At 44.6% G+C, this 144179-nt stretch overlaps 1 protein-coding gene across 4 annotated transcripts; it reads left to right on the top strand.

Moving 5' to 3' along the window:
• The first annotated feature begins 53932 nt into the window (after positions 1 to 53932).
• DZIP1L (DAZ interacting zinc finger protein 1 like) lies at positions 53933 to 112246 on the top strand. 4 transcript variants are annotated; one of them, XM_040427622.1, is made up of 16 exons: positions 53933 to 54162; positions 79958 to 80533; positions 80649 to 80733; positions 84855 to 84979; positions 87525 to 87677; positions 88405 to 88536; positions 88953 to 89015; positions 92283 to 92423; positions 95645 to 95681; positions 97598 to 97672; positions 101229 to 101356; positions 103237 to 103429; positions 105186 to 105342; positions 106280 to 106497; positions 111384 to 111517; positions 111960 to 112246. In XM_040427622.1, exons 2-16 carry the CDS (start codon positions 80021 to 80023, stop codon positions 112119 to 112121), a joined length of 2316 nt encoding a protein of 771 aa, XP_040283556.1. In that variant the 5' UTR covers positions 53933 to 54162; positions 79958 to 80020; the 3' UTR covers positions 112122 to 112246. The 4 variants fall into 4 exon arrangements, with proteins under 4 accessions (XP_040283556.1, XP_040283554.1, XP_040283555.1 ...); XM_040427620.1 differs by having other exon boundaries at positions 54052 to 54118; positions 79956 to 80533; XM_040427621.1 differs by having other exon boundaries at positions 54052 to 54139; positions 79956 to 80533.
• The last annotated feature ends 31933 nt before the right edge of the window (positions 112247 to 144179 follow it).

Genomic DNA, 144179 nt, shown 5'->3' with positions numbered 1-144179 from the left:
TTCTACTTCCCTGACTGGGCCTTATATAAACTAGGGCTCCCTAGCTCCCTCTAATGACTAGAAGCTGGAATGACACCCCTAGCAGGCCTGTACATGCAAGTGTCATAGTAACAGGGAAACACATAGCATTGCATTACATGACATTTTATAAAACTGACATATAACAACTTCCCCATAATTAGGAGGGACGACAGCACACCAAGTGACACTTTGGTAGTGACGGGTATTACAGTTCCCGTACACTACAAGAGCAGTAATGACCACAAGCTACACCTGAGACAAGAGGTGTGGTCATTACCAACAACAACACTGCAATAAGTGAAAACAGATAGGCTGTCAGATAACCTAACGTGCAGCCAGTCTCTCAGATCTTCTAACCTCTGTCACAGGAGGGATCGTGACACCACCCTGCTTGATCCCTGCTACAGGGACAACGTGCCGTCCTTTATTTTGTCGCTGCAGTGTGATCGGAAGATGCATGAATATAAGCGCACCCTGGTAGACACACTACTGATGGCGTTCCCACCTGACATCAGGGAAGCCAAATGTGGAGGAGTAGGAGGAGGAGGAAGTCACCAATTCAGCTGGGGCTCCGGGACCACCTCAGAAGGGCGGGTTATCATGGCCGAAATGTGGAAAAGCTTTGTCACAAGCATGCCACAACATCCAGCACCACCAGGTGATACAGACCGTCTTAGCAGGAGGCAGCATTTCAGCAACATGGTGGGACAGTACATGTTCACACGTCTGCACATATTGACTGATGGGTCTGCCCCATTTAACTTCTCGGTCTCCGAATTGGGCAAATGGCCTGAGCTTGCCCTTTACCCCTTGGAGTTATTGGCCTGCCCTGCAGCAAGTGTATTGTGCGAACGTGCTTTTACAAGGGTGCACCTAGCCTTTCTGCTGCCTTAGGCGAAAATTGAAAAAGCCCCCCCAGACCAAATTCTCAACCTAACCCCTTCCCTCCTAATATTACATATATCACTATAGAACATAGAGGGTAATACAGCCCCATACCTCTTACATCCAGTTCTGTCTCCTTTGATGTAGATGTTATCTTTCCTCATCTTCTCCTTTGAGACCTTCAGACCAGACCACTATTTTTCTGCTATTTTTCGTCTCTGCAGTTTGACAAAAAAAATCTTAGTTTACTACTTTTCCATCATCCTCCCATCTTCTGGACAAATCATCCTGCCACCCCCATACTGTGACACTGTGCTCCCCAATATTATACTGCAGATAAACCCTCTGATTATACTAGCACCACGCAGATAGTGCCCTTCAATAATTATTCAAAATAGAAAAATGGTCAGCACTCTATCCTAGTGCGCGCCAGCACGGGAAGGAAGCAATTCCCGGATACACTGTAACTAATTCCCAGTGAACACTCGTTACTTTGAATTCATTTGCTTTTTATTCTATATAGGTATATCCAAACAGCTGATGGAGGCTGGATGGGCCGAAATGCGTCCTTCTGTTTGGATATACCTATATGGAATAAAAAGCATATGAATTCAAAATAACGAGTGTTCACTGGGAATTTGTTACGCTTCAATCATTATTGGCACGCAGTCTCCTAAAATAACTGTGCCCAGCAAATAGTGCCCCCGACACTAATAGTGTAAACATAACACCCCCCAAAAATAACTGAGCTAAGCTGATACTGTGCCAGGGTGCCCCCACAGTAATAGTGCTCCCAAATGTCCCACTAATAGTAATAATTCTCTGCTAGAGCACACATGGTAGTAACAGTGCTTCTACAGTGCCCCCAACATGTCCTCACTGTGCCCCAGAAGTAATAATACTCCCATAGTGCCTGTAGCCCATCAGAGGAATGGGGAAGGGAGACGCCTCTCCCCTGCCCCGCAGCATCCATCTGTATCGCTGTCCTGAGGAAAGCGATACAGATGACTATGGAGATGAGCGCTTCCACAATGGAAGCTCTCATCTCCCTGTGCCCTGCCGCTGCCACCCCACAATTGTCACCAGGGCCGCGCTGCCTAAGGTGATCGCCTCACCTCGCCAAATTGGCGGTGCGGCCCTGTGTTTTTAGCACGGTAGGGGGGTGATCACGAATAGGAATGCGGTCCGCAGCACTGCCACGGAGCACTTACATTTGTAGGCAACAGGCCTTATACCCACATCAGTGTTTGGTCAGTGATTTCCATCAGTGATTTTGAGCCAAAACCAGGTACGGCCCTAAACACACAACAGGTGCAGATCTTTCCCTTATCCCTTGTGTCTGTGGAGGCTCCAATCCTGGTTTTGGCTCACAATCAGGGCTCGTTCACACGAACGTTTGAAGCCCGTGCCCGTGCTGTGGACCGCAAATTGCGGTCCGCAATGCACGGGCACCGTCCGTGGGGCAGGCGCATGAGGATCTCAGACCTATTCACTTGAATGGGTCCACAATCCTTCCGTTCCGCAAAAAGATAGAGCAAGTTCTATCTTTTTTGCGGTGCGGAAGCACGGAACGGAACCCCAGAAAGCACTCCGTAGTGCTTCTGTAGTGTTCCGTTCCGTTCTTCCATTCCGCACCGTTCCGCATCCGTGATGCAGAATGGCCACGGAACGGTGCCCGTGTATTACGGATCCGCAAATGTGGTCCGCAATACGGCAACGGGCATCACACGTTCGTGTGAACGAGCCCACACTGATGGAAATCACTGACCAAACACTGATGTGTGAATGAGGCTTTAAACAAAAGTGTCTATCCCTGCACCACATTTATCATCCAGCCTGAGCCCCTATGATAAATCTGGTGCAGGTCTAGACAGCAATCTACAGGCTTATTAAATTAGCACCCTCAGGTTATGTTCAAACATGGCAGATATAAAAATCTCATCAACACACTGGGGAAGATTTATCAAACTGGTGCAAAGGACAACTGGCTTAGTTGCCCCTAGCAACCAATCAGATTTCAATATTCATTTTTCAGAGCTCTTTTAGAAAATGAAACTCTCACTCTGATTGGTTGCTAGGGGCAACTAAGGCTGAGTTCACACTTTAGTTATTTGATCAGTTATTTCCATCAGTTAGGCCTCTTGCACATGAACGTGTGCGCCCCGTGGCCGTGCTGCGGGCCGCAATGCACGAACACCCACTGTGGGGCAGCCACAGCGGATCGCGGACCCCCTCACTTTAATGGGTCCGCAATCCTTCCGTTCCGCAAAAAGATAGGACAGGGTTCCGTTCCGTGCTTCCGTTCCGAACCATTCCGCATCTCCAGATTTGCGGACCCATTGAAGTGAATGCGGAATGCTCTCGGAACGGTGCCCGTGTATTGCGGATCCTCAATACGGGCACGGGGTGCACACGTTCGTGTGCATTAAAGCCTTATTGTGAGCCAGGTCTGAGTCAAAAACAGGTGCAGATATTTCCATTATTTCTTAACAATGTGTAAGCTTCACTACTGGTTTGTGGCTCATAATTAGGGCTCATTCACACGAACGTGTGTTGCCCGTTGCCATATTGCAGACCGCATATCCGGATCCACAATACACGGGCACCGTTCCATGTGCATTCCGCATCATGGATACGGACCTATTGACTTTAATGGGTCCGCAAATCCAGAGATGCGGAACAGTGCGGAATGGAAGCTTGGAACGGAACACTAAGGAAGCACTACGGAGTGCTTTCTGGGGTTCCGTTCCTCCGCACCGCAAAAAGATAGACCATGCTCTATCTTTTTGCGGAACGGAGGGATCGCAGACCCATGGTAACACAGGTCACATAACTCAACCAATAACCAATTAAATAAGAGACCACACACTAGTTTGTGGATAAAATTTGGCCGTGTTGCTTTATTCGGGGTTACCCAAGTTAAATAAATATTTAATAAATAATCCATAAATAACCAATCAATAAATAATTTAACCAATCACCAAATAAAACTATAGACCAATCAGTCCACCCAGCATTGCTGGGCGACAAATATCCCCCTAATAAGAGCAACACGACATATAAAGGGAGGGTGGGAGGGGCGCTGATCCAGGTCTTCTCAAACTGACAGCAACTAATAGAGATCTCCTCTCTTTTAAACCCGCAGGTTTCCCGCCGCAAGAGTCTTCTACCAATCAGCTGATCCACCTTTTCCCGCTGCTGGACGGACGACTGGACCAATAGACAGCTGACCCAGGAGAAGCTGTCACCAGGCAGAAGAACACCAGAACCATCTGAAACCGGATTCTCCTCAGGTAAGGCCCTTTAGCAAAACAAGAGGGGGGGGGGGGGGGGGAGAGAGAAAACACCACAGCATCACATATGCCAAAACAATAAAACCACTGTTTGAACGAACACCAAAACAAGTGACCGTGTCATCATGCGTCCCCCAAGCTATACACTCTGGGGGGCCCACACATGGTAACACAGGTCACATAACTCAACCAATAACCAATTAAATATGAGACCACACACTTCTTTGTGGATAAAATTAGGCCGTGTTGCTTTATTCGGGGTTACCCAAGATAAATAAATAAATATTTCATAAATAATCCATAAATAACCATCAATCAATAAATAATTTAACCAATCAACAAATATCCCACCAACCATGACTCTACAGAGGCATGGCCCCCCAAAAAAGCAACACAGACATCCATCCCTCCAGAGCATTTTGCAGGCTTAAATTGAAAATATCTAAACCTACTTCAGATAGGTGCACGTTATCAGCTCTATAAAGACCAGGAACAAAACCTTCCAAGTCAATATGCCTATATCTGAGGCCTCCCAGAACCGACATGAACTTAGCCATGGCCCTATTCAATCTATTTCTAATTTTTTTCCAATAACAGATCAGCCTCTGTACCATTTCTGAATACACCAGTATAGCATCTGGAAATGAGCATTTTAAAAGGGACATTCTCCATAGCAAATCCAATGTTTTGACTTTACCTATGTCATTTCCGCCCGCGTGTATAACTAAAACATTCGGGGAAGGCCATTTAAGTGCCAACCTTTTAACCTCGTTTATCAGGTCCCTCCATTTTAAACCCCTGACCCCAAACCAAAAAACATTAACTTTATTACATTCGAATGATAAATTCTCTGAATAATTTCTCTTCATAGCTCTCTTCTGGGCCCAATAAACAAAGGAATGCCCAATAACCCAAATTATAAATTGGCCACCTGCAAAACATAAGAATCATTCTAACAATAAATCTGGCCTGACACAATTTAAACCTATTAGAAGACCACCGACCAATCCTTTTAATAATTGAATCCTCCAGACCCATCCCAGCCGCCTCAGTAGCTGCGCCTATCCGAAATGAGTGGGAATATATTCGTAAGTGAATCATTTAACACCTTTAAACATTTTTTTAACAAGAAATTAAATTTATATCTCGTTAAAGGACTAGAATCAGCATGTATTAAAAAAGCACCTTGAACATCCGGCCTTATCTTCAGCCAAGCTATGACAGCACTGACTGGACACAAAAAAAGAATTTGACCAACTGTTCAAGGAAACCACTTGCCCACGATTCCATTGATCCATCTTTGAACGTCTAATTTTGATATTCACCCGGCCCCTAGAAACCGTTCCATCTGATATTTGCATTTTTTGAATTAGCTACCAATTCACCTACTCTAAAGGCACCAAAAAAGGCCAGTATAAAAACTGTTTTAAACAACGCAACTTCAAAATTATCCTTAGCAACATCAGGAAGAACATTTTAAATTTTTTCTGACATATCCAAAGAAATGGGCCTTCTCATATCAACATTAAAGTTGGCCCTGCCATACCCCTTCAAGACCTGCTGTAATATAAACATACCAGATAGAGGTGACTGACTGAATCATTTTTGAAAAAATGATACTCTCGCTATTGTTCTAGAAATATATGACACTGAAATTTTTTTAGCCATCAAAGAATAGACAAACAAAAGTCTTAAATTCTCGAGACCCACAGACGGAACAAATTGCTCAGCCTGACTATACTTCAACCAATTATTCCATGCGGCTGCATATGCAACCCATGTTCTAGGCGCCACGGAATTGCGAATACTATTCATAATCAATCCCGCAGCAGTTCCCATAAATGCGGAAAACAAGGTGTCCCTGCTTAATCTGCCGATGCCAACTCCCGAAACCTCATCCACTGAAAACGAGATAGAGAGTTAGCTACGTTGTTGTTCTTCCCAGCAATATACTTTGCTTTTAACCAACTGTTCAATGACATGCAACATAAAACTAAATGTCTTAGTAAACGGACCGTCCTCTCACATTTTAAAGATAAAGTATTAATGGCAAAGACTACACCTTTATTATCTGTAAACAGCTGAATTCTCTTGTTTCTAAAGTAAGAACACCAAATTACAATAGCCACCAAAACTGGAAACAGCTCCAACAAAACAATATTAGAAGTAAATTTGTTCTCTACCCAAAAGGACGGACAACTCTCCGCACACCATCTATTGTTCCAAAAGGTTCCAAAACCACAGCTGGCTGCTGCATCAGTAAACAACTGTAACGCATCAGAATCTAGAAAATCATCCTGCCAACAACTCTTGCCATTGAATTTAGATAGAAACTTCAACCACATAGCCATGTCCTCTTTAAGAGGTCTCGTTAATCTAATATGCGCCTTAGGCGACCGCAAACCTCTTATAACGAAATACAACCTTTTTGAATAAACCCGACCCATTGGTATAATTCTACAGGCAAAATTCAATGAGCCTAGTAATGATTGTAACTCCCTTAAGGTACATTTGTTCGTAGCTAGTAACGATACTAACAGAGCCCTTATGGAATCCAACTTAACTTTGGATAACCTAAATTCCATCCTAACACTATCAATTACTATACCTAAGAATTCTAAACAACAACAAGGATAAACCGTTTTTTCAGACGCAATAGGAATACCAAACTGACTAGACATATTAAGAAAAAACTGTAACACCACCTTCAGGAATATTAACTTGAACCACCCCATTAATGTAGAAAAGAAGAAAAAGACTCAAAATATGAACACGACTAAGAAAAACCCATAGGCAGACATTTGTCAAAATAAATCTTACCATCAAAACTAAAACCCAAAGAGTTAAAACCCTGAGGCCCAACCGGCAAAAGCCTGAAGGCTGATTTAATATCGGCCTTTGCCAGCAAGGAAGGCCCCACGGCCAAAACGTCTTAACAAATCTACTGCCTGATTAAATGAAGCATATGAAACAGTAGCCTCTTCCTTCACAATTTCATCATTCAGTGAATTATCAACAGGAAAGGACATATGATGAATAATGAAAAAACCCTCTGAAAATCCATCAAAAATTAACCTAGCTTTCACCCGGTCTGGGTAGAGTTTTAGCCAAGGCAGCATTTCTGCCAACTTCACTGGAGTCCGAGCTTTTTTAAAGCTGCTCCTTAATTGATTGCAATTGAAAATTCTCTTTAAAGGGAACCTGTCACCGAGATTTTGGGTATAGAGCTGAGGTTATGGGTTTCTAGATGGCCACTAGCACATCTGCAATACCCAGTCCCCATAGCTCTGTGTGCTTTTATTGTGTAAAAAAAAAGATTTGATACAAATGCAAATTAACCTGAGATGAGTCCTGTATGTGAGATGAGTCAGGGACAGGACTCATCTCAGGTTAATTTGCATATGTTTCAAATCAGGTTTTTTTACACAATAAAAGCACACAGAGCTATGGGGACTGGGTATTGTGGATGTGCTAACGGCCATCTACCAACCCATGTCCTCAGCTCTATAAACAAAATCCCAGTGACAGGTTTGTTTTAATACTCGGCTTAAAACATCTGGATAAGGGATGAGTGCCCCCACAAAATGAGCACTCATTCTTATAACGGCAGTTGGTTGACCACTTGCATGTAGACTCGTTAAAAGCAAAGCAAACCCCTTTTCTCAAATTTTGAGAAGAAGGAGCCTGCTTTGGCGGAGGATTCCTTTGCGGGAGCATTAAATTAATCCACAGGTCAATGTCTTTAATACCCCATTTCACAGAAGGGTGAACGGACAGCTTTTGTCTTAACAGTTCATCAAACTGAAACCAAGCCATACCTCCAAACTTACGGTATGCCTCCAGTATGATGTCTAGATGCTGAAAAAGACCACAGCATTTACCTGGAAACTTTTCACCTAACACTGCTGCATAAATACAAAAGCCTGCAGCTAGTTGTTAAACGAACGCGGCTGACTACGCTTCCTGGATTCATCCAGCTTCTCATCCTTTTTATCATTGCTTAAAATATGCTCCCTACTAGAAGGTAGTAATGACATCAGATCCATAAACTCAAAACGCCAAATGCGTTCCTTAATGTTTTGAGGTAAATGAAAACCCAGAGGCGAAACCTCGCATGGCAGCGCCTCTTTAACACAGGCCTCAGATACCCCAAAGCCCCTATCAGGCATTGGAACATTAACCCTTGATTGATTAATATTTGACGCCATTGGATGGTTAACCCAAACTCCAGATGGCGCAACCGTATTCCCTTTCTCAAGAAATTCAGATAAAAAGGAATACAGACCTGAAACAATTTTTTTGTTATACAGTAAATTAGACATTGACTGCACATTTAATTTCTCACCGCTAGATGGCGCCTCCTGTCCAGAAACCGAGGACTGAGGAACTTTCAGCTTGAGCTTGCCAGGATATTCACCGATGACTTCAGGTAGGCTTGCTGTGGCTGCTGTCAGGCTGTATTCTCTCTTGCTGGACTCAGGAACGCTGAACATCCACTGATGGTCGGCTTCACAGATGTCCTCTTCTTCATCTTGCCACTCTTGTGCGGCGTCCCCTGCCGCTTACTGACGCTGATTGCCAACGCTGTACGCTGCCTTCCGCTGCTCCCTTGTTGGCCTGCGAATGCCTCCTCCTTCCGGATCTTCCAGCTGCTGCCGCTTTCCCCTCCGGGGTCTCCCCGGAACGGCACCTCCTTCTGCCAACTTCAGGAGGCGGCGTAAAAGCGCGCCTTGCCCTTCTAGCTCTTTTGCTGGGCAGCGCTTTCAACTCCACCTCCGCCAGTATTTCCACCTCCGGCGCTGCTTCCTACTCCTCCCCCAGCGCCAGGCGAAGATCCGCTCTATCTGCCTCTGCTGAAGACCCTTCAGGCTGGGCAAGACATTGCCGCAGCCACTCTTCACCGCCCACCAATTCCGCCTTCAGGATCAATTGCTTCAATGAGTCTTCCATCTTCTGCGCTGGTCCAGGTCTACTTAAACTGACAGCATCTAACAGCGATGTCCTCTCTTTTAAACCCGCAGGTTTTCCGCCGGAAGAATCTTCTACCAATCAGCTGATCCACCTTTTCCTGCTGCTGGACGACTGGACCAATGGACAGCTGACCCAGGAGAAGCTGTCACCAGGCAGAAGAACACCTAAACCATCTGAAACCGGATTCTCCCCAGGTAAGGCCGTGTAGCAAAACAAGAGGGGGGGGGGGGGGGAAACACCACATCACCGCATACGCCAAAACAATAAAACCACTGCTTGAACGAACATCAAAACAAGTGACCATGTCACCATGGTATAGGCTCTGGGGGGCCCACACATTCAAGTGAATGGGTCCACGATCCCCATGCGGCTGGGCCACGGTCGGTGCCTGTGCATTGCGAACCGCAATTTGCGGTCCACAGCACGGACACGGGCTTCACACGGTCGTGTGAAGGAGCCCTTAGGGATGAGTGAACTTGTGTTTTCAAGTTTGGCATTTAAGGTTCGTGTTATCTAAGAATTCCGTTATGGATTTCACTACCACGACCATAAGTCCATGGTAGCGGAATGCATAACGGAATTCTTAGATAACCAGAACCTTGTAAAACAAGTTCGCTCAACACTACTCACAATAACTGATGGAAATAACTAATCAAATAACTAAAGTGTGAACTCAGCCTAAGGCCTCATGCACATGACTATATGTATTTTGTGATCCGCAAAAATAACAGAACGCACCTGGACATAAAAAATGTTTGTGTGCATGAGCCCTAAGCCAGTTTTCCTTTGCACCACTTTTGATAAATCTCCCCCAGTGTGTAAATTATTTGCAGCGTAAACTGATCTACTGTATGCAGGGGTGTAGCTATAGGGCAGTGATGGCTAACCTTGGCACTCCAGCTGTGGTGAAACTACGACTCCCAGCATGCTCCATTTATTTCTATAGAGTACTGAGAACAGCTAAGCAAGGGGGGCATCTTGGGAGTTGTAGTTTTACCACAGCTGGAGTGCCAAGGTTAGCCATCACTGCTATAGGGGGTGCAGAGACAGCAGTCACTACTGAGGGGGCCCAAAGACCCTTGTGCCGCATAAGAAGACACCAGTATTATAGAAAGTGCATGCTGGTCAAGTTACACCTCTGGCTGGAGGGAAGGGGTTAGGTTGAGAATTTGGCAAGGGGGCGGGGGGTGCAGTTTTAATTTTTTCCTCAGACAGCACAAAGGTCATGTGCTTCCCTGCCCCTGGCCACAAAGCACTGAGAGAAGGAGGACCCAAGCTGAACTCTTGCACCAGGGCCCATAGGCCTTTAGATATGTCCTTGGTTGTGTGGATTTGAAATCTGCAGCCTGTCAATTTATGGTATCTCCATGGAAGATTTCACTTTTGGCAAATGAAAGGGCATAATCTACAGCCATTCCCATGGCAAAATGTGCATGTAATTCTTGTGGTGATCCACAGCAAAATCCAGATCTGACAGTTCAGCTGTCCTTTACTTCCTATGTGGACATAAACTAAAAGAGATTTTTGTTTTAGGAGACTTGTTAGGGCTCATGCACACGAATGTATTTTTGGTCCACCTCCATTCTGCATATTTTGCGGATCGGATGCAGACCAATTCACTTCAATGAGGCCGCAAAAGATGCGGACAGCACAACAGTGTGGTGTCTGCATCCATATATCTGTTCCGGTGGGCCTCATGCACACGGCCGTTGGGCGGCCGTGGCCGTATTGCGGCTCGCAATCGGCGTGTCGGCAATCCACGCCACCAGCCGTGTGCACCCCGCATCACGGATGTGGACCCATTAACTTGAATGGGTCCGCAATTCCGGAGATGCGGAACGGAGTCACGGAACGGAACACCGGAAGCACTACGGAGTGTTTCCGTGGTGTTTCTTTCCGTTGCTCCGCACCGCAAAAAAATATGACATGTCCGGCCTGACAGGCTAAGGCAATCACCAGCTCAGCTCAGCTCAACCAGCTTCCGTTGGTCTGACGGCTTCAGACGCCTGCGTCACTAACCCAGCGATTCATTACCTGGCTGGACACGTGAGACGCTGAGTGAGCTTGTCTGAAATCTTGCTCCGCAAGCGAAAAAGTAAGTGGAGCACTGCCTAACAGTTGCGGCTAAGATCTGTTACAGGTTATGTGAATGCAGAACCTCTCTTGATGAGAATACAGCAAGGACATTTTGTAATCTTTGTTTGAACTTTTGTTTCAATCACCTGGCAATTTGCCATCCATGTCCTGGACATACAAGCGGTTCATTTGAATATCTCTTGCAGCCTCACTCTAGCCATTTGGTCTTATTAGGAGTACTCCAAATATATAGGATTGTGCGTGAGCTCCGCACTTATATACCTATATTTACACATGTATGCATGTATGTATGTTGTATGATGGTACAAGTCATTTAATTTAGTGTATTAATAAAAATTTTAATGCAAAAATACTGTGAGCCAGCCTATATTTCTATTGATTTGATCTCTTTTTTCAGCTGGTAACTGAAAGGCTGAGCTCCAGTAGTTTGCTGGTGGAGCCTTTTCTTATTTGATAATAGTTCTAAAATATGATTTATTTGCTTCAAAAATGCAATTATTGTGTTAAAGTGAAATCAAAAAAAAAGTAGATATGTTAGATATCGCCGTGTCCGTAACAACCTGCTCTATAAAAATATCATATGACCTAACTCCTCAGGTGAACACCGTAAAAATAAAAAATAAAAACAGTGCCAAAAAATAATTTTTTTGTCACTTAACATCATTTAAAGTGCAACACCAAGCGATCAAAAAGGCATATGCCCCCCAAAATATAACTAATCAAACCGTCATTTCATCCTGCAAAAAATTAGCCCCTACCTAAGACAAATGGTCAAAAAATAAAAAAGCGATGGCTCTCAGAATATGGAGACACTAAAACTTCATTTTTTTGTTTCAAAAATGCTATTATTGTGTAAAAAAATAAATAAGAAAAAGTATACATATTAGGTATTGTCACGTCCGTAACGATCTGCTCTATAAAAATATCACCTAACCCCTCAGGTGAATGCTGTAAAAATAAATAAATAAAAACTGTGCCAAAACAATTTTTTTTGGTCACCATGCCTCATAAAGTGTAATAATAAAGGATCAAAAAATCATATGTACCCAAAAATGGTACCAATAAAAACATCAACTCTTCCTGCAAAAAATTAACCCCTGCACAAGACGATTGGCAGAAAAATAAAATAAATATGGCGTTCAGAAAATGGAGACACAATAACATATTTTCTTTTCCAAAATGCTTTATTATTTAAAACTGAAACAAAGTAGACATATTTGATATCACCGCATCCGTAAAAACCTGCTCTACAAAAATAGCACATGATCTAACCTGTCAGATAAACTTTGTAAAAAATAAAAAATAAAAACAGTGCCAAAACAGACATTTTTTGGTTACATTGCCCCACAAAAAACACGATAAAGAGCGATTAAAAAACATTTACCCCAAAATAGTACCAATAAAACTGTCACCTTATCCCCTAGTTTCCAAAATGGTGTCTACTGTAGGGGTGCATCAGGGGGGCTTCTAATGGGACATGGTGTCTAAAAACCAGTCCAGCAAAATTTGCCTTCCAAAAACCATGCGGCAGTCCTTTCCTTCTGCGCCCTGCCATGTGCCCGTACAGCAGTTTACGATCACATGTGGGGTGTTTCTGTAAGGCCCCTTTCACACGGGCGAGAATTCCGCGCGGTGCAATGCATGAGGTGAACGCATTGCACCCGCACTGAATCCGGACACATTCACTCCAATGGGGCTGTGCATATAGGCGGTGATTTTCACGCATCACTTGTGCGTTGCGTGAAAATCACAGCATGCTCTATATTGTGCGTTTTTCACACAACACAGGCCCCATAGTAGTGAATGGGGCTGCGTGAAAATCGCAAGCATCTGCAAGCAAGTGGGGATGCCGTGCGATTTTATTGCATGTTTGCTAGGAGACGATCGGGATGGGGACCCGATCTTTATTATTTTCCCTTATAACATGGTTATAAGGGAAAATAATAGCATTCTTAATACAGAATGCTAAGTAAATTAGGGATGGAGGGGTTAAGGGGTTAAAAAATATATATATATTAAACTCACCTCATCCACTTGTTTGCGCAGCCCGGCTTGTCTTCTTTCTTCTTCTTTGAGGACCTGGGAGGTAAAGGACCTTTGGTGATGTCACTGCGCTCATCACATCTCATTACCATGGTGATGGGCCATGTGACGGACCATGTGATGAGCACAGTGACGTCACCACAGGTCCTTTTTACTCCCAGGTTCTCAAAGAAGAAGAAAGAAAACAAGCCGGGCTGTGCGAACAAGTGGATGAGGTGAGTTTAAATATTTATTTTAATTTTTAACCCCTCCATCTCTAATTTACTTAGCATTCTGTATTAAGAATGCTATTATTTTCCCTTATAACCATGTTATAAGAGAAAATAATTAAATCTACAGAATACCTAACCCAAACCCGAACTTCAGTGAAGAAGTCCGGGTTTGGGTCTGGGTACCACATTCAGTTTTTTCTTAAGCGCGTGCAAAATGCATTGCACTTACGCGGAAAAAAGTGAAGAACGCAATGCAATCACATACAAAACTCACCCCACTCGCAGGAAAAATCACACGATTTTCCCGTGACGCACCCGCATCCTATCTGGCCCTCACACGCGACGCCCGTGTGAAAGAGGCCTAAGATGTTAAATTTGTCCAAGTCCCATCTCTATCTTAGGGCTCATGCACATGAACGTAAAGGTTCCGTGCCTGCATTCTGTACTGCAAATGGCCAAAGTGGACCATTGATTTGATTGGGTCCGCGATCCGCAAGATGCGGCCAAAGCTGAGATATGTCCTATCTTTTGCCGTATCTTGCAGATCGTGGACCCAATCAAGTTAATGGGGCACATTTACAAAGTGGCGCTGCCTGTTTTCAAAAGTAAAAAGCTTGTTTACAACTGTCTTCATTTTTACGTCTCATTTACCAAATGTTTTTGTGCCTGTTTTTGAGCATTTGCGCCTGTTGTGCCTATTTTCAGTTTTAAGACAAATTTTGACGTTTTTTCAGAAGTTTCACGAAGCTCAGTTCTTTGTAAGTAGCCGCCCCCCTTCAATTAACCCCTCGGATGCCGCGTTCATCAAATATTAGTTAGGGCTTTCAGGGGTCAATCCGGTAAAAAATAAAATATATAAATAATACTCACTTTATCCGTTTGAGCACGAAGATGCCGCCACGGCCATCTTGATTGAAGATCCTGCGCGAAATCTCACCCAGTGCATGATGATGTTATCACGCTGGCTGGTGTGGTGACGTAATATGTCACTGCGCACAAGATTTCGCGGGGGATCTTCATTTTCCCTGAAATTCAGATGGAAGTCCACTTCGGATATTTTGATTATCTCAACCCTAATCATAAGTTCCCAGATGGGAAGTAAACGTTTCCTAATATGACTAATAAAAGTGACACATTTTTCACTTTATGTGTCACTTTATGTGATGATAACTCTAAAACGCTTTTACTTATCCAGGCCATTCTGAAATTGTTTTCTCGTCATTTATTGTACTTCATGACAGTGGTAAAATTAAGTTAAAAAAAATAAATTCAATTTCTCAACTTTTATAATAGATAGTGATACCTCCAAAAATAGTTATTACTTTACATTCCCCATATGGCTACTTCATGTTTGGATCATTTTGTGAATGCCATTTTATTTTTTGGGAATGTTAGAAGGCTTAGAAGTTTAGAAGCAAATCTTGAAATTTTTCAGAAAATTTCTAAAACCCACTTTTTCAGGACCAGTTCAGGTGAAGTCACTTTGTGAGGCTTAGGTCTCATGCACACGACCGTTCTTCTGGTCCGCATCCGAGCCGAAGTACTTGCGGCTTGGATGCGGACCCATTCACTTCAATGGGGCTGCAAAAGTTGCGGACAGCAATCCGTGTGCTGTCCGCATCCGTTGCTCCGTTCCGTGGTCCGCAAAAAAAATATAACCTGTCCTATTCTTGTCCGTTTTTTGGACAAGAATAGGCAGTTGTATCAATGGCTGACCGTGCCGTTCCGCAAATGGCGGAATGCACACGGACGCCATCCGTGTTTTGCGTATCCACAATTTGCGGACCGCAAAACACACAACGGTCGTGTGCATGAGGCCTAAGTGTAACAAGCTGTACAATACAGTTATCATATTATTTATGGCGATCAGTAAAAGGCAAAAAAAATATAGAGTAACAGAATTTAGTTCAGCTGTTTTCCCCCAAGAAAAAGATAATATACAGTAATTTTACCCCTTAGTGGCCAGCCTGTTTTGGGCCTTCTTGACCAAGCATTTTTCTTCTTTTTTTCATCGTCGCATTCCAAGAGCTATAACTTTTTATTTTTCTGTCTATATAGCTGTATGAGGGCTTGTTTTTTTGCCGGAAAAGTTGTAGTTTTTAATGGCGCCATTTTGGGGTACACATAACTTTCTGATTAAGGCCTCCCGCAAAATGCGAGACGCAATGCGCGAACACCGTCCGTGGGGAAGCCGCAGCAGATCGCGGACCCATTCACTTTAATGGGTCCGCGATCTGGCCGTTCCGCAAAAAGATAGGACATGTTCTATCTTTTTGCAGAACAGAAGTACGGGACGAAACCCCACTGAAGCACTCCGTAGTGCTTCAATAGGGTTTCGTTCCGTACCATTCCACATCTCCGAATTTGCGGACCAATTGAAGTGAATGGGTCCACAACCGTTATGTGGAATGCACACGGAACGGTGCCCGTGTATTGCAGATCCGCAAATGCGGTCCGCAATATGGCAACGGGACACCTATGGTCGTGTGCAGAAGGCCTAACTTTTAGTAACTGTTTCTGGGAGGGAGATGGGAAAAACAGCAATACTGCCACTACGTTTTTACGTTATAAATTTTACGGCGTTCATTTTTCGGTATAAATAACATAATATCTTTATTCTCTGGGTCAGTACGATTACAGTGATACCAAATACATATAGTTTTTTTTTATGTTTTACAATTTTTTTTGCAATAAAACCCCTTTTTTTAAAAGGAAAAAAAAGTTTTTGCATTGCAGCTTCCCAAGACCCATAACTTTTTTATTTTTCTTTCTATGGATTTGTTTGAGGGCTTGATTTTTGTGGGGCAACTTGTATTTTTCATTGGTATCATTTTCGAGTAAATTACACTTTTTGATCCCTTGTTATTAAGTTTTTTGGGTGGCAACTAAGAATAAATTAGCAATTCAGTTTTTTGTTTTTTTTTACGGCAGTGACCGTAGTGGATAATTTACATGATATTTATGTAGTCCGGGTCGTTACAGACACGGCAATACCAAACATATGGGGGAGATTATTTTTTTCGCAATTTTTTCATTCGTATTTACAATGGGAAAAAAAGCCTCAGCCTGCCTTTACATACATCAGCACCCCGCAATCGCATTTGTGGGGTGCCGATGGGAGACAGAGGGAGTCCGCTCCCTCTGTCAGTGCTTTAAATGCGGTCCGGGCTGTTAGAGCAGGACCGCGGCTCTCATGTGAGAGCCGGGTCCCCACTCCCCGTTGCCTGGGGAACCCGTGCAGAGCTTACACCGTAAAAAAAGCAGCAACCCAGCCTAAGGCCCCTTAGTGACCGCCAAAAAAAAAAGCATATAGGTGGTCACTAAGGGGTTGAATGCTTACATAGTAACAGAGTATCATAGTTTGTAAGACTAAAATGATTAATCTGTAGGTAGGCAAGAACAATCATGAAGTAGAGCTCAATTCTCCTCATTTTAGGTATACAAAAAAATCTTTCCCAACTCCAAATCAGGTGATCAGAAAAACTCTCAATGAACTTTCTCCAGAAATAACTACATCTTGTAATATTCTGGGCATACAATTTCTCCTTGTGGAAAGCACCTAGCATAAATAGTACCTTCAGATCCCCTCAAAATGTCTCTCATCCAGTTAAAAGCCCCTCTTGAACTGTTTTAGTGAACTCACCCTCACCACCTCCTCAGGCAGAGAGTTCCATAGTCTCACTGCTCTTACCGTAAAGAATCCTCTTCTATGTTTGTGTACAAACCTTCTTTCCTCCAGACGCAGAGAATGTCCCCTTGTCACATAGGTATATATAGATGATGGGAGAGATCTCTGTACTGACCCCTGATATATTCATACATGGTTACTAGATTTCCCATCAGTCATGATAAAGACTGTGTTCACACGGGCGTTGCGGGTGACGTGCGGGAAAAGATGCGGGTGCATTGCGGGAAAATGCACGATTTTTCCCTGCGAGTGCAAAGCGTTTTAAAAATCGGCATGTTTGGTACCCAGACCCGAACCCGGACTTCTTCACAGAAGCTCGGGTTTGGGATTGGAGTTGTGTAGATTTTATTATTTTCCCTTATAACATGGTTATAAGGGAAAATAATAGCATTCTAAATACATAATGCAAAGTAAAATAGGGCTGCAGGGGTTACATTTTTTTTTACAATTATTTAACTCACCTCATCCACTTGTTCACGCAGCCCGCCTTCTCTTCTGTCTTCTTCTTTGATGACAGGAGGAAAGGGAAAATAATAATTATTGGGTCCCCAGCCCGATCATCTCCTAGCACACATGCGTTAAAATTGCACCCCATCAGCACTTGCTTGCGATTTATTTTAAAGCAGCCCCATTCACTACTATGGAGCCTGTGTTGCGTGGAAAACGCACAACATAGAGCATGCTGCGATTTTCACGCAACGCACAAGTGATGCGTGAAAATCACCGCTCATGTGAACAGCCCCATAGAAATGAATGGGTCGGTATTCAGTGCGGGTGCAATGCGTTCCCCTCACGCATTGCACCCACGCGGAAATCTTGCCCGTGTGAAAGAGGCCTTAAAGGGGTTGTCTCACTTCAGCAAATGAAATGTATCATGTAGAGAAAGTTAATACAGGGCACTTACTAATGTATTGTGATTGTCCATATTTCCTCTTTTGCTGGCTTGATTAATTTTTCCATCACATTATATACTTCTCATCACCATGGTTACGACCACCCTGAAATCCAGCAGTGTTGGTCGAGCTTACACACTTTAGACCGGCATCTCTGGTGGAAAGGACCATGGGAGTGCCAGCGCTTTTTCCTATTGTGTGCAAGCATGGCCACCTTGGTGCCGTTCTTTATGCCATCAGTCAGATTTTTTGCCAAATTGCTTCATTCTCTAAATGAACATTGCCTTTCCCGAGCACATACCGTATTTATATATTTCACTCACTTATATAGCGCTGACATCCTCCACAGCACTCTACAGACATTATCACTGCTTGCTGTCTCCAATGGAGCTCACAATCTAAGTACCCTATCAGCAGTGATGGCCAGTTTGCAGTATTCGCCAGCGAACACATGCGATCTGCCTTCTTAACTGACAAGTCCGGCGAGACACATGTAAGTCCTTACCTGTGCGCGAGCCGGTCTGAAATGAAATGCGGTCTCCGGGAGCCAGCAGTTCAGAGAACAGCCAGATGAAGGCCCCAGGAGGCTGTTCACGGAACTGCCTGCTCCCGGAGACCGCATTTCATTTCAGACCGGCTCGCGCACAGGTAAGGACTTACATGTGTCTCGCCGGACTTGTCAGTTAAGATGGCAGATCGCATGTATTTGCTGGCGAACACTGCGAACTGGCCATCTCTACCTATCAGTATGCAGATGTTGTCCTTGGTCAGGTTCAAACCTAGGACCCCAGCGCTGCAATGCCCAGTGCTAACCAGTGAGCGATTGTGCTGCCCATGTCTCCTGACCCCATGGACTTCTGGGCAGGCAGATTGAATAATGACTGAAACTGGCCCCGTTTGCTCTTGCTGTGGTGTCTTGTCCAGCCTTCAATGTCATCTCAGAGAGGGTTTTCAGCAAGGCAAGTGGTCACACCCAAACAGACAATTGTGTCCCCCGTCAGTGTGCAAAACATCACATTTGTCTAAGGCCTCATTCACATGACCGTATGGCTTTTTCAGTGTTTTGCGGTCCGTTTTTCACGGATCCGTTGTTTCGTTTTTTGTTTCCGTTCAGTTTTTACGAATGGCATATACAGTATACAGTAATTACATCGAAAAAATTGGGCTGGGCATAACATTTTCAATAGATGGTTCCGCAAAAACGGAAACGGATACGGAAGACATACGGATGCATTTCCGTATGTGTTCCATTTTTTTTCCGCACCCATTGACTTGAATGGAGCCACGGAACGTGATTTGCGGGCAATAATAGGACATGTTCTATCTTTCAACGGAAATACGGAAAAAAGAAATACGGCAAAAGGAATGCATATGGAGTACATTCCGTTTTTTTGCGGAACCATTGAAATGAATGGTTCCGCATACGGACCGTATACGGAACGCAAAAATTGGCCCGTAAACGGAAAAAAATAAATGGTCTTGTGAAAGAAGCCTAAGGGCTTGTTCACCACACGACCGTTGTTCGGGTCCGCATCCGAGCCGCAGTTTTTGCGGCTCGGGTGCGGACCCATTCACTTCAATGGGGCTGCAAAAGATGCGGACAGCACTCCGTGTGTTGTCCGTATCCGTTGCTTTGTCCGTGGCCCCGCCGCAAAAAAAATATTGCCTATCCTATTCTTGTCTGTTTTGCGGACAAGAATAGGCATTTCTACAATGGGCTGCCCGTTCCATTCCGCAAATTGCGGAAGGCACATGGGCGGCTTCCGTTTTTTGCAGATCCGCGGTTTGCGGACCGCAAAAAACGGAACGGTCGTGTGCATGTAGCCTAAGAAAAAGGGAAACACGAAATAAGGTCCACTGGGCAATGAAGTTTAGGTAATATATAGCTAGATGGCTGAAATACTTTCACAGGGGATGAAGTATTGGTGGATCAGGAGCAGAGGTATAAACAGTAAGGTAAGAACATTAAGAACAAAGGGAGTGTTGAAATGCAGGTGAGACTATAGGTTAGAATATACAGGTGGAGGGAAAGAATTAGGATACAGGGGGCATATATGGTATGAGAGGAGTACACTGGTGGAGGGGAAATTATATGTGTAGTAAAAGGGCTGAAATACTTTTGCAGGGAATAAAGTGTTGTAAGATCGGGAACAGAGATAGGAACGATCATGAAACATAAGGAAAGAATAGTGTTGAAATACAGGTTAGAGTATACAGGTAGAGGGAAAGAATTTGGATACAAGTGGAATATATGGAATGAGGTGAGTACACTGAAGGATAAAGAAGTGCATATATGGTACGATGCATCGAGAGCTCGGAACTGAGTCTTACCTAAATGGTAAAGTGGTCGGGACTATGGAGATGGCGTCCCACATGGAGGACGCTTGACAGGGAGTGGGATTATGCAGGTGGGAGCCGCAGGAAGATAAAAACGTGGGAGACCGGATGTCCGGCCGATGAATGGGGGAAGAGCATGCGCAATTCATGTAGAGACTTGCGGTGGCCATTTTGGATTAGGGCAAATCAAGTAAGGACGGGCTGGGAAAAGCGCAGGTGCAGTAGAAACTAGTATAGGGAGGTGGGCAGTCAGTGGCACAGTGGGTTCACACCTGCTGATCCTTGCAGTACATTTTGGTTTCCTGGTTCTGTCCAGCGGCGGATTATAATAGGGTCGTTCAGGTCGGAAGCCCCGGGCCCGGCACACAGGTAAGTATTAGCTTTTAATTTTTTTTTGTTTCTGTGTGTGCCAACTTTGGGGGGGCAGAGGAGGACATGGGGCAGTGTGGTAGCAAATCAGTTCGGGGGGGCACATTATTAAATGGGGGCAAATCACTTCATGTGGGGCAGATTATTACTTGGGGGCAAATTACTTCAGGGGGTGCAGTGTGGGGCCAAATCACTTCAGGGGGTGCAGTGTGGGGGCAAATTATTTCATGGGAGTGCAGTGTGGGGGAAATTATTATATGGGGGTAGTGTGGGGGAAATTACTAAATGGGGCAGTGTGGGGAAAATTACTATATGGGGCAGCGAGGGGGAAATTACTCTATGGGGCAGCGAGGGGGAAATTACTATATGGGGTAGTGTGGGGGAAGTTACTATATGGGGCAGTGAGGGAAAAATTACTATATATGGTGGCAGTGTGGGGAAAATTGCTATATAGGGGCAGTGTGGGGGAAATTACTATATGGGTGTAGTGTGGGGGCGTTTCTATTAGGGGACATTATTTTTGGGGACACTATACAGGCATTATTACCTGGAGCACAATACAGGATGTTATTATTACTCTGTCATTTGCTTTTATTACTTGTGTAATAAAGTTCTGTTGTACCTTGTCATGCACTAGAACACCTTCCCAATTAAAATATACCTTATCTGTTGTACCTTGGTCTGTTTCGCCTGTGCCTGTTTTCCTGTCGTCCCCGGAGGCTTCCCAGGGTCGCCGGCACATGACATCTTCTAATACTACCATTTGTGTGTATCAATACAGACATCTCTCCCCGTTAAGGGTACTGTCACACTAGCCTTTTTCTTTTCCGACACTGAGTTCCGTCAAAAGGGCTCAATGCCGGAAAAGAACTGATCAGTTATATCCCCAGGCATTCTGAATGGAGAGTAATCCGTTCAGGATGCATCAGGATGTCTTCAGTTCAGTCTTTTTGACTGATCAGGCAAAAGATAAAACCGCAGCATGCTACGGTTTTATCTCCGGCCCAAAAAACGGAAGACTTGCCTGAATGCCGGATCTGGCATTTTCTTCCATGCGCAGACTGAAAAAAAGGCGAAAAAAATAAATGCCGGCTCCGTTTTGCCGGATGACACCGGAAAGACGGATCCGGCATTTCAATGCATTTTTCTGACTGATCAGGATCCTTATCAGTCTTACAAATGCCATCAGTTGGCATACGTTTTGCCGGATCCGGCAGGCAGTTCCGGTGACGGAACTGCTTGCCGGATCACTCTGCCGCAAGTGTGAAAGTAGCTTTAGGCCTAGTTCACATGAACTTTTTTTTGCGAGTGTACAGACCGTTTTTTTCTGTTCCGTATACGGTCCGTATACGGAACCATTCATTTCAATGGTTCCGCAAAAAAAACGGAATGTACTCCGTATGCATTCCGTTTCCGTATTTCCGTTTTTCCGTTCCGTTGAAAGATAGACCATGTCCTATTATTGCCAGCAAATCACGTTCCGTGGCTCCATTCAAGTCAATGGGTCCGCAAAAAAAAGGAACACATACGGAAATGCATCCGTATGTCTTCCGTATCCGTTCTTGTTATTGTGTTAAAGAGCTTAAAGAAGGAGGAGAGAGGAACAGCAAAAATGTATAATGTACACTTTATATGAATACACTACAGTGGCACGGTGTGGCAGTGACACTTTGACACTGCTGTTTGGGGATTGTGTTGTGGTATGACTTGTGTCCTGTATGATACTGTTTTCAAGGTATGGTATCATCGTGTGACATTTAAGAAATTTAGAAAATGCATACATACTTATTTCACATGTAGCAATTCAAACTTTAACCACTAGATGGCAGGCATTAGTCAGAAAAAAATCCCACACAGAACATTACATAGCTTTTTGAACAAATGCTTAACCTGATGTAATACGTTAATAAATACATTACGTGACATTGTGTGGTATTTTTTATTGGGATCTTAAGATGCCTTTTTGTTACTTAGTTAAACATATAAACTTTAGAACTTTATTTTTACTCTATCCCAAACGAAATATATTTATGAATTATCTAATGATTTTAGGAAGAAGTTACGCAAATGAGCTCTTCACAAGCTCTGCCTGTAATGCTACCAGATATAGGTAGCCAGCGGCGTACCATGCTGTCTCTATGGGTCACAGCAGGTTGGGGGCCCAGGACGACCTGCCTGGCTGTCTCTGTAGAGGGTGGCAGTTTATGATGGGGCATGGGAGACTGTGGCTCCCCTCCCCGCTGTTCTGCCTCATAGGCCTCAAGTCACTAAACCTGCAGCCTATGAGGAAGCAGAACGGCGTGGGAGATTGCAATGACATCACAGCCATGTTCTGTGCCAGGCCTTGCAGGAAGACGTCATGGCGTTTGTGTCATTGTCATACGTGACCTAGCGCAGGAGGGTAAGGTGATGTCATCACGATCTCCTGCGCTGTTCTACTTCCTCATAGGCTTCAGGCCCAGTGGTGGATGACAGCAGAGATTTTCTTTTTATGCAAGTACACTAGCCATGCTGGGGGTGTTATATTTACTACAGAGGGGGGCCATTCTACAGATGGGGGCCATTCTACAGATGGGGGCCATTCTACAGATGGGGCCATTCTACAGATGGGGCCATTCTACAGATGGGGGCCATTCTACAGATAGGGGCCATTCTACAGATAGGGGCCATTCTACAGATGGGGGCCATTCTACAGAGGGGGGCCATTCTACAGATGGGGGCCATTCTACAGATAGGGGCCATTCTACAGAGGGGGGCCATTCTACAGAGAGGACCATTCTACAGAGGGGACCATTCTACAGAGGGAACCATTTTACAGAGGGGGCCATTCTACAGATAGGGGCCATTCTACAGATAGGGGCCATTCTACAGAGGGGGGGGGCCATTCTACAGATACGTGTAGGACCATTCTACAGAGAGGACCATTCTACAGAGAGGACCATTCTACAGAGAGGACCATTTTACAAATGGGACCATTCTAAAAATGGGACCATTCCACAGAGTAGCCATTCTATAGATGGGGGCCATTCTACAGATGGGGACTATTCTACAGATGGAGGCCATTCTAGAGATGGGACCATTCTACAGAGGGGACCATTCTCCTCAGGTAAGGGCCCTGTATCAAAACAAGAGGGGGGGGGGGGGGGACACCACAGCACCACATACGCCAAAACAATAAAACCACTAATACCAAAAAACCAAGTGACCGTGCCACCAAGCGTCCCCCAAGCTATACGCTCTGGGGGGCTCACACATTCTACAGAGGGGGCCATTCTACAGAGGGGACCATTCTACAGAGGGGGCCATTCTACAGAGAGGGCCATTTTACAGATGAGGGCCATTCTACAAATGGGACCATTCTACAGAGAGGGCCATTCTACAGAGGGAGACATTCTTCAGAGGGGGCAATTCTACAGAGGGTGCCATTTTACAGAGAGGGCTATTCTACAGAGGGAACGATTTTACAGAGGGGGCCATTCTACAGATGGGGACTATTCTACAGATGGGGACTATTCTACAGATGGGAGCCATTCTACAGAGGGGACCAGACCATTCTACAGAGAGGGCCATTCTAAAGAGGGGCCATTCTACAGAGGGGGCCATTCTATAGATGGGGCCATTCTATAGATGGGGGCCATTGTACAGATGGGGGCCATTGTACAGATGGGGGCCATTGTACAGATGGGGGCCATTGTACAGATGGGGGCCATTGTACAGATGGGGCCATTCTACAGATGGGGACCATTCTACAGATGGGGACCATTCTACAGATGGGGGGCCATTCTACAGAGGAGGCCATTCTACAGATGGGGGCTATTCTACAGATGGGGACCATTCTACAGATGGGGGCCATTTTAAAGATGGGACCATTCTACAGATGGGGTCCATTCTAAAGGTGGGGTCCATTCTACAGATGTGACCATTCTACAGAGAGGGCTATTCTACAGAGGGAGCCATTCTACAGAGGGAGCCATTCTACAGAGGGGGCCATTCTACGGAGGGGTCCATTCCACAGAGGGGGCCATTCTACAGATTGGGGCCATTTTTAAGAGAGGGCCATTCTACAGATGGGGGCCATTCTACAGGTACGTGTAGGACCATTCTACAGAGGGCCATTCTACAGAGGGAACGATTTTACAGAGGGGGCCATTCTACAGAGGGAGCCGTTTTACAGATGGGGCCATTTTACAGATGGGGCCATTTTACAGATGGGGCCGTTCCACAGATCGGGCCATTCTACAGATGGGGCCATTCTACAGATGGGACCATTCTACAGATGGGGCCATTTAACAGAGTAGCCATTCTACAGATGGGGGCCATTCTACAGATGGGGACTATTCTACAGATGGGGGCCATTCTACAGATGGGGACTATTCTACAGATGGGGACTATTCTACAGATGGGAGCCATTCTACAGAGGGGACCATTCTACAGAGGGGACCATTCTACAGAGGGGACCATTCTACAGAGGGGGCCATTCTACAGAGGGGGCCATTCCATAGATGGGGCCATTCTTTCTACAGATGGGGGCCATTGTACAGATGGGGGCCATTGTACAGATGGGGACCATTCTACAGATGGGGGGCCATTCTACAGAGGAGGCCATTCTACAGATGGGGGCTATTCTACAGATGGGGACCATTCTACAGATGGGGGCCATTTTAAAGATGGGACCATTCTACAGATGGGGTCCAGTCTAAAGGTGGGGTCCATTCTACAGATGTGACCATTCTACAGAGAGGGCTATTCTACAGAGGGGCCATTCTGCATAGGGGGCCATTCTACAGAGGGGCTATTCTACAGATGGGACCATTCTACAGAGGAGGCCATTCTGCAGAGGAGGCCATGCTGCAGAGGGGGCCATTCTGCAGAGGGGGCCTACAGAGAGGGCCATTCTAGAGAAGGGGCCATTCTACAGAGGAGGCCATTCTACAGATGGGGCGGCTATTCTACAGAGAGGACCATTCTACAGAGGGGCCATTCTACAGAGGGGGGCATTCTACAGAGGGGTTCATTCTACAGAGGGGGCTGTTTGTCATGGAGATCTGGTTGGAATGGAGAAGATAAGGAAAGAGAATGTCTACATCAGAGGAGACATCACTGGATGTAAAAGGGGTGTGGAGCCACAAATGCTGGCCCCATTTGAATTTTTACCTCAGGAAGCAGAAATATATATATATATATATATATATATATATATATATATATATACAGGGAGTGCAGAATTATTAGGCAAGTTGTATTTTTGAGGATTAATTTTATTATTGAACAACAACCATGTTCTCAATGAACCCAAAAAACTCATTAATATCAAAGCTGAATATTTTTGGAAGTAGTTTTTAGTTTGTTTTTAGTTTTAGCTATTTTAGGGGGATATCTGTGTGTGCAGGTGACTATTACTGTGCATAATTATTAGGCAACTTAACAAAAAACAAATATATACCCATTTCAATTATTTATTTTTACCAGTGAAACCAATATAACATCTCAACATTCACAAATATACATTTCTGACATTCAAAAACAAAACAAAAACAAATCAGTGACCAATATAGCCACCTTTCTTTGCAAGGACACTCAAAAGCCTGCCATCCATGGATTCTGTCAGTGTTTTGATCTGTTCACCATCAACATTGCGTGCAGCAGCAACCACAGCCTCCCAGACACTGTTCAGAGAGGTGTACTGTTTTCCCTCCTTGTAAATCTCACATTTGATGATGGACCACAGGTTCTCAATGGGGTTCAGATCAGGTGAACAAGGAGGCCATGTCATTAGATTTTCTTCTTTCCTGTACCACTGCTTGAAGAAGGTGTCTTCCAGAAACTGGCAGTAGGACTGGGAGTTGAGCTTGACTCCATCCTCAACCCGAAAAGGCCCCACAAGCTCATTTTTGATGATACCAGCCCAAACCAGTACTCCACCTCCACCTTGCTGGCGTCTGAGTCGGACTGGAGCTCTCTGCCCTTTACCAATCCAGCCACGGGCCCATCCATCTGGCCCATCAAGACTCACTCTTATTTCATCAATCCATAAAACCTTAGAAAAATCAGTCTTGAGATATTTCTTGGCCCAGTCTTGACGTTTCAGCTTGTGTGTCTTGTTCAGTGGTGGTCGTCTTTCAGCCTTTCTTACCTTGGCCATGTCTGTGAGTATTGCACACCTTGTGCTTTTGGGCACTCCAGTGATGTTGCAGCTCTGAAATATGGCCAAACTGGTGGCAAGTGGCATCTTGGCAGCTGCACGCTTGACTTTTCTCAGTTCATGGGCAGTTATTTTGCGCCTTGGTTTTTCCACACGCTTCTTGCGACCCTGTTGACTATTTTGAATGAAACGCTTGATTGTTCGATGATCACGCTTCAGAAGCTTTGCAATTTTAAGAGTGCTGCATCCCTCTGCAAGATATCTCACTATTTTTGACTTTTCTGAGCCTGTCAAGTCCTTCTTTTGACCCATTTTGCCAAAGGAAAGGAAGTTGCCTAATAATTATGCACACCTAATATAGGGTGTTGATGTCATTAGACCACACCCCTTCTCATTACAGAGATGCACATCACCTAATATGCTTAATTTGTAGTAGGCTTTCGAGCCTATACAGCTTGGAGTAAGACAACATGCATAAAGAGGATGATGTGGTCAAAATACTCATTTGCCTAATAATTCTGCACGCAGTGTATATATATATATATATGTCTCTGAAGATACAATGCTCTCATTGAAACTAGGCTCAACAATGCTTCAGACTCAGATCTATCTAATCAAGTATCTCATCTGCATAGTACTGTGCAGTACCACATTTCCTATACTGGAAATGCTCTTTCAAGCACCAGGCAAGGGCGGCTCTATATTGTATGAACTGTACAAGACGCTGAAGAAGCTCCAGTTCTCTACATACAGTAGAAAGTGATTTGCAGCATCTCTCCCTGTCTGCTATATGTAAGGACTTGCTTTATATTAGTTATCTGCTTATTTTTCTTAAATCTTCATTTTTTCATTTTTTTTGTTATTTTGGGATGATATTTTGGGGCTCTAGCACCAATTACCAGTTTTCCATAGAGTTATGGACTCAAGTTACAATAGTTTCAACTCACAATGGTCAACCAGGAACTGATTAATATTGTAACTTGAGAGACCACTGTCTTTATATATACACTCACCTAAAGAATTATTAGGAACACCATACTAATACGGTGTTGGACCCCCTTTTGCCTTCAGAACTGCCTTAATTCTACGTGGCATTGATTCAACAAGGTGCTGATGGCATTCTTTAGAAATGTTGGCCCATATTGATAGGATAGCATCTTGCAGTTGATGGAGATTTGAGGGATGCACATCCAGGGCACGAAGCTCCCGTTCCACCACATCCCAAAGATGCTCTATTGGGTTGAGATCTGGCGACTGTGGGGGCCATTTTAGTACAGTGAACTCATTGTCATGTTCAAGAAACCAATTTGAAATGATTCGAGCTTTGTGACATGGTGCATTATCCTGCTGGAAGTAGCCATCAGAGGATGGATACATGTTCTCATTCTGTTTACGCCAAATTCGGACTCTACCATTTGAATGTCTCAACAGAAATCGAGACTCATCAGACCAGGCAACATTTTTCCAGTCTTCAACAGTCCAATTTTGGTGAGATCGTGCAAATTGTAGCCTCTTTTTCCTATTTGTAGTGGAGATGAGTGGTACCCGGTGGGGTCTTCTGCTGTTGTAGCCCATCCGCCTCAAGGTTGTGCGTGTTGTGGCTTCACAAATGCTTTGCTGCATACGTCGGTTGTAACGAGTGTTTATTTCAGTCAACGTTGCTCTTCTATCAGCTTGAATCAGTCGGCCCATTCTCCTCTGACCTCTAGCATCCACAAGGCATTTTTGCCCACAGGACTGCCGCATACTGGATGTTTTTCCCTTTTCACACCATTCTTTATAAACCCTAGAAATGGTTGTGCGTGAAAATCCCAGTAACTGAGCAGATTGTGAAATACTCAGACCGGCCCGTCTGGCACCAACAACCATGCCACGCTCAAAATTGCTTAAATCACCTTTCTTTCCCATTCTGACATTCAGTTTGGAGTTCAGGAGATTGTCTTGACCAGGACCACCCCCCCTAAATGCATTGAAGATAATTGCATTAATGAGAAATAGAACAGGTGTTCCTAATAATTCTTTAGGTGAGTGTATATAAATTGTACCTTATATTAGTGTGTGAGGGGCCTAATGCTGAATTTTGTTATGGGGCCCCATGAGTTTTGTACGCTCTTGGAGGCAACTAGCTAATAAGTCAATGTTTGACCTTTTAAAAGGCCCTGAGATATTATTTATATAATAACTAAGCCAGCATCTCATCTGCAGATAGCTGTTTTGGTGTAATTGCCCCTAATCAGTGCAGAACAGAGAGTACTGGCTTAGGGTGAAAGGCCTGGGTCATGATTTTAGAAATGTAGCAAATACAGACGCATTTATTAGTGTTGAGTGAAGCGAGATTCTGATCGTAGATCCGAAGTTGCTTCAGTCATAACTTTGTTTGAATTCTGTACGGAAATCCATCTCCGTAGAGCAATCAAATGTATGGGCTCCCTGGAGGTAAAATTCATAATCTCCGAAGTGTCGCGAGACTTAGGTGAATAACTTCGGGCTTCGATTTTTCAACTTGAAAACAATTTTAAAACTGGCAACTAAAGTCGGCTTTAGTACCTACTGTTACCTCAGTACCGAAACCAACTTTGAGTTCCAGTTTTAAAATTATTTTCTAGCTGAAAAATCTATGTCCAAAGTTATTTAACGAAGTTGACCGAAGCGAATTTGGATCTATGATCTGAAGCCCGCTTTGCTCAACACTAGTATCTATCATCTAGCAATTTAACCCCTTAAGGACCCATGACGTACATGTATGTCATATCTTGACGGGACTTAAAGACCCATGACGTACATGTACTTCATGAGGTCTGCAGGGCTCTGGGGGAACATCAGGGAGGAATCGCGGCACCATAGCTGCTCTTACCGACAGGCAGCCATGCCGGGAAAGAGCAGTATGGTGCCGATCCACCACCTGCAGCTCCAAGCGCTGCGATTGGCCGATCAAGGTGTCGGTCACATCGCAGCGCAGAAAGCTTTCAGCAGCTGCGGGGAGGGTTTCGGAGGAGGTCAGTGGACAGTGGCCGGTGCTGAACTGGTGAGCACCGGTCACATCCGAGGAGAGGCAGGAGACACCAGTGTTTTGGCTCCCCTGCCAGCACTGCGATTGGCTGGAACAACGCTCCAGCCAATGGCAGCGCTATTAGCTGCACAGGAAGAGGCAGAACTTCCCTGCAAGCAGCCATCCTAGCTAGTGACTGCTTGCAGAGAGGTTCTGAATCTCAATTTCAGTTAGTGTCAGTTTAGATTTTTGCACAAACGCACCATCACCGTACGTGCATTTTGCAACCACTGAGCGCCGAACAGTAGTGTCCATTACAGATCGCGTCTGCTCAGTTTGCGCTTTACAACTTTTCTGCTCAGTTTTCTTTTTACAACTTTTCTTCTAAATTTTATTTAAAATGTATTACAAGCCCCTTCACGTGTAAGAAACACTACATACACACCCCACACTAAATAAAGGTTCACACGTTTCACATATCACACCCCAATAAAATAAAAATGTCCCATTCATCCCAACGAGTGTACTCAGCTGAAGAGGCATACACCATCCTTGCCTCCGATACTGAGTCTGCCAGTGAGGGAGAAGAGGATGCCACTTTCCACATAGACCCCACCCCCTGACAATTATCAGCCCCAAATTCCTGAGTTTGTGGGCAACTCAGGAATTCTGATAGATTGTTCGGACTTCACTGAGCTAGTGTCACGAGGGTATCAAGAGCCACGTCTGACTCCGTTATACCCGGGGTCAGGAAGTCGCAGCGGGTGGCTGCGCGCTCTATATCTAAAGATCATGGTGTTTCTTAGTTATTGTTTTCTGTGTTTGCCTTGCTATCCTTTTTGTCTCTCTCAGGGATCCGTAGCTTCTCCTCCTCAGCTGTTTCGTGTCTGCCACTCCCTACCTCCTTATATTCTCCCCTCACACTTCTCTAGTTGCCAGTTATAGAGCTTCCTGCCTGGACATCTATACTGACCCACTGGAGTGGTTAATCCTGGTTGTTGTTCCTGTGTGCTACCCTCCGGATCCCTGTTTGGCTTATTGTTGTCTCCTGTTGTCGCCCACCTGGGAATATATGTTGAGTCTGTGTTGTCTGTCCTCCCCTTGGTGTTTTCCCTTAGAGTTAGTGGTGCGGACTAGTGTTCCCATCGCCCTGTTCACTACCTAGGGCTCAGCTCAGGGAAAGCCAGGGCTTTAGGCACGTGATCGGCGTACGGGTGAGGAACCCGTCTAGGGACGTCAGGGCAGCCAGGTGCCAGCCGCCAGGTGAGTCAGGGGTCACCATCTTCCCTCTCACTTGGGCAGGGCCTTCCTGGTTCCCTCCCTCTGTGTCACGTATGTGATAGCCACGCCGACCGTGATAGCTAGATTTTTTCAAAATCTTTTTCTCTGAAGATTTTGTAAATCTTTTTTTTTTTTTTTATTAATTATCTTTATTAATTGATATATCAAAACAAATTGCAATACAGAGAGGATTAAATAAATAATCCCTAGCTTCAATGTATTATTTTTCCCCTTATCCCCATTCCCTACACCCACCCCCCTCCCCATGCCTGTGGTGCGTCAAAAAAAAAAAGGAAACAATTATCACAGCTATTCAGGTCCTCCAACCACCCCATATCTTAATCCACTTCTCATCAGCTTCCCTCTGTTTATAGATGATTTTCTCATAGTTTTTTTACCTTATTAACTAGGTCTATCCATACATTTATATCTGGAGTATATTGAGCAAACCAGGTCCGACTGACCAAAACTCTGGCCAACATCAGTATTCTACCTAGGAAGATCTTTTGATACTTAAGTTTTTTTACTTTGTAAAGATCATTAAGCAAAAACACTTGTGGTTCGAAAGGGATTCGAGTTTTTAATTTGTCGATGCTGTTCCAGTATTTTATAAGTTCTGGGCAGGTCCAGATCATATGGAGATAGTCCGCTCCTGAGGTTTCGCATTTAGGGCAGTTAGACGCATCTCTTAGTCCACATTTATTCATCCATAAGGGGGTGATATATAGTCTGTGGCAAATATTAAAATGTACTAGAACATGGTTAAAGTTCTGGGATAGTGAACCTAGATTCCCAAAAATATTTTCCCACCCTTCTAATTGTATATTCGGACAATCCATCTCCCACGCTCTTTGTCCTGGTGACTGTATATCACTAAATCGTGCCTTAAGTAATAACTTATATATATTTGAAATCTTCATTCTAGGCAGTGTCCTCCCTGACCAATCATTCAGGAAGGACACACTATCTATATCCAACACCGATTTATCGTCCAGACTAGATAATGCTGAACGCAATTGAAAATATCTAAACCATGAAAAGTTTTCTATATTATGTGTTATCTCTATAAATGGCTTAATCTCTCTATCCTTAACTACCTGTGAAATATACAAAATTCTATTCTTTTGCCAAAATGTGTCAGCTGCAATATCATCTAACCTTTGTAGGTGCACATTATGCCAAAGAGGCGTGAATGTAAGTGAGCCCTTTACCTTCAACCATGTCTTAGTAGTAGCCCACACTTTCAGAAATAGTTTAATAGTCTCTTTATACCCCCGCTCATAGCTCTTCAGTAGCCCAGATTCCAAAAGGGTAAATACAGTGGGATGCGAAAGTTTGGGCAACCTTGTAAATCGTCATAATTTTCCTGTATAAATCGTTGGTTGTTACGATAAAAAATGTCAGTTAAATATATCATATAGGATACACAGACAGTGATATTTGAGAAGTGAAATGAAGTTTATTGGATTTACAGAAAGTGTGCTATAATTGTTTAAACAAAATTAGGCTGGTGCATAAATTTGGGTACTGTTGTCATTTTATTGATTCCAAAACCTTTAGAACTAATTATTGGAACTCAAATTGGCTTGGTAAGCTCAGTGACCCCTGACCTACATACACAGGTGAATCCAATTATGAGAAAGAGTATTTAAGGGGGTCAATTGTAAGTTTCTCTCCTCTTTTAATTTTTTCTGAAGAGTAGCAACATGGGGGTCTCAAAACAACTCTCAAATGACCTGAAGACAAAGATTGTTCACCATAATGGTTTAGGGGAAGGATACAGAAAGCTGTCTCAGAGATTTGAGCTGTCTGTTTCCACAGTTAGGAACATATTGAGGAAATGGAAGACCACAGGCTCAGTACAAGTTAAGGCTCAAAGTGGCAGACCAAGAAAAATCTCGGATAGACAGAAGCGACGAATGGTGAGAACAGTCAGAGTCAACCCACAGACCAGCACCAGAGACCTACAACATCATCTTGCTGCAGATGGAGTCACCGTGCATCGTTCAACCATTCGGCGGACTTTACACAAGGAGATGCTGTATGCGAGAGTGCAGCAGAGGAAGCCTTTTCTCCGCCCACAGCACAAAAAGTGCCCCTTGAGGTGGGCTAAAGCACATTTGGACAAGCCAGCTTCATGCTGTGGACTGATGAAACTAAAATTGAGTTATTTGCCAATAACAAGGGGCGTTATGCATGGAGGAAAAAAAACACAGCATTCCAAGAAAAACACCTGCTACCTACAGTAAAATATGGTGGTGGTTCCATCATGCTGTGGGGCTGTGTGGCCAGTGCAGGGACTGGGAATCTTGTCAAAGTTGAGGGACGCATGGATTCCACTCAGTATCAGCAGATTCTGGAGACCAATGTCCAGGAATCAGTGACAAAGCTGAAGCTGCGCCGGGGCTGGATCTTTCAACAAGACAACGACCCTAAACACTGCTCAAAATTTTCTAAGGTATTTATGAAGAGGAACAAGTACAACGTTCTGGAATGGCCATCTCAGTCCCCAGACCTGAATATAATTGAAAATCTGTGGTGTGACTTAAAGAGAGCTGTCCATGCTCGGAAGCCACCAAACCTGAATGAACTAAAGATGTTTTCTAAAGAGGAATGGTCCAAAATACCTTCAACCAGAATCCAGACTCTCATTGGAACCTACAGGAAGCGTTTAGAGGCTGTAATTTCTGCAAAAGGAGGATCTACTAAATATTCAATTCATTTCTTTTTTGTGGTGCTCAAATTTATGCACCTGCCTAATTTTGTTTAAACAATTATAGCACACTTTCTGTAAATCCAATAAACTTCATTTCACTTCTAAAATATCACTGTCTGTGTCTCCTATATGATATTTTTAACTGACATTTTTTATCGTAACAACCAACGATTTATACAGGAAAATCATGACGATTTACAAGGTTGCCCAAACTTTCGCATCCCACTGTATATTATCATGAGCGTGGCTACCTACCAACTTCCCCAGGAGTGCACTATTTTCTGATTCATAGAACGTCAATAACTGGGCAGCAATAAAATACCCTTTAAAGTAAGGGAGATTTAAACCCCCACACTCCAGTGGTTTATACAGATGTTCCAACTTTATTCGAACTCGTTTTCTTCCCCATATTAAATCATTAATTATTATTTCCATGAGTTTAAAGTATTTATCTTGTATCCAGATAGGTGTATTTCTAAGCACATAAAGAAGTTGTGGGAGTATCACCATTTTGACCAGTGAAACTCGGTCAGCTCTAGATAGGGGAAGTCTCAGCCAGATCCCTATTTTAGCTCTAATCTTTGCTATTATGGGAATCAGGTTAAGTTGTACAAAATTTTCAACCCGGGGTGATATAATCAAGCCCAAATATTGAAAAGTGTCAGCGATGTCCAACTGTGTCACAAGAACCTCTTTCTGTGGCAGGGGATCTATTGGCATCAAACTGGTCTTAGACCAGTTTATAAGAAGACCGGACACCTCACCAAATGATTTAACCATTTGAATAATTCTAGGAAGAGTTGTTTCCGTGTGGTCTATAAAAAAAAGAACATCATCCGCATATAAGGAGATACGGTCTTGTGTTCCTAGCGTACCAAATCCTTTAACCTGATCATCCTGCCTAATGGCCATCGCAAGGGGTTCAATATAAATGTCAAATAACAATGGGGATAGTGGGCAGCCCTGCCGCGTGCCTCTATTTAAATCAAAGCTAGTAGTCAGGATCCCATTGAGACTCAATTTTGCCTTGGGAGAGCTATACAGTAGTTTGAGAATGCCTATAAATCTTTCCCCAAAGCCCATCCTTGCCAGAACCTTCCAGAGGAAGCGCCACTCCACCCTGTCGAAGGCCTTAGAGGCATCCAGTGACAGGATGGAGCGAGCGGTCCCCCCAGGGGCCTGTATATTGGAAAAAAGCCGATGAAGATTATGATGGGTGCCCTTGTTTTGAATAAAGCCATTCTGATCTGGGTGGACAATGGAGGGAATAACCCTGGAAAGCCTTGTGGCCAGAACCCTCGCAAGAAGCTTTACATCTGCATTAAGCAGTGAGATTGGTCTATACGATTCTATATATGCAGGATCCTTGCCTTCTTTGGGAATTAATGTTATTACGGCTTCCATCATGGAATCTGGCAATTTCCTATCCTCTACTGATTCAGAAAAGACCTCCAATAGTCTAGGCAGAATAAACTCCCCATATTTACTGTAAAATTCATATGGGAGTCCATCTGAACCAGGGGTAGAGTTGGCTGAGCATAGTTTAATAGCTCCCTCAAGTTCCTGAATTGAAACCTCCAGTTCAAGTGCTTTCTTTTGCGCCTCAGTAATAGTTGGAAAAGCAATGCCATTAAGATAAGAATCCATCTTATCATCTGTGATCTTGGATTCAGCTTTATACAAATCCAGGAAGTAATCCACAAAGGCCTTCTCTACAGGACCCTGTCCACTAACCATCCTACCATTAACCAATCGAACATTATCTATATATTTTTTAGATTCTTGGCTTGAGATCACTCTGGTCGCCCTGACTCCGTAAAGAATTTTTGCCCTTTAAAGAAAAGGCTCTGTTGAGCCTTATCCAACAAGAAATTAGAATATACTTTTATGGCCCTTTGCATACTTTCCCTATTCTCCTCCGTTTTATTCATATAAAAGGATTGTGTCGCCAGCGATGCAAGTTCTTCTAGGTTTTTCTGTTTTTTCCCGTACTCCTTTCTGAGGTTCGCGATATTACTGACCATCATTCCCCTCATATACGCCTTAAAGTTATCCCATACTACTTGGATTTTTGCTGAGCCGTAGTTGTTATCCCAAAACCGGCCAATTTCATTCTGGATTATTTCATGTGTCTTTATTACTGATAACCAATAAGGGTTTAATCTAAAAGGGGGTTTTTGTATGTGTCTTTCCTGGGTTAAGCAAAGTTCGAGGAATAACGGTGAATGGTCCGAAATTGACCTTGTTTCATATTTCATTCGCTTTACCAATTTCACATATTTGCTACTTATCAATGCAAGATCTATTCTGGACATAGATTTACCTGCTTTACTAAAACATGAAAAAGCCCTTTTCCCCTGTCCTAGATATCCCTAAACGTCTTCAAAACCAGCCTCAGAACAAAACCGTGCCTGGGGAGACCCCTGAACCGGACTATCTCCCTTGACGCTCGTAGAAACCCTATCACGTAGAGGATCAATGACACAGTTGAAATCACCAACAATCAATGTTGGACACTCTGGCCATTTATCCATAAACAATAACAGAGAATTAAGAACCAAAAAGGAAAATGGCGGTGGAATATAAACAAAAGCCAGAATACATAACTTCCCCCTTAACCTACAATATAGGAAAATAAATCTCCCCTGATGGTCGACAGAGGATGCCTCGCAGACGAAGTCAATCTGTCTATGTATCAAGACAGTAACACCTCTAGAGTGGCTGGAAAAAGTAGAATGATACGTATGCGCAGCCCATCCCCTGCCGACCGCCCTGGAGGTCTCTTCAGTAAGATGGGTTTCTAACAAGCATACTATTGCTGGTAGATGGACCCGTGTCAAGTCAAAAACCGCTTGTCTTTTTCCTCTATCCCTCAAACCGCGTATATTCCAGGCAAGAATTTTAATCGACATTATCAAAAGCGGTTAGATGGGACAGGGGGAAAAAGGGAAAAAAATAAAATAAAAATATATATAATTTCGATGCACCACAGCCATTATCCCACCCCGATCCCCACCCCCCCCCCCCCATACAGGCAATCCACCACGTATTGTAGTAGATTTCTCTCCTATGACCATCTCTCCCACACTCCCCCCGCCCGGCCCTCCCTGTTAAGTAGTGAGAAAAAAAAAGAAAAAAAAAAAATGAAAATTGGGGGTATAAATCCCCTCCAACAGTTATTGTTCCCACCAAATCCTGAAGCTATTAGATCACAAGTCATTTCGTTCAAGCCACTCCGCGGCTTTATCCGGAGTATCAAAGAATAGGATTGAGTCATTGAAAATAATCCGCAATTTTGCTGGGAACATGAGGGAGTATTTAATATCCCTTTCTCTTAGCTTCTTTTTTACCGTCATAAATGTGCGTCTCTTTTCTTGTATGTCTTTTGAGAAGTCCGGAAAAAAGGCCAATCTATTACCGTTATATACAACCGGTGAGCATTCCCTCGCCCTTCTCAATAACATATCTTTATCCCCTGTGGCCAAAAACTTAACAAGAAATGTCCGAGGCTGTCTCCCTGGGATTGGTTTACCCCCTGGGACCCGATGAGCTCTTTCTATCATAAACAGCGAGGAGAACGAGTCCTTCCCAAAATTCTCAAAAATTAACTTCTGTATAAATTGAGTAGGATTCTTCTCTTCAGCGCCCTCTGGGATCCCAATTATTCTCACGTTATATCTTCGCGATATATCCTCAAGGTGTCACAACCAGACAGCTGAGAAGCTCTGACAGGAGCCGTCCAGATCCTCCTCCTTGAGTTTCTTTGTTTTGGTTTCTGTTCCTCACCTCGTTAGTCTATCTCAGCTGTCATGCAGTCGGACTGATTACTTCCCTTTAAATTCCTACCCATAAGGCAGTAGTGTGCGGCTGATACAACTTCCTGGAGTGTGTGTGCATGCTGTCCCAGCTCCCAGCTCCCAGTTCCCAGTTCCCTGTCCACAGTCGTCTGCAAGATAAGTTCTGTTTATGTATTTATGATTTTCTGTTTTCTGGATCCAGGTGACCCTGACTCCCTCCGTGTCTGTGTAGGGAGCCGGTGGTCGTGTCCCCTCACTATTGTAGGGCCTTCAGGTCTAAGGCCTCTTTCACACTTGCGTTGTTGGGATCCGGCATGCACTTCCGTTGCCGGAGGTGCCTGCCGGATCCGGAAAAACGCAAGTGTACTGAAAGCATTTGAAGACGGAACCGTCTTCCAAATGCTTTCAGTGTTACTATGGCACCCAGGACGCTATTAAAGTCCTGGTTGCCATAGTAGTAGTGGGGAGCGGGGGAGCGGGGGAGCGGTATACTTACAGTCCGTGCGGCTCCCGGGGCGCTCCAGAATGACGTCAGAGCGCCCCATGCGCATGGATGACGTGATCACATGGATCACGTGATCCATGCGCTTGGGGCGCCCTGACGTCACTCTGGAGCGCCCGGGGAGCCGCACGGAAGGTAAGTACACTGCTCCCCCGCTCCCCACTACACTTTACCATGGCTGCCAGGACTTTAGCGTCCCGGCAGCCATGGTAACCACTCAGAAAAAGCTAAATGTCGGCTCCGGCAATGCGCCGAAACGACGTTTATCTTAAGGCCGGATCCGGATCAATGCCTTCCAATGGGCATTAATTCCGGATCCGGCCTTGCGGCAAGTGTTCCGGATTTTTGGCCGGAGCAAAAAGCGCAGCATGCTGCGGTATTTTCTCCGGCCAACAAACGTTCCGTACCGGAACTGAAGACATCCTGATGCATCCTGAACGGATTACTCTCCATTCAGAATGCATTAGGATAATCCTGATCAGGATTCTTCCGGCATAGAGCCCCGACGACGGAACTCTATGCCGGAAGAAAAGAACGCAGGTGTGAAAGAGCCCTTAGATAGTCGAGGTACGTGGATATGCGCCCATCCACCTTTGGGGTGGTCGCATAGGCTGAGCAATAAGGGAGAGCGGCAGGTCGATTGCAGGGGTCTCCCTTTTGTTCCTTAGTTGTGGGTCCAGTGAGTCATTGTTTGTATTGTATTATCTTGTTTCCTGTACACCATCCGTGACATTATCAGCCGCCAAAACCGTCTCAAGCATGGATCCGGTTACACTTTTGGCTGAACGCTTTCAGGGTCTTGCTTTGGAGGTAGCTGATCTCCGTAAGACTTTTTCTCAGTTTCAAGTGACCGGTTCAGCTTGCGTTCATGGAGTTTGTGCTGAGCCTAAGATTTCGCTCCCGGATACGTTTTCCGGGGGTAGTGAGAATTTTGTACGTTTTAGAGAGGCTTGCAAACTCCATTTTCGCCTTCTTCCCCATTCTTCTGGTGATGAAGAACGAAGAGTGGGTATCATTATATCGCTGCTCAGGGGTAACGCTCAGTCCTGGGCCTTTTCGCTGCCGGAGGGGGCACGGCCCCTCCGTTCAGTGGATGAATTCTTTTTAGCCCTGGGTCAGATATATGATGATCCGGATCGTATTGCTCTGGCTGAGTCTAAACTACGTCTGTTATGCCAGGGTAAAAAATCCGCAGAGATTTACTGCTCAGAATTTCGGAGATGGGCAGCAGATACGGGTTGGAATGATGCTGCACTCCGAAGTCAATTTTGCTATGGTCTTTCAGAGGGATTGAGAGATGCATTTGCCTTTCATGAAAGACCTACCTCCTTGAATTCTGCTATGTCTCAGGCTGTTCGTATTGACAGGCGTCTTAGAGAGAGAGGAGAGATCTCTCCTTCCTGTCATACTCAGTCCCGGGACAGTGCAGCGGTCTCATTCTGTGCACAGGGGTCTCAGTCGCTGTCAGCCCCTTCTGAGCAGGAGCCCATGCAGCTGGGGTTGATTGCCTCTGACAATAGAAGATTCAGCCCGCAGGGGAGGGTTTGCTTTTGTTGTGGAGGTATAAATCATCTGGCAAATGTTTGTCCCTCTAGGAGATTCAGGCAGTTTTCTGGGAGTAATAAAGAGACAAAAAGGAAGAAATCTTTTAAGAATGTTCCGTCTGTTACTATTGGCAGGGTTGAGGCGGAAATTGAAGGTTTTCCTTTTGCTTGTAGTTCCCGTTTTGTCCTGCCTGCTAGGGTGGCGCTAGAGAGCAAGAGCATTTTTTGTGAGATATTTGTGGATAGTGGAGCAGCTGTCAACCTCATTGATAATCAATTTGCAATAACTCATGGTTTCCAGGTATGCACTTTGGGAAGAGATATTCCTGTTTTTGCTATTGATTCAGCTCCACTTTCTCAGAAATCATTAAAGGGCATAGTTCACAATATCCGTTTAATTGTGAATGATGCTCATGTTGAGGATGTGTCATGTTTCGTCCTTAGCAGTTTGCCTACTCCTCTAGTGTTGGGGCTACCCTGGCTCACTAAACATAACCCCACCATTGATTGGCAAGCGAGGCAAATAAATGGTTGGAGTAACTTCTGCAGAGAGAATTGCCTCATAACATCTATTTCTGAGTTTTCTACTAAAACTGTACCACCTTTCCTCTCTGAATTTTTGGATGTCTTCTCTGAGAGTGGAGTTCAGGGTTTACCTCCGCACAGGGAGTATGATTGCCCTATTGATCTCATCCCAGGCGCCAAGCTGCCTAAATCTTGTTTATACAATCTTTCCCAACCTGAGAGGGTCGCTATGCGTGCTTATATCTCTGAGAGTCTGAGAAAAGGACACATACGACCCTCGAAGTCACCTGTTGCCGCTGGTTTTTTCTTTGTTAAGAAAAAAGATGGTTCTTTAAGACCTTGTCTGGATTTCAGGGAGCTGAACAGTATCACTATTCGTGATCCTTATCCGCTTCCTCTGATCCCGGACTTGTTTAACCAGGTTGTTGGGGCGAAAGTCTTTTCCAAATTAGACCTAAGAGGGGCATACAACCTGGTTAGGGTCAGAGAAGGAGACGAATGGAAGACGGCTTTCAATACCCCTGAGGGCCATTTTGAGAATTTAGTTATGCCTTTTGGTTTGATGAATGCCCCAGCCGTTTTTCAGCATTTCGTCAACAGCATTTTTTTATCATTTAATGGGAAAATTTGTATTAGTGTATTTGGATGACATTTTGATTTTTTCTCCTGATTTCAAGACTCATAAGGAACACTTATGTCAGGTCTTACTCATCCTGCAGGAGAATAAATTATACGCGAAACTGGAAAAATGTGTGTTTGCGGTTCCAGAGATCCAATTTCTGGGGTTTCTTGTCTCCGCTTCTGGTTTTCGCATGGACCCCGAGAAGGTTCGCGCTGTGCTTGAGTGGGAGCTTCCTGAGAATCAGAAGGCGCTGATGCGTTTTTTGGGCTTTGCTAATTATTACAGGAAATTTATTTTGAATTATTCCTCTGTTGTTAAACCACTCACTGATATGACCAGAAAGGGGGTACATTTTTCTTCCTGGTCGGTAGAGGCGCGTAAGGCCTTTTCTAATATCAAGGAGAGTTTTGCTTCCGCTCCCATCCTAGTACAACCTGATGTTTCGTTACCCTTCATAGTTGAGGTTGATGCTTCTGAGGTAGGGGTGGGTGCGGTCTTGTCTCAGGGTTCCTCTCCTGCCAAATGGCAACCGTGTGCCTTTTTCTCAAAGAAGCTCTCCTCCGCAGAGAGAAATTATGATGTGGGAGATAGGGAATTGTTGGCCATCAAGTTGGCTTTTGAGGAATGGCGCCATTGGCTAGAGGAAGCCAGACACCCTATTACCGTGTTTACTGACCATAAAAATCTGGCCTACTTGGAGTCAGCCAAGCGTCTGAACCCGAGACAGGCCAGATGGTCTTTGTTCTTTTCAAGGTTTAATTTTGTTGTTACGTTCCGCCCTGGGGTTAAGAATGTGAAGGCAGATGCCCTATCACGTTGTTTCCCGGGAGGTGGGAATTTTGAAGACCCGGGTCCCATTTTGGCTGAAGGTGTGGTGGTCTCTGCTCTTTTTCCTGAATTGGAGGCAGAGGTGCAGGCAGCTCAGTCAGAAGCTCCTGATCTTTGTCCTCCTGGGAGGTTGTTTGTGCCTCTCGCTTTGAGACACAAGATTTTTAAAGAACACCACGATACGGTCCTTGCTGGGCACCCGGGGACAAGAGCCACACTGGATCTCATTGCCCGGAGATTCTGGTGGCCTGCGCTTCGTAAGTCGGTTGAGGGTTTTGTGGCAGCTTGCGAGACTTGCGCTTGTGCCAAGGTCCCTCATTCACGGCCATCAGGTCCTCTCCTTCCTTTGCCCATTCCTTCCCGTCCTTGGACACATCTGTCCATGGACTTCATAACGGACTTGCCTCGTTCCTCTGGGAAGTCTGTGATTCTGGTGGTGGTGGACCGTTTTAGCAAAATGGTGCATTTTATCCCTTTTCCTGGTTTGCCCAATGCTAAGACGCTGGCGCAGGCATTTGTTGACCACATTGTCAAATTGCATGGGATTCCTTCAGACATAGTCTCTGATAGGAGCACGCAGTTTGTTTCCAGATTCTCGAAGGCCTTCTGTTCTCGCTTGGGGGTTCGCTTGTCATTCTCTTCTGCTTTCCATCCGCAGTCGAATGGCCAGACAGAGCGTGTCAATCAGAATCTGGAGACATATCTGCGCTGTTTTGTGGCGGAGAATCAGGAGGATTGGTGTTCTTTTTTGTCCCTTGCTGAGTTTGCTTTAAATAACCGTCGTCAGGAGTCCTCTGATAAGTCACCATTTTTTGGTGCATATGGCTTTCATCCGCAGTTTGGGACTTTCTCTGGAGAGGGCTCTTCTGGTTTGCCTGATGAGGACAGATTCTCCTCGTCTTTGTCATCTATTTGGCAAAAGATTCAGGATAATCTAAAGAACATGAGTGAGAGATATAAGCGTGTGGCGGATAGGAGACGTGTGCCTGGTCCGGACCTGAATGTTGGTGATTTGGTGTGGCTGTCTACCAAGAATATCAAATTGAAGGTAACCTCCTGGAAGTTGGGTCCTAGGTTTATTGGGCCTTACAAGATCCTGTCTGTCATCAATCCTGTTGCCTACCGTCTTGATCTTCCTCAGACTTGGAAGATCCATAATGTTTTCCATAAGTCCTTATTGAAACCTTATGTTCAACCTATTGTACCCTCGCCTTTGCCTCCTCCTCCGATTATTGTTGATGGAAATCTTGAATTTCAGGTCTCTAGGATTGTGGATTCTCGTCTTGTCCGCGGTTCCCTCCAGTACCTCGTTCATTGGGAGGGTTATGGTCCTGAGGAGAGGATGTGGGTCCCAGTGACGGACATTAAGGCCTCTCGTCTCATCAGGGCTTTCCATAGGTCCCATCCTGAGAAGGTGGGCCCTGAGTGTCCGGAGTCCACTCCTAGAGGGAGGGGTACTGTCACAACCAGACAGCTGAGAAACTCTGACAGGAGCCGTCCAGATCCTCCTCCTTGAGTTTCTTTGTTTTGGTTTCTGTTCCTCACCTCGTTAGTCTATCTCAGCTGTCATGCAGTCGGACTGATTACTTCCCTTTAAATTCCTACCCATAAGGCAGTAGTGTGCGGCTGATACAACTTCCTGGAGTGTGTGTGCATGCTGTCCCAGCTCCCAGTTCCCTGTCCACAGTCGTCTGCAAGATAAGTTCTGTTTATGTATTTATGATTTTCTGTTTTCTGGATCCAGGTGACCCTGACTCCCTCCGTGTCTGTGTAGGGAGCCGGTGGTTGTGTCCCCTCACTATTGTAGGGCCTTCAGGTCTAAGATAGTCGAGGTACGTGGATATGCGCCCATCCACCTTTGGGGTGGTCGCATAGGCTGAGCAATAAGGGAGAGCGGCAGGTCGATTGCAGGGGTCTCCCTTTTGTTCCTTAGTTGTGGGTCCAGTGAGTCATTGTTTGTATTGTATTATCTTGTTTCCTGTACACCATCCGTGACACAAGGTCCACCACCTTTTTCTTCAGAAGGTTACACTCTAGTTTCAGTGAGGAGATTTCCGAGTTTGTTTTTTGGGATTCTTTCTGTATCAGGGCCATAGAGCTCTCAAGATTATTAACTCTGTCTCGGATTTTTTACAAGTCGTCTCTTATTAGTCCCACATCAACTTGGATTAACCCAAGTTGGGTTGTAACCGCCTGTATTAAATCCCCATTTTGTTTGACCGCTAGCAATATTTCTTCTAGCGGAGAGGAATTATCATTAGGCATAACTTCTCCCATTATACCCTCTTCCTCTTCAGGATGTTTAGAGACTTTTTGTGGTTCTATCTCAGTCACCTCAGAGTCATCGTTTTTTTTAGAGGCAAGGTCCTTTTGTCCGCCCCTCGTATTAACCCTCGGGGACCTCAGGAATTGGTCTATTTTTGTTGTTTCAAAGGTTTTTGTCCCCGGTTTCTGACCGGAGAGGTCAGCCGAGCGCCTATTAGCTTTCGGAGCCATGCCCTGTTCCTGTATATCTTTTTTTTTTTTCTTCTTTTTGTTCCTTTTTTCCTTCCTTTTAACCCCTTCTCCTTCTTCCCTTCTTTCCTCTTTTCCTTTCCCCCTCTTTCTCTCCTTTTATTTCATTTTATTTATTTATTTATTTTTTCTTCCTCTTCCCCCTCCTTCTCTTTTTCTTCTTTTCTTCTCCTTTCCCTCTCACCTCTTTTTCCTTCCTCCCCCTTTTTTTTTTTTTTTCTCCTTTCGCCTTATCCTTTCTTTTCCTTCCCCTTTAATTTATGTTCCTCTCCCCCTTTTTTTTTTTCCTTTTCTCTTCGTTCTTCTCTTTCTTTTCTTTTTTCCCTTTATGCTTTTGATGTTTATTCCTTTTATATTTGTATTTATAATTTACTTTTATTTTACATTTGTAGACATCTCACTTTTCTCTTTCAACAGTGAGGGTAGATAATAATAAGCCTTACAAAGTATAAATTGGTACGTTCTGTAATATTGGAACAGTTGGTATCAAAGGGAGAGGACATAGGGGAGACAGAGGGGATAAAAAAAAAATAATGGAGCAATCTCACCAACTTTAATGCCCCCCGACAGTCCAAGTGTCCACGGAGGTCCCACCTGAGCGTCCAAGGGGAAGGAAGCTCCTCAGTCCAAGGATTCACCAAGAGAGGGGGTTGAGGGGAGTCAGAAGCCGACAGATAAGCGCCTATTATACAGACCAGCGATTCAGTGCAATGTGGCTGACCAATCTCCCATGACCACCGTCAGCAACCCCTGCCACTGGAGTCAAGGCACAGGAGATGGAGGAGACCCACTCAAAGAGGGGAGAGCACTGTCGCCGGCCAGAGTTAGGAAGCCGGGGGGTGCGCCGGCAATCAGAAGGGAGAGATAGTAGTCCGATGTAATGGAGACCAAGAAGCGAACGAGGAGGGAGTCGCTGATCCACACTGCAGAGGAGGATGTCAGGCAGAGCTCCCAGGTGAAGCCCAAGAGCCCATCAGTCGAGGTGAACAACCAGGTGAGTCCCGAAGGTGCAGGGAAGGAGAGGGGGAGGATCGGCAAAAGCTGAAGACACACTCGGCAATCGGTTACATCAGAGACAGCGGCTAGGGTAGCAGCACATACCCGGCGACCATAAAGACCGTAGGCGCAAGAACCACCGCAGAGACGCCAGGAGGATCGGGATAGCAGGATCGTCAAGCCACGGGGGGGGGGGGGGGGGGGGGGGAGCGGAGAGCGTGACGCACTATCTACGTCATCAAGTCATCATAAATCGAATGGTGGCCCAAACCAATTTGTACGCTCCAACAATTCATTGATCAGAACCCTAGTTTGCCATACGCTAAACCCCTAGTTTGGACCCCAGTAGATGCAGCAGAGATGAAGAAGTTTTGGGGACTCGTGCTGCATATGGGAGTAGTAAAGAAGCCAAACGTTAGGCAATATTGGAGTTCTAACGTTTTCTACGAGACTCCAATTTACAGTCAGACCATGATCCGGAAGCGATTTGAATCAATCTGAAAATTCCTACACTACAATGACAATACACAGTGCCGACCCCAAAACGACCCAACATTTGACTGTTCAAGGTTAGGCCTGTCATTGACCACTTCAGCAACAAGTTTACTGAGGTGTACAACCCAGAGAAAAATGTGAGTGTAGATAAGTCCCTATTATTGTTCAAAGGGAGGAATAGATTTCGCCAATACCTGCCTAGCAAACGGGCAAGGTATGGCATAAAAATATACAAACTCTGTGAGAGTAGATCCAAGTACACCCACAAATTCCGCGTTTATGAAGGGAAAGATTCCAGAATAGAACCCCCAGAATGCCCCCCCCCCCCCCCAAGGAGTTAGTAGGAAGATTGTGTGGGAATTACTGCACCCACTGCTGGATAAGAGTTACCTCCTCTATGTGGATAACTATTATACCAGTATCCCCCTATTCAGGTCTCTAACTGCCAGGGGTACTGTGGCTTGCGGCACAGTACGCAAAAATCAAAGAGGCCTCCCTAGATCCCTGGTAGGGCAACCACTGAGAATGGGCGAAAGTAGGGCTATCCGCAATGAGAATATGCTGGTGGTTAAGTACAAGGACAAGAGGGACGTCCATGTACTGACCACCATTCACACTAATGCCAGCTCCACTGCTGCTGTACGAGGCACTACTACCACTGTCCCCAAACCAGACTGCATCCTTGATTACAACAGGCACATGGGAGGGATGGATCTTGCAGATCAACCTATGAAGCCCTACAGTGCCACACAAAAAACAAAAGTGTGGTACAAAAAGCTGGCCGTACACATTGTACAGATGGCAATGTGCAATGCTTACATCTTATTTCAATCTTCAAGCCACAGAGGAACTTTGCTTCAGTTCCAAGAGGTGGTAATCAAGGCCCTAATTTTTCAAACTCAGGCCGGGGGGGTCCTAGTACTTCAGGAAGTCATAGTGCCAAGTTGTACCGGGGAAACATTTTCCAGGTCAAGTCCCCCAGACAACAAGGAAGGGTAGGGCCCAAAAAAGATGCAGGGTGTGTCACAAAGGAAGGATAGGGAAAGACATGATTTACCAATGCGAAACCTGCCCTAAAAAACCTTGCCTGTGCATGCAGGACTGCTTCAGAATCTACCATTCTTCCATGGAATATACATTTTTATGCTCCTTGAAATATTTCCACTTTATATCTGATTTAGTCCACCTCGCTTGAATATCCGCTTACCCACAACCACTACATATTCTTTTCTATGAGACACCGGTTTGGTAAAAAGTACCCTTTCCACCACTTAAAATGTTCGTACGGGGGTGCTGTTTCCGAAATGGGGTCACTTCTTGGGGTTTTTCTTTTCTGGGGAACTCAGGAAATTTTTTAAATGCGACATGGCAGCTAAAATCCATGTCTGCCAATTCAGGCCTGCAAAAACCATATGGAGAGGCCTGCTGTGCGCCAAAACAGCAGGCTAAGTGCACATATGGGGTGTTCGCAAAATAGGGAGAGAATGGGGAACATATACTGGGGTGCATTTTCTCCATTTAACCCCTTGTGAAAGTGAAAAATTTGGGTCTACTAGTAATTTTTTATTTTTACAAATGTGTGCTTTGAAATCCTCTCTCTAGTATTTCTGCCTTCTGTGAGACACCTGTTTGGAAAAAAGTACCCTTTCCACCACTTAAAATGTTCGTACAAGGGTGCTGTTTCTGAAATGGGGTCATTTCTTGGGGGTTTTCCTTTCTGGGTAACTTAGGAAATTTTTTAAATGTGACATGGCAGCTAAAATCCATGTCTGCCAATTCAGGCCTGCAAACACCATATTTTGCACTTTGCCTGTAGAGGCCTGCTGTGCCAATACAGCAGGCTACGAGCACATATAGGGTGTTTCCAAAATGGGGAACATATACTGGGGTGCATTTTCTCCTTTAAACCCTTGTGGAAGTGAAAAATTGGGGTCTGGTAGTAATTTTTCATTTGTACAAATGTGTGCTTTGAAATCCTCTCTCTAGTATTTCTGCCTTCTGTGAGACACCTGTTTGGTAAAAAGTACTCCTTCCACCACTTAAAATGTTCGTATAGGAAATTTTTGAAATGCGACATGGCAGCTAAAATCCATGTTTGCCAATTCAGGCCTGCAAAAAACATATTTTGCGCTTTGCCTGTAGAAGCCTGCAGTGCGCAAATACAGCAGGCTACGAGCACATATGGGGTGTTTGCAAAATGGGGAGAAAATGGGGAACATATACTGGGGTGCATTTTCTCCTTTAACCCCTTGTGAAAGTGAAAAATTGGGGTCTGCTAGTAATGTGGGTGTAAAGCAACTTTTTGGGTGAAAAAATTGTCATTTTTCATTTTCACAGCCAAGCGTTTCCTAATTCTGTGTAATGCACGATGGGTCAAAGTGCTCACTACACACCTTGAAATATTCCTTGAGGGGTGTAGTTTCCATTAAGGGGGCACTTTTTGGGGGTTTCCACTCTAGGGTCACCTCAGGGTGTCTTCATATGCGACATTACCATTCCAGCTAAATCCTCTCTCCTAACCACCATATGGTGCTTCTTCCATTCTGAAGCCTGCCGTGCGGCCATACATAATTTTTTTAGCACATATGGGGTGTTGGCGTATTCGAGGGGAAATAGGTAACAAAATGTGGGGTGCATTTAGTCCTTTTTCCCCTTGTGAAAGTGAAAAATGTGGATGTAAAGCAACTTTTTGGGTGAAAAGATTGTCATTTTTCATTTTCACAGCCAAGCGTTTCCTAATTCTGTGAAAAGCGCGATGGGTGAAAGTGCTCACTACACACCTTGAAATATTCCCTGAGGGGTGTAGTTTCCAGAATGGGGTCACTTTTTGGGGGTTTCCACTCTAGTGTTACCTCAGGGTGTGTTCAATTGCAAGATGGAGCCTTCAAATTATTATTATCTGCCTTCCAGAAGCCATTTGGTGCTCCTTTCCTTGTGACCCCTGTGGTACACCCATATAGCAGTATACAAGCACATATGGGGTATTGCTGTAATCAGGAGAAAATGGGCAATAAATTGGGGGGTAAATTATCTCTAGTTCCCCCTTTTGAAAGTGAAAAATTTGGGCCTAAAGTCAATTTTTCTGGAACAAATTTTATTTTTTTCATTTTCAGAGCCAATTCCATGATTTACCTTTGACAAAGTTATCTCTACACATCTTGAAATATTCCTTGAGGGGCGTAGTTTCCAGAATGGGGTCACTTTTTGGGGGTTTCCACTCTAGGGTACCTCAGGGTGTCTTTATATGTGACATAGCTCACAAAAGCAAATCCTGCAAAATCTGTCCTCAAAAAGCCCTATGGCGCTACTTCCCTTTTGGACCCTGACATGCACCCATACATAATGGCACATATTGGGTGTTGGCATATTCGGGGGGAAATGGGTAACAAAATGTGGGGTGCATTTTGTCCTGTTACCCCTTGTGAAAGTGAAAAATGTTTGTGTAAAGAAACTTTTTCGGGAAAAATTTTAAATTTTCACGGCCAAGCGTTTCCTAATTCTGTGAAACGCCCGATGGGTCAAAGTGCTCACTACACACCTTGAAATATTCCTTGAAGGGTTTAGTTTCCATAATGGGTCCCTTTTTGGGGGTTTCCATTGTAGGGCCACCTCAGAGTGTCTTCATATGCGACATAGCTCCCAATTATCATTCCAGCTAAATCCGCTCTCCAAAAGCCATATGGTGCTCCTTCCCCTCTGAAGTCTGCTGTGCGCCCATACTTCGGTTTTTGAGCACACATGGGGTCTTCCTGTAAACTCCAGATTCAGGGTAATAGATTTTGAGTTTTGTTTGGCTGTTAACCCTTAATGTGTTGAAGACAAAATAGATTAAAAAGGAAAATCTGCTAAAAAAGCAAAATTTTGAAATTTCATTCCCATTTTCATTTAATTCTCGTGGGCACCTAAAGGGTTAACAAAGTTTGTAAAATCAGTTTTGAATAGCTTGAGGGGTGTAGTTTCTAAAATGGGGTGATTTATGGGTGGTTTCTAATATGTAAGCTCCAGAAAGTGACTTCATAACTGAACTGGTCATGAAAAAATTGGGGTTTGGAAATGTTATTAAAAATTTAAGGATTTGCTTCTAAACTTCTAAGCCTTCTAACTTTTAAATATAAAATGTAATTTTCAAAATGATTCAAACATGAAGTAGACATATGGGGAATGTAAAGTAATTGCTATTTTTGAAGGTATTACTATCTATTATAAAAGTAGGGAAATTGAGATTTGGAAATTTGCAAAATGTTCATTTTTTGGGGTAAATTTTTTATTTTGTTTTATAAATAAAAATGAATTTTTTTGACTCCATTTTACCACTGTCTTGAAGTACAATATGTGATGAGAAAACAATCTCAGAATGGCCTGGATATGTAAAAGTGTTTTTAAAGTTATTACCACATAAAGTGACATATGTCAGATTTGCTAAAAATGGCCTGGTCCTTAAGGTGAAAAATGGCAGGGTCCTTAGGGGGTTAGGGTGGGTTCACACTAGCGTTATGGAGTCCGTTATGGCTTTCCGTTATAACAGAAGATAACGGAATCCATAAGACGGAAGGACGAATCAGTTTTGCTGCCCATATACTTGTATTATGACAGAATGCAAAACGGACGCCTTTAAGAGGCATTCCGTTTAGCTCCGTCCTAATAGAAGTCTATGGGAATCAAAACGGATCCGTCTGGTGCCCGTTATGCAAGACGGAAAACAAAGTCCTGTGGACAAGACTTTGTTTTCCGTCTTGCATAATGGGACCCAGACTGATCCGTTATGTTTTCCCATAGACTTCTATTAGGACGGAGCTAAACGGAATGCCTCTTAAAGGCTTCCGTTTTGCATTCCATCCTATGGATTCTGTTATAACGGAAAGCCATAACAGACTCCATAACGCTAGTGTGAACCCACCCTTAAAGAGGTTCTGTCACCACAATTAATCCTCTTAAACTGGCTGACATTAGCGATGTGCTAATGTCAGCAGAATCTAACTCTGCTATTATTATGTTTATTCATGCCCCCTTACTGCACAATTCTTACTTTTGTAAAATGCAAATGAGCCTCTAGGAGCAGGGAGGGGGGGGGGGGGCGTTGCTCCTGCTCCTAGAGGCTCCGTTCTCCCACCTCATTCCACGCCCTGCCTTCCTTGATTGACAGGCCAGCGTTCGTCTTCTCCTGCCGGCCCTGTGCTGAACCCAGTTTTAAACTTATGCCCTATGAACAGGATAGTGGACAACAAACTGATCAGTTGGATGTCCGACCGCTGGGGCCTCCTGAGAATGGTGGTCCCATTCCCAAGCGTGCGCCCTGCTAATTCATTCTCTATGGGACCGATTCTCACTCATCAGTTAGTCATCCCCTATGCTGTGGGAATGGGATGACTTCAAAACCTGGCACAACCCCTGTAAATTCACGTGGCCATAAGTTGTTGTGTAGACCTTACCGTATTTCAATCGTTTTCCCAATGATCTTAATTGGATCTAAGTGTACGGTACATAAATGCCCCAATCTACCCAACGTGTGAGACAACCTTGTGGATTTTTTACCATAAGCCTCCATGATCCCCCTTTATTGGTAGGAAATCTACAATATGATGGTGTACTTTCTCCAGGATACTTTTGCAGCATAGATACTGTTTCTTTCTATAGGATTCCAACTGATGTCAGTCTAAAGGTACTTTCACACTTGCGGCAGGACGGATCCGACATGCTGTTCACCATGTCGGATCCGTCCTGCCGCTATTTCGCCGTGCCGCCGCTCCGTCCCCATTGACTATAATGAAGACGGGGGCGGAGCTCCGGCGCAGCACGGCGGTGCACGGCGAAAGCCGCTGGACTAAAAAGTCCTGCATGTCCGACTTTTTAGTCCGGCGTGTTTCGCCGTGCACCTCCGTGCTGCGCCGGAGCTCCGCCCCGTCCCCATTATAGTCAATGGGGACGGAGCGGCGGTCCGGCGGCACGGCATGTCGGATCCGTCCTGCCGCAAGTGTGAAAGTACCCTAAATCAAAGCAAGCCTGCAGACAAGAAAACAAAAAATAATAAAAATGTAGCCAAAAGCTCAAAGCTGTTGAGGGCTGTATACTGCGTGGTTCTTTGGGCAGGCCCCCATCAGCCTGACAACTATATAGCATTCTGGCCTAGTCCTCTGATCTCTTTGGGCTCTGGCCCTGCCAAGGTTTACTGAGTAATGAAGCTTTAAGGGGTTGTCCGGGCTTTTACTATTGATGACCTATCCTCAGGTTAAGTGATCAATACCAGATCAGTGGGGGCCCGACCCCCCCCTCCCGCGCTGATCAGCTGTATGAGATGGCGCGCAGTCTCATTATACAGCTGATCAACAGGGGGTGCCGGGTGTCAGACCCCCGCCGATCTGATATTGATTACTTATCCTGAGGATAGGTCATCAATAGTAAAAGCTCGGACAACCCCTTTAAACCATTTTCCAGCTTGCATACTGGTGCTGTAAAGAGTCGCTGTACTTTCACACAATTGAATTTAATTTAATAGAAGATGGAGTAATATCTATAAAAAATCTGCCTGTGTCCACCTGAAAAAACCATAAAGTCATGGCCACTAGGAATCTCACTTCCAAATAACTAGGCTGCTTGATCCGTCTCTAGTAGCGGAGACAGTTGACAGGAAATGGGGGCGTGTCATAGAGAGCCGAATCGCTACTTCAACTGTTTCTGGAGAGCAGAGAAGCTCCTGAGTGTCTGTAAGTCTGATCTTCCCTCCCTATCAACTGTCTGAGGTTCCTAGAAGAAAACAAGCATAGTGAGAAGAAAGGGAACTGCACACAGTACTGGCAGATTTCTCAGAAGCGAGATGCCACTTGCTTTTGAGAGAAATGCATCTAGTTGTGCAAATGAAACAGTGAACAATATGGCTGTGTGGAAGACATTAGGGAAGCCCAAGAAAGATCTATACCTTCACAATTATGATTCTACAATACAGCACAGACATTATGCAAACTTTTATTGAAAACTTGGGTACGCTAGACAAGGGCAATGACATCAGTAATTTGCTTATACTATCCAGAACCTAGATTACTAAATTGGGGCTGACCCCCAAGGCCAGGACCGAGGCAATGCAAGCAGTATGGTAGTCAGTAACCCAGGCAAACAAGAGATGATCCTCACCTGTCATCTGACACTACATGGGCTTAGACATACTTACATATAATGAATGAATGGGCCATTTAAAGGGGGATTCCTGGACTTTAATACCGATGAGTTATTCCTATGATAGGCCATGAATATCAGATGGGGAGGGGGGGTCTGCCTCCAGCACCTCCACTGATCAGCTGTTTGCAGAAGCTGCTGTGCATCAACATCAGAAACACTCCATACACTGAGTGGTGGCTGTGCCTGGTTATTGGTGTCCATACAAGAGAAGGGTGGCCACCATGGTGCACAGTCAGTAAGAAGAAACAGCTTGTCACCTCTGTGGCATGATGACAACCTGCTGCCAATTAGAGGAAGCTGCACATGAGCCGCCGGGCAACCAGGTCCCCTGGGGAGCGCTATGTGTGTGAAGCCGGGGGCGTCAGGGGATCATTAGAGGACTTTGTAGTCTCCAGGGTCTTCTGTTAGTGTAATTAGACTGACTTCATCAAAACAAAAAACACTAAAACCTGAGCTACACAGCCAGATCCTGCTGATTCATGATCTCAAACCCAGCACATTATCTATCTATCTAATATCTATCTATCTATTATCTATGTATCAATCTATCTATTATCCATCTATCTATCCCATGTCTATTTATTATCTATCTATCTATTATCTATCTATCTATCTATCTATTATCTATCTTAGTTTTAACCCATCAGTTGGGATAAAGAATCATAGTGTTCCATAATGTGAATCTCTAAACAACGCCACAGCCTGTTATGTGTCTCTTATCTGTCTGTCCATCTATCCGGTGAGGGAGAAAGATGTGGACATGTTGAGATACTACAACTCCTATCATTCAGTGACATTCTGCATATATAGTTACAGCCTGCTGCGTCCTGTGGTTGCACAGCCGGGATGCTGCAGACGTCACCTCCACATTATGTAGACAGGCGCCATCAGATTATATACAGATTACAATGTCTGCACTTCTATTACTCTGCCCTGTCATCCAGTCATGAAGGCGGAAAGGGCGCTCATGAAAGGGCATGGATGGGAGCTTTGGTTCGGGACATGGCTGCCCCCTAGTGGACAAGGGCGGCGGTACAGAAAGCCAAACAGGCGGCAGCCGTTGTTGCTCAGGTAACAGCTTGGCTTCGAGTACACTCAGGTCAGAGAGACCGAGACACAGCAGAGGAGTCGGTGCTCAGTGCAGAGGAGTCGGTGCTCAGTGCAGAGGAGTCGGTGCTCGGTGCAGAGGAGTCGGTGCTCGGTGCAGAGGAGTCGGTGCTCCCAGCAGAGAGGTGAGTGCTGCTGAGCCATGTCTGATGGAGTAGTGCAGAGGAGTGTGAGCCCTGGGACTGCTGGTGCTCAGGTTACGATCCTCATCTTGTATGTCTGAGCTCCAGGGAGCAATGAATTGGAGCAACTCAGGTCCAGTTCTAGCAAAGCTGAGTTTTATCATCGGATATTTGAGCTGATTCTGCTTTTGTGCACAGATAATGATATTGCAATATGTTATTGTGGTGCTCCACCCTGCAGAGTTTTGAAAAGATGCATCTGTATAAGGCCTCATGCACACGTCAGTGTTTTTTCACTGTCAGTGATTTGGCTTCAGTGGTCCGTGTCCGATTTAGCTTCAGTTGTGTTTCCTTGTGCCTTTTTTTTTGTCTGACAGGGGGAAAAAAGGAAGGTTAATGAAAAGTGTAATTTTATTGCACCAAGGTCTTGTAGAAAAAAACGGACACGGACACGGATGACATACCAGTTGTGCATCCGTTTTTTTTGACGGACCCATTGACTTGAATGGGTCCGTCCTCCGTTTTCCACTGACAAGAATAGGACATGTTATATTTTTTTGACGGACTGGAATCACGGATCACGGACACGCGGAGAAAAAACTGAGGACTATCAGTTTTTTTTCACAGCTCCATAGAAATGAATGGGACCTCTGCTAAACTGTGAAAAATGACGGAACGGACGCGGATGCACACAACGGTCATGTGCATGAGGCCTAAGGCTACATGCACACGACAGATGTTTTTTGCGGTCCGCAAATAGCGCATCCGTGTTCCTGTTTTTTTAACATCCACATCCATTCCATTTGTCCGCAAATTTTGTAGGTTGTGTTTCCGTGTGTCTTCAGGTTTTTTTTGCAGTCCGCAAAAAAAACCTAAAGCCTGTAATTCTTATAATTTAATATATACAGGATTCCCAACAACCATCCGCAAAAAAAAACGGATGCGGATGACATACGGATGGCTTCCGTTGGTCATCCGCATTTTTTTGCGGACCCATTGTTTATTGCAGACAAGAATAGGACATGCAATACTTTTTTTGCAGACGGGAAACAAGGACAGCGGACACGGAAAATAAATGGTTGACTACACCACAATTTTAACGGCTCCATAGAAATGCATGGGTAAGGCTACATGCACACGACCATTCCGTTTTTTGCGGTCCGCAAACCGCGGATCGGCAAAAAACGGAAGCCGCCCGTGTGTCTTCCGCAATTTGAAATGGGCGGCCCATTGTAGAAATGCCTATTCTTGTCCCCAAAATGGACAAGAATAGGACATGCTATATTTTTTTTGCGGGGCCACGGAACGGAGAAAAGGATGCAGACAGCACACGGAGTGTTGTCCACATCTTTTGCGGCCCGACTGAAGTGAATGGGTCCGCACCCGATCCGCAAAAACTGCGGCTGGGTTGCGGACCCGAAAAACAGTCGTGTGCATGAGGCCTTAACCATCCGATCAGCCAAAAGAAACGGAAAGGACGCAGAGAAAAACTGTTGTGTGCATGTAGCCTAAGGCCTCATGCACACGGCCGTTGTTTGGGTCCGCATCCAAGCCGCCGTTTTGGTGGCTCGGACCCATTTACTTCAATGGGGCCGCAAAAGATGCGGACAGCACTCCGTGTGCTGTCCACATCCGTTGCTTTGCGGACAAGAATAGGCAATTATTGAAGGCTGTCCGTGCCGTTCCGAAAATTGCGTAACGCGCACGGACGCCATCCCTGTTTTGCGGATCCGCACTTTGCGGACCGCTAAACACACCACGGTCGTGTGCATGAGGCTTTACTCATCTATATACCCCTATATACATCATTTGTATACCCCTATATACATCATCTATATAACTCATCAATATACCCCTATATATATTATCTGTATACCCCTATATACATCATCTATATACCCCTATATACATAATCTATATAACTCATCTATATACCCCTATATATATCATCTGTATACCCCAATATACATCATCTATATACCCCTATATACATAATCTGTATAACTCATCTATATAACCCTATATATATATATAATCTGTATACCCCTATCTACATCATCTATATACCCCTATATATATCATATGTATAACTCATCTATATACCCCTATATACATCATCTATATACCCCTATATATATCATCTGTATAACTCATCTATATACCCCTATATACATCATCTATATACCCATATATATATATATATATATAATCTGTATAACTCACCTATTTACCCCTATATATATATCATCTGTATAACTCATCTATATACCCCTATATACATCATCTATATACATCATCTATTTACCCCTATATACATCATCTGTATACCCCTATATACATCATCTATATACCCCATATACATCATCTATATACCCATGTGTGTGTATATATATATATATATACAGTACAGACCAAAAGTTTGGACACACCTTCTCATTCAAAGAGTTTTCTTTATTTTCATGACTATGAAGGCATCAAAACTATGAATTAACACATGTGGAATTATATACATAACAAACAAGTGTGAAACAACTGAAAATATGTCATATTCTAGGTTCTTCAAAGTAGCCACCTTTTGCTTTGATTACTGCTTGGCTTCAAGAGATAGTCCCCTGAAATGGTCTTCCAACAGTCTTGAAGGAGTTCCCAGAGATGCTTAGCACTTGTTGGCCCTTTTGCCTTCACTCTGCGGTCCAGCTCACCCCAAACCATCTCAATTGGGTTCAGGTCCGGTGACTGTGGAGGCCAGGTCATCAATGAGCTTGAGGCTATAATGGCATCTGAGAAAATAGATGTAGTGGCTATTACTGAGACGTGGTTCAAGAGGAGTAATGACTGGGATATATCAATACCAGGGTTCTCTCTATACAGGAAAGACAGAGAAGGCAAGAAGGGGGGAGGGGTGGCCCTGTATGTGAAAGATAGCATAAAATCTAATTTGATACAAGTTAGCGAGAACAATTTAGAGTCAGTTTGGGTTACCTTGCAGCTTGATAATCATAAGGTAACTCGTGTAGGTGTTATATATAGACCACCTACCCAAGTCAAAGAATTAGATGATCTACTAGTTGAGGAAATAGCTAAAATGACATTGAAAAGGGAAGTTATCATTATGGGAGACTTCAATCTTCCAGATGTAAACTGGAAAACCAAAATAGCTAGTTGTGCCAAGAGTACAGATATTCTAAATTCCCTACTGGGATTATCTCTACAGCAAGTAGTGGAGGAGCCAACCCGGAAGGAGGCCATTTTAGATTTAGTATTCACAAATGGGAATTTGGTATCTGATATTACTGTAGGGGAAAGCTTGGGATCTAGTGATCACCAGTCAGTGTGGTTTACTATAAGTACAGTGACTGAGTCACACCACACAAAAACAAAAGTTTTAGATTTTAGAAAAACTGACTTTTCTAAAATTAGATTAGTGGTATACGAGTCCCTATCAGACTGGAACAGTTTCATTGGAGTCCAGGAGAAATGGGACTACTTAAAAGTGGCACTATTGAAGGCAACAGAAGATTGCATTAGGCTTGTCAGTAAAAGCAAAAAAAGGAAGAGACCACTGTGGTACTCAGCAGAAGTGGCCAAAATCATTAAAAACAAAAAGATAGCATTTAGGAATTATAAAAAAAAAAAAAAAAAACGAGGATGACAGACAAATTTATAAGATTAGGCAGAGAGAGGCCAAACAAGTTATAAGAGCTTCTAAAGCACAGGCAGAAGAGAAATTAGCTCAGTCAGGGAAAAAAGGCGAGAAGACATTCTTCAGATACATAAATGAAAAAAGGAAACTAAAACAAGGAATTACCAAATTAAAAACTAAAGAAGGAAGGTATATGGAAGAAGATAAAGAACTAGCTGACTGCCTCAATGAATACTTCTGTTCAGTTTTTACAAAGGAAAATGAAGGAGAAGGACCTCAGTTGGGAAAGAAGACTAATGAATCTTTTGACGCATGTGTCGTTACAGAGGAAGAGGTTCTAAGTCAACTGTCTAAAATTAATACAAATAAGTCACAGGGGCCTGATGGGATACAGCCAAAGCTATTAAAAGAGCTCAGCGGTGAACTAGCAAAACCATTAACAGATTTATTTAACCAATCACTGGCAATAGGAGTCATCCCAGAAGATTGGAAATTAGAAAATGTTGTGCCCATTCACAAGAAAGGTAGTAGGGAGGAATCGGGCAACTATAGGCCAGTAAGCCTGACATCAATAGTGGGGAAATTAATGGAAACCATACTTAAGGAGAGGATTGTCGAACATCTAAAATCCCATGGATTGAAAGATGAAAAACAGCATGGGTTTACTTCAGGGAGATCATGTCAAACTAATCTTATTGATTTTTTTGATTGGGTGACTAAAATAATAGATGGAGGAGGTGCAGTAGACATCGCTTATCTAGACTTTAGTAAGGCTTTTGATACTGTCCCACATAGAAGGCTTATCAATAAAGTGCAGTCATTGGGCTTGGACTCCCATATTGTTGAATGGATTAGGCAGTGGCTGAGGGACAGGCAACAGAGGGTTGTAGTCAATGGAGTATATTCAGACCAAGGTCTTGTTACCAGTGGGGTACCTCAGGGATCTGTTCTGGGACCCATATTGTTTAATATCTTTGTCAGCGAAATTGCAGAAGGCCTCAATGGTAAGGTTTGTCTTTTTGCTGATGACACAAAGATTTGTAACAGGGTTGATGTTCCTGGAGGGATACACCAAATGGAAAAGGACTTAGGAAAACTAGAGGAATGGTCAGAAATCTGACAACTAAAATTTAATGTTGATAAGTGCAAGATAATGCACCTGGGGCGTAAAAACCCAGGAGCAGAATATAAAATCCGTGATACAGTCCTAACCTCAGTATCTGAGGAAAGGGATTTAGGGGTCATTATTTCAGAAGACTTAAAGGTAGGCAAACAATGTCATAGAGCAGCAGGAAATGCTAGCAGAATGCTTGGGTGTATAGGGAGAAGAATTACCAGTAGAAAGAGGGAGGTGCTCATGCCGCTCTACAGAGCACTAGTGGGACCTCATTTGGAGTATTGTGCTCAGTACTGGAGACCATATCTCCAGAAGGATATTGATACTTTGGAGAGAGTTCAGATAAGAGCTACTAAACTAGTACATGGATTGCAGGATAAAACTTACCAGGAAAGATTAAAGGACCTTAACATGTATAGCTTGGAAGAAAGACGAGACAGAGGGGATATGATAGAAACTTCTAAATACATAAAGGGAATCAAAAAGGTAAAAGAGGAAAGAATATTTAAAAGAAGAAAAACTGCTACAAGAGGACATAGTTTTAAATTAGAGGGGCAAAGGTTTAAAAGTAATATCAGGAAGTATTACTTTACTGAGAGAGTAGTGGATGCATGGAATAGCCTTCCTGCAGAAGTGGTAGCTGCAAATACAGTGAAGGGGTTTAAGCATGCATGGGATAGGCATAAGGCCATCCTTCATATAAGATAGGGCCGGGGGCTATCCATAGTATTCAGTATATTGGGCAGACTAGATGGGCCAAATGGTTCTTATCTGCCGACACATCCTATGTTTCTATGTTTATCTTTGAGTTGTAGTTTCACAGCAGCTGCAGATTGCAGATGACTGACACTAGTATTGGCTGCCGTGGTCGTGGGCCCCTTGTTCCTATGGAGTACACGTTATTACATAGGGTTGTAAGCAGGGGGCAGTCATGCCATATCATCACAGCTCGTCGTGGGTGACGTCATGTCACTGTGGAGTGCTAGTATTACAAAGTAAGTGTCCTCCAGGAATAAAGAAACCCGGCCTCTCTAGTGTCACCCAGTGTCTCTTATAGGCCCCATTTTTATGCCGGCGAAATTTGGTGTGAAATGTGCTCCGAGAAGCCATTGGCAGTAGCGCCAAATCTTTGTCTGATTGTTTTCAGTGGGAAACCACGTTGCACTTAATGCAGCCATAGTTTATAGCCGCGACCGCGTAAAAAAAAAGCTAATGTCCGGACAGATGACGCTGGAAACCTTTGCAGGTGTCCTGTTACAGTTTAGCTCCGTTGCATGGGGCCAGACCGCGATATTCAGATTAAAAAAACGAAGGCAAGGTTTCTGCCGTGGAATTGGTGGTGGATTTTGCCCTTAGGGACGCAACCTCCGCCAATAGGAGGCGTTAGAGAGGCCTTGTTCCTGAAGAATATCTTCTTTGAATTCCTTTTTCTCCCAGGGAGCATTTCCAACCTGATGGTCTCCACATTATTCCCCGAGCCTTAGTATTTGGGCCCATGCACACGAACGCCCCGTGCCCGTGCTGTGGACAGCAAATAGCGGTCTGCAATGCACGGACAATGCACCGCGTGGCCGCCATTTGCGGATGTGGACCTACTGACTTGAACAGGTCCGTGATCCTCCCTAGGATTCGGTCCGCAACACAAAAAAAAATAGAACATGTTCTATTTTTTTTTGCAGTGGGGAGACATGGACCAAAATCCCACTGAAGGGCTCCGTAGTGCTTTTGTGGGCTTGGCACCGCTCCGTATCTTGAAGATTGCATAGAAATGAATGGAGGGCGGCTGCACATGCGCAATGCACCCTCCACCACCTTTCTCCGCTCCATTCTCGGTGTAGATGCAGGTCCCAGCGGTGGGACCCGCACCTATCAGACAATGGGGGTATATCCTAGCGATATGCCCCCATTGTCTGACATGGAAAAACCCCTTCAAAGAGGGTCACCTCTCCTGACATGTCAGTTTTAGGAACTACTTGCTTTTAAGGGATACTTATAAAATCATGTTTGGTCATAAGGTGCACAGTGTTGTAATTCACATTGTGTGTCGGGCACCGCTTATCACTGCATTGGTTAAATGTAAAGGTCTGTCCCCATAAATGAGTAGCGGCGTGATGGTGACATGGTCCTCCGCACCTAAATACAAAGAAGCCTGTGTCTGTGCTGTGTACAAAGCCCTGTTGGATCTAGATAAGAACATTCCTGAACTGTCGGATGTTCCAACGTTCTGTCCACGTGAGAAATCTGATGGGAGATTCTGAATGATTTACCAAATAAGGCTCATGCGCACGACCGTTGTCTGTGTCGCTGTCCGCAAAACGCAGATCCGCAAAACACAGATGGCGTCCGTGTGCGTTCCGCAATTTGCGGAACGGCACGGACAGCCATTGATAGAACTGACTATTCTTGTCCGCAAAACGGGCAAGAATAGGACAGGTTTTTTTTTTTTTTGGGCGGACCACGGAACGGAGCAACGTGTGCTGTCCACATCTCCGTGTGCTGTCCGCATCTTTTGCGGCCCCATTGAAGTGAATGGGTCCGCATCCAAGCCGCAAAAACTGCAGCTCGGATGCGGACCAAAAACAACGGTCGTGTGCATGAGGCTCAACCCTGAGCATTTATTAGCTCACTTTCCCACGGTCAGTATTTGGTCAGTATTTTTCATCAGGAGTGGATCCTTTAGAGAAAAACTATAATGAGAAGGTTTGAACCTGCTCCTGCTTCTGGATCTCTGGACTCCTGGCTTCAGTTTGCAAATACTGATGCAAACCACTGACCAAATACTGGCCGTGTGAATGTTCTCTTATTATAGGTCTGTAGAAGCGAAGGGTTCATTGGGTTTATTTTATTTTGGGTTCTCAATTCTTCAAATCCGCACATAATAACATGGGGTTTGATAGGGGTCACGTGTGCTGCTGCAGCCAATGTCTGGCTGCAGCTGTGACCTATCTACCATATGTCATGTGACCCATTGATGTGACGCATGGAGGAGACATCACTGCTGCAGCCAGTCATTGGCAGTACCTGCACACCAGGTCAGGTCCCTGGTCTACAGACCCTGCAGCTGCCACTATTGGATCCAACAATCAGGGGAGCCCCCTGGCATGGCAGAGCTTCGCACCCACATCAGTGTTTCATCTGTAGTCGGTGCTCCTATGGATGCCCCAGTTACTGTGGAAAAGGGCAAAATAAAAAATATGAGTCAGTGTCCCCCCAGAGGTCTGTTATGCCTTCACAAGGTTATGGTAAAAATATATAAAATACATAAAAAATACTATATAAAATACATATAAAGAAAGAAAGCCACTGCCTGTACCAATGCAGACTGTTGTCTTAGCCACCTCATGACCCTATACATAATATATATCAGAACCACCAAAAGAGAAAGATAGGGATAAGTCATCAATTCCTGATCAGTGGGGATCCGACACCTGGCAACACCGATCAGCTGCCCCAACAGCCACGATGCCACTAATGCCACTGGGAACAGCCGGGAGCACAGCTCCATTCCCAGTGTAGTGGTCTCATCAGGTTACTGCAGCATTCAAGTGAGCGGGAGCGGAGCTGGCGGACATGGCCACCACAGTCTGAATGGAGAGTGGTAGTACTGGCGCTGGAGGAGGCAGGAAACAGCTGATCTATGGGGTTGAGGGGTGTCTGACCCCCACTGATTGGACATTGATGACCTCTTCAATCTACGGAGCCTGGGGAACCCCTTTAAGTTCAAAGGGTACAAAGTGATGCCTTATTACCCCTGTGGCTGCGCCGTATGAGCATTAACACTATGTATCACTTATCCATAGGAGGTATGATCACTAATAGTCCGGCTACTGGAGCCCCTGCTGATCACAAGAGGGGTCCATGAGTTCGGCTACTTTCACACTGGCGTTTCTGGGTCCACTCTCACAAGCGGCCCAAAACGGATCAGTTCAGCCCCAATGCATTCTGAATGGATAAGGATCCGTTCAGAATGCATCAATTTGGCTGCGTTTGGTCTCCGTTGCGCTTTTCAGGCGGACACTAAAACGCAGCTTTCAGCGTTTTGGTGTCCGCCTGACGATGCGGAGCCAAACGGATGGAGGTCATCTGTCCCCATCACCTATTGTCAGTGGAGGATCTGGTGCCTCCATTGTAATCTTGTCCTGTAATGATAGTTAGATGACTGCTTACACAGATCCCAGTGTAGACAGCAAAAACTGAAACATGACATCAGCCTATTGGGAGTCAGAAGTATAAAAACTGCAATTATGCAGGATATTTGTTATAACAGATTGTAAGATGGATAATTTATAGAAGAAACACCACCAAAATGTTTTAAATATTATTATTATTTTTTTAAAGAGGATCTATCGGCCCTCCCGACTAAGTGTATTCCCCATGAAATAGCAATTCTGCATTGTGCTGTTCCTCTGCTATTCCTCCTGGTATTTATAAACCCTCGTAGAAACAGTGGTGACCTCTACCTATAGGGCCTCTTTCACACGAGCGATATGGATTGTTTCAGGATCTAAACTGGGAATAAACTGATGGTTTAGCAGATCATTTTTTCTGTGCGATTGAGCTCAGTGTTTCCGTTTTTTTTCGCCCGGATTGTATCCGGATTGGATAGGTTTTCAATTGTGTGAAGAAAAACGAAAGAATAACAGTCTACAACTCCTCACAACCATCAATGGAAAACGCATTGTATCCAGATGCCTTCCTTTTTTACCGCAAGCTCCATTCACTTCTGTGGAACCTGAGGGGCACGAAAAACGCACAGTATAGAACATGCTACGATTTTTCTGAACGGAGAAATGATGCATGAGGAACGACCCATTGTGCAAAGACCCATTGACATGAATCGGTCACGATGCTACATATGCGTTCACTACACGCATTGCGTCCGGATGGAAAATTTGCTCGTGTGAAAGAGGCCTAAAGGGACTGTAACCAGGCCTGGAGCCTCTCATGTCCTGTTGTCCATTTTTCTGTGTCTGTACTATTGGCACCCTGTGGACTGGTAACACACATACCCCCCCATACCCGTCCAAACTTTTTGGACGTTTGAAGAGGGACACTGATGGTTCATTGCGTGAAAGATCCATTTTTTCCTGCGTATTCTCTTACGAAATAGTGCAAAAAATATCAGAGTTTAAAATTCTAATTGCATGAAACCAGACAAACACTTTCCGGATCAATATAGTAAATGCAGTAATGAAAGTCTATACTTCATTTAAAAAAAGGGACATTTACGGAGCAAAGAGGGACAGAGGGACTTGGGTCAAAAAGAGGAACACTTGGGAGGTCTGGACACGACCAACGAGCGAGGTAAGAGGCCAGATCTTGTTACTGAGCAACATTAATATATTAACCAAGGAATGCCCCCGGGGGGGGGTTAATCTGCATGCGGTGCTGGAAGGAGTCCGGTTTCATCAGCAGTTGCATGATATGTAGTAGGAAGCCAAGGTGACTATTCGCAGGGCTCCACCGGTGTATACCTTGTTGGCTGGAGCCCCAGAATAGGTTTATCTGGTCACTGATTTCTATCCTCCTTGGGAAGCCTCATTAGTGTTGGGAGGGAGTTAAATATTAATTTGCACTGGCTCTCCAATAATACAACCTGTCCTGCCACATGTAGCATGGCATCCCCTCACCCCTGCACTTTATGTGAGCACACGGGTTGTTCTGATACCCTAAATGCCACCTTGGTTGCGATATTGTATGGTGGCTTCTGCTGAATTGGCACACCTTTAATGCCCTGTGTGAATGTACCTGGATTGATGCACTATCCTTAGGATAGGTGATCGATATCAGATTTCTGGGGACATGATACTTGGCGCCCCCGCTGATCAGCTGCTGGCAGGATCCAAGGCCCAGAACTAAGGCTAGTTTCACACCTCCGGATTCAGAGCTGACGGATGCCGACAGAATTCCTCCTAGCCTTGTATATTAAGTATAATGAGGTCCGGTGGGGATCCATACCCATTACGGCAGTCAATGTGGAGGAACGGCCGGACACAATCCACTGCATGCTGCGGTATGTATCTGGGCGGCTTCCGGCATTCTCTGCCAGAACGGCCCAACGAAATTCACACCGAAGACGTGAAACTAGCCTAATACAGAAGCGGACAGCTCTGTACACTATGTCGTGCCTCAGCCTCCATTCGCGGCCACAACACAATAGGCAGAGCTGCCTTCTTCCTGCTCCGTAAACTGTGTTAGGGCTCATGCATACAGCGGGTCCGCAATACACGGGCACCGGCCGCGTGCACCCCACATCACGGATCGCGGAAATCTTAATCTTAATGCGTTTTTCACACGCGTGATAAAAAACTGAAGGTTTACAAACAACGTCTCTTAGCAACCATCAGTGAAAAACGCATCGCACCCGCACTTGCTTGCAGATGCAATGCGTTTTTTCACTGAAGCCCCATTCACTTCTATGGTCCCTTTCACACAAGCGAGTTTTCCGCGCGGGTGAAATGCGTGACGTGAACGCATAGCCCCCGCACTGACCCCTGACCCATTCATTTCAATGGGTCTGTGTACATGAGCGTTGTTTTTCACGCATCAGTTCTGCGTTGCGTGAAAACCGCAGCATGTTCTATATTCTGCATTTTTCACGCAGCCCTGGCCCCATAGAAGTGAATGGGGCTGCGTGAAAAACGCATTGCATCCGCAAGCAAGTGCGGGTGCGATGCGTTTTTCACTGATGGTTGCTAAGAGATGTTGTTTGTAAACATTCCGTTTTTTATCACGCGCGTGAAAAACGCATCAAAACTGAACTAAACGCAACCGCAGACAAAACTGACTGAACTTGCTGGCAAAATAGTGCGAGTTTCACTGAACGCACTCTGAACTCATCCGGCCCCAATCCGCAACGCCCGTGGCCAGGGCTGCGTGAAAAAACGCAGAATATAAAACATGCTGCGTTTTTCACGTAACGCAGAACTGATGCGTGAAGAAATGGCTCATGTGCACAGACCCATTAAAATGAATGGGATAGGATTCAGTGCGGGTGGTACGCCTTCACGTCACGCATTGCACCCACGCGGAAAACTCGCTCGTGTGAACGGGGCCTAATTGTTTGCTGGTACTGTACTATGCAGTTTTTCTGTACAGGAATCTGCGCGGAAAAACTTCACGTATTCTGCAACATGTGCAGGTGGACTAAGGCTGGATTTACACAAAGTGCGATACACTTTGGGGTCTTTTCCCTGTTTTTTTTTTTGTTTTTTTTTTATGTTCAGAAACAGTACGACCAGTTTATATCAAGATATTAAAGGGGTTCTCCGGGCTCTCTTACATTGATGACTCTGGATAGGTCATCAATATCAGACCCCTGTCTCGATACAGTATTTCCATCTGATTAGGTTCCTCACGCTGACAAGGTGGTTCTGTCCAGGGTCAGTGATTTGCAGTCTGTTTGCAGTGTGACTGTGCACAGTATACAAAGACAGGTGGAGGTAAGGAAATAAAGCCTAATCTCCTGATATCCTCCTCTGTTTAGCTTCCCTGGTTACCCAGGTTTCTTCTGGAGGGGGGGAGACGATGGCTGAGGTTCCTTCTGCTGCTTCCAGTAATCAATTAGTAATGGGGAGTTGAATGTTTGCTGTAGGCATCAGGTATGCCTCACCTGTTCTGCGAGCGGCCTAGTGTCTGTGTAATATTAATTAGATATGTATTATAGTGACCCATTATATCACTGTGCTTTTTTTATATTTCTGATATAGGGAGTCATTTATTAGGCCTCATGCACACGACTAAACTGCCTCACCATGTGTTGGGCCCCTCACAGGGAATATACTTACCCTGCTCTCCGCTCCTGGTCCCCATACTGCTTCTCCCCGTGCGCGGATGAAAACATCCGGTGTCGGGGGAAGGGGTACAGCCAATGGCAGACGGGGACGAGCCTCCCTATCATCGGGTGAAGCTAGGGAGGCTTGTCCCTGCCCCCGCCTGCCATTGGCTGCTTCCCCCGACACTGGATGTTTTCAGCCGCGCACGGGGAGAAGCAGCAGCGGCAGTACGGGGACTAGGAGCGGCGCAGGGAACGGGGTAAGTATATTCCCTGTGAGGGGCCTACCAAATGGGGCGGCTGTTTATGGTATTGGATAAACCCTTTAACCTAAAATTACATCAGATTTCCCTCTCAAGTCCTTAAAGTAGATAAAGGTAACCAAAAACAAACAAATGAGACAAAAATATTAGAACAGGTCATATATTTATTGAGGATTATTAACCAACATCACATGTCTGGGAGTATGTGAACCTTTGCTTTCACTATCTGGTGTGATCCCCCCTTTTGCAGCAATAACTGCAATTAAACTTTTCCGGTAATTGTTTATTAGTCTTGCACATTGGCTTGGAGGAATTTTAGCCCATTACTCCATACAAACCATGATGGTGCATTTCCTCCCATGAACTGCTCTCAACAGGTCCTTTTACAACATTTTTATTGAATTAAGATCAGAATTTTGGCTTGGAGATTTCAAAACGTATTCTTCTTTAAACATTCTGGTGGAACAACATGTGTGCTTCAGGTTGTTGTCCTGCTGCATGACCCATATTCTCATACAGCTCATTGACAGGTGTTCTGACCAGGGGCGTTGCTAGGTTGAAACATTCGGGGCCTGGGCCCCTGATGTTTTGTCCCAGGCCACGAATGTACTGCCTGCCAGATAGATCCAACTGTATTGCCATCCTCAGGACGGCAATATAATTGAATCTAATGCCTTGCAAGAGCTGAAGGACCTGTGATGACATTACAGTCCATGTGATCAGTTCTAAATGCAGTAGCTGAAAAGGACCTGCGATGATGTCACCATCATGTGATCAGAGCAGGAGAGGACGGCAGTGAAGAGGAGAAGACCTGGTGGAAGAAGCTGTGGTGATGTCTGCTACATGAGGAGAGAGAGGTAAGTGAAGGGGTAGATTACTCAGCGTGAGAGGCAGAGCAATGTTGGGAGTTGGGACAGTGGGGTGGACTGATGTTATTTACATGGGACTGAATATTGAGGGGTGATGTTATTTACATGGGACTATACGTTGAAGGTGGCTGGGGAGGGGGTAATGTTATTTACATGGGACTGTATTTTGGAGGGGGCTGTAGATAAAGAGGGATGGTATTTACATGGGACTGTATATTGGAGGGGGCTGGAGAGATGGTGTGATGGTAGTTACATGGGACTCTATGGCAGAGGAGGGAAATAATGTTATTTACATGGGACTGTATAGTGGAGAGGCTGAGAAATTATAATTCTGAGGACAGTAAACGGAGGTATATAACTACAGGGGGCACTGCAGGGGGCATTATAAGTACTGGGGGCGAGCATTATAACATTAGGGGGTAATACAAATACTGGGGGCACCGTGTGAGCATTATAACAGTAGGGGGCGATAGAAATACTGGGGCACTTCAGGGTGAGCATTATAACAGTAGGGGTATTATAAATACTGGGGGCACTGTGTGGGCATTATAACAGTAGGGAGCGATATAAATACTGGGGCACTTCAGGGTGAGCATTATAACAGTAGGGGGTATTATAAATACTGGGGCACTGTGGAGACATTTTAAATCCAGGGGACATTAAGCGTTCTTATTACTACTGGGGGCTCTATAGGAGGGACTTATAGATCCACATTATTTCTATTAAGAGCATTATGGGGGGCCTTATTACTAGTGAGGAGTCTGTATATAGCTTTATTACCACTGGGATAACAATAGGGGGGCCTTATTTCTACTGGGGGCTCTGTAAGGACATTATTAATACCGGAGGGCTCTTCTACTAATGGGGGCACTCTTGGGGAGCACTATTACTGTTGGGGGCACTGTAGGGGGCAGTATTACTAATGAGGGCATTCTAGAAGGGAATTACTATTGGTGGGACTATGAGGAGTACTATTTCTATGGGGGGCACTAATTTTTCTTCAGAATAGTATTTGGGGTACAGAAAAGTGAGGAACCTAAGATGTCCGTGTGTCACACTCTGCGGAGATGAGGCGGCTGAGAGAAGTGTCTGGACTGAATGGAGAAGATGACAGACAAGATCTACATGTGAAAGGTACGTGCTGCTGTATAGCTATTTAGCAAGTACAAGTGTTTGCAGAGGGATGGGTTGGGGGGGGGGGGGGGGTTTGATTGGTTGACTGGTCTGCAGCAAAACAGACCCAAACCATGATACTACCATCAACGTGATTCACAGGATGAGGTTTTTCTGTCAGAATGCAGTGTTTTCCTTTTACCCGACATTTATCGGAACTCTTCTCATTATACCCAAAAGTTTAATTTGGATCTCATCCATTCACAAGACACTGTTTCAATAGCCTTCCAGCTTGTCCAGGTGATCTTTAGCAAACTGCAGATGGGCAGCAATGTTCTTTTTGGAGAGAAGATACATGAGATTATTGTTCAGTGTACTCCTGATGGTGGACTTATGAACATTAACATTAGCTAATGTGAGAAAGGCCTTTAGTTGCTTAGAGGCAGTGATGGCCAGTTCGCATTGTTCGCCCGCGAACACATGCGGGCTGCCATCTTTTTTCACAAGTCCAGCGAGGCACAGGTAAGCCCTAACCTGTGCTTGTGCGCGAGCCGGTCTGAAATCAAATGCGGTCAGCGGGAGCAGGCAGTTCCGAGAACAGCCCGATGAAGGCCCCCGGCGGCTGTTCTCGGAACTGCCTGCTCCCGGTGACCACATTTGTTTCAGACGTGCTCCCGGCACAGGCACAGGTAAGGGCTTACCTGTGCATCGCCGGACTTGTGAAAAAAGATGGCAGCCCGCATGTGTTCGCGGGCGAACAATGCGAACGGGCCATCACTGCTTAGAGGTTACCTTGAATTCCTTTGTGACCTTTCAGACTATTGCACTCTTTGCTCTTGGCTTGATCTGCCTGATTGTGGATTGGTGAAGTCCAAACTCTTTAAAGATGTTTATTTTTAACCTTTTCCATAATTATGTGTATCAACAACTCTTCTTCTGAGGTCCTCAGAAATCTCAGTTTGTTTGCGCCATAATACACTAAAACAAAAACACAGACTGAGCATACACTTTTCACTATCCGTAACAGATCATAGCCTGTCAATTCACATCCCCAAACCGCGCATGTCACGAAGAGTATAATCCAGCACTGCAGCAGCTATTTAAAAAACTGATTCTTTATTCACATGAAGAGTACAAAATAGAAAACGTACGCATTTCAGGCTACAATGCTTTGAGAATGAGCTTATGTAGCCTGAAATACATAAGAGGACTAATACCACTCCTATCCTCTCCACCTCGTGCTCCCCTCTACAGGCTACCATGGCACTTGGCGTGTACAATTTTCTGTGTGGAGATTTACCTGCGGTGTGGATTTTGAAATCTACAGCATGTCCATTATTTTAATGGATTTTCAGTGCAGATTACATTCTTTGCAAAATTTGAGATCTGGATAAAATCGGAAACACAGCGAAAGACACACAAAAATCCTCATAAACCACACTGCCATGTGCATATTCCCTCAGGCATTTAAAGGGGTTGTCCTGGATTTGAAAACCATAACTACTTTCTTCTAAAAACAGCACCACCCCTGTCCGCAGGTTGTGTATGGCATTGCAGCTCAGCTCCATATAAGTGAGTGTGGTTGAGTTGCAGTCAGGGTTGCCAACCAGAATTTTTCATTTTTTTTTTTTCTGGACAACATCCAAAAATCACGGCCAGCCAACATTTTTTATGGCCAAATTGGAAAACCATAATGAATGATAAAGATGAAAAGTATTACGTGGCTATAGCTCAATATTCTGAAAGGAACTCATTATCAGCATTTACCGTGAGCTGTAAAATGATGATAATTACCACCAAAATAATCTAGTCATGTGCCACCAGCCTTAAAAAATTCAATTTTTTTTCACACAGGAGAAAAGTCACCTATTTTTGCGGTGCTGTTCTTGTAGGAAAGCACTCTTTAATCAGAATTCATCTTATATAATATGGTTTTTAGCTACGTTAAAACATCTGCATGGAATTTGTATGTTCTCAACACCTCTGCATAGGTTTCCTCTGCGTTCTCCTCCCACTTGCCAAGAAACATACTTCTAGAGTAAATGGCTTCCTATGAAACTGGCCCTGGGATAGAAGAAATTAGACTGGGAGCAGGGGCCGGTGTTAGTGATCGCAATGTCTGTACAGAGCTGTGAAATTAGGCTACTTCCGTTTTGTCCCCATTCATTGTCAAAGCTCCAAAATGCATTCTGTTCCGTTTGGTCGCGTTCCCATACCGGAGAGCAAACTGCATGGGATGTAGATCCGGCATGACCCACAATACAAGTCAATGGGGACAGATCCGTTTTCTCAGACACAATAGAAAACTGATCCGTCCCCCATTGATTTTCAATCGAGTTCATGGCCGTCTTGGCCATGTTAAAGATAATACAACCGGATCTGTTCATAACGGATGCAGACGGTTGTATTATCAGTAATGGAAGCGTTTTTGCTGGGATCGCGCAGTGACAAGGAGCGCACCGCGCATGCGCGAGACTTGCACCATCTCAGCCTCACAGCAGGATGTCAATCACAGTGAAAGGGAGGACGGGTAAGGGGCAGGCTTAGCTTGACTTGAAGAAAGGAGGCCGCTCAAGCTGACTCTGAGGATAGCGAAAAACACAGATTAAAACAGCGTTTTTATAAAGTATACAACAACCAGTGCAGGAATGAACTGGGGGCTACTGTAAGGTAATGATGTCGGTTTAAAATGTTTTTTGGAGGTGGCAGGTTCCCTTTAATATACATTATGTTAGTAAGCATCCACCAGCCTCTAGGTGGCGCTGACCATACAATTACTGTAGGCGACCGTTGTACAGTGGCGTTACCGACAGTACAATGATATGTGGAGTCGGGTTACTGCTGAACACACCTGGATACCACATTGTAAAACAAAACACGATGAGCCCTAGTAGAAGAAGACATGGTACGTACAGACACGAGGCAGTTTATTTGGGGAGCCTTCTGTATTTCACCCCTCAGATTCCTGTGCTAGGCATCACAGAGAGGGAGGACGATCGCAATTTGGGAGCAGTTCTTTCTCTTACACCTTTCTTTTCACCATTGTGCGTTATCACACTGCACAAACAACCCTACAGGGTTAAATACCCAGCTCTGCTACATCTGTGTACTTACTTATATGCATTTCTCAGATGTTGCTTTTATTTAGCCTTTTAATACACATCAAAAAGCATCACTGCGTTTTTACTGCAATTGCGTTTTTTTTCCCACGTGAAATATTTTTCACCTGTAAAAACTGTTTAGGAATTACTATAGTGATTTAAAAGGGGTATTCTAGCCTTTACTACGAGATGGCCTATCCTGAGGATAGACCATCACTCGCTAATCGGCGGGGGTCTGACATTCAGGGAACGCAGGATAGCCTGCCAAGAATTGCTATTCCCAGCAGCTGCTTCCAGCCGATACGCTGGCGCAGCACATGACGTCACTCCGATACCGGTGGGGAGACATTATTTGGGGCTTCCTGGCGCAAGGCCACCTTGGAGTCCACTTTTTCTGGCATTGCGCCGCCGGTGTGCACGCTGCAGTCACAGCACCGGCGGGGCTCTCTCGCTCAGTCACTAGAATGATGTCCCGCTATTCACTTGTGACATCACACAGGCGGAATATAACTGTAGTGACTGAACGTGAGATGGCAGCAAAAGGTGGGGAGGAAGAGGAAGCAGAGAGTTGGCACGTTGGGGGGGGGAGGAGAGCGGGATTTTGGGCAGAGTCCTGACATTTGAGGCAGAGTGACATTTGTGGCACAGAGATTGGTGGCACGTTGGCGCAAAGTGAAGGCATATTGGGATACACAGGGGATACCAGCGTGTGGCCCCTGGCCAGTAGCAAACTCTTGGAGGCAGCAAGGATTGTTGTATTTTGCTATACAAAACATGTCCTTGATTAGGGCCCCCAGACATAAGTGATAAAAAGAAAACAAAACGAGCGGCACTCACCGTTGATAGGCAGGTTACTTTATTCCATGGCAGGAGGGGGGTGCAAGGGTTGCAGCTACAGCAGCAAATAAGCAACAGCCGTTTCACGCGTGTATGCACTTCTTCTGGCTTTCCAACACTGAAGAGGTCACGGCACCTTCTTATAGTGCACAGGAAGCCGCATCATCACAGTAATATGCTTAATTACTAAGTAATCAACACCTGGCCTCTCAAGAGGGAGGGCAGGGATTACAGTCAGGCGGGACCTCTTCAATGATGTAAGGTGCATATGTGAACATACATAAACCAATAAGAACAAATCAAAATACGAAAATACAATAAGCAAGAGTGGTTCATTACAAAAATACGCTCATATCTATTTTTTCATTTAGTCCCAGCGGACCCAATGCATCCGTGCGTAGGATCCATATAGTTTCTCTTCTCAGAAGCTCCCTTTCTCTGTCACCACCTCTTTCAGTGCGGTTAACTACTTCAAGGCCAGCAAAAGTCAGCACATTGGGATTTCCACTATGTGCCTTATTCACATGATCTATTAACCGCGGAACACCCTTTCCTGTTTTTAAGGAGTTTAGGTGTTCGCGGAATCTTTCAAATAAGCAGCGGATAGTTTTTCCGATGTAGAAGCGTCCGCATCTACATAAAATTATATAAACCACAAATTTGCTGCGGCAGGTAATAAGTAGAAAAACCCTATGTTCTATCCCTGCAAAAGAGATCACTTGTAGTTGGGAATTGAAGCTGCAGAAGGAACAGTTTCTGCAACTCCTATTCCCTTTTGGTCTCTGTTCAGACAGCCATGTGAGACGTTTTTTCCTGAAATGGCTAGTTACCACTTGATCGCGTATAGTATGGCATCTTCTAAACGCTATCACTGGTTTCATATCTTTCAATTGTTTTAGGGAATCGTCCCTCACTAGGATACTCCAATTTTTCTTTATGACCTGTTTTATCTTATCGGCCATAGGACTGAATTTAAAGGAAAAGGCGAAGGGTGGGGGCCCTTTTATTGAGGGTTTACCCTCCCTTACTTCTGTCTGATGTACTTGTGACGCTTTTGTCATAGCTTGATTCAACAAGTCTGGGGGATACCCTCTACGTCTCAGCCTAGCGCGCAGATCCTGCGCCTGTTTATCATAACTCATTGAGGTGGTATTTATACGTGCAAGTCTTCTGAATTGGCCATATGGCACTGATTGTTTTACTGTGCTTGGGTGATAGCTGGAGAAATGGAGGAGGGAGTTGGCGGCGGTCGGCTTGCGAAAACCTTCCGTCACCAACTCCCCCTCCACCACTGATACCACTACATCCAGAAACTCGATTTTATTGCCCCCAAACTGGTAAGTAAATCGCATGTTCATGTCATTCTGTGTATTCAAGTAATCCACGAAAGCCCGGAAATGTGCCTCGTCGCTGGACCATATGATGAAAACATCATCCACGAATCTGTAATAGGCATGCATATATTTCAGAAATGGATTAAAACTCGAGTACACAAAACGGTCTTCGAACCGGGCCAGGTACAGATTGGCAAAAGTACACGCCACTGGGGTCCCCATCGCGGTACCGACCCTTTGTTTATACCAGGAATCTCCGAACATAAAGGCATTGTTAGTGAGAATTAGTTTCAGGCCTTCCGTGATGAACATCTTGAAGTCCTCACTTCTATCTGTGTTCTGTAGGACTTCCATCACTGCCTCAATGCCCTTATCCTGAGGGATCCGGGTATAGAGACTCTCCACATCGAGGGACACGAGTCGGAACTCCTCCTGCCACTGAATATCGGTCAGTGACCGGAGGAGGTCCGACGTGTCCCTCAAATGTGAGGGTATCATCTTAACGATAGGTCTCAACAGCCAGTCTATGTACCTGGACACCGGTTCGGTCACTGACCCAGTCCCGGAGACAATAGGTCGCCCAGGGGGCTGGGTCAGTGACTTGTGTATTTTAGGCAAAAAATACCAGGTGGGCCGTCTCGGAAAAATCGGAAGCAGTTTTTCTGCCTGCTGGCGTGGTACTACATTTTTCTCTACGTATGTATGTAAAAAACTGCGCAGAATATTTTGGATTTTCCAAGTGGGATCAGTACACAATTTCTCATACACCTGTCTGTCATCCAATTGTCTAAGTGCTTCGGAAACATAGTAAGACTTGCTCAGTATCACTATATTACCCCCCTTGTCCGCCGGCTTCACCACTAGATCCTCTCTGTTTTTCAGCCACTTTAAGGCTTTTTTCTCTGCATCTGTGAGATTATTTTCAGCACGGGGATATACCAAAGCCTTAACCTCTTCCAACACTCTTTGCTGGAAGAGGTCAATGCTAGAGCCGGCGGGCAAGGGGGGACAATAGGTGGAGCGAATGCCCCCTGTAAACGCAGGGCATTCAATATCCTGTGCCTGATCCCTCAACACGGAATCTGTCAAGGCCTCAAGGCAAGAGATTTCTTCATTGCTAAAGTTAGCATTGATGCTGAAACCTAGAGGGCCGATACTCATAGGTCGTTCCCCTTCAAGGTGGATAGGAGGTATTTTGGGAGCTATAGGGTTCTCATATATTCTTTTAAGGTTAAGTTTTCTGGTGGCTTTAAATAGGTCTATCTCGAATTGTACTGGATCGAACTGTTCCGTGAGACTGTAATTGAGGCCCTTATTGAGCACGCGTTCACAGTCCCGGGGCAATTCGATCCCGGACAAATTAACCACCAGGGTCTCCTCACTGACAGGTTCCTCCTCTATCGTTTCCAGGATACCTGTTTGCGTTTGTAACCTTGCTTCCCTATATTTTTGTTTTTGTTTCTTACTATTCCCTCTTCCCCTTCTAGTGCCCTGTCTAAAGGGCTCATGTCCATAGAAGAGTTGTCGGTATCATCATGGGCACTAGAGTCCGAATCTGATGTCCAGTAGTCGCTCTTCCTTCTTTTTGGACGTATCCTTGTCTGTTGTCTGTTGCCCCAGTTGAACATTTTGCCTGCGTCGTAATCTAGCTTATCACGTAAAAACTTGTCACGTTTATTTTCTTTTATGCTATTTTGTATTATGGTCAGTTTTTTATCCATTCGTTTCAAAAAGGCTTGCGATTGGCTGTCAGTATGGCGGGATGCCAAAACGGTCTTTGCTTTCTGTAATTCAGTTGTTATTTTAGCGTATTCTTTCTCGTTTTGTTTTAGCACTGTGTCCATAATGGTGAGGGAAAATTCCTGGTGGATCCGATGCCATTCAGTGACAAAAAGTGGGTCCTCTTGGAACTGGGATATTTCCTTGAAAATTCTTAAACCTCTTGGCACTCTTTTGCTTTCCTGGTAGGATTTAAGCGAGCTGACTGTCCAATAAATACGGACTTCTTTTGCAGCCATTTGTATCACTTTTCCCTCCAGAGCTTTTGTGCTGAGTATTTCGTAAATATCTTTTTGGTTGCACTGCAAGAAATATGCATCTGCCCCCTCTCTGCCTTCCATTACTCCCGGTTTAAGTTCAGACTCTGCTGAACTGTCCATCATATTTGGTACAGAACCAATTTGATCCATATGAGTAGGTTGCGTGTGTGCTCTACCGGAGCCAATAAGGAGCAAAGTTCAAAAAGTTCATGTAAAATGTAGAGCAGATAACCAGTGGCACTACACCAAACCTAAAATTGTCAGGATGCGACTGCCGAGGAGTGGTGCCTCACGGAGGTGCTCAGCTTGTAGCTGCAGTGAGCATATGTGATAAAAAGAAAAAGAAAACAAAACGAGCGGCACTCACCGTTGATAGGCAGGTAACTTTATTCCATGGCAGGAGGGGGGTGCAAGGGTTGCAGATACAGCAGCAAATAAGCAACAGCCGTTTCGCGCGTGTATGCGCTTCTTCTGGCTTTCCAACACTGAAGAGGTCACGGCACCTACTTATAGTGCACAGGAAGCCGCATCATCACAGTAATATGCTTAATTACTAAGTAATCAACACCTGGCCTCTCAAGAGGGAGGGCAGGGATTACAGTCAGGCGGGACCTCTTCAATGATGTAAGGTGCATATGTGAACATACATAAACCAATAAGAACAAATCAAAATACGAAAATACATAAGTGCTGGGATCCGGTGAACTCCAGCAGGCTGTCCTCTGCAAGAACAGCCTGCCCGATCAGGTTACCGGACATGTGAACGCAGCCTTAGGGTACTTTCGCACTAGCGTTAAAGTTTTCCGTTATTGAGTTCCGTCCTAGGGGCTCAATACTGGAAAGAAACTGATCAGTTTTATCCTAATGCATTCTGAAAGGAGAGAATTCCGATCAGTATGCATCAGGATGCCTTCAGTTCAGTCCTTTTACGGTATTTGGACGGAGAAAAAAAACGCAGCATGCTGCATTTTTCTCTCCGGCCAAAAATCCTGAACACTTGCCGGAATGCCGGACCCGGCATTTTTTCCATTGGAGTGTATTAATGCCGGCATTGAAATTGCCGTGTTGACAAAGCCGGTCTTCCGGTCTTCGCATGCGCAGACCTTTAAAAATGTAAAAAAATAAATAAATACCGGATCCGTTTTTTTTCCGGATGACACGGGAGAGACGGTTCCGGTATTGCAATGCATTTGTGAGACGGATCCGCATCCAGATCCGTCTATGGTTTCCGTTTGCATACAGATTGCCGGAACTGCCTGCCGGAATCCTGCAACGCAAGTGTGAAAGTACCCTTACACTGGGCTCCCAGTTCTGCCAGGTCTGGGTGGAACTCGAGCCACAGGAGGTGAGGATGATGAAGGCTTCCTGGCCAGCACTGTGCCTGCATACACCTTTCGGCTACTGGCACACGACAGTTAATAAAAAAGCCATTAAAAGCGGACACACTGTAGTTTTTCATGGTCATCTTGCATCAGTGTATCCGTTTTTAATGACTGCTTTGCATCTAGGGCATATTCTAGAGATGTTTTAGAGGTGCAGGCTGCATGAGCGGGCAAGCGATTGAATATAGAGGTGAAGGAAAAATCAGGGGGCATTATGGTAGTGCTATACAGGAATTGGCATTTTTTTTTCTAAAAAGAGGTGACAGAGAATTGTCATTACTAAGACTGTACTGCCACCTGGTGGACATAAACTGTACTGCACCGTAATGGTTGCCTACAATTACACAATAGTTACGAATAGTAATATAACTCAAAGGGACCATCAATATCAGATCAGTAGGGGGTTTTAAATCTACCCCCACCAATCAGCTGTTTAAAGGGGCACAGCGCCCTGGTAAGTTCCACATCCTCTTCATTGTATACCAGACACAGTTTCTTACTTCTAAGGCCTCTTTCACATGACCGTTCTTTTTTTCCATTTACGGGCTGTTTTTGCGTTCCGTATACGGTCCATGTACGGAATCATTCATTTCAATGGTTCCGCAAAAAAAAACGTAATGTACTCCTTATGCATTCTGTTTCCGTATTTCCGTTCCGTTGAAAGATAGAACATGTCCAATTATTGCCCGCAAATCACGTTTCGTGGCTCCATTCAAGTCAATGGGTCCGCAAAAAAAACTGAACACTTACGGAAATGCATCCATATGTCTTCCGTATACGTTCCGTTTTTGCAGAACCATCTATTGAAAATTTTATGCCCAGCCCAATTTTTTCTATGTAATTACTTTATACTGTATATGCCATATGGAAAAACAGAACGGAAAAACGGAACAGAGACGGAAACACAACGGAAACAAAAAATGAAACAACGGATCAGTGAAAAACGGACCGCAAAACACTGAAAAAGGCATACAGTCATGTAAAAGAGGTCTAAGGCTCCATTCACACGTCCGTGGTGTGTTGCAGATCCGCAACACACCCGCCCGGCACCCCTATAGAAATGCCTATTCTTGTCCGCAGCTGCGGACAAGAATAGGACATGTTCTATCTTTTGTGTGCTGTCCGCATCCATTCCGTCCCCATAGAGAATGAATGGGTCCGCACCCGTTCCGCAAAATTGCGGAACGGATGCGGACCCACTTGCGGACGTGTGAATGGAGCCTAATAGTGATTGCGCTCTGTGTTACTGTTGGATGCAGTTTTGTAATACCACAGTACGGAGCTGTGAGATGACTGGAGCCCCTCCAAGGAGCTAATCAGCACTGGTGGCAAGAACCAGCCCCCCTGACTGATCTAATATTTAGGGTCTCTTTTAAAGGGGTTGTCTCACTTCAGCAAATGTGATTTATCATGTAACATAGTAACATCGTTTATTAGGCTGAAAAAAGACATTTGTCCATCCAGTTCGGCCTGTCATCCTGCAAGTTGATCCAGAAGAAGGCAAAAAAAAACTGTGAGGTAGAAGCCAATTTTCCCCACTTTAGGGGAAAAAAATTCCTTCCCGACTCCAATCAGACAATCAGAATAATTGCCTGGATCAACTCTCTAGTAACTATAACCTGTAATATTATTACACTCCAGAAATACATCCAGGCCCCTCTTGAACTCTTTTAGTGAACTCCCCATCACCACCTCCTCAGGCAGAGAGTTGAAGACATAGTTAATACAAGGCACTTGTGATAGTCCATATTGTCTCCTTTGCTGGCTTGATTCATTTTTCCATCGCATTATGCACTGCTCATATCCAGGGATTACGACCACCCTACAATCCATCAGTGGTGGTCGTACTTGCACACCATTAGGAAAAGGCGTTGGTCTGTCTGGTAGCTGGGAGCATGCATAGGCAGTCATCCACACCAGCTCCCACCCTGAGCACCTCATATCTGCTCTGCAGCGGTGGCCATAACCCCTGGATACTCGCAGTGTATAATGTGATAGAAGAATGAATCCAGCCAGCAAAGCAGGCAATATGGACAATCACAGTACATTAGTAAGTGGCTTGTATTAACTTTGGCTACATAATAAATGCCATTTGCTGAAGTGAGACATCCCCTATAATGATAGGCCATTCATTTTAAAGAACCAGAAAACCTCTTTAATAAGGTTGCTTTTACCACTCCTCCTATCTATCTGGATAACAGTCTCTATGAGTATACTCATGTATATACTGCATGTAGAAAAAATAGTTATAAATGTCTATAATGAGATCGATGCTATTGTTCTTTTGGGTCATGCTAAAAAAAAAAAATTTGTATTTCATTTACAGTCATTCTTCGGACCTATATACTATCCTCTGTCGTCTCTTACATCCAGCCAACGTTCACTAAAGATGCCAGGATATGTTCCAACCCCCCATCAATACCCATCTGCGCCTCTTCTAGCGCTCTCGCAGAATGGCAGTCTCCTCCAGAGCTTTAGGTTTCGTCCACGTAAGGACCTTATTGACTGGAGGCGTTTTAGTGCCATTGATGTGGACAGAGTGGCCTATGAATTAGACATCACTACGCTGCAAGAGACCATCAGCACAGTGACTTTTTGTAATTTGGATAATGAAAAATGTCCACATTGTCAGCAGCCTGTGGACCTTGTGTTACTCAAGGTCCTTAAGCTGGCGCAGCTGACAATTGAATACCTTCTTCAGTGCCAAGAATTCCTCTGCAACAATGTGGCCCAGTTAGAAGATCAGATCCAAAAAGCTATTGGTGAACATCAGAAAACTAAGGATGACATGATCAAGCAAGGTGAGGAGTTAAGGAAGGTGAAGGAGGAGAATAAGATAAGGAAGAAGCTGTTTGAAGCCCAACAAACCGTGTTCAAGGCTGACGCCAACAATTATCATAAGGTAAGAATGATTAAGGATGATAAACTATAGACTATTTTTAATGTGAATGAATATAACATAGGGCAGGGCTGAGTGTTTTTTCTAATGATTTTGTGTTCTACCCCTCCATCCATAGTGCCAGCTTTGTGATAAAGCATTTATGACCTACTACCATCTCCAGGAGCATCACAAACGCAGACACCCTGAGAATGCAGAGTTTGGTAAATTCAGTAATTATGTAATATATGTATAGGTAAATTATGGAATATATGTATGTTGGGCTAGGGACGAAACCTAAAGTGGCCCTGGAAAAAAAACAAAAAACCTAAAAGTGGCCCCATATTGTAGAAGGGTCTAAATTGACAGGAGGTGGGGCAACAAAAGTAGGGGGGTCAGCAATACCATAGTGCAACATACCAGTGCTTTACAATATATTGCCCAAAAAGGCCATTTTCTCTCCCTCTCTTGCCGTTGTCTCTGATTAACATAGAGAAGCAGGGGGCTTAGGAGGTCAGATGTGGGACATAGCTGAATTCAGGAGGGCATGTCGCTGGCTGGGTACATGAGTACCTGATTCTCATACAGTCAATTACCACTGATAGTTTATTGTGTACCCAGCCAGCAGCAGAGACGGGTGGTCCTCTGGGCATCGGCCACCAGGAAATTTCCCTGTAAGGTCGTTGGCCAGTCTGGTTGGGCTACATGTTAATATGTACCAGAGGCTCCAGTACAATGATATTGAATTCTGTCATTCACAACAGATATTGTCTCATTAATACTTCAAGTACAAATGCATCAAAGATATGCCCTTTAAATCAACAGATCTCTAAATTGTTCAGAATACTCAAAGTGTAACTAGCATTTCAGTTTAATTTAATATAATATAGTATAAGGACAGATATGTTAAACATGTTTGTAATATAAGTTATTAGGGAAAGATGTTTCTTTGTGATAGAAAACAGTTCTAACAGTATTACTAAGGAGAGTCTGTCTTCAGTCTTCAGCATTCTACTGAGCGCTGAAGACATCTGTGTGTCAGTCAGGCAAGGTGATAAGCAGTGATGGTCAGTTCGCAGTGTTCGCCAGCGAACACATGCGGGCTGCCATCTTTAGTAAGGTAGACTCACCCGTCCGGCAATGCACAGGTAAGCCCTTACCTGTGCCTGTGCCGGGAGCCGGTCTCAAATCAAATGCAGTCACCGGGAGAAGGCAGTTCCGAGAACAGCCCAATGAAGACCCCCGGCGGCTTTTCTCGGAACTGCCTGCTCCCGGTGACTGCATTTGATTTTAGACCGGCTCCCGGAACAGGTAAGGGCTTACCTGTGCATCGCCGGACGGGTGAGTCTACCTTACTAAAGATGGCAGCCCGCATGTGTTCGCTGGCGAACACTGCAAACTGACCATCACTGGTGATAAGCAGTGATAGGTAGGACACATGTCTATAATCATGGACTGGGGTATTGACAAGAGGCAGGCTGGAAGCCTCTGTATGTTACACACAGGCGTCTTCAGCACTTAGTAGAACTGAAGACAGACTCTCCTTAGCAATGCCCAGCTTTTTTAAGAAGACTGTACTCCCTGTTTTCTAGAACAAGGAAACATCTTTGCCTAAATTATAAAATTATATTACAAAATGTTTAACATCCCTGTCCTTACCTACATTACAATAAAAATAAACTGAAATGATAGCTACACTAAAACTGTAAAGGCAAATTTCCCCTTGAGTTTTCAATAAGAGTTTCTTGGATCCGCCCTTGAGGATCCTTACATACAGTGTAACTTAGTTCAAGCATACTCTATAGAAAGAAGAACACAATCAAACATGACACCACCTAAATGTTTAGCAATATATATAGGGAAAACATGTTCCATTAAAAAATGTTTTCCAATAAAATGTAGGTAATTTAAAAAACTTTGTGACCAAAAAAAGAATCACTTGTTATTGGAGCGATGCCTGTATTGGCTTTTGGAGCCCAGACGTAACCCAAAGCGTATTTTGGCAATTGATAAAGGACTCGTGAGCAAAATGTAGTCTTGTTGCTTTTATGCTTAGCTACTGTATGTTTTAGAAAGTTCCTGGTACCTAGGATGATCCATTAAGTCAAGGGCAGATTGAGAACTTAAAATGGCCCTGGAAAAAAAACTAAAAGTTGCCCCATGTTGTAGGCGGCTCCAAATTGACAGTGGGACAGCAGTAGGCGGGGACAGCAATACTACAGTGCAGCACAAAATACCGCCTCAGCAGAATCAAATACCACAGTGCAGCACAAAATACAGCAGAATCAAATGTATAGTGCAGAAAAAAATACCACCCCAGCAGAACCAAATACCACAGTGCAGCACAAAATGCAGCACAAAATACTGCCTCAGCAGAACCAGATACCACAGTGCAGCATAAAATGCAGCACAAAATACTGCCTCAGCAGAACCAGATACCACAGTGCAGCACAAAATACCGCCTCAGCAGAACCAAACACCACAGTGCAGCACAAAATACAGCAGAATCAAATGCATAGTGCAGAACAAAATACCTCCTCAGCAGAACCAAACACCACAGTGCAGAAAAAAATACCACACCAGCAGAACCAAACACCACAGTGCAGAAAAAAATACCACCCCAGCAGAACAAAACACCACAGTGCAGCACAAAATGCAGCACAAAATACTGCCTCAGCAGAACCAGATACCACAGTGCAGCACAAAATGCAGCACAAAATACTGCCTCAGCAGAACCAAACACCACAGTGCAGCACAAAATACAGCAGAATCAAATGCATAGTGCAGAACAAAATACCTCCTCAGCAGAACCAAACACCACAGTGCAGAAAAAAATACCACCCCAGCAGAACAAAACACCACAGTGCAGCACAAAATGCAGCACAATATACTGCCTCAGCAGAACCAGATACCACAGTGCAGCACAAAATACCGCCTCAGCAGAACCAAATACCACAGTGCAGCACAATATACCGCCCCAGCAGAACCATATACCACAGTGCAGCACAATATACCGCCTCAGCAGAACCAAATACCACAGTGCAGCACAATATACTGCCTCAGCAGAACCAGATACCACAGTGCAGCACAAAATGCAGCACAAAATACTGCCTCAGCAGAACCAAACACCACAGTGCAGCACAAAATACAGCAGAATCAAATGCATAGTGCAGAACAAAATACCTCCTCAGCAGAACCAAACACCACAGTGCAGAAAAAAATACCACCCCAGCAGAACAAAACACCACAGTGCAGCACAAAATGCAGCACAATATACTGCCTCAGCAGAACCAGATACCACAGTGCAGCACAAAATACCGCCTCAGCAGAACCAAATACCACAGTGCAGCACAATATACCGCCCCAGCAGAACCATATACCACAGTGCAGCACAATATACCGCCTCAGCAGAACCAAATACCACAGTGCAGCACAATATACTGCCTCAGCAGAACCAGATACCACAGTGCAGCACAAAATGCAGCACAAAATACTGCCTCAGCAGAACCAAACACCACAGTGCAGCACAAAATACAGCAGAATCAAATGCATAGTGCAGAACAAAATACCTCCTCAGCAGAACCAAACACCACAGTGCAGAAAAAAATACCACCCCAGCAGAACAAAACACCACAGTGCAGCACAAAATGCAGCACAATATACTGCCTCAGCAGAACCAGATACCACAGTGCAGCACAAAATACCGCCTCAGCAGAACCAAATACCACAGTGCAGCACAAAATACCACCTCAGCAGAATCAAATACATAGTGCAGCACAATATACTGTACCTGCTCAGCAGAACCAAACACCACAGTGCAGCACAAAATACTACCCCAGCAGAACCGAACACCACAGTGTAGAACAAAATACTGCTTTAGCAGAACCAAATACCACAGTGCAGCACAAAATACCCACTCAGCAGAAGCAAGTACCACAGTGCAGCACAATATACCGCTCAAGAAGAACCAAATACCATAGTGCAGCACAAAATACCGCCTCAGCAGAAGCAAATTCCACAATGCAGCACAAATTACCACTTTAGCAGAACCAAATACATAGTGCAGCACAAAATATTACCCTTAGCAGAACCAAATACCACAATGCAGCACAAAATACTGCCTCAGCAGAACTAAATACATAGTGCAGCATAAAATACCGCCTCATCGGCCCACTGGGAAATTTCCTTGTAGGATCAATGGACAGTCCGCCCATGCATTAAGTTTTTATTGCTGTTCACAGTGGTCTTCAACGTCTTCCACAGTTTTTACAATGCTGCTGAAAACAAAATTATTAGTAGGACTTTTGTCTCATTGGTAAAATCTTTGTTGAACTGTGTGTTGCAGAGAAACAAAAGAAGAGGCAGGTAGATGATATACAAGAAGGCATCCAGGAGCTGAAGAACACCCTGGTGAAGACTCAGTCTCATCAGGAGACAGAAAGGGAGATGGAACATCAGCGTAGGATGCAGGTAGAGCAGCCATTATCAATTGCTACTAAATAAGTCGCCGTGTTAGTTTATGTATTTGTTTAGATGAATCGGATAAAAATAGTTGTATGAGGAACATTTTTGCTGCAGCAGCTCTCTGTTCAAGTCTATGGGTGTAAGGCTATGTCCACACTGCGATTGGTGTGCACATACAGCATATGCATATTCTTTTAAAAAGGGCCACCACAAAAAAGGTATACGTTACAGTAGTAGTAAGAAGCGACACTGCATGTCAAACTAAAAGTGACAGGTGGACACACCCCTTTCCCCGCCCATAACCCATCCCACTCCTCCCACAGCCCCGTCCACAACCCCACCCCAAACCACGCCTAAATACCGCCCATTCAAATCCCCTTTATTCTGTTAGATCTGATAACGCGTCAGTAATTCTATTAAGTTTTAATATGTTTAAAATAAAATGATATTAAGCTTGTATTAAGCATGTACTAACCGCTTATTAAGCTATTATAAATATTGGCAATAGATCCGTCTAACTATCTATCTATAGGACCTTTGATGATGTCACCGAAGGGCCTGCAAGGTATACGATGCAGTCCAACACGTCAGTAATTTAATTAAGTTTAATATGTTTAAAAAGAAAATGATATTAAGCTTGTATTAACCTCTTACTAAGCTGTTATAAATATTGGCAGCGGCTAATTGATCCTTCTATCTTCCTAAAAGCTAAAAGACATTTGATGATGTCACAGAAACGCCCCATTTTCCTCCCATAACCCCAGCATTAGCATATTTTGCTTAAATCGCAGCAGCCTTCGATTTATTAAACACGCTCGTCTATAATTAAAAGCAAATTTCAAAGATTGCAGGTCCACTAACAAAGGGACTGCTGCCTTGCGGGACTTTCCATGGCTTCACGATGGGCGGGGTTGTGGGTGGAGTAGGCTGGGGTTATGAGCGGAAAATGGGGCGTTTCGGTGACATCATCAAAGGTCTTTTAGCTTTGAGGAAGATAGAAGGATCAATTAGCCGCTGCCAATATTTATAATTAGCCACCTCCAATAATTATAATAGCTTAATATAAGCTTGACATCATTTTATTTTTAAACATATTAAACTTCATTAAATTACTGACGTGTTGGACTGCATCGTATTCCTTGCAGGACCTTCGGTGACATCATCAAAGGTCCTATAGATAGATAGTTAGATAGACGGAACAAATAGCTATTTCCAATATTTATAATAACTTAATAAGCGGTTAATGCACACTTAAAGAGGACCTTTCATCACTCCTGTTTTAATAGCTCCATGCATGCCCCATGTAATAACATTTCTGGAGCGTCTATTCTTATGTCTGTATGTTGTGCCATTCCTTTATTATTTCTACTAGAAGTTGGGAATGAATTGCTATTAGCCTTCAGTAAGGATACAGAGGGGAGGTAACCAGTTGGGGGGTGTACCTGCACAGACTGACTCTATCCAATCAGTGCTGCCATTTTCAGACTGTGCAGGTCCACCCCCCCAAATTGGTTACCTCCCCTCTGTACCCTTACTGAAGGCTAATAGCAATTCATTCACAACTTATAGTGAAAATAATAAAGGAATGGCACAACATAGAGTCATAAGAATTGATAGATGCTCCAGAATTGTTAGTACGTGGGGAATGCATGTAGGAGGACAGGAGTGGTGAAAGGTGGTGAAAGGTCCTCTTTAATACAAGCTTAATATCATTTTATTTTAAACGTATTAAAACTTAATCGAATTACTGACGCGTTATCAGATCTAACAGAATAAAGGGGATTTGAATGGGCGGTATTTAAGTGTGGTTTGGGGCGGGATTGTGGGTGGGGTTGTGGGAGGGGAAAGGGGCGTGTCCACCTGTCACTTTTAGTTTGACGAGCAGTGTCGCTTCTTACTACTTACAGTATACATTTTTTTAACATAGAGGCCTTTGGATGACGCATGACACCGTATGGAATACAGTGGCATATGCCCCCAGTCATAAAGACAAAATGTAATGAGAACAAAGTCTTATAGAAGCAGTTGAGCGTCTACCTCACCTGGTATACCTTGGGCCATAAGGCCTTTGTTCTCCCGATGAATGGCACTCCAACCTAAGAGACATTTGTGCCACGTTCTGAGGATGTTTATGGTGAGTAAGCACCTTTAAAGGAGTGCTCTGAACATATATCAGTCATTCTTAAAGAGGTTTTCCAGGGTTTTGATATTGATGACCTATCCGCAGGATAAGTCATCACCAATATCAGATCGGCGGGGGTCCGACGCCCGACATAGAGCACGGCCTTCTTTTCAGACAGCCAATCGACAGGGATGCCAGACCTCCGCCAATCTGATATTTATGACCTATCCAGTCAACAGTATTAAAATCTTGGAAAACCCCTTAAAATACACTAAATTAGCACGCTCAGTTACATTATTATTTTTTCATAATGATGCCCTTTCCTGGAATATATTTGATACAATTTTCTATCATGTTATGTCTGTATAGTCATGCATTGTTCGCTTGGCTATTTTCTTCTGATATCACATCTGCTTGCTTATGTATCAGGAGCTAGAGGAAGCGCGGCGAAAGGAGGAAAATTTGATAAGAGATTTTGAAAGATGGAAAGAAGAAGAAAGAGCGAAGCTTCAAAATGAGATGGATAGACTGCGGCAACAGCTGGTTTCTCAGTTTGAAGACATTGCTCTTAAAAACACAGCTGTAAGTGAGGAAGTGGGAACCTATGTTGTCTAAGGCCTCATTTACATTCCTGCGTGCGGTCCATGAAATGTGGTCTGTGAGACGCCCCTCTTTTCCCGGACTGACCGCGCTGCCTCATAGTGATCACTGATGCTGTGCCCAACCGGGGGTCTGTGAGTACCGGACAGTACACATGGATCACTATGATGCAGTGAGTTTGACTCACATGAGCCGAGGTCGGTCACGGAAATGCTACCATCACACAGACTGTATTTCATGGACCGCACATGCCAATGTGAATGCAGCCTAAGCTGCTGCATGTGGTCACACCCTACTGTGCCCGCTTGATAATGAAGTAAACACTTGAGTATTACCAACCATTGGCCACCACAAATGTGACAGCCATGACTTGTAAACCCATTCTTATAAGAACCATTCGACATAGGAAAACTATTACACAGGCAGCTACGGGTGGCTTTCTTGTACAATCTTCTACAACTCACAGAGAATTTTCAACATTGTCAGAATATTTCAAAAATACACTTTAATCAATTTACGGTGTATTCCTGGCAAAGACTGTTATCACCCAATAGGCCGATACAAAACCATTACAAATCGTGGTGCCACTCAATCAGTGCCCGACTTGTCCATTTGAACTGCGTGACACAAAATCTGACAAGCAGTGAAACCATGTCCATCAGCAACCAACTAATGTGTCATGTTTTTGTAAATGTCCTACGATCCTTAGAAATTCCAGGACATGGAGAGTAAAATTTCAGTGAACTCCAATCTTGGCGAGCTCCTGGATGACGAGGAACGTCAGGAGAAGAAGAGGATACAGAATGAACTTCTAAACATGAGGGAAGAATTAGAAAAACAGGTGACTTGAATGGTTTTGCATTCCTTTAGATCATTTCAAACACTAAGGGCTCATTCAGACGGCCATGTGAATGAGTCCATTACGCAATTTTGTGGAATGGGTCCGGACCCATTCATTTCAATGGGGCCGCAAAAGATGCGGACAGCACATGGCACCACATAAAAAGATAGAGCATGTCCTATTCTTGTCCGCAATCGTGGACAACAATAGGCATTTCCTATTATAGGCATGCGGCCATGTGCGGTCTGCAAATTGCGGAAGGCACATGGGCCGGTATCTGTGTTTTGCGCATCCACAATTTGCGGATCCGCAAAACACTATGGTCGTATGATTGCGCCTTAAACCTGCTTCTCATATGTGTATATATTGTATGTACTTTTTTTTCCCCTAAAACCACATATTGAATGTTCTTTCAGAGGACAGAATGGAAGAGGAAGATGAAAGAAATGAAGACAGGTCACAATGAAGAGAGAGAAGACGTAAGAACGATATATTTTATTTAGTGCAAAAGGAATCTGAAAGAAAGACAAGGTCCATTCACATTTGTAGGATCTGACATATTTCAGCATGGATTCTGCTCCAAAATCCACATCCGATGACTCCACATCACGCACACTTAAATGGGGTTTCCTCAACCCTGTACACATGCAAAGAAAAACGTCTATGTCGCTTTCCAGCTGAGCAGCAGAAAATAATCATATTACTCCAAGGATCAGTCCCATTGAATGTCAGTCGGGCTAATCCTTGTGCAAATTTGCTGTGGATCTGCTGCACATCTGCTTCAGAAATCCGAAAATCTGAGTGTTAGCCTTTTATTTCTGACACCAAAATATACGGTGGGTTTAAATGCCATAAATCAAAACTTCTTCCCTACTGGGGGCACAACATGCATAAGATATAGATTCATAAAAACAATCCCCCTGTCCCCTGGGTCATGCGTTGACCTTCAGAACCTGCACTGTGTATAACACAATGAATCAATTTCACCTGAAGTGTTGGTTTAATATTAGTTTTTCTTGGCTGCTACATCCAACTTATGCAAACCTATTTTAATAGGACTTTTTGTTTGGTTACCTATATTATGCTCCCTTGCTGCTGAAGTGTTGACAAAGACTTACCAGGCACCTACCCCACCTCCAAAGTTATACTGTGTGTGCCTATTGTATAAGTGGGGCGCATGTGTGTATGTATGCAGTGTGCTAGAGTAATAGTGTAGCACCAAACACACTTTTTTGCCCAGGGACTTTCTGTAGTCGGGGTCTGACCCTTTGAGGGTGGATTCTTTCATTATAGAGAAAAGCAGAATTTTTACCCATAGGATCACTTTAATAGGGAAGATTGAGCCCATGTGATGGTTCTGAGATACCACCTCAATAAACTTGATATTAACGCGGTTGTCCAGCTATATTACATATTTTATATATGGCTCATTGTGGGTTAAAACTAAAAAATCATACTCATCTTCACTGATTACCTGTTGCTGCCATTCTGAAGCTTAGTGGTCCCATCTGATCTCTACTTCCTGGTCCCAGCTTGCCACCAGGGGCAGATTGGCCATAGACCCTACATGGAAATTTCCCACTGGGCCGATGCCCCAGGGGGCCACCCAAGTCCTCCTCCCTACCACTGCCCAGGTACACAATGAGCTCTCAACAGTAATTAATGCTGTTAGAATCAGGCACTCATGTACCCGGCCAGCGACCGCACATGCCCTCTTGAATTCAACTGCTGTGGCCCGCACCTCACTCCTAAGCCCCCTGATCTATAGACAACTGGAGGAGAAGGACAAAAGATGGTAGCTATTGATGGCCACCACAGAGCTTTTGGGGCAGTATATTGTGCTACACTGTGTTATTTGGTTGTGGTGGGATGGTATTTTGCACTATGGTATTGTTGACCACTCCTACTGGTGTTGCCCCACCCAGAGCTACTTTAAGTTCCCAGTCCGCCCCTGCTTGCCACACAGGAAATGCCGCTCCTCTAATTACTTGCCAAGTGTAAGGATGCTGGTTGTTCACAAGACCACAGGACTTCACCTGTAGCAGTCACCAGTGTTGGACTGGCCCACCAGAGAATCCTCCGATGGACTCAGGCTCTGACACCATAGTGGGCCCTAAAGGTCCAGAAGAAGAAAAAAAAAAAACATTTGCAGATGTTTTTGGGGCCAATAATTTATTTTTATCAAAATCTATTAGACTTTATTGATGATATAAGGTTTGGGCCTGAAGAATAATTTCCTCTGGTGGGCCCAGTGAACCCCAGTCTGACCTAGACAGTTGATCTTCCCAAGTCCTAACAGCGTTTCTTGGTACTTAGATACCCCCCCCATTCCCCCAGGACGTACAATAGGGCTGAACTGCACAGCAATCAGATCATCTCAACAAACATACAATACTGTGCCAAAATTTTAGGCAGGTGTGGAAAAATGTTGCAAACTGCGAAAACTTTCAAAAATAAGCATGTTAATAGTTTATTTTATCAATTAACAAAATGCAAAGTGAATGAACAAAAGAGAAATCTAAATCGAATCAATATTCAATGTGATCCTTTGCCTTCAAAGCAGCATCATTTCTTCTAGGTACACTTGCACATAGTTTTTGAAGGAACTCGGCAGGGAGGTTGTTCCAAATATCTTGGAGAGCTAACCACAGATCTTCTGTGGATGTAGGCTTGCTCAAATCCTTCTGTCTCTTCATGTAATCCCTTCCAGACTTGATGATGTTCAGATCAGGGCTCTGTGAGGGCCATATCATCACTTCCAGTATTCATCTTTACACTGAAGATACAGTAGTTCTTAATGACATTGGCTGTATGTTTGGAGTTGTTGTTCTCCTGAAGAATAAATACAAATTTAAACTATAAACACTTCTAATAGCAGCAGACAAACTTCAAAGCACAGCAATGAAAGACTATAGGGCTAAAGACACATACTGTTTGTGTCTCAAATTATTCTCCGATCCGAGCTTGGTAACTTTCTACTAATATGGATTTCTTATCATAATCCGTGAAACCTGATTAAGGTTTGATAACACGGACACAACACGCTAGACTAGAAAATGATACTAAGAATCTGGAAGCACGGTCACATAGCATATGCTATCCCCAGCACCAGAGTAAAAAAGAAAAGGACTGAACATATAAAGGCTATAATCTGAAAGGCTCCACCAAAATTCACCAGGCCAAGCTAGGAGATAACCTAACCCAGGCTATGATGCAAGGCAGGTGAATAGCAGATGCCCCAATAATACTAGAAAATTGGAGGCAAGAAGGAAACCCTGTTCCTGTCTCTGCTAGTGATTGGCTTAGTGGGACTTTCCCGGCATTTCCTGCTTGTTAAGATACAGTAGGACCAGGAAGTGGAGAACGGAGAGGTTTGGTAAGCACCACTGGACAACCTCTATAGTAATTAGCTAATCTCAGTCTTTTTGCCTTTGGTGACATAGTGACATTCATTAGTTTTTTTTTTCCATCAGAAGTATGTACTGTCGGCAATCAGATGCAGGGTATTTGTAGAATCCGCTCACTGAGCTTCCAACTATCACACATGAATTTTAATATAAATTTCCTCATACAGAAGGACTGTTTTGGCTTCATTGGGTGCCAGGGCCCAGATGGGACCACAATCTCTCTAGCCCCTATAGTTATACCCCTTAAGTGCATGATAGGGACATTAGCTACCATAAAAGAAACTTAAGTTGTCATTGTTTTCTCTATGTTTTAACATCTTATTTCTTTTAACTCCTCAGCTCATAAGTGAGAATAAGCGACTGAGAGCTTCCTTGTCAAGTGACCAAAAAGCAAGAGATGAGCAGTTTGAATCAACTGTACAGAGACAGCAGTCCACAATTAAGAGCCAGGAAAAAGTCATCAAGTCGCAGGAGAAGAAAGTATGTTTGGTATTTTACTAACTACCCTACTATATGCCTAGTAGTACTAACCTTATGGTCAGTGGTGCAGGTGGGTGTATGTAGATGTTAGATGCATCGCCCAATTAAAACTTTCCAATGCACTCAGATTTATTTTAGAGAAAACTTTATCATTGTCTCTATAAATTCTCATTAATGGCTGGGTTGTCACCATAATAACTACCTATGGACCTCCAGTGGTGCTTGCAGCCAACAGATGTAATGGTCATCATGCCCATAGCAACATTATATCCTACTATCACAAAATTGACTGTACATGGCCTTGTCTACTGAAAAAGCGAATTTCAAAGTTTCTTCTTCTTATGTGTCCTGAAATTTGACATCTACGGTCAGCCACAAGTTTGATACTTTACAGTCCGGGACATTCTCTTCAGTCTGGAACTCATTAAATGGGTTTTGCCATCACATACAATGGTGTCATATCTCTAGGATATGCCCCCATTGTCTGATAGGTGCGGGTCCCACCTCTGGGACCTGCACCTACATGGAGAACGGAGCGGGGAAATTAGTGGAGGGCGCACTGCGCATGCTCAGCCGCCCTCCATTTATTTCTATGGGTCCACCGAAAATAGCTGAGCACTGGCTCAACTATTTCCGTCGGCCCCATAGAAATGAATGGGAGCAGGGGCTGTGCATTAAGGTGGGACCCGCACCTATCAAACAATAGGGGCATATCCTAACGATATGCCCCCATTGTCTGTAATGGGAATATCCCTTTAAGAGACCATGGGGTAAGCCTAAGCCATCATGCACACGGCAGATCCATGTGGTATCTGCTGACTGTTAAATGTACAAGCTTCTGAGAAAATAGCTCTGTACATACAGTACATCATCTGATGGAGCATGCCATTGATTTTGTCATATTCATAAAGAAAATAACTTTTGTATGCTTCCATGTCAAATAATAGTCATGCATAATTACCCAGGTCCACTGTATTTCTGCTCCATAACAACTACAAAGTCATATTCAGTGTTCCTTCAAAGCCTTTTTAGATAACAGGTCTGCAAGTTTGGAATCTGGGCACTGTTGTCTCTAAGTCCGACAATAAAGAACTGCATCAAATAAATAATGACATACAGCACCCTAATAGTTGGCTATAAAGAAGCAAGATGTAGAGGACCACATGGCATCCTCACAAATACTATTAAACAATACCCAGGTCTAACACAGTAAGACCACCTCCCTAGTGGTCTAGGGCAGTGGGGTTGTTAATGTATGCATGCCTGGTGGTAATTTAGACCAGTGAAAGGGTTAATCTCAATATTCCTGATGGTCTAGGGCAGTGAAGGTGTTAATCTTAGTATCCCTGGTGGTCTAAGGCAGTGAAGGGGCCAATGTAAGAATCCCTGGTGTCTCGACAGTCAAATGGTTAAATTTAAAACATACTGCACCTTTGCTCCTTTGTACAATCATAACTGTGAAGGAACAGTTATGTTTGGGCATCCCTAATGTTTTTTTTGCCATATTGTTTCCTATTTCAGCTGCACAGCTAAATGCATTTCACTCATAAGCAAGGGGTGTATCCCTTTTGCCAGTACTGCACTGCTGTGACATCCTTTTGCTTATTTCCCACTCTTTGTTTTCAGCTCTGGAGCTCACATATAGGCCTCATGCACACGACCGTTGTGTGCATCCGCGTTCGTTACGTCATTTTTCACAGTTTAGCGGCGGTCCCATTTATTTCTATGGAGCTGTGAAAAAAAACTGATAGTCCTCAGTTTTTTCTCCGCGTCCGTGATTCCAGTCCGTCAAAAAAATATAACCTGTCCTATTCTTGTCAGTGGAAAACGGAGGATGGACCCATTCAAGTCAATGGGTCCGTCAAAAAAAACGGATGCACAACTGGTATGTCATCCGTGTCCGCGTCCGTGTTCATTTTTTTCTACAAGACCTTGGTGCAATAAAATGACACTTTTCATTAACCTTCCTTTTTTTCCCGTCAGACAAAAAAAAGGAAGACACAAGGAAACACAACTGAAGCAAAATCGGACACGGACCACTGAAACCAAATCACTGACAGTGAAAAAACACTGTCGTGTGCATGAGGCCATAAGGAGAGGGAGATCACACTTACAGAAAGGCAGGAAGGAATGTAATAGCAGTTCTTTTATCAGGCTCAGGACCTCAGCTATCGCTGACACATCCCAACTTCCTCTCTGACATCTTTTGAGTCTGTTACCAGGGATAGATCTTGCCAGACAATAGACAATGGACTGCAACTGAAGTGGAAGTGAGACCCCCTAGTGGCCATACCTTTACAGATTTTTTTCAGGTGGATGGAGGCATATTTTCTAAATTAAGTTATTTACAAATTTTCTAGTTACACCATTTTCTATTAAATAAAATGGTGTGAAAATACAGTGACCCTTTAAGATTCCTGGTAGAGGGCATTGGAAGGGTTAATGCTGCATAACTGATGGCCATTGGTTACTCACCTCTCTAGGCCCCCGTGTTGCCCTGGCTGCTGACTGTAACAGTTATGATGTAGAACTTCGTGGCACTCCGCCAATGTGTGCTTGGAGTCGGATTCCCACCTCACGTGTAACAATGAAGAAAACTCCATCAGTTATGATGCAAAAGGGTGAATTTTATTGAAGTGCGGCCTTTACATACAGTGACGTTTCGGCCGGATATGGCCTTTATCAAACTGTTGCCGCTTAGAGAAGATATGGAGGTATAGAAGATAGCTGCGCTCAAAAGACAGGGGTCTTTTGAGTGCAGCTATCTTCTATACCTCCTTATTTTCTCTAAACGGCAACAGTTTGATAAAGGCTATACCCGGCTGAAACGTCACTGTATGTAAAGGCCGCACTTCAATAAAATTCACCCATTTGCATCATAACTGCTGGAGTTTTCTTCATTGCTGACTGTAACAGGGAGATGAGCATTGCGGGTTCAGCTTCCTACTTCATCCCTGCACTGATCATACACTTAAGTGGAGGAAGGTGATGGAGAGGACTACGCAGCTGTACCTGTACAGCCACACAGTTCTCACTATGATTAGGCAGGGTGACTCTGCCCGATCATCAATGGGAGACCTGACAGAGTCTGCATAGGGTAGACTTTCCATGTCCAGGGACAGCTTTTGAACTACACGAAAAAATATCAGTGTCTTATTTTAATTTCCCCTTCTGCTCAGTATAGTCAATTAAATACTATCTGTCATCTTTTTCTCCCCAAGATAAGAGAACTGAACACAAGCAGGGAATTTAAAGAGGGTAAGTCAGATGAATGTTACTGTTCTCATAAACATTTAAAGGGAACCTGTCTTCAACTTTGTGCTGCCCATACTAACTGCAGAATAAGGTAGAGACAGGTGAGTTGATTTCAGCGGTCTATCATTTATAAGTTAAAAGTGGTTGCCGAGAACCAACATCACAATCATTGCAGACTGGGCCTGGGAAAGAGTCTCGGAGACCTGAGAAGAGTCCTGGTTATTCATGAATTCCTGCTCTCCCACCCACCTGCTGATGACTGACGGGCTTCTACCTAGTTTTCTTTCTTTCTTTCTTTCTGAGAACTGCCAATCAGCAGATGGGTCGTGGAGAGCAGGAGACTATGTATAACCAGGACTCTTCTCAGGTAGATTTGACTCTTTTCAAGACCTGTGCTGGAATGATTATGATGCTGGTTCTCGGCAACCACTGACTTTTAGCTCATGAGGGAAACACTGCTGAAATCAGCATTTCTGTCACTAATTCATGCTGCCATCAGTGAGGTCAGCCTAAGGGTGCATTCACACGTCAGTATTTTTACCTTTCCAGATAAACGTTCCTGTTTTTTGCGGATCCGAAAATCTGGATGACATGAGGATGCTTTTAGCATGTCATCCGATTTTTTGACGGATCCATTGACTAGAATGGGATGACGGAACGCAAAATCGGACAAATAGTAGGACAGGGTATATTTTTTTTCCAGGATCCGAATAACGGAACCCATGGAACAGAATCACTGAATCGGAGAGCACCATGAGTGCTCTCCGATTATTTGTGGATTTCATTGAAAATGAATGGATCCGCATAACGTTCCGTTTTTAATCGGAACGGATGCGGAACACCAAAACGGACGTGTGAATGGACCCTAAAGTTGATGACAGGTTCCCTTTAAAGGATTATTCATTTTCAGTCTATCAATCGAAGGCCCTCTCTGTAAGCTAAAACTGACAGCCATATATAAAGATGTGGCATTCATTCATTTCATATTAAAGAGGTTTTCCCACAATTTACATTTTTTACCCATCCACTAAATGTGCCACCAAAGCCCTGCTATTTCCGTGTCTTTTCAAAAATAAAATAAGCTCCATTTTTAGGTAGCCTTTATTCAGTTAGTAAAATACTTGACACCAGCATGTTTGTTCAATTTTTAAGTGAGAATTTTTATGTTACCGTTATTTCCCACGTTTTGGGCAGTCCATGCAGATCTTTCTTATTTCCTGTGATGTCATGTCCATGGGTGGGCAGTGATAGGGGAGTGTCTATGTAACTAGCTGGTGGGAGGAGCTATAAACTAGCCGGGTGTTGTTAGGGGCAGTGATAGGGGAGTGTCTATGTAACTAGTTGGTGGGAGGAGCTATAAACTAGCTGGGTGTTGTTAGGGGCAGTGATAGGGGAGTGTCTATGGAACTAGCTGGTGGGAGGAGCTATAAACTAGCTGGGTGTTAGGGGCAGTGATAGGGGAGTGTATATGTAACTAGAGGGTGGGAGGAGCTATAAACTAGCTGGATGCTGTTAGGGGCAGTGATAGGGGAGTGTATATGTAACTAGCTGGTGGGAGGAGCTATAAACTAGCTGGGTGTTGTTAGGGGCGGTGCTGGACATATGGCATAGAAAGGAGAAGTGCATCATGGGTTTGGTTGGATGCAGCAGCAGGAAGTGCTACATACAGGATGGAAAAAACCAGAGGGATTGGTTTACATGGTGAAAACGGGTTAGGAGAGTCCAAATTGAAAAAAAGTGTGGTAAATATGTATGCACCCATGATATCTACAACAGAGTTTAAAGGGGATCTCCGGGCTTTTAATATTGATGACCTATTATCAATATCATATCAGCAGGGGTCCAGCACCCCAGCTGATCAGCTGTATGAAGAGAACTTTAGACAAACTTTAATTTACGATGTTTCCATTATAATGCAGTGCCTCAAGTTGCACAAGTCATTTTGCCAGTGGGAGGAGCAAAACAAGAGCCAAATGAAGAATCAAGTGATGACGGTCAGTAGAGCATACATATTCACATTCAGAATTCCTTCTCTACTTTGGCTTAAAGGGGCGGACACATCATGACAAGCCTTGTCCATATTCCATATTAGGGCAAATAGACATCATGGAGGGGTATCCCCCACCTGGCACCTTTGTGTTTTTATGTTTTAAAACTTCGTACCGTGTTGACAAGTGATAGCGGCAGATCATTATCTCATATACAGTCAGGCCCATAAATATTGGGACATCGACACAATTCTAACATTTTTGGCTCTATACACCACCACAATGGATTTGAAATGAAACAAACAAGATCTGCTTTAAATGCAGACTGTCAGCTTTAATTTGAGGGTATTTACATCCAAATCAGGTGAACGGTGTAGGAATTACAACAGTTTGCATATGTGCCAAAAGTAATGGGACAGAATAATAATCATAAATCAAACTTTTACTTTTTAATACTTGGTTTCAAATCCTTTGCAGTCAATTACAGCCTGAAGTCTGGAACGCGTAGACATCACCTGACGCTGGGTTTCATCCCTGGTGATGCTCTGCCAGGCCTCTTCTGCAACTGTCTTCAGTTCCTGCTTGTTCTTGGGGCATTTTCCCTTCAGTTTTGTCTTCAGCAAGTTAAATGCATGCTCAATCAGATTCAGGTCAGGTGATTGACTTGGCCATTGCATAACACTCCACTTCTTTCCCTTAAAACTCTTTGGTTGCTTTTGCAGTATGCTTTGGGCCATTGTCCATCTGCACTGTGAAGTGCCGTCCAATGAGTTCTGAAGCATTTGACTGAATATGAGCAGATAATATTGCCCGAAACACTTCAGAATTCATCCTGCTGCTTTTGTCAGCAGTCACATCATCAATAAATACAAGAGAACCAGTTCCATTGGCAGCCATATATGCCCATGCCATGACACTACCACCACCATGCTTCACTGATGAGGTGGTATGCTTAGGTTAATGAGCAGTTCCTTTCCTTCTCCATACTCTACTCTTCCCATCACTCTGGTACAAGTTGATCTTGGTCTCATCTGTCCATAGAATGTTGTTCCAGAACTGTGAAGGCTTTTTTAGATGTCATTTGGCAAACTCTAATCTGGCCTTCCTGTTTTTGAGGCTCACCAATGGTTTACATCTTGTGGTGAACCCTCTGTATTCACTCTGGTGAAGTCTTCTCTTGATTGTTGACTTTGACACACATATACCTACCTCCTGGGGAGTGTTATTGATCTGGCCAACTGTTGCGAAGGGTGTTTTCTTCACCAGGGAAAGAATTCTTCGGTCATCCACCACAGTTGTTTTCCGTGGTCTTCCGGGTCTTTTGGTGTTGCTGAGCTCACCGGTGCGTTCCTTCTTTTTAAGAATGTTCCAAACAGTTGTTTTGGCCACGCCTAATGTTTTTGCTATTTTTTCAGCCTAATGATGGCTTGCTTCACTGATAGTGACAGCTCTTTGGATTTCATCTTGAGAGTTGACAGCAACAGATTCCAAATGCAAATAGCAAACTTGAAATGAACTCTGGACCTTTTATCTGCTCATTGTAATTGGGATAATGAGGGAATAACACACACCTGGCCATGGAACAGCTGAGAAGCCAATTGTCCCATTACTTTTGGTCCCTTAACAAGTGGGAGGCACATATGCAAACTGTTGTAATTCCTACACCGTTCACCTGATTTGGATGTAAATACCCTCAAATTAAAGCTGACAGTCTGCAGGTAAAGCACATCTTGTTAGTTTCATTTCAAATCCATTGTGGTGGTGTATAGAGCTAAAAATGTTAGAATTGTGTCGATGTCCCAATATTTATAGACCTGACTGTATATCAAAGAAAAAAAGTCAATGCAACAGCACGCTGCAAACACAAATAAAGTAAAGCCATAGTTGTAGAAAATATTCTTGTGCTACGCTTATTTTGGAAATTTTAAATTCTTGGCAAATACATTTCGTACAAAATTATTTGGGCCTGTCTGCCAAATGTCAAGTGATCTCTATAAGACGGTGGCCATTATAGCACATAACAGGTAGTATTTAGTGTTAGGTTTCCATCTTATAGAGATCGCCTTGACGTTTGGCAGACGAGCGGGGTGGGTGCCATAGCTTCGGCTCCCCCGTGCGGTGATCGGAGGAGCCGGAGATTGTGTGCAGCAGCCCCTGTCATTGTGAATGACAGGAGGCTGCTGCATAGTATTTCCTATGGAGCCCTTGCCTGTAATAGGGCTCCATAGGAAACTAGCAATTTGTATTGGGGTCTATGAGAATAGCGATCTAATGACTGCTTGTTATAGTTCCCTATGGGAGCTATAAAAAAAGTGTAAAAATATAAATAAAAAAAGTAAAAAAAAAACAAACAAACACAAAAAAAACATAAAAATTCAAATCACCCCCCTTTTCCCCAAAATAAAAATAAAAGTACAAAAAAAATAAAAAATACACATCATGGGTGTCTCCATGTGCAAAAACATAAAAAAATATAAAAATATATTCCCAATACGGCAAACAGCAAAACGAAAAAAAGCGTCAAATTTACCGATTCGCCATTTTTGGTCGCTCAATTTTCTACAAAAAAATTAAATAAAAAATTATCAAAACAGAAGAAAAACTATAAATATAAGGTGTCACCGGATTCGTACTGACTTGTAGAATAAAAGTAACTGGTCAGTTTTATCGCACATCGCACTTTTTTTTTTTTTTTGCAATTTCACCCCATTCGCAATTTTTTTCCTGCTTCCCACTCCGTCACATGCAATATTAAATGCTGGAGTTGGAAAGTACAACTTGTCCTGCAAAAAAAAAAAGCACTCATATGGCTACGGCAGGGAGGACACAAAACCCTCCGGGGTAGAAAGCGTTAAAGTGGCACTCCCACAAAAAAAAAAAAATTCTGACTTGTTAGAAAGGTACTTGATGTAAACTGTAGTGAAGGTAATCTTCTTACCAGAGACTGTTTAACCTCCCTTACGATCCTCATCTGTGTTATGTGACCAGCACTGAGACTTTCCAAATGACACAACATCATATGTGTGGAGATGAAGACAGTTTCTCTATGTATTCCTATGGGAGCCTCAATGTTAGTCTCATAGGAATGAATAGAAAAGTAAGTGACTTCCTGTCCTGTGTCAGTTGAAAATCATCAATTTATCATTATGAGGAGGGGAATCATAACTATGGCCCCAATTATGTTGTAGGGTGACATTTAAACAGAGCATGGGAGATAATGGATAATCTTTAAAATGAAAATCTCAGTTCAGATTTGTCTTATAGGTATATCCTTTTCCCTCTCCCAAAGTATTAATTGTCCTACCTCCACTTTTTTCCCATCCGTGTCACATTCGCCTGCTAGTTAGCCTCAACCATATCAAGCATCATCCAGCAGACAGTAAGTCAAGCTGGAGCCGCGCTGCTGTTCCCTGCACGGTGAGGGCGTCCGAACCCTAACCAGTCAGAAAGTGATAACAATTGAGACAATTAGCAGCATATTATCACGGGAGGGAGGTAAGGTCCTTGACCTGTCTCCATTTTTTTAATTATATTTTAATTTTGTTTTATTTGCACATTTTAGATGAATCTCTATATCAAAGAATGAAAAAGATTGAGACTTTGAGAAAGGACCCCAATTTTGCCAAGCAGTTTCGTCCTATCTTGAAGCAGACATTATTGGAAAAGCTTGAAAGTATGGGAGTGAAAAAGGTAATTAAAGTAGCTTGTCAGCAGAACACTAAAGAGGTTACTGGCGGGGGATACTAAGGCCTCATGCACACGACCGTTGTTTTGGTCTGCATCCGAGCCACAGTTTTTGCGGCTCGGATGCGGACCCATTCACTTTAATGGGGCCGCAAAAGATGCAGACAGCACTCCGTGTGCTGTCCACATCCGTTGCTCCGTTCCGTGGTCCGCGAAGAAAATATAACCTGTTCTATTCTTGTCTGTTTTGCGGACAAGAATAGGCAGTTATATCAATGGCTGTGCGTGCCGTTCCGCAAATTGCAGAACGCACACGGACGCCATCCGTGTTTTGCGAATCTGCAATTTGCAGAAACGGTCGTGTGCATGCGGCCTAAAGCTGTGGGCCAACCTAAAACGTTGGGAGACAGTGGGTAAAACCTGGGGCAGTGGAACTACAAGTCCTGCCTTGGGATATTGTGGACTGGGTCTCAGAGGGTGTCCGCCCAAGGGTCCAGGGGTACAGCTTGTCCGGGCCATCTATCTCCATTTGCTGTATAACTGGGGATGAAAGAATAAAGACAGTTGCATCGTTATCCTGCTTAGGTGATTAATAGAACCCACAACCTCAGATCTTCGCAGTAACCAACATAATTTGTAATGAAAGAAGAAAAATGGCTGTCAAATAAGATAACTGAAGCAAGGTATTTGCAAAGGTGTCCAACATTACATATAAATTTAGGGTGACATTTATCCGCTCATATACTGTACTCTTGAAAACTAGTTGTGCAAAATGTTTTCAACTTTTTGGGGATTCAATATTTTTCCACAAAGTGGGCCTTCGCTGGGCCAGCACACTTATTATAATCTATGGCATGAAACTGCCACCCCTTGCTGGTGTACATTTCCATCTTGGAGCCTGGACCTGTATAGGTGCACCACAATTGTTAAGAAACATGCGGAATAGATTGAGATTGGAGTGTGATACGCCTTTCCTAAAAAATGTCCCCTATAATCTGTAAAGTAGAACAATGCCTTTAGATGGAGAGTAAGTGTTTTTACTATTATACTTCCCATTATATATAGCGGCTTTACAAAATGAAAACCATAAATTATCTTCAGCAAAATCATCAGACCTTTAATAAGAGATTATGCCATCACTGATGTAAAAAATGAAAATCAGACCTCATATAGTTTATGACAATACCTTTCTTAGAAAGCTAGAACCAGCCCTGTACCTCGCATGGATACAGAGATCTCCGAATTCACTCCTCCAATTGTTCTACTTCAGCCTGGCAGCTCAGGGGTGTGTCCTTTCTGCAGCAGCTCTTTCCCTGTAACTGCCACAGATTCTAACAGAACATATGGCTGGTGACAGTTGAAGATTTAGGCCTCATGCACACGACCGTCCCGTTTTTTGCTGTCCGCAAACTGCGGATCCGCAAAAAACGGAATCCGCCCACGTGCCTTCCGCAATTTGCGGAACGGAAGGGGGCGGCCCATTCTAGAAATGCCTATTCTTGTCCGCAAAACGGACAAGAATAGGACATGTTTATTTATTTTTTGCGGGGTTGTCCACATCTTTTGCAGCCCCATTGAAGTGAATCGGTCCGCACCCGAGCCGCGAAAACTGCGGCTCGGATGCAGACCCGAACAACGGTCGTGTGCATGAGGCCTTAAACTGAGATTTAAACAACTAGCTCAGTGCGCAGGACAAAAAAATAAGAAAAAGAGCAAACAGCAGGTGGCGCTATACAAATATGTTTTATTGGATAGCTCACAAGTTCTACAACCTTTTTACATGCAATTACAAGAGTATTCAGATCCAGGCGCTTGTTTGTAAAATGTAGAATATGTTTTGTGACACAACCCTTTAATGTTTGTTTGTTTTTTGGGGGAATTTAAAGGGTTCTAAAGGAATTACATCCTCTATCTACAAAGATTTGAAGTCTGTGTTAACAAAGCAGTACCAGCAAAAAGTGAAGAAATGGCCAGAAATTGAGACTGAAAGAGCAAGAATGGAAAAACTTCTTACCAAAAAAGTGAAGAAGCAAAATAAAAATGCAGAAAAAGACACGTTAACAGCTTCACAGCTTTCAAGTAAGGAACGGTCTAATAGGAGCCTTGTAAAGGCCATGTTACCTAGTAGGAGAGCATATTTACAGTCCCAGTCAAAAGTTTTTTGTTCATTAACGTAAAGAAGATGAAGGAAGACCATAAAAAAGATGGGACCCTGCCGATGAGCTGTTTTGAGAAGGCAGAGGCGCTCCGTGCTGACCAAGCGCGGTGCCTTGCCTATAGCAGCTGTGCTGGGTATCGCGCTCAGCCACATTCACTTCAATGGGGCAATCCAGTTATTATTTTTTATTTTTTTAAATCATCGTTTGCCGGCAGCAGATCGTGCTGTCTAATCAGCATCTGCTGCCGGAAAACAAGGAGTCAGTACGGGGACGAGCGATCGCTCCTCTCCATACTCAGGAGGAGATCGCTCCATGTAATAGCAGAGGCCTCCTCCACTAGCGAGCAGGCGATTGCAGGGAAGAAACGCTTTCCTCCCGACAATTGTCAGCCACGTCGTTACATGTAATACAGCCATTAGTTGTGTGTGTACTGAGGCAGAATCTGTAGGGGGCCCACATTCATTCCTATGGGGCAGCACGATGTGCTGCCCGGACACGGAATTGCGGATCCGCACTTCCGGGTCCGCACTTCCGTTCCGCAAAAAAAAATAGAACATGTCCTATTCTTGTCCGCAATTGCGGACAAGAACAGGCCTATTCTATTAGTGCCGGCAATGTGCGGTCCGCAAAATGCAGAACGCACATTGCCGCTTTCCGTGTTTTGCAGATCCGCGGCTCCGTGGACCCGCAAAACCTGTTGCAGACGTGTGAATGGAGCCTAATAGTTGCAGAGCTCAAGGTCTTGTATGTACTGCTGATTTTCAATTACAGGGAGGGACTCTATAAAATACAGTGAAGGCTCTCAGTTTTCTTAGTATATAAAGTGGTAGTTATTGAGAAGAAATGATTTAAAGGGGTTCGCTGGGATTTTAAGAAAATTGACAAAAAGAAGGAAATGGTATATAGTTAAAGGGGTTGTATCATCAGCAATGTCTGATAGATGCTGGTCCCGCAAAGTGAAGGAGGGTGCACCGCGCATATGCGGCCGCCCTCCATTCATCTCTATGGGACTGCCGAAAATAGCCGAGCGCTGGCTCAGCTATTTCCATCAGCCCCATAGAAGTGAATGGAGCGATGGCCGCACATGCGCGGTAATGCTCTACTGCTGAAAATAGCCAAGCAAAATGCTCAGCTATTTTCGCGCTCCCATAGGAATGAATGGCCACGCATGCACAGTACGCCCTGCTTCACTTTGCAGGCTCCGTTCTAAAAATAGCTGCAGGTCCCAGAGGCGTGACCCGTGATCCTAGCGATATGCCCCCAATGTCTGAGATAATAGAGCCCCTTTAAGAAATAACCTATACTCCTGTTAAATCCCCTCCGCTCCAGCACTGACACTTGTCTTGGAGCAATCAATTCACATCCATCATTCACTGACTGGCCTCAGTTGTGACATATTTTACATCCACCTGCTACTGCTGAGTCCAGTGATTGGCTGCAGCAGTCACGCAGATGATGGATGTGATAAGATCACTGCTGGGACCACTGGGCGCTGGAGCCGGAGTGTGGGTTGTTTACTTATTTTATACCATTTCCTTCTCTCAGGCAATTTCTTAAAGTCCATGACAACCTCTTTAATCTAGTAACCTTTGATCCACATCCCTCTGTAAAGCGTTCAGATGTATTATGTGCTGTAAAGCATTGTTTCATTGTCAATTTATGTTTTCTCTTTGTAGCAGCAATTCAGAGCCCGAGGAGTCTACGTTTCATCACATCCTCTGGGGCCACGGAACAAGTTAGCAATGTGAGAATGGTCGCATCTTCAACACCCCTCCCAAAAGGGACAGCTGGTCAGAATATGAGCAGGCCGATTAGTGTCTCCCCACGGGCAAGGTGAGCAGAATCCCCTTCACCTGTAAATGTACGTGTGTCCAAAATTTCAAAAACTGGAGACGTTCTCATACCATACGTTTTTAGATATACTGTATATTATACAAACATTCAAAATACAAGAGCAAAATCACACAATTTCAACAAAAACTGTTGAAGAACTGTTCTTTCATCGTGTCCTGTATAATACTAGAATTACTAGAATTACTACTTGTCTGAACACGTCCATGTCCTTCTTCTGCTTCTCACAGTCCTGTGTCTGACTGTATGTAGAATTGGCTGCAGCAGGAGCCTCCCCCCCCTGCTCAGTATACAGTAGGGCGCAGAGATCCAGAAGCCCCACTCCACTGGATAAGGCTACTTTCACCCTCGCGTTTGGTGCAGATCCGTCATGGATCTGCACAGATGGATCCGTTCAGAATGGTTCCGTTTGTATTATCTTTAACATAGCCAAGACGGATCCGTCTTGAACATTTGTGTCATAGAAAACGGATCCATCCCTATTGACTTACATTGTGTGCCAGGACGGATCCGTTTGGCTCAGTTTCGTCAAGCTGCAAGCAGCGTTATGGTGTCCGCCTCCAAAGCGGAAAGGAGACGGAACGGAGGCAAACTGATGCATTCTGAGCGGATCCTTTTCCATTTAGAATGCACTAGGGCAAAACTGATCCGTTTTGGACCGCTTGTGAGAGCCCTGAACGGATCTCACAAATGGAAAGCCAGAACGCGAGTGAAAGTAGCCTAAACTGCGCCACCACACATTCTCCAGCTAAAAATGTAACAGATTACCAAAAACATTAACTTGACTTACACACAGGTCAAGTTTATCTTCTCATCTAGGTTTACTGTCTCTGTAACCAAAAACTAAAGGCTTTTACTGTTACTCTTATATATGATGATTCGAATTTTAAAGGTACAGTATTTCATTTTTTCCCACCAGGACACCTCCATTCACGTCAGAAGAAGACACCTCAGTGTTGAACCGTTCACCCTTCCCTTCTCCTAAACCAAGGAAGAATGTAAACTCCCAGGCCCTTTCTATGGTGCAGAAGGAAGTTGAAGATATCAGTGATGATGACTGGTCAGATGAATCAGATAGCTCTCCTGCAAAGCCGAGCCCCAGAACGGTTAGCTTTTCGAAAGACACAGCAAAGCAAGGTTAGAGACTGTGAAGCAATGTCCAGTTGATGAACTGCTTATATGTTGTTGTTACAAAATAATGCAAAAAATTATTGTTATTATCTTCATTTTTTACCATACCTAAACTTTCAGACAGCTTTGCAGAATAAGCTACCATGTGCATATACATAAGTGATAGCACTATATCTGACATTATATGGCATGTACCTGCCATTTTAAGCAGTTTGTCCTCTGCAGGCTCCATTGTCTCATCCTCAGTTGTCTCTGTTGGGTGGAGACTAGTAGCCAGTGTATGATGTCTCATCATAGAATGCACATAGAGACAGCGGACTCTGTTGTCTGTTGTCGGCTGTTTTTAAGGCTGGAAAAAGACATCTGTCCATCCAGTTCGGCCTGTTATCCTGCAAGTTGATCCAGAGGAAGGCAAAAAACCCTTATGAGGTAGAAGCCAATATTCCTCATTTTAGAGGAAAATTCCTTCCCGACTCCAATCAGACAATCAGAATAACTCCCTGGATCAACGACCCCTCTCTAGTAGCTATAGCCTGTAATATTATTACACTCCAGAAATACATCCAGGCCCCTCTTGAATTCCTTTATTGTACTCACCATCACCACCTCCTCAGGCAGAGAGTTCCATAGTCTCACTGCTCTTACCGTAAAGAATCCTTTTCTATGTTTGTGTACAAACCTTCTTTCCTCCAGACGCAGAGGATGTCCCCTCGTCACAGTCACAGTCCTGGGGATAAATAGATGATGGGAGAGATCTCTGTACTAACCCCTGATATATTTATACATAGTTATTAGATCTCCCCTCAGTCGTCTTTTTTCTAAAGTGAATAACCCTAATTTTGATAATCTTTCAGGGTACTGTAGTCCACCCATTCCAGTTATTACATTAGTTGCCCTCCTCTGAACCCTCTCCAGCTCTGCTATGTCTGCCTTGTTCACAGGAGCCCAGAACTGTACACAGTACTCCATGTGTGGTCTGACTAATGATTTGTAAAGTGGTAGGACTATGTTCTCATCACCGCCATCTATGCCCCTTCTGATGCAACCCATTATCTTATTGGCCTTGGCAGCAGCTGCCTGACACTGGTTTCTACAGTTAAGTTTACTATCAGCTAAATTTGTAGTCCTTTTTTTATGTCAGTGTTACCCAGTGTTTTACTATTTGTTATGTACTGGTGAGGCCAGGTTTACATCACCCTTTCGTTTTCCATTCTTGTAGTCCATCAGAAGAAAACAAAACAAAACAAAAAAAAAGGATCCTGTATTTTAAAGGGAACCTGTCACCGGGATTTTGTGTATAGAGCTGAAGACATGGGTTGCTAGATTGCCGCTAGCACATCCGCAATACCCAGTCCCCATAGCTCTGTGTGATTTTATTGTGTTAAAAAAACTATTTCATACATATGCAAATTAACCTGAGATAAGTCCTGTCCCTGACTCATTTCAGGTTAATTTGCATATGTATGAAATCGTTTTTTTTACACAATAAAAGCACACAGAGCTATGGGGACTGGGTATAGCGGATGTGCTAGCGGCCATCTAGCATTTCATGTCCTCAGCTCTATACACAAAATTCCGGTGACAGGTTCCCTTTAAGCATCCGTTATGCTCAGTTATGCACATTTTGCATCCGTTTTAGCCATTTCCATTTGAGATCCATTATTTTAGCTGGAAAAAAGTTGTGTAGGACTTTTTTCCATCTAAAATAACGAATCTCATATGGAAATAGCTAAAATGGATGCAAAATGTGCCTAAACAAGCATTACAGATGCTTAAAATACAGGATTTGAGTTTTTTGGGTTATTTTCAATTCTTCTGATTGATCAGAACGGAAAACAAAACAGTCATGTGAACCCAAACGAGCTATTAGCTGCTCCCCTGACTGTATCACCCTCACTTCAGCACAGTCCTCCTCCCCTCTCCATAGACTTCTATGGCATGATGTAATCTAATCCTTCAGTGAATTGGCAGCCCATCTTGGTTTTGCAGGATGGAATAAGCAGGCATTTCAGAGGGAATGTTAGTTTAGCAAGCCTCCATCTATATGGGGGAGTCAGAAGACACATTGGTCAGCAGAATGAACATTCATCTGACAGCTGTCTAGTGTACATCTTTAGTCTACCCCAAGCTGGACAAAGCTTCTTCCTCTCTCCCAAGATGGTGAGAAGTAAGTAATACTGCAAAGTTCCCTCAATGATGCCATCAGGGGAAGACTCTAAACAGTAGATATGGGGGCCTAATTTGCAGTCATTCATAACTTAATACATAAACTGATGTAGGTGAGGTATATTTATCAAGTTATCAGTTTTTTACTGAACATGTGCATGCCATGAAGGATGTGCATATTGTAATGATAGCCCATGTGGCTTCTATGAGGACCCATCTCCTTTGCTATTGAGGGAGGAATAGTTATGCATGGTTCTCCTCTTCAGAGGGTCCGCGCTAGTGACAGCAAGTCTCAGAGGTAAGGTAACACAAATATAGTTGATTATCGGTGCTCTGCTCCGCAGCTCTCCTCCTCCACCTTCAACTGCTGCAGCGTCTGTGTCTGTAAACCCGCTGTAATGACCGGCGTCACGCACAGGGAGGAAAAAGGGAAAGCCCTGCCCAAGGGAGAGGGAAAGGTGGTGACCCCTAACTCACCTTGCGGCTGGCACCTGACTGCCCTGACGTCCCTAGACGGGTTCCTCACCCGTGCGGCGATCACGTGCCTAAACCCTGGCTTTCCCTAAAATGAGCCCTAGATAGTGGGATCGCTAGTCCGCACCACTGTCACTAAGAGGGAAACACCAGGAAGAGGACAGACAAAACAGACAAACACATACACCCAGGTGGGCGATCACAATAGACCACAAAGGTCCAACAGGGATCCGGAGGGCAGCGTTCTGGACCAACTACCAGAGAACGCAGCAACACAGCTCCAGAGGGTCAGAATAGATGTCCAGGCAGGAAGCTCTATATCTGGCAACCAGAGAAGTGTGAGAGAGGAATATAAGGAGGTTGGGAGTGCTGGACAAGGAACAGCTGAGGAAAAGGAGCTACGGATCCCTGAGTGAGCCAAAAGGGTTTGCAAAGCAAACCCAGAAAGCTACCATAAGGAAACAGCCCTATCTTACATAGAGCGTGATGCCAACCGCTGCGACTTCCTGACCCCGGGTATAACGGAGTCAGGCGTGGTTCTTGACACCCTCGTGACACCCGCGGGCTGTTCAGGATCGGTCTTGCCACAACCTTCAAAGAAGTACTGACGTAGCACAATACACTTTATTTTACTTACAAGATTGTAGTCTTGAGTTCAACATCACATATAAAACAACGACCGACCCGGGTCGGGCATTGTTTTATATGTGATGTTGAACTCAAGACTACAATCTTGTAAGTAAAATAAAGTGTATTGTGAACTTTAAAACGGGTCTATGATATGTCAGTGCTCTTTGAAGGTTGTGGCAAGACCGATCCTGAACAGCCCTCGGGTTTACAGACACAGACGCTGCAGCAGTTGAAGGTGGAGGAGGAGAGCTGCGGAGCAGAGCACCGAATAATCAACTATATTTGTGTTACCTCTGAGACTTGCTGTCACTAGCGCGGACCCTATGCTTGTTTTTTATAATATATACTGAGGAAGTGGGGACCTGCTTCCTAACAGGGTCGGCTGCTGTATAATAGCGCCTCCTGCCAGGCACACTGTTTCAATCTTATTGTCTCCTCTTCAGAGGAACTGCATTGTTAGGAAACAAGGATGTGGAAAATTTGAGAGTTAAAGGGAGTCTGTCACCGAATCTGAGCCTTTTAGACCGCTCAGATCAGGTTATAGACTCCTGTGCCCTCATTACAATGGTACCTTTATTTGTTCTGTTCCTGGCCGAGATCTTAAAAAAAAAGACTATTTAAACTTATGCTAATGAGGTTCAGCAAGTGCCCCGGGGCGGCGTGACTGCGCCTGCAGCGGCGGCGCAGGCGCGAGATCTGGAAGGGGGAGGAGGATGTAATAATAGGAAACAAGGGCAGGCCAGAAGGGTGAAAGGTCTGGATTTCTGGGCACTTCGCCGCGGGACCTGGGGATTTGCAACAGTAATGCCGCCCCTGGGCACTTGCCGAACCTCATTAGCATAAGTTTATAAAGTCTTTTTCTGAAGATCTCAGCGAGGGACGGAACAAATAAAGGTACCATTGTAATAAGGGCACAAGAGTCTATAACCTGATCTGAGTGGTCTAAAAGGCTCAGATTAGGTGACAGACTCCCTTTAAAGGGGTTGTCCGGTTCAGAGCTGAACCCGGACATACCTCCATTTGCACCCAGGCATGACTTGAGCATCGGAGCTAAATCGCGCAGGGCAAAGGCATTTTCTGGAGTTCCAGTGACGTACCGGGCTCTCCATGGGGCTGCCAGGAAGCCCGGTGACATCACCGGCTCTGATGGGCGGGCTTTAGCACTGCCCTATCCTGTAAAACGGCTATGGCAGCGCTAAAGCACGCCCATCAGAGCCGGTGACGTCACCGAACACTCTGCCGGGCGAAAGCCTCCGCCCGGCAGTGTGTTATTGTAAACAAAAACAGCCCTTGCCCTGCGCGATCTAGCGCAGGGCAAGGGAGCGCATTGGAGCATGAGATGCTCTGATGCTAACATCAGGGGTGCTGCCTGGGTGAAATTATGGGTATGTCCGGGTTAAGCTCTGAACCCGGACAACCCCTTTAAGGAAAGAACATGGAGAGGGAAACAACTATTTTGCAGGGGCCCAGTTTGATCTTTGTTATTGGACTCCCTCCTACAGTACATACATGACCTCTACCTACACAAGAACATGTGTCCCGTATGTGACTCATCTTTGACATGTACTCTAAAGTAATTTAGTACACTCTTATTTCATGCATATCCTGTTTTTCACATTTAGGGTCTCTGGTCCATTCTATGGCTCGAAGCCTAGAAAGACAACTATCAAAGCAAAGGGAGAAACCATTTGGTGGTGTAGAAACAATCTCCTCTACTTTAAAATCTGCTAATGCGTCTGAAATAAGAAAGTCTCAGGTAATACAATGAACATGGTGATTATTAGGAGGATACATGCCGTAGACACGGTTTTATACTTTATCTTTGTCTTCTATTTTGTGACTTTTTGGACAATTGATTATGCTACTGTAAGTGCTTGGTGAAGTCAATCCTGTCCAATAGACGCCTCTGAGATGTCCACCTTGAAAAATGGAATCTGTTGTGATTATAAGGGTTTATCTTTGAACACCAATTTACAGATACAGTATCATATATAAATTAGACTCTACATAAGAAGTTCAGTAACTTTGCAGATGCTTTACATGATTTGTCTTGTACTGTTTGTGTGTGACATTTGATATTATAGTCCAGAGCTGCATTCACAGTTCTACAGGCTTCGGAGCTGATTCATTACCGTTCATGATCTGACATTGGCTCTTTAGTTGACTTGTAAATGACATTGTGTTGATGTATTTTATAGTCATGGGATGACAGTGACTCGGAAATTTCATCGTTGGAGGAAATCACTGATAACCTGGACCACAGTCTAAGGAAACCCCAGCCTGCTTTACGTCAAAGTGCAGACTCCACAGGCTCACATGGAACGAGTATCTGGAGCTCCACAAGTGCAAAGGGATGGTGACATGGAAGACTATGAGAGTTTTCTAATCTATCAAAATGTGGACTTTTATGTTTTAAGGTGCAATATTTCTATGCAGTAATAATGCATTGCAGCAGAAACCTAAGAGAAACATAAAGGGGTTGGCTGCTTTCTAAAACAATCCATGTAATGTTCTTACCTTTTGTGCAGAAGAATAGGAAACCTTTAGCCCCTCATTTCTTTCCTGAGCACCCCGGGTCAGTGCCACGGATTCAGTCTGTAAGCAATGGATGCTGACGGCCACCACACTAATGGTAATCAAGATATTGACAACATTTCCTATATCTGAATTGTTTTCTGAGCAAGCACAGAGGTGGATGCCTCCAGGGCAGCAGTCACATGGGTAAATGATGCCATCTTGACTGCCACGGATGGGGCAGCTGCCAGCTTCCACTGTTTACAGATTGAATCCACGGATACTGAACCCTGATGCTCAGTTAAGTTGAGGGGGTTGGAGTTTCCTATGCTAGTGGCCAAAAGGTAAGGGTGTGGCCAACCCCTTTATAGAGTATGTGACAGCTTAATATGCAGTCCTATGTAAGAACACCATAGGACAGCTACAGGTCTGCACTACAGAAGTCGAAACAGCACGAAAATGTTGTTGAATCAAACAGGGAAATTCTTTACTCATATGCATCAGGTGAACACTGTACTTTTTACTCACAATTTCCAATCCAGTTGAGTAAAAATGAAATAAGTTTTTTGCTGCAATGAATACTTTTTCCTCCTTTTATACAAATATATTCAGAGTGTATTATAGCTTAGGGCACTTTCACACTAGCATTATTCTTTTCCATCATTGAGTTCCGTCCTAGGGGCTCAATACCGGAAAAGAACTGATCAGTTTTATCCTAATGCATTCTGAATGGAGAGCAATCTGTTCAGTATGCATCAGGATGTCTTCAGTACGGTATTTGGCCGGAGAAAATACCGCATCATGCTGCGGTATTTTCTCCATCCAAAAATCCGGAACACTTGCCAGAATGCCGGATCCGGCATTATTTTCCATTGAAATGCATTACTGCACCAAGTCTTCCGGCAAAACGGATCCAGTTTTCCGGTCTGCGCATGCGCAGACCTTTAAAAGTGCAAAAAAATATATAAATACCGGATCCATTTTTCCGGACCACACCGGGGAGACGAATCTGGTGTTTCAATGCATTTGTTAGACGGATCCGCATCCTGATCCATCTAAAATGCTATCCGTTTGCACACGGATTTCTGGATCCAGCAGGCAGTTCCGGCGATGGAACTGCTTGTCGGATCTTCACAACGCAAGTGTGAAAGTACCCTTATATTATATTTTGTTATAAATCATGCTTAAATGTTCACATGTTAAAATAGAACATGGTTTATGACATTTCTGTAATCTATCAATTGCTTCTATTTACTGTCATTGGAATTAGTTCTCAGCATCCAATAATCTGACTTAGTGTTGATGGAGCATTTTACTATTCTGGAGGAGGGCTGCACCCAAGGATTTCCTTTGCTGAAAGTATTCTTAGGAGGGTTCATAACTTTACAATGATCCATTTCAAACATGTGCTTGTCTGACTTTGAGCCCCTCTTGTCAGACACAGGAGCCCCTCTGCATGAATGTGAGCCATAGACTCAATAGACTTAAGTCAACTCCTTGACATGTATGGGAGAGTTGCTTTGTGACCTAGACAGAGGTGACTGTATAGAAAAGGGGAAAAGAGGAGCGGTGACAATACCCACTGAGATGAATGGTGGATCCTGTGTTATCTATACAGAGGTAGTATCTGTCATTGTAATCCTGCCGGTAATGATAATGAGATATAGTTAATGTATATAGTCTAAAAAATGTTTAACATAAAAATGTAAGCAATAGGTCATTTTCTGATGACACATTCCCTTTAAAGAAATTAATTAACATATATTTCAGCACTTCCTCCCTTAGCCCTGTCCACCTTCCTCCTCACTGTCCTGTATCTCCCCACCCCACCCTCTGCCCTGTCAAGCCCACCCCTTAGCTAAGTCCCACCCTCTCTCAGATGGTCTCCACCTGAAAATGAAATATTAGATATGTACCCTGCAAACAGTGGGGCGTAATGTTCTGTTTTTCACTTGAGAAAATCCCATTTTGTAATAATTCCTTGACCAGGTTCATTGACTGTAAACTGATCACAGAAAGGTCTGCTGCTGGGGACTCTATCAATCCGCTGTAAATTGTGGAGAACCTATCACTATATCTTTATGTCACCTACAAATCCCACCGTTACACTATTCTTATTGAAATCAGTGGGCTGTCCATAGAGTCAGACAGGGGTTCCTTGGGAGAGGAAATAATTTTGAGGGCACACCACATCTATGCATTGTAAATTTTACTGTTATTCTTGTGAGTGCAGACCATACCTCAAATCGGAGGTGATCTCATATAGACTCTAGTGGCAAGCACCATATTATTCGCCCTATAAGACGCACCTAGGTTTTAGAGTAGGAAAATAAGAAAACAAATATTTTTCATCAGACCCCCATCGGACCCCCAGTGTTAAGCAGACCTCAGCTCAGAGCCTCAATGTTAATGAGACCTCAGATCAGACGTCCAATGTTAATTACACCTCAGCTCAAACGGCAAATCATACCCCCAATGTGAATCAGACCCCCATAGTTAATAAGACCCCCAGCCAGACCCCCAATGTTAATTAGACCCCCAATCAGACCTCAGATCCCCCAATATAAATTAGACCCCCAATATAAATTAGACCCCAGCTCAGACCCCCAGTGTTAATCAGACCTCAGATTAGACCAAAAAAAAATTAGTCATCTCACCTCTCCTGTTCCGGACACCGCTTCTGAGATCCAGTGCTCCTCCTGCTTTTCCTGCTGCGCTGTATTGTGACCCAGCATGAGGTCACAGAGCACACCTACGTCCTCATGTTGTGCAGAGGACACAGCACAGTGTGCAGCGCATTCAGGAGAAGACCAGAAAGCGATGAGTACTGGCAGCACAAGAAGCGCTGTATTCAATGCTCCCCTGTCCTACTGTACTAATGAGCGCTTCCAGAATGGAACCGCTCAATAGTTTTCACCCTATAAGACACACTTTGGGGGGAAAAGTGTGTCTTTTCGGGTGATAAATGCAGTAATTAGCTCCATAAACGTTTTTTTCAGCTGAACATTTAGAGTCAATTATTGTGTAAGATCCTGGGCCCACCAGTGGACTCTTTGGTACATTAGTGGACCAGTCCACCCTGGCTATCCATGTAATGAATGGCTCAAAGAACCCCTCAATAACTAAACCCTCTCTATGTTGAAGCTCAACCAAAAAATAAACCTTGACCATACATGGATTGGAGTATATTTCAGATTTGTGGTGCATGAACAGGTCAGTAAATAAGCACTAATAGCCATAAATGTTATCTACGTTTACCTATGAGCCATGGACTGAGACCAAATACCTATGATGTTCTACTTGACCTATAGTATATTTTTTTATTTTCATAATCATAGTGCTGGATATAGATATTTTGTAAGATGTGTTGCTTCGTTCAGTGTGTTTATATTTTTATACTAATAAAGATGATATTTGACTGGACTGAATTGCTAAGTGCTAATGAATTCTGCTAATAAGTAGCCATGGCTGCATTTACTATACACATAAGGCTCTATGTTTACTGCGGCAAATTTGCTATTGAAAATGCACTAGTTTTGGCATACATGCTTAGAACTGCATTTATCAAGCTTTAGACACTTTGCTAACCATTGTACACTTCACCTGAGAAGGGGGGGGGGGGTGAGATTTAAAATGCCTGTACTATTAAAATATAAACATATTTATTGTCACGTTACCTCCTTCCAAAAAAAAAAGGATAAAAAGTGAACAAAAAGACTTGCACACTCGTCTCACAAAAAATTTGCCCTCACACAGCTCTGTAGACACAACTATAACTTATGGTGGTCAGAATATGGCGAATGAAAATAAAAATCCGTTTATTTAAAAGTTTAGAGTGTTAAAACACAAGAAAAATGATACAAATGTGATATTGTTGTGTATTGCAATTGCACTGACCCAGAGAATGAAGGTAACAGATCATTATTACCGTCATTTTCACTTTATAAGACACACTTTTTCCCCTCTTATAAAGTGAATACTAGTGAGCGCTTCCATAATGGAAGCGCTCACTAGTATGCATTAGGTGCGGGAGCGGGGATGAAGCCCTGCAGGCGCTTCCGATACTCACCCTCCCTGGTCTTCTTGCTAGGGCCAGCTCTCCACTGTCCTGACCCCGTACTGTCACGGGGTTCCGAAGGTGCACTCGGTCCCCCATTGCCCGCAGAACTGTTGCTTAGCTTTTGGAATGAGGTTCTGTGTTTGACCTCATTCCCAGGGCGGCTTTACTAGCTGGGTGGCTCCCTGCTCCTAGTCTGCCTTGAGCGCCGAGCTGATCACTCGGTGCTCGACTGGTTGGTCTGTCGGTCATGTGACGCTGGCCACGTCACATGACCCTCACTCCCCACTATAAATACAGGCAGCCTGCTGGCTACAGGTTGTCTGTTAGTTTCTAGGTTCCTGGCTATTTGTTGGACTTCTGAATACTTACCTGATCCTGTTCCTGACCATCCTTTTGCCTGCTCCTCTTGTACTGCGCTTCCGTCCTGGTATTGTAACCTCGGCTCCCACCTGACTACTCTCTTAGGACTCCTCTTGTACTTCTCTGCTCTCCTGGTATTTATGACCCCGGCTTCTCCTGACAATTCTCTGCTTGCTCCATTTGTACTTTGCAGCTTTCCTGGTATTGACTCGGTCCGTTCACGTCCTGTTGTCATCCCTGCACTTACTCCAAGTTAGGGATTGCCGTCCAGTTGTCCCCTGTCATTAGGACTCGCGAGGCAAGTAGGCAGGGCCAGGGGTGAGGGTGGAGCGCAGTGGTCACTTCCCTTCCCCCTGTGTGTGTACGAGACCGTTACACGTACAGTGTCAGGATGTAGTGCGCACACTATGACCTGACGCTGCACGCATTCAGGTGACAGTGCAGCGTGGGCCGGAGAAGACAGGGAGTGCAATGCCAGACCCGGAGCGGAGCTGCGGCGCAGGAGAGGAAGTTTTTTTATTTTAGTCAGATGGGGATCTAAAAGAAAAGGGCTGATGGGGGTCTGACATGGAGGGCTGATGGGGTTCTGACATGGAGGGTTGATATGGGGGTCTGATATGATGTCCTGATATTTATGGGGGTCTGATCTGAGGATCTGATATGAGGTCTGATGAAAGATATTTTTTCTTATTTTCCTCCTCTAAAATCTGGGGTGCGTCTTATCATTATGACCCAAAGCATACTGCAAAAGCAACCAAAGAGTTTTTTAAGGGAAAGAAGTGGAATGTTCTGCAATGGCCAAGTCAATCACCTGACCTGAATCCGATTGAGCAGGCATTTCACTTGCTGAAGACATAACTGAAAGGAAAATGCCCCAAGAACAAGCAGGAACGTAAGACAGTTGCAGTGGAGGCCTGGCAGAGCATCACCAGGGATGAAACCCAGCGTCTGGTGATGTCTATGCGTTCCAGACTTCAGGCTGTAATTGACTGCAAAGGATTTGCAACCAAGTATTAAAAAGTGAAAGTTTGATTTGTGATTAGGATTCTGTCCCATTACTTTTGGTTCCTTAACGAGTGGGAGGCACATATGCAAACTGTTGTAATTCTTAGACCGTTCACCTGATTTGGATGTAAATACCCTCAAATTAAAGCTGACAGTCTGCAGGTAAAGCACATCTTGTTTGTTTCATTTTATATCCATTGTGGTGGTGTATAGAGCCAAAAATGTTAGAATTATGTTGATGTCCCAATATTTATGGACCTGACTGTATGTGAAGTGAAAAGAAAATGAGTTTTCAATATTTTTTATAAATAAAAACCTGGAAAGTGTGGCGTGCATTTGTATTCAGCCCATACATTGTAGGACCACCTTTCACTGCAATTACAGCTGTAATTATTTTAGGATACTTCTCTAAAAGCTTTGCACATCTAGAGGCTGACATTTTTGCACATTCTTCTTTGCAAAATAGCTCAAGCTCAGTAAGACTGGAGAGTGTATGTGAACAGCAATTTTCAGGTCTTGCCACAGATTCGAAATGGGATTTATGTCTGGACTTTGACTGGGCCATTCTAACACATGAATATACTTTGATCTAAACCAGGCATCCTCAAACTGCGGCCCTCCAGCTGTTGCAAAACTACTAATGCCTGAACAGCCTACAGGTATCATCCTACAGCAGGGCATTGTGGGAGTTGTAGTTTTACAACAGCTGGAGGGCCGCAGTTTGAGGATGCCTGATCTAAACCATTCCATTGTAGCTTTGGCTGTATGTTTAAGGTTGTTGTCCTGCTGGAAGGTTAACCTTCACCCCAGTCTTAAGTCTACAGCCTTACAGCCTCTAACAGGTTTTCCTTCCTGATTGCCCTGTATTTAGCTTCATCCATCTTCACCTGAACTTTGACCAGCTTCCCTGTCCCTGCTTAATAAAAGCGCCCCCACAGCATGATGCTGCCACCACCATATTTCACAGTGGGGATGGTGTGTTCAGGGTGATGTACAATGTTAGTTTTCCTTCACACATAGCGTTTTACAATAAGGCCAAAAAGTTCAACTTTGGTCTCATCTGACCAGAGCACTTAAGGAAAACTGCAAACGGGACTTCTTATGGCTTGCTTTAAAAAGTGGCTTTCTTCTTGCCACTCTTTCATAAAGTGCAGATGTGAAGTACACGCTTAATAGTTGTCCCGTGGACAGATTCTCCCACCTGAGCTGTGGATCTCTGCAGCTCCTCTAGAGTAAACATGGTCCTCTTGGCTGCTTCTCTAATTGGTGCTCTCCTTGCCTGGGCTGTCAGTTTAGGTGGACAGCCATGTCTTGGTAGGTTTGCAGTTGTGCCATGCTCCTTCCATTTTTGGATGATGGATTGAACAGAGCTCCGTGAGAGGCATGGCAAGATAACTAGATCCTCTGGATAGGTTATCAATATAAGATCGACAGGGATCTGACACCAGTCCCCACCGATCAGCTGTTAAAAGAGGCAGGCCAGCGCTCTGGGAGAGCCGGTGTCTCTTCCAAGGTCATGTGACGTCACCGTACATCGGTCACATGGTCTAGTTGCAGCTCAGCCCCATTGAAGTGAATGGGGATGAGCTGCAATACCAAGCACAGCCACTATACTACAGGGTGGCCCAGGAAAAAGTAGCCCGCCTACTCCCCTGAAGAGCCAGTGTCTTTCAGCATTGTCTGCAAAGCTGTCTTTCACTGATCACTCTGCTGTCTTGTTTCTCACATGGTTTCTTGAGGCAGGATTAAGTTGTTCTCACAGGAGAAGAATATCTGGTTCCTGAGTTTCCCATACAGGAGAATAAGATATGGTTCCTGGGAGTGAGAGCTCTGACATTTGCTTCCTCACTCCCCCACTATCCGTACAGGAACTCCCGCTCCTCTCTTTAGTTAAACTGGAAGTCCCCCTCCTGACAGAAAGCAGGACCAGCCCACTCTTACTAACAGGGGAGGAAAAGGGTGGTTAGCCATGTTCCTGTCAACCATTGGTAACTCTTACCTCCTCTGATGAAGGTGATGCATTACAACAGGGGTGCACCACCAATGAGGCCATGTGAGGCGATCGCCTCAGGCAGCACCAGGAAGGGGCAAGAGGGGGGCAGAAGAAGGGGCTTGGGCAATAAGCTCTTTCATTGTGGCAAAGGGGTTAGCTTAAGAAATTGGCATGGGTGGGGGGGGGGGTGTCATTTTAGTTTTCGCCTCAGGCAGCAGAAAGGCACAGGTAGATGTCTCAATGTAAACTAGAGGTTTCAGTTTGACCACTGCCCTTTCAAATGGCTGCTCAGTGGAGGTGTTGAGAGTTGGTCCCGCAACAATGATATTGATGGCCTACCCTGAGCATAGGTGGATAGATGATACATAGGTGGATAGATGACGCACCATTTAAAATCTGACTTGTTGTGGAGTTGAGATCTGGCGGCATAGGTTATAAGAGAAGGACAGTTCTGGTGTTCTCCTCTTCAGGCCGCCACATCCATTTTCATTCCTCTACCAGTGTGGATCTTTTTGAAGTTAATGTCTTGACAGCATACTAATCTGTTAATTAAATTGTGTTGTGTCCTATTTTGTAACATAATTCGCATTGTCGGGGCACGGCTGTGCACATAAATGAACCTCCTCCGCCGTTGTGTCAAAATCCATTTTGTCATGTTGACACTTTCTGAGGTGAGGTAATTCGTGTTTCTACCGTCCCCACAGGCCATAAACATTGCCTGTGACAATGCCCTGGTGCTTGTCGAGAGCGTCTTGGTAAAGGGGAAGTGTCACAGAACAGCACTTTACATCTGACAGATGGATTGTGTCTCTGTCTGCGAGGTAGGAACATGCCATCCGAGAGCTGCGGCAAACGGCATCAGGGTTGTTATTCATTAACTATTCATTTAGCAGATACTCTCCGCACGCCCATGTCTTTGTTAGACAAATCTTCTTCCCACAAAGGTAAACAGGACAAATTCATTAAGCAAAGAAAGAGATGGATTTAAGTTCAGCGCTGTAGTAATTAAAAAGCCAAACTGGCAGTCAGTGCAGGGAATTCACAAGACATTGAGAGGCCGCATACTTTATAGTTGTAATGGAAACCCAGCTATGCACGAACAATGTATGAAGTTTTTAATAAGACCCTAAAATGGCAGCCGTCTGAGGTCCCACACCATTGCCCTTGATTAACTGCTTCATTACCGGAGTGCTTTTCCCCCTTCCTTAATAGGGCAATTTTTCAGTTTTAGCAATGGACCTATCTAACTGCAAATATCTGATTCATTTCTGAGCCAACCAACATGTATTTGATATTATTTTGCACGGGACACCTTAGACCAGTGGTGGCGAACCTATGGCACGGGTGCCAGAGGCGGCACTCGGAGCCCTCTCTGTGGGCACCCACACCCTGGAAAAAGTCTATGGTGTACCAATATGCCTTAGGCCTTTCCTGCCATTCATCAGCGCAGGACGCACCATGAACAGCACAGGCAGCGCACTGAATGTAGACAGGCTATTATAGCTACTACATGATAAAGTACATGAAAGATATACTAGATTGGATTGTAGGATTCAGGTTAACTTGCCACGTTGGCACTTTGCGATAAATAAGGGGGTTTTGGGGTTGTGGTTTGGGCACTCGGTCTCTAAAAGGTTCGCCATCACTGCCTTAGACCTTTCTTTTGTGCCATTAGATGATGGATATAATATTTAAAATATATATATTTAAGGAAAAACTGAAAATTATGAAAAAATTAATAAAAAATTCTAAAACCATTCCCGTACGCTTGTACCCTGAAAATGGACGCTATTTATGTAATTTATCTACTGGCCAAGACTTCAAAAGACTGGAGCGCATTTTGGATTTTGGCAGCCTATTTTTCTATTGCTGGTTCTATGGCACCATACTGCCAGAAAAATCTTGTACGGTGCCAAAACGTTACAAGCCCCTTTAAAGTGATTTTTTTTATGTAGTTCCCCTAAGGTGTTCATCTTGGGAAAATTTGGACATTTTAAGGTTTTGTTTTGGGTTTTTTTTGTGTTTTTTTTATATAAATGAAAAAAATGTGTTTGTATATTTTATATAGAAAAAACCCTGCTATACAAAATATATCTAAAACAAATGCCTAGATTCTGAAAATAAAAAATGTGTGTATGTTTGTATATTTTACACATAGAAATTCTACTAAACTATTGCTAAAACTAATAAATATATACATAAATATAATATATATATAGCTTGATAAAGGCCTAATGGAGTAGGCCGAAACGTTGCTGGGATTAAAGTTTTGGGGTCTTCACCCTGCCACCTAAAGCTGGAAGTGCTGCCTCATCATTTGTTAAGTATATATATATACACTGCTCAAAAAAATAAAGGGAACACAAAAATAACACATCCTAGATCTGAGTTAATTAAATATTCTTCTGAAATACTTTGTTCTTTACATAGTTGAATGTGCTGACAACAAAATCACACAAAAATAAAAAAATGGAAATCAAATTTTTCAACCCATGGAGGTCTGGATTTGGAGTCACCCTCAAAATTAAAGTGGAAAAACACACTACAGGCTGATCCAACTTTGATGTAATGTCCTTAAAACAAGTCAAAATGATGCTCAGTAGTGTGTGTGGCCTCCACGTGCCTGTATGACCTCCCTACAACGCCTGTGCATGCTCCTGATGAGGTGGCGGACGGTCTCCTGAGGGATCTCCTCCCAGACCTGGACTAAAGCATCTGCCAACTCCTGGACAGTCTGGTGCAACGTGACGTTGGTGGATAGAGCGAGACATGATGTCCCAGATGTGCTCAATTGGATTCAGGTCTGGGGAACGGGCGGGCCAGTCCATAGCATCAATGCCTTCGTCTTGCAGGAACTGCTGACACACTCCAGCCACATGAGGTCTAGCATTGTCTTGCATTAGGAGGAACCCAGGGCCAACCGCACCAGCATATGGTCTCACAAGGGGTCTGAGGATCTCATCTCTGTACCTAATGGCAGTCAGGCTACCTCTGGCGAGCACATGGAGGGCTGTGCGGCTCTCCAAAGAAATGCCACCCCACACCATTACTGACCCAATGCCAAACCGGTCATGCTGGAGGATGTTGCAGGCAGCAGGACGTTCTCCACGGCGTCTCAAGACTCTGTCACATCTGTCACATGTGCTCAGTGTGAACCTGCTTTCATCTGTGAAGAGAACAGGGCGCCAGTGGCGAATTTGCCAATATTGGTGTTCTCTGGAAAATGCCAAACGTCCTGCACGGTGTTGGGCTGTAAGCACAACCCCCACCTGTGGACGTCGGGCCCTCATATCACCCTCATGGAGTCTGTTTCTGACAGTTTGAGCAGACACATGCACATCTGTGGCCTGCTGGAGGTCATTTTGCAGGGCTCTGTCAGTGCTCCTCCTGTTCCTCCTTGCACAAAGGCGGAGGTAGCGGTCCTGCTGCTGGGTTGTTGCCCTCCTACGGCATCCTCCACATCTCCTGATGTACTGGCCTGTCTCCTGATAGCGCCTCCATGCTCTGGACACTACGCTGACAGACACAGCAAACCTTCTTGCCACAGCTCGCATTGATGTGCCATCCTGGATAAGCTGCACTACCTGAGCCACTTGTGTGGGTTGTAGACTCCGTATCATGCTACCACTAGAGTGAAAGCACCGCCAGCATTTAAAAGTGACCAAAACATCAGCCAGGAAGCATAGGAACTGAGAAGTGGTCTGTGGTCATCTCCTGCAGAACCACTCCTTTATTGGGGGTGTCTTGCTAATTGCCTATAATTTCCACCTGTTGTCTATCCCATTTGCACAACAGCATGTGAAATTGATTGTCACTCAGTGTTGCTTCCTAAGTGGACAGTTTGATTTCACAGAAGTGTGATTGACTTGGAGTTACATTGTGTTGTTTAAGTGTTCCCTTTATTTTTTTGAGCAGTGTATATACATTTATTTTTATTTTTTATGAACAAAAAGGGGTGGGATGTTTGTGTGGGTGTGTATGGCTAGCACAGCTGCTATACAATGGATGGCGCTGTGCAGTGTTCACTAACAGCTGATCCTTATCTTGAGAATAGGACATGTAGCGTGGCGGCACACAGAGGAGGTGTCATGGAAGGCCCGTAGATGATCTGAGGGTGTTTTTTTGTTCTTCACGGTGGTTAATCCTGACTCCAATTGTTCCCTAGGCTGCAGCTGCAGTGGATGGAGGGAGTCAACCTCAAGGCACACTCTGGGATCAAGGGTCCTGCCTACTGGTGGCTGTGGGCCCTTCGAGGTGAATGTGTGGCAGGGTGCAAGGCAGGAGGACATGGGCAAGGTGCTGGTTGATGGTGGAGGCAGTGACCAGGCCTGCTTGGTTTAGCACAAATAAAGTCTTGTTACTGAGGATGATGAGAGGTGCAGTGCAAATATAAGCAGTTGCACTGTTTCAAGTAGTTGACAAGTCAGTAGTCCTCCAAACGGCTCGGTATTAGGCGTCAGCTATACAATGTTCTCCTCTAAGTCACTTTCTGGATATCCTATGCCATCATCCCGAATAACCACAGGGGTGCAATTATTCTCAAAATACTTTTTGTAGTTCCCAGTTGCAGGGTGCAGATGGATGGCTAGAAATATGACGGGTGTCAGAAGCAATAATGCCAGACAACAAGCAGTAAAGTCTATTGCCATAAATGTGCCTTTACCTTACTGTCTCAGTTCCACATGGTCCTCTTCAATTGGTCTTCAACTTTAAGGATAAATATTTAGTGCTTTCATCCTTCAGGGGTTCTCAGCAAAGTTACTCTTACTGGCATATGTTCCACTCTAAGGAATGGTGTTTTCCTGGAGAACAGTTACGGTATTTTCAGGGCCTACATGGAGGAGAACACCAAAGCAGGACTTCACTCTACTATAGTTAGCTTGCTAAGAACTCTGTACTCTACATAGCCTTCACAGTGCATAAACCATATGCAGCATCCCAGTAAAAATTTTAAAGTAGTGAATGAACCTAGGTATTTAGCTTTAACCATTTAGCAATGACGGGTCACTGCAGACATCAATATCAAACTCCTGGGAAACCACTGTAAAAGGGTTGTTCAAGTTAAAATGAAAATAAGCAGAGATTGTTAAAACAATAGAAAACAGTTATACGATATTCTCAGATCCAGCAAGCAGAGCTGGCGGGCGTTTAGAACGATGAGTATAACTTTTTTTAAATGATTGTTAAGGGATTGTTTAAGATTATGAAAAAACAATGGCATGTCCGTCCTCCTTGCTGAGGACAATCCTGCATAACACAAATGGGGTGCAGCCAATCATTGGCCACATCAGTCTTGCTCCATATACCACTAAGGCCAGTGATTGGCCTCCTTGGTCACATGCTGTATACGGCTTGTCATCACTACAGTCAGGACAGCAAAGGCCAGAGGGGAAAAGTGGAGGGGTTGGGACAGAAGGCTTCAGAAATGCATGTACATATATATAAATTAATATGATCAGCCAATCCTTTATTTTGCAATGAGTGGGGGAACACAATGAGTGTAAGCATAGCAGTGGTGGGGAACAATGTGGGGACTGAGATTAGTAATGCCTCTATTCTTTAAACCTCTTCTGCCTTTTTTGTAAAAAAGATAAAATATCCCATAATGACCTCTCTTTGTAAATCATCATTGCACATTATGTATGGATTCATGGATAATGCAGATTAGATTAGCATAGTGGTGAACAAAGACAAGATGGTGCCCTATAGCATATCAAAATGCTATCCCTTCTGGTTAGGGCCAGACTGGGACTGAAACTCATCTTTGGCATTTTAAGACAGGCCCACCTACTGTATTGTGAATGTGATAATGCTCCCTGAGAATCCCCCCGTTAGCACGACCTCCACTGATGGATTGCATGGTGGTCATAACCATGGAAACAATCAGTGTATGATGTGATGGAAAAATGAATCCAGCCAGCAAAGGAAGCAATATGGAGAATCACAATCCATTAGTAACTGCCTTGTATTAACTTTCTCTACATGATAAATGCTATTTGCTGAAGTGAGACAAGCCCTTTAAGGCAAAGTGAGTGAGAAACAAAATCCTCACTGGTATCACACACAAGTTCTAGCAAAGAAGTGTAAAAACAAATCCTTATATGACTGTAAGTAACAAATGTGCTTATAAAAATGAATAGACAAGTAAAGGTGCAAGTGCAGGAGCTGATCATCTCTAGTTTTTGAACAGATTCCCTCTTAGACTTAGCAGCCTCTATGGCTCAGAGTGACCTCTATGAGGGCTTCCGGGACCTGACGCACACCCTCTGTCACCTCCCTAAGTTATTCCCTCTCTTCCCTCACGCACGACCTACCAGCACCAAGATAACCGCTGCTGCTTGGCCCTTCAATTAAATGCAAGTGGGAATGTCCAGTGCTGCAGAGCGAAGGAGCTAAAGTGCACTTAATGGCTAGGACCCGCCCTTGATGCACTTAAGCTCTCATATTAATGAAAACAATGATTTCACAGTAACGGTGCTGCCAATCTGATAAACAAGGTATGCTATTATTCAGCTGGAAAATGCCTGCTTGATTAAGGTTGAACCTGCGGGCAGTTGCTCTTTAAAGGGAACCTGTCGTCATCTGTTTCTTGCCAGTGTAGCATGAAACCCTAACAGACTCTCTCCTTACAGAGAGCTATGTTTTACATATTTTACACTGAAATGCTGTTACGGTACAGACAAAACACCATTTTAAAAAGGATTAAGGTACTGGTTGAAGATTCGTCTGTGTGACTTCTCCGCTTCCTGCACAGCTTGATGGACAGGTCTCTTTCTATGCCCATGCTGCACTCTTTTGTCCCGTAGGACAACAGATGCCACGATGGTCCCCATTATAGTCAGTGAGGTCTGTTGGATGCCAGTAGCGCCCCTTCATACAAACAGATCCATCTTTGGCTTGTATTCCTTTTTTACTAGTCTGTTCCTATGATGAAACGGAAGAGCTGAATGCCCAATGCAGATGTGAATGAAGCCTAACATTGCAGGAATACTTACTATACACATAATTACTTACCAATAGGGTCAATAAATAAACCAAGCAGATCACTAGATAAATACAAAGAAAGAAAGCCTGAGGTTCGTCTCCTGCTTCTCATCTATTTCAAGGCTGTCTGTCTGCAGCCACCACTAGGGGGAGTTCAGTGCATGGGAATTTATACAGTTACTACTGAAATCAATGAAAACTGTAGGATCTATATTCCCTGAGCTCTGCCTAGTGGCTGCTGATGGAAAATGATGTGAATCTACAGTATGTTGGGAACTGGATTTCGGGCCTCATAGCAGTCATGTGGTATGGCTCTATGGTAGTTATGCCACAGACAAGAGTATGTAATAACATGCAGTATGTTTGACTAATGTGATGTGTTAGACTGTGAACCATGTAGCATTTTTGAAATGCTGGGGAAAATCAGAGCAGACAATGGGCATTTCCACTAAACAGCATTACTTTAAATACAGTATGTGTTAAGCAAAGAAGTTTGCTGAATTTGTGGGAGGGGAGGGTCATTACAAGGCTACTTACATGCACCTGTGAGCCCAGGCTGGCTGGTTACTAGGCTATTTATAGGCACCTGTGGGTCAAGACTGACGCCGATTCAGCTGATTTCACTACCTCTGGCTCAGCTCTAGGATACAGCAGCATGGGTGGAGGCTCCTTACGGCTGGGCGACGGCGGAATGTCTCAGAAGGGCGCTGGTATTCATGGTAGGATCGGAGGTGTTTGTACGGGACCCACGCTGCGGCCTGCGATATGTTAGCGCTCTGGGATACAGCAGAGTATGGGCGCTAAATGGTCAAACCATGGTTGTTTGTCTGGCTGTTCAGAGGCCTGGTGAGGCCATTGCATACAGTTATTGGGGTAGCATGTGCTTAGAGGGGGCATGGTTGTATGTTTTCTGATACCTGGTTTACATGCGGGACGCGTGTCTGCAGTTGGTTCAAGCTACGCGTGCTGGGTTTAAGTGATGGTAAATGTGGATCAATGGTCGCTGATTTAAAAAAAAAAAAAAAAACACCTGCAGCATCATGTGGAGGTTCAGTTGCGCCTGGGCAATGGCAGAAGGTGCCAGGCAAGTGCTGGCATTCACGGTAGGATTGGACTTGGTTACACGGTCCGTGACTTGTAGCGCTCTGGGGCAAAGGGGGTTGGGCTTCAATGGTCAAATGATCGTGGTTAGGATTGTTACCTTCAAAGCTACGTCCGTGTGTCTGCATTTACATTTTTGTCCTATACACCGTTCACTACTAGAGCTGCGTTCATACGTCCGCTGTTGCATTACATTAATACTCTGCTCACTTTCAGATTGCATTCATATGGCTGCTCTATACCATGCTCCTCATATTCATACACAGAGCTGTGCCCATAACATGTTTTTAGGCACCACTCACATCCAGAGCTGCATTCACCCACTTGTTCTTACATCAGGTGTTATACTCTGCTTCCACTTAAAGCTGCATTTCTTTTCATTGCTACATAATGGTTACTCAGTATTCTTACTAGGGCTATCAGCACACTGCTCTGATACTGCTCTTCCGATAAAGATAGCCGCTTTCTTTTCAGGCTTACGTTTTGATATCTGCTTAAAAAAAAAAAAAAAAAAAAGTGTGGGGTTTCTGTTACCTGTTTTACATGTGGGGGCACATCCGCAGTTAACGCCAGACATGCTAGGTGTAGATCAGTGGTCTGTATATGGGTACTCGAGCAGGTCGGTCTAGGTGCCTGTATTTGAGTTCTGATGCTCTTGTATGGAAGTGTGTTAATCTATAAACCGTATGTTATGGGCACGCATGTGTCAGCGGTTTTGTGCTAGGTCATAGGTGCACTATATGTTGATTAATTGGCGTTGCATCAGGGTTTACGTTCAAAACGCATTTATGTTTTCTTGGGTGATGGTGATGTCCTTTTAAAAAAAAAAAAAAAAAAAAACCTACAGCATTATGTGGAGGTTTCATTCGCACCTGGGTAATGGCAGAAGGTGCCAGGCGAGTACTCGCATTCACAGTAGGATTGGACTTGGATACACCATGGGGGACTTGTAGCGCTCTGGGGCGAGGGGGGTGGGGCGCTAATGGTCGAATGATCATGGTTAGGTTCGTTACCTTCAAAAGCCACGTCCATGTGTCTGCATTAACAATGTTATACTCCATTTACTACTAGAGCTGCGTTTATGAGTTGCTGTTGCATCACATCAATACCCTGTCACTTCAGGTTGCATTCATACAGCTGCGTTATACCTTGCTCTTCATGCTCAGAGCTGGGCCCATACCATGTTTTTAGGCACTACTCACATCCAGAGCTGCGTTCACCCACCTGTTCTTACATCAGTTGCTGCATATTCGGCTTCCACTTAAAGCTGCATTTTTTTCGTTGCTACATCATGGTTACTGAGTATTTTCTCTAGGGCAGTCAGTGCACCGCTCTGATACCGTTCTCCCGATAAACATAGCTGCTTTCTTTCAGGTTTACGTTTCTTTCCTCACTGGTGGTTATGTTATAGGCCTACTTTTTCTGTTTCACGTCAGCAGAAAAAAAAAAAAAAAAAAAGTGTCCTGTTCTTTAGTCCTGGTTCGCATTCACTCAGACTGGTCTCCTTTTACTTCTGGTTCGCATTCACTCAGACTGGTCTCCTTTTACTTCTGGTTCGCATTCACTCAGACTGGTCTCCTTTACTTCTGGTCCGCATTCACTCGGATTGGCCTCCTGCCCCAGTTCACCATGCAGTCCTCAGCGGTTAGTGGGCTAATAGGAGTAAGATTCCTACTATGTTTCACAAGTAGTTCATTTGTTTTCACGATAAGGGTCTTCTCTTAGCGAACTGTAATGCCTCTGGCGCTTTTCTCTCATCTGTTTATTCACGGTTGGTTTAATGTATTATTTAGGCACCTGGTTCGGTTCACTAACGTCGATGCATATCCCATCAGGTCTAGCTCACATTTTAATTACTTATCGTCACTGCAATGTCATCGAGTGCAGTCTTGGCTTCGGGAGCCTGATGATCTCTTCAGCCTCATGGCTCTGTGGGGCTTATGACCGATCTTCATGTTGTTAGGGGTACGATATGGTTATAAGCTTGTTAGTGTCCTAGGTTTATTGTCGAAGGGGGTCATGGTTATGCAAGTCCCCAAGTCATACTGGTGCTGCATAAGTGGATAAAAAAAAAAAAAAAAATATATATATATATATATATATATATATATATATATATATATTAAAAATAAATAATAATAATAAATCGCCATTTGTTTCGCTTTCATGGCTACGCCATTAGAGTCTCTGACGCATTGCTTCTCCGTTTAAGTTTGACGCGCATGGCCCCGCCATTAGTGTCTCTTGCGCATGGCCCCGCCATTAGTGTCTCTTGCGCATGGCCCCGCCATTAGTGTCTCTTGCGCATGGCCCCGCCATTAGTGTCTCTTGCGCATGGCCCCGCCATTAGTGTCTTTTGCGCATGGCTCCGCCATTAGTGTCTTTTGCGCATGGCCCCGCCATTAGTGTCTTTTGCGCATGGCCCCGCCATTAGTGTCTCTTGCGCATGGCCCCTTTCGCGCTTGGTTCCACCATTAGTGTCTTTAGTCCCTCTAGCGCTTGGTTCCACCATTAGTGTCTTTAGTCCCTCTAGCGCTTGGTTCCACCATTAGTGTCTTTAGTCCCTCTAGCGCTTGGTTCCACCATTAGTGTCTTTAGTCCCTCTAGCGCTTGGTTCCGCCATTAGTCTCTCACGCATGTCTTCAGTTTACATTTTACTCACACAACTCCGCCATTCGAGGTTGGCTGCGTGGTCCCGCCACAGTATGTTCATGCCTTTTCTGCATTCAGGCCGCTCGCATGCCTCGGTCAGCTGTGGCTCGCGTTACAATTCTTCTCGTGGTGGCTCGTAGGCGCGGCTTTGCCATTAGAACCTCACTCACATTATTGTTGTAGGTCGTTGGGTCTTCATTGTTTCTTTTCAAGCAGTCATCCCAAGCCTTCCTTTCGGACATCAACTTCTCCCGGGTTCGCATTTTCTCACATTTAATCTCTCGAGGTTCTTGAATTATAGACCTATTCTCCCAGGGAGATGACCCTGGGGTCTCACAATTCCGCTTCTCAAGGGGTTGTTAAAAAAAAAAAAAAAAAAGGGGAAACAACTATACTATGGCATCAGGTTCGTCCACAGGGAGTCCGGTCACCACTACAGGTGATTACGAAGTCTGTCACGACTACAGAATAATAAGTCCTGTCACGACTACAGGCGATTTACGCAGTCTGTCACGACTACAGACTAATAAGTCCTGTCACGACTACAGGCGATTTACGAAGTCTGTCACGACTACAGACTAATAAGTCCTGTCACGACTACAGGCGATTTACGAAGTCTGTCACGACTACAGACTAATAAGTCCTGTCACGACTACAGGCGATTTACGCAGTCTGTCACGACTACAGACTAATAAGTCCTGTCACGACTACAGGCGATTTACGCAGTCTGTCACGACTACAGACTAATAAGTCCTGTCACGACTACAAGCGATTTACGAAGTCTGTCACGTTTACTGACACGATAAGTCCTAGCACGACTACAGGCGCAGCATAGTCTATCATGACCTTAAGCTCGTCCTGTCATAGCAGTAGGCATTGTGTGTACATTATGTCTTCATTATAGGCACGCTTACTTCATCTTCAAACTCAGGCTGAGGGTGTTGGTGTTGCACCTTGTACCGGTCCATCTTCAAGTGAGAGGTACAACAATAAGGCGCAATATATATAGTCTGTCACGTCTACGGACACAAGTCCTATCACTATCACAGGCGCAGCATACATAGTTATCATGACTTTAAGCTTATTTCCTGTCACAACTGCTAGTATAGTGGGTATGTTTTTTCCTCAGTGCAGGCGACATTAGCTCGTTAATTTCAACCAGCCATGTATTCGTGCTTATGGTTCCCCAGGCCTGGTGAGTCTACACATTTCACTTGATCCATTACTAGAGTTAAACGGCATACGCCATCTTCTAACTTTTGGGTCCTTTATAAAATAATAATAATTAAAGCGGTCGCCTGGGGAATAAGTATAGGTGAAGTATTTGCCACCAGTAACAGTTGGTGTCCAAGCAGGACCCTTAGCGAATGGTTGGACTTCATTTAAGCCCTTCCATCAGATTCACCATTGTTGTTTCAGTCCGCAGCTCTCGGGATTCAGACCTCCTCGTAATATGTTCATATGTTTGTCAACATAGGAGTAAATCGTTCCTGATTACCGACCACTCTTTCAAAAGCATCAACTTTAGCTACCTTCAAGAACAATGTGCCGTCGCAGAGGTGACAAAGAGGTAACGTATATAGAAGTCTCTGATATGTACGGTATTTTCCGCACCTTCATCGTGTAGTGTCTTTTGAGTGCAAAGCGGGTGTCGTAATGGTATGTATATGTTTTACTCTAAACTAAGGTCTACGCTTTTTGGCCACTTTAGGCTGCCCTACCGCAGCAGTTATGGCACAATTCTACTGCTTGTTGTAGATGGGTGTACCCATCCTATCTAACCCGTTCTGATAGCCGATCCGACCACAAGTGTTAAGCAAAGAAGTTTGCTGAATTTGTGGGAGGGGAGGGTCATTACAAGGCTACTTACATGCACCTGTGAGCCCAGGCTGGCTGGTTACTAGGCTATTTATAGGCACCTGTGGGTCAAGACTGACGCCGATTCAGCTGATTTCACCCACCCACCCACTCCATCTTACAGTCACTTCATACTAGGGTGGCCCACTTTAGGCTGCCCTACCGCAGCAGTTATGGCACAATTCTACTGCTTGTTGTAGATGGGTGTACCCATCCTATCTAACCCGTTCTGATAGCCGATCCGACCACAAATAAATTTATTGCTATTATCCATGTTGCTGGTGGGACATGCACTGTTCGTCCACAGGGACCCTACATCATCTATGCCAGCCGATATGCCCTTCACATGACCAGGACAGCTTTTTACCCAACTGGAAGGATACACTATTGAACAACAGCAAGAAGGACAGATCTACACAATGTTCTTCTTCAGGAATTTCTGATGCTGTGTTTTCCCCCTAAATGTCATAAGGGGTAGGCATACAACTGCGTCACAAAACACAGCATACCCAAACATGGTGTTCAGAAAGTAAACATATATGTCCTGAGATGTGCATTAGTGTTGATCGAGCACCAAAGTGCTCGGGTGCTCTGGCCGAACACATCAGGATGCTCGGGTGCTCTACCAAGCACCCGAGTATAATGGAAGTCAATGGGAGAACACGAGTATTAAACCAGGCACCCCCTGCTCTGAAGAGGGGAGGATGCCTGGTTCATAGGAAAAGGTCAGAAAATGATGGAAACACCACCGAAATGGTTCGGGAACAGCATAGGGAGGATGTCAGGATGCATCCTGGACTCCCAGGTTGCTGCTGGGAATCATGTTGTCCGAGTAATACGCCACTTTTACAGACTGACAATAATACGCAAAAAAACGAAGAAAAAAAACGATTTTAGAGGAAAAATTGTATATATTGTTTATGTTTACTTGTACATAAAGTGCAAGTGCTGCCAAAGAAATTATGATTGATGGCATGCTGGTGACCCTCAAAAACACGTGGACCAAGGGCCTGCTGATCTGACATCTAAAACATTATGGGCGAGGCGCCTGCTGCTGCTTTGATGACTCTAGATAACCTGGGACCGATCGCACGTATCTGTGATGGCGACGATCCATTCTGATGTCTGCCCTATCAACTTTCGATGTTATTTTCAGTGCAAACCATGGTGACCACGGGTAACGGGGGAATCATGGTTCGATTCCAGAGAGGGAGCCTGAGAAACAGCTACCACATCCAAGCAAGGCAGCATGTGCACAAATTACCTATTAGGCATAATTAGGTGAGGGCCTGCAGGTGAGCTGACCCTGTAAAAGATTTTAGGTGCGGGCCTGCAGGTGAGCTGACCCTGTAAAAATTTTGGGTGCGGGCCTGCTGGTGAGCTGACCCTGTAAAAGATTGTAGGTGAAGGCCTGCTGGTGAGCTGACCCTGTAAATAATTATATGTGAGGGCCTGCTGGTGAGCTAACTGTCACGGGGCGCCAAAGGCACACTCGGTCTCCCGTCAGCCGCAGACCTGCTGCTTAGCTTCGGGAGCGAGGATCTGTGTTTGGCCTCATTCCCAGGGCGGCTTGGCTAGCTGGGAGGCTCCCTGCTCCTAGGTCTGCCTTGAGCGCCGAGCTGATCACTCGGTGCTCAACTTGTCTGTCTGTCGGTCATGTGACGCTGGCCACGTCACATGACCCTCAGACCCCACTATAGATACAGGCAGCCTGCTGGCCACAGGTTGCCTGTTAATTCTAGGTTCCTGGCTATTTTTTGGACTACTGAATAGTACCTGATCCTGTTCCCTGACGATCCTTTGCCTGCTCCTCCTGTACTGCGCATCTCTCCTGGTATCCTGACCCCGGCTTCCACCTGACGATTCTTTGTGGACTCCTGTTATACTTCGTTTCTCTCCTGGTATTTGACCTCAGCTTTTCCTGACTATTCTCTGCTCATTCCTTAGTACTGCGTAGCTCTCTAGGTATTGACCCGGTCCGTTCACGTTTCGTTATTTGTCTTGTCTGTCTTCCCAGCACGCATCCTAAGTTAGGGACTGCCGTCTAGTTGTCCCCTGTCATTAGGACTTGCGAGGCAAGTATGTAGGGCCAGGGGTGAGGGTGGAGCGCAGTGGTCACTATCCTCCCCCCTGAGTGTAGTGTACGTGACCGTCACAGATTAACAGGCCATAACCTAACCACTGTATCATGAATCCTCTGGTGACCCTGACTGACCATGTCTCTAACCTGACGCAGATGGTGCAGGAGCTAGGGGAGAAACTCTGTTATTTTGAGCTAGGACAAGGTACTTCCATCCCTCAGGCCTCCAGTCCGCATTTAGAGCCCCATATTAAGCTTCCCTTTTCTGGAGATCGGAAGAAGTTTCTTTCCTTTAAAGAGAATTGTAAACTTTTGCGTTTCCGTTTGCACCCCGTATCCTCTGGCCCCGAGAGTCAACGCGTGGGCATTGTCATTTCCCGGTCACAGGGTGATCCCCAGGACTGGGCATTTTCTTTACCTGCTGACGCCAGTTGTTTAACATCAGTGGAGGTTTTTTTTCCAGGCTCTGGGTACCCTGTATGATGAACCAGACAGGACACTGGTAGCCGAGACTGCTCTAAAGGTTCTGGTTCAGGGCGATCTACCTGCGGAGGAGTATTGCACCCAATTCAGAAGGTGTTGTGTTCCCTCAGGATGGAATGAACCAGCAGTTAACAGTCAGTTCAGGTCAGGTCTGTCTGATAACTTAAAGGATGTTCTAGTGAGTTATCAGCTTCCAGAGACTCTAGAGGAGATGATGACCCTTGTAGTGATGATGACCCTTGTAGCCCGACTTGACCGACGGGTTAGAGAGAGACGACAGGAACGAAAGTTCTCTCAGGTGGTGGTCCAGCCTGAGGTCTATCCCAGAAACAACGCTGAGGTCTCTACCGAAGAATCCATGCAGGTCGGCATGACTCAAGGGAATCTACGCCGCAGACGTGGAGTGTGTTTTTACTGCGGAGATCCTGACCATTGGATCAACCAGTGTCCTAAGAAGGCCCTCTCCGTTAAGTCTCCCAAGGCAAGGCAACCTAAAGACCAGGTACACCCTGATATTACGAAATGTAAGCTTTTGGTACCTATAACAATATCTCTTTTCATTAATAAATGGCCGGGTAAGGCCTTTATTGACTCTGGTTCAGCAGCCAGCTTTATTGACTCTGAGTACGCCATTAGACTGGGTATTCCAATTTTTTCTCTTCCTACACCTTATCCATGTCATGGCTATTGATGCCACTCCCCTGGTATGTGGTATGGTGAGGTCATGTACCTCAGAGATTTCTTTAACCGTGGGGGTGTGCCACTCTGAGAAATGTTCCCTCTTAGTCCTGGAGAACTTACCGGTCGAGTGGTACTAGAGTTGCCTTGGTTCCGATTACACAACCCCACTATTGATTGGTCCAGGGGGGAGTTGGTGAAATGGGGACCTAAGTGTGACTCGTGCTTGTCTGTGTTACAAGCTGGGGTCTCAGTAGAATCTGATATATTACCCACGGTCATTAGGGAATATTCTGATGTGTTCTCATCACCTACCCCGGAGGTTCTACCACCCCATAGACCTTATGATTGCGCCATAGAATTAGTAGAAGGTGCCAGGTTTCCTAAGGGGTGTATTTATAATCTCTCTAAGCCCGAACGCAAGGCCATGGAGGATTATATTAAGGAAAGCCTCGGTAAGGGGCACATTAGACCTTCTGTCTCTCCTATGGGAGCGGGGGTTTTCTTCGTTAAGAAGAAGGATGGTGGTCTTAGGCCTTGTATCGATTACTGGAAATTAAATAAGATCACTATCCAGAATAGATACTCTCTCCCATTGATTTCGGATTTATTTAACCAGGTTCTGGGTGCAACCTGGTTTTCTAAGATTGACTTGAAAGGGGCAAATAATCTAATCCGAATCAAGGAGGGAGACGAATGGAAGACGGCGTTCAATACTCCGGCAGGACACTTTGAATATCAGGTTATACCTTTTGGACTCAGCAATGCCCCAGCTGTGTTCCAAAACTTTATGAATGATATTCTTAGAGAGTTTTTAGGTAAATTTGTCATTGTCTATCTTGACGACATTTTGATATTTTCTCCTGATTTCAAATCTCATGTGTCTCATGTTAGACAAGTATTAGAGGTGTTGAGGGAGAATCAGTTGTCCGCTAAACAAGAGAAATGTGTCTTTGGTGTACAGGAGAAACTGTTTCTAGGCCTGTCCTGACCCCTCATGCCTTCAAGATGGATCCTGGTAAGGTACTAGCTATTAAGGAATGGGTAAGGCCTTCATCCTTAAAGGCCTTACAACGGTTCTTAGGTTTTGCCAATTACTACCGTAAATTTATTAAGAATTTTTCAGTAAATTGCTAAACCGTTGACCAACCTTACTAAGAAAGGGGCGGATTTGGAGAACTGGTCTACTGAGGCCATTACTTCGTTTGAAACACTAAAAAAGGCATTCAGTAACGCTCCCATTCTGATCCAGCCAGATCAGGAGAGACCTTTTATTGTGGAGGTGGATGCGTCTGAGGACGGCGCAGGAGCAGTCCTTTCACAAGGTCCTACTAGTCTAACTAACCTGAGACCGTGTGCATTCTTTTCCAGAAAATTTTCTTCCACCGAGAGAAACTACGACATAGGGAATCGGGAGTTGCTGGCCATTAAGTGGGCATTTGAGGAGTGGAGGCATTTTCTGGAGGGGGCAAGGCATTGTGTAACTGTTGTCACTGACCATAAGAACCTTATGTTTTTTCGAATCTGCTAAGAGGTTGAATCCCCGTCAGGCTAGATGGGCACTGTTTTTTACTCATTTTGAATTCTCCATTACTTTCAGGCCTGGAAGTAAAAATGTGAAGGCTGATGCATTATCTCAGAGCTTCCATGCTTTTCAGCCTACAGAGGCACCGCCTGAATCCATCCTACCAGCAAATATCTTTGTAGCAGCCTTAACCCAAGATATCTCGGCGCTCATTAAGGCTGAACGACATCTGGCACCAGCAACCACCCCAACAGATAAGTTGTTTGTCCCCATACAATTTCGTCTCCAGCTGTTGGGTGAGTGTCATGATTCTGCCTTTTGTGGACATCCTGGTTTTGAGGGCACTAGAGAGCTGGTTTCTAGATCTTATTAGTGGCCCACTCTATTTAGGGATGTCAAGTCCTACATGTCAGCCTGTGAGGTTTGTGCTAGGTCTAAGACACCTAGGACTCGCCCTGGTGGTAACCTACGACCCCTATCCATTCCCAGTAGACCCTGGTCTCATATCTCGATGGACTTTATTACTGACCTGCCGCCGGCGGAGGGTAAGACTGTGGTTTGGGTAGTGGTCGATAGGTTTAGCAAGATGGTTCATTTCATTCCTCTGTATAAACTCCCGAATGCCAAGACCCTGGCGTCTATTTTTGTGAAAGAAATTGTACAGTTACATGGTGTCCCGGAAAATATTTTATCTGAAAGGGGTGTGCAGTTTGTGTCCAAATTTTGGAGGCCTTTCTGTCAAAGATGTCAGATTTTGTTGTCTTTTTCCTCCGCCTACCACCCTGAGAGTAATGGGTAGACTGAACGCCTTAATTAGTCTGTGGAACAATTCCTGAGGTCGTATGTTGCTGATGACCAGCAATTATGGGTTAAATACCTTCCGTTGGCTGAATTTGCTTTGAATAACCGTGTTAATTCTTCTGCTGGGGTCTCCCCTTTCTTTTGTAACCATGGTTTTCATCCCCGTTTTCATTCTGGGTCGTCCATCTCCTCCTCTAACCCTGAAGTGGATAAACTCTCCTCCGAACTGTGCACAGTTTAGGCCCGGGTTCAATCGAACCTAGAAAAGGCTCAAAGTTCTCAAAAACTCAAGGCTGATAGGAGATGTTCCAAGGGGGTGAACTTTCAGGTTGGGGATAAAGTATGGTTGTCCTCCAAGAATCTCTCAAGGAAGCTTCTAGAAAATTTGCTTCTCGTTTTATTGGACCGTATAAGATCACGGAGGGGATTAATCCGGTATCGTTTAAGTTGGAGCTGCCCGAGTCGTTCCACATTCATAATGTATTTCATAAATCTCTACTTAAAAAATATTTTGAACCTGTTGTACCGTTGAAAGCCTCGCCTCCGCCGGTTCTTGTTAGCAATGTTGTCGAGTATGTGGTGTTTAAGATAGTGGATGTCAGGAGAGTGCGTAATTCCTTACAGTACCTGATTCACTGGAAGGGGTATGGACCGGAAGAGAGATCTTGGGTACCTGCCAGGGAGGTTCATGCTCCTAGACTTGTTTGAAAATTTCATTTAGAACACCCTGAAAGGCCATCGCTTAAAGACTTGGGTCCGGTGGCCCCTCGTAAAAGGGGGGTACTGTCACGGGGCGCCAAAGGCGCACTCGGTCTCCCATCAGCCGCAGACCTGCTGCTTAGCTTCGGGAGCAAGGATCTGTGTTTGGCCTCGTTCCCAGGGCGGCTCTGCTAGCTTGGAGGCTCCCTGCTCCTAGGTCTGCCTTGAGCGCCGAGCTGATCACTCGGTGCTCGACTTGTCTGTCTGTCGGTCATGTGACGCTGGCCACGTCACATGACCCTCAGACCCCACTATAAATACAGGCAGTCTGCTGGCCACAGGTTGCCTGTTAATTCTAGGTTCCTGGCTATTTGTTGGACTACTGAATACTACCTGATCCTGTTCCCTGACGATCCTTTGCCTGCTCCTCCTGTACTGCGCATCTCTCCTGGTATCCTGACCCCAGCTTCCACCTGACGATTCTTTGCTGACTCCTGTTGTACTTCGTTTCTCTCCTGGTATTTGACCTTGGCTTTTCCTGACTATTCTCTGCTCATTCCTTAGTACTGCGTAGCTCTCTAGGTATGTACCCGGTCCGTTCACGTTTCGTTATTTGTCTTGTCTGTCTTCCCAGCACGCATCCTAAGTTAGGGACTGCCGTCTAGTTGTCCCCTGTCATTAGGACTTGCGAGGCAAGTAGGCAGGGCCAGGGGTGAGGGTGGAGGGCAGTGGTCCCTATCCTCCCCCCTGTGTGTAGTGTACGTGACCGTCACACTGACCTTCTAAAACATTATATGCGAGGGCCTTCAGGTGATCTGACCCTGTAAAAGATTTTAGGTGTGGGCCTGCTGGTGAGCTGACCCTCTAAAAAGTTGTAGGTGAGGGCCTGCAGATGAGCTGACCCTCTAAAACATTATATGCGAGGGCCTTCAGGTGATCTGACCCTGTAAAAGATTGTAGGTGAAGGCCTGCTGGTGAGCTGACCCTGTAAAATATTATATGCGAGGGCCTGCTGGTGAGCTGACCCTGTAAAACAATGTAGGTGAGGGCCTGCTGGTGAGCTGACACTCTAAAAAATTATATACGAGGGCCTGCAGCTGAGCTGACCCTGTAAAACATTATACGCAAAGGGCATATATGCGAGGGCATTATATGCGACGAAAAGGCATGTGTTGGTATGATGGAAGAGGAGAAGGAGGATGAGAAAAGGAAAATTCAACCATATACCCTTGCTTGTGGTGGGAGAGGTGCATGGGAATACAGTGTATTCAGTACATTATTAACAACACCTTTAAAGTTCTTTATGTTCATCAGATTTCCTCTGGTGGAGTCAAGAAGTCATGGTCAATCCAGGCCTTGTTCATTTTTTATAAGAGTCAACCTGTCAGCATTTTCAGTTGACAGGCGGATACGCTTATCTGCTATAATGCCACAAGCAGCACTAAATACCCGCTCAGACAAAACGCTGGCTGCAGGGCAGGCCATCACCTCCATGGCGTAGAGTGCCAGTTCATGCCACGTGTCCAGCTTGGACACCAAGTAGTTATAAGGCACTGAGGGATCATTGAGGACACTGACACGGTCTTCTATGTACTCCTTCACCATCTTCCAAAAATTTTCCCTCCTTGTGACACTAGGCCGCGCATCAGGGTGAGGGTGCTGGCGGGGCATCATGAAACTGTCCCAGGCTTTGGAGAGCGTTGCCCTGCCTCTGTTGAAACTGCTGTGTCTTCCCCTTGTCTCCCCTCCTCGGTTGGCCAAGGAACTACGGACTCTGCTGCCTGAAGTGTCAGATGGAAATTTTTGGGGAAATTTTTCAACATGGATCTTCTTGTATTGCACCGTTTTGCTCGTCCTCTCCACCAGAGGAATGAGAGATGAGAAGTTCTCTTTGTAGCAGGGGTGAAGGGTGAACAACCAGTAATCCGTGTTTGAGTAGACACAGAAGTGGGATGGTTATGCTGATAATAGCATTATCGTCGCTCACCATCTGTGTTGATTCCTTAAAGTTTCTTAAAACCTCACAGAGGTCAGACATTCATGCCCACTCCTCGCTTGTGAATAGCGGAAGCTGACTGGAAGGGCGACGACCATGTTGCAGCTGGTATTCCACTACTGCCCTCTGCTGCTCACAAAGCCTGGCCAACATGTGGAACGTCGAGTTCCAGCGCATGCTCACGTCGCACAACAGCCGGTGAGCTGGCAATTTCAAGCACTGCTGCAGCGTTGACAGACCGGCTGAAGCTGTCGATGACTTGCGGAAATGTGCACACACGCGACACGCCTTCACAAGTAGCTCAGGTAAATTGGGGTAGGTTTTGAGAAACCGCTGAACCACAAGGTTGAACACATGGGCTAGGCATGAGATGTGTCTGAGCTTGCCGAGCTCCAAAGCCGCCACCAAGTTACGGCCATTATCAGACACAACCATGCCTTGCTGTAGATTGAGTGGCGAGAGCCACAGCTCAGTTTGGTCTCTAATCCCCTGCCACAGCTCTGTAGTGGTGTGCTGTTTGTCCCCTAAGCATATCAACTTCAGCCTGTTGCCGCTTCCCCACTGCAGTGCTACACTGCTTCCAGCTACCGACTGATGACTGACTGGTGCTGCACATGGATAATTCAGAGGTGGAAGAGGTGGAGGAGGAGGAGGAGAAGTGGGGTCTTGAGACACTAACGCATGTGCTGGCGTAAACCCTGATCCTTGGCGTTGGTAGCACCTGTGCCATCCCAGGGTACGACTCACTCCCGGCCTCCACAACATTCACCCTGTGTGCCGCCAGGGAAATGTAGCATCCTTGGCCGAATGCACTTGTCCATGTCCGTGGATAGGTGAACCTTCCCAGTAACTGCGTTGGTCAGGGCACGTTTGATGTTACGGGACACAAGTTAGTGTAAGGCAGGCACGGCACACCATGAAAAATGGTGGCGGTTTGGGACTGCATAACGCAGGACGGCCGCCGACATCAGGCTGCGGAAGGCCTGTGTCCACAAGCCTAAATGGCAACATTTCCAGGGCCAGTCATTTGGAAAGCTGCGCATTTAGTGCTATGGCCTGTGGGTGGGTATTCTCGCTTGCGTTCAAAGGCCTGGGGTAAGGACATTTGGATGCTGCGCTGGGACACGGAAGTGGATGTCGTCGCTAATGGTGCTTGCGAAGGTCTAGGTGCAGTGCGGGAGTCATCCGGGCCTGCGCCTTCAACAGGGGATTGACCAGCACGTAATATAGGGAAAGAGGAGGCAGTGGTGTGATCCGCAGACACAGATTGTAAACCCAGGGCTTCGTCCCACTTATTATGGTGCTTGGATGCCATGTGGCGGATCATGTTGGTGGTGGTGAGGTTGCAAGTGTTCACTCTCTGACTCACTTTCATATGGCACAGGTTGCAAACTACTATTATTTTGTCATCCGCACTTTTCTCAAAAAAGCGCCAGACTGCGGAACATCTACCCCTAGCCAAGGGAGATTTCTGCAAGGGGGTGCTCCGTGGAACAGTTACGTTCTCTCTTTTGTCACCCCACTGCCTCTTCCAGCCTGTTGCGATGCTGCAGATCCCGCCCCCTCTGTACTGCTGTCCTCGTTTGGCTTTCCACCTTCCCAGGTTGGGTCAGTGACTTCATCGTCCACCACCTCCTCTTCCACTTCCTCACTCTGATCATCCTCCTGATTTGCTGACCTAACCACAACCTCAGTGATTGACAACTGTGTCTCATCCTCTTCATCAACCTCTTGATACAGCAATTGCGGTTGACTCATTAGCAACTGTGTCTCATCATCATCCACCTCCTTAAACACTAATTGCCGTTCCCCGCCGTCCTGTTCTTGTGACTGTGGATGCTCAAGAGGTTGGGAATCAGGGCACAAGATCTCATGTCCCTCTTCAAGCGTGCTTGGCGAGACGGCCAAATCAAGTAATGGCGATAAAAAGAAGTCCTCGGAATAACCGAGTGTGGGATCACTTGTTTGGCCAGACTGTACATGGTGGGGGGAAGGAGGATCAGGGTGAGGATTGTGTTGACCAGACTCCTGGCTACTGAGACTGGACTTGGTGGAAGACTGGGTGGTGCTTAACCGACTGAAAGCATTATCTGCTGCAATCCAACCGACCATCTGCTTGCACTAGGCTGACATCGCGAGCGTTGTCCTGCGCCGCACTGTAAACTGGGACATGAAGCTAGGTATCGCGGATGATTATTTTTCTTGTGCTCTGGCAGCAGGGACAGTTTCTCCGCGCCCAGGGCCATGGCCTCTGCCTGCACCATCAGCATCACGGCCACCTCCGCGTCCCTTACTGCTCGCCTTCTTTATTTTAAATGTGATATATGCTTGAAAGTATGTCACACGTACAGTAGCGTAGGATTTGGAAGTGTATGCGCAAAAAAATTTACAAAATTATTTGTGTTGTTGAAACGTTATACAGGACAGGAACCACAGGTAATGTCACTGTTCGCAGTGTCTACGGAAAAAGTACACTGGATGTCACTGATATTTTAGGGATGCGCACACTTTAAACAGGAGATGTGGCGCAGATAATTTAACTGTCCGCAGCGGACACCGTCTACGGAAAAAGTACACTGGATGTCACTGATATTTTAGGGATGCGCACACTTTACACAGGAGATGTGGTGCAGCTAATGTCACTGTCCGCAGCGGACACCGTCTACGGAAAAAGTACGCTGGATATCACTGATATTTTAGGGATGCGCACACTTTAAACAGGAGATGTGGCGTGAATAATTTAACTGTCCGCAGCGCACACCGTCTACGGAAAAAGTACACTGGATGTCACTGATATTTTAGGGATGCGCACACTTTACACAGGAGATGTGGTGCAGCTAATGTCACTGTCCGCAGCGGACACCGTCTACGGAAAAAGTACGCTGGATATCACTGATATTTTAGGGATGCGCACACTTTAAACAGGAGATGTGGCGTGAATAATTTAACTGTCCGCAGCGCACACCGTCTACGGAAAAAGTACACTGGATGTCACTGATATTTTAGGGATGTGCAGTTGCGCACACTTTACATAGGAGATGTGGCGCGAATAATTTAACTGTCCGCAGCGGCCTATTACACGGTATTTAGCGCAGGATACGCTAAAATATATATTGCTGCTGTCACACACAATAGTCCTTAAAAGGACTTTTGGGTCTCTGAAAAGTTTTTGGTATAAAAATCTTCCTATTACTCTCCCTACATTGTCTGTCCCTTCCTATGCACTGCTCTCCCTAACACAGCAATTTAGCGCAGGTTGCGCTACAAATATATTGCTGCTGTCACACACAATAGTCCTTGTACAAAAAAAATATTCAATTACACTCCCTACACTCCCTATGCTCAGCTCTCCCTGACTACGAATGAGCCGAACATGCGTCATCGGGTGCTATATAGCACCCGATGACGCGTTTCGGCCAGCCAATCATTGTAATGCCAGTAGCCAACATGGCTACTGGCATTATAGTGAGGGCAGTACTTACCTGCATGTTTATTGGCTGCGTAGCAGCCTAGAAACGTGCGGGGAGGAGACTCGAGCACATGCGGTATTCGTCCGAGTACCGCCATGTGCCGAGCATCTTGATGCTCAAGTTGAACAGGTGTTTGGCCGAGCAGGTGCATTTCCTTATT

The sequence above is a fragment of the Bufo bufo genome, chromosome 4 (genome assembly GCF_905171765.1).
Source record: "Bufo bufo chromosome 4, aBufBuf1.1, whole genome shotgun sequence".
Lineage (NCBI taxonomy): Eukaryota > Metazoa > Chordata > Amphibia > Anura > Bufonidae > Bufo > Bufo bufo.
Note: the sequence above shows the minus strand (reverse complement) of the source record. Positions and strands in the feature narration are given on the sequence as shown.

What these genes read in the sequence shown, in the direction of transcription:
- DZIP1L (XM_040427619.1), top strand. Translation starts at nt 54,180, where the DNA reads ATGTCTGATGGAGTAGTGCAGAGGAGT. An exon ending in ATGGAGTAGTGCAGAGGAGT is followed by an intron (nt 54,207 to 79,957) that starts GTGAGCCCTGGG and finishes TTTCATTTACAG; the next exon opens with TCATTCTTCGGACCTATATA. An exon ending in CTGAAATAAGAAAGTCTCAG is followed by an intron (nt 111,518 to 111,959) that starts GTAATACAATGA and finishes TGTATTTTATAG; the next exon opens with TCATGGGATGACAGTGACTC.